General features: G+C 41.5%; 1 protein-coding gene and 1 pseudogene across 1 annotated transcript; one reads left to right on the top strand and one right to left on the bottom strand.

Annotated features, from left to right (window-relative positions):
* Nucleotides 1-37,412: 37,412 nt before the first annotated feature.
* RAD18 (RAD18 E3 ubiquitin protein ligase) lies at nt 37,413-143,071 on the bottom strand. Its single transcript, XM_053378110.1, has 13 exons — nt 142,946-143,071; nt 140,991-141,072; nt 135,949-136,010; nt 133,781-133,851; nt 119,456-119,793; nt 115,387-115,486; nt 108,043-108,227; nt 104,174-104,250; nt 103,455-103,515; nt 89,414-89,545; nt 85,399-85,561; nt 64,587-64,649; nt 37,413-38,065 (listed from the first exon to the last, which is right to left on the bottom strand). The coding sequence occupies exons 1-13, from the start codon at nt 142,997-142,999 to the stop codon at nt 37,972-37,974; spliced, it is 1,482 nt and encodes a 493-aa protein (XP_053234085.1). The 5' UTR covers nt 143,000-143,071; the 3' UTR covers nt 37,413-37,971.
* LOC128409670 (uncharacterized) lies at nt 120,628-120,727 on the top strand (annotated as a pseudogene).
* Nucleotides 143,072-144,179: the final 1,108 nt, after the last annotated feature.

The raw sequence follows: 144,179 nt of genomic DNA, 5'->3' as shown, positions 1-144,179 counted from the left end.
ACTTCCCTTGATCTGGACACTAGATTAATGTGGATGCAGCCTAGAATAGCATTAGATTTTTTGCTGCTGCATCATACTCTTGACTCATGTTAAGCTTGCGGTCTACTAAGACCCCTAAGATCCTTCTCAAATGTACTATTGCCAAGCCAGGGGTCCTCCCCATTTTATAGTTGTGCATCTGGTTCTTCCTGCCTAAGTATAGAATCTTACATTTGTCCCTATTGAAATTCATTTTGTTACCTTGGGCCCAGTTCTCCAATCTGTTAAGGTCATCTTGAGTCTTGATTCTGTCTTCGGTGGCATTAGCTTCCCCTCCCAGTTTGGTGTCATCTACAAATTGGATGAGCACCCCTTCAATTCATACATCCAAGTTGTTTATAAAGACATTGAACAAGAACAGGCCCAGGACACAACCCTTAATTTGCAACTTTATTCCAAGATGATGAGAAACCATAAGTCAGCACACTTTGGATTTGGTCAGTCAACCAGCCACAGTATAAATCCACCTTCAAGGCTCTAATCCACCCTTGAAGAAGCAACCCATCAAAAACTGAGCACCATGAAGCAAGGTAGATCTCTCTTCACACATCCCTTGGCTGCTGCTTTCCCTTGCACATGTACTGCTCACAGCTGGGGTGTATCCCAGTATGTATTTACCCCTCCGTGGGACTGTCTAGGAAGCAATGGGCAAAGAGGCAGTCTCCTGCTATTTCCTATAACCAACGCAGCTCACTATCATCATCCTGCAGTGGTTACATGGGATGTTATGCACACCAGAAACTAGCCTTCCCTGCCCCTCTTTCATTGAGGCCCCTTGTACTAAGGTCAGGCATTCTCTGGCCTTAGCATGCAGAGGGCAGGACCCTATTGGTAATATAATAATTATCATCACATTAAATCAATCTGCACACAAACAGGAAACAGCGAGAGACTAATATAAATAAGACCACACAGTTGTTTGCCTAACACATTAAATGATTGTTTTTTTTACTTAGCAGCATATGCATTTGATCTCGTTCGCTTTGACTTCCAAATCAGCCATCACTGTCTTTATAAAGGAAAACAGAGCCACGGTAATCACATTATATTGCAAATTGCTTCATCAGGGGTTTTTGGGTTTTTTCTTTTACTTTCCACTCTCGGCCTTGTTCCTCACGAAACCAGTGACAAGTGTGAATAATTTGACAGGCGGCACCCCCTGCTTTTATTTATTTATTTTTAAAATCTAGTGCTGTGTTGGGAAGGATCAAAGTCAACTCGTACAAACGCGACGCCTGAAATTACTATCACGCCTCATGTCAACATCCTGGAAACTCTTTCACGACTCCCATTCACGCAATGCACTTCCCCAGCGGATTGTGTCCAGTTTTAGCAGCTCCCTTTCGTGTATTATTTCAGATGGAGAGCCCTCCACACGTGCAGCAGCTGGGGGAGGGAGCTGCGCTTCCAGCCCCACTCCCAGGATTGTATCTCCGGCGCATGCTGACCTCAGAGGTCTGAAAAGGGAAGCCTTTGTGTGGAAAGCTCCTCCCCCTTTTCAGCATGCAGTTTGGGAATGACAGCGAAGCAATATCTGGGGAGGCTCTACGCCTGCAGCCCTGGTCTTTTCCAGTCCTGTTGGTCCAATTCCTGCTGCTATACGTGAGCATCTTACTTGTGAACAGAGTGGGGGAGGGTGTTGAAGGGTAGCTCCTGGCATACCTCTTGATTTGGGACTTTCAGCAAGCGATAATTTCATTATTGATCTTGTACAAAAATCTAGAAAGGAGAGGAGAGAGAGAGAGACAGGGGCAGTTTAACACAAAATTATAGAGCCCTATTCCGGCATTCATTTCCCTCATGCGATCAGAATCATGTGGCTGGTCTCAACCATTCCGCTGTATAACATGCACAGGGTGGCAATTTTGCAACAAAGATAAAGTCTTCTGTGATCAAACCATGTGTGGAACCTGGGCAAGTGCAGCAAGCTCCTCGCTGCAGATGTTTACCTTTCCGTATGTGGAGAGCACCAAGCACAGGGACCTAATAGAGGAGGCAGAACCAAACAACACTTCCTTGTTTCCTTGAGTAAGAGAAACAAATGCCTGAGGAGCACTTGGCCTGACCTAGGGTGGATACCGACACCCATTTCAACCATGCATCATGTGTAGTGAAATCCTCATTACCGCTTATCACAGTAATGCAGGTGGCTCAGCTGCCTGTGGGTGAACAGGATGGGAACTTTGCACCCAGGATGATGAACTGTGTGGGCTGGATGATGCCTGCACAAATGTGGACAGACATTTCCACCCGTGTTTAAACTAATCTCTGGTACTTTCTAAAGGGAAGTGATACCAGCCGCCCAGAGTGGCTGGGGAAACTCACCCAGATGGGTGGGTTATAAATAATAAATTATTATTATTATTATTATTATTATTATTATTATTATTATTATTATTATTATCACCAACATTCTCTCATATGCAATGTGGCATTCGTTTGTCTTTCTCAATAGAGTTTTAATTGGATTGTATGTTTCAATAGCTGTAGTCACAACCTGTCCCCCCCCTTGTATGTATTTTCTGTTTTGTTGCATATTTTATGGATGAATGATTTGAAAAGCGTAGAAAAAATACATACTGTATTTTACATTTCTAAGTATGTATTATATAAAATACATACAATTTAAATGCAGATGGGGAACATTATTTCCAAAAACCCAGAACAATTTAGACAAAATATTTATGATTGAGTGCCAACAAGATTGTCAGAAGATGGAATTTGTTGCTCAAGCTGGAACAACTTGGGCATCTCTGACTGGCATCGGACTGAACTTTGTCATTCATGTGTGGTGGTTCCGATGAGAAGGCAATGGTCTCTAGGGTCATACCACATGAATGTGAATAGCTTGTTAAGTAGAATCAAGCAGAGGAGTCTCTGTAAGATATGTGTTCTTCAATGAATATGGTTCATGAGAATCCCAATCCAGGTCCCATCTAACAAGAATCCAAGAGCTTTGTTGTAGCAGTTTAGCAGGTCCTGTGGCATCAAATGTGGAGTGGCTGCTGATGCTTGGAAACCTGGGAAGGAAGGAAGGACGGAAGGAAGCATGGAAGGAAGGACATTGTTGCAAGGGGCCTAATTTCCGTAATTCTGATTTTACAACGAAGTGTCAAACTAAGACAATGGGCAACATCTGTGTAGACTAGGCTAGCCAGTAATGGAGCTACATCCCACTGTGGAGAAGTCCACAGCACCACTCCCTTTCATTATTGTTTATGTGTAGCACTACAGACTCTGCAGTTTGTTCCATCTCTTCCTTTATTCCATTTCCCCAACTCCTTCCCCCACCCGACAGTAGTATTTCCATCTGTACCAAATCATCAACTCCTACTCTTCTGCCCCATTCAACTTGTTTTTAAAACATCCAGCTGTTCTGATCAACAGCTGCAGTGAGACTGCTCACCCCTCCCTTTCCAGAAATATTGTGCATCAGCTATTCTGAAGGCACTAGCAAGCTTGCCTCCTGTTAAGGAATATTTAGGGCAACCTGGAGATGAAATTCAAAATATATTGTGGTGGTGTTTTAGCCAGTTGGTGGGGGCATATAAATATGCAGAGGATACTTGGAAGTCTCACTTCCTGGAAAAATGAGGACCCATACAAAATATAAACTAAGGTCTGCTTTCTTTTCAACTGTTGATACCACATATTCTCTAGCAATTCAACTATTTGTGTATTTATTGATTATTCTTCTGACATTTTAAATTTGTATTTGACACCTGTTGATATTTCATGTTGCAGATTGGTGACATTTCGCAATTAACTACATTTAATTTTTGATTAAATTCTTGATATGCAAAGGTACTGGGAATCTGACTCTGTTGGTTTTGCTGAAACAGGCTATGCTTTTGAAAACAGAAACAAAATGCAGAAGTCTACATTTGCACTGTGTGTCAGAGTATATGGGAAAGGCCTGCAATTATGAGGCAACTTCCTAAAGATGATTTTCTTGTAGACTGTGGTTTTCTCAGGACGACTATCTCTGACTCTCGAGTGGGTAAAAAATGCAGTTTCTCTGCTTACTTTGAATATATACACATTCAGTTTATAGCATGCTTGTTGCTCTGTTTTACATTGTTCTGCTTTTTGTACAGCTGTTTTAGAAGTACTTAAAAAAAATCTGCAAGCTTACTTAGCTGCCAGCACATCAATTAAAAAGTAATGGGGCCTCTCTTATTTCATGCAATGTTTCCATTACTTCTACCAGTACTTACCTTTTTAGCATTTCACTTCTGTCTCTTTCTCAATCTCATCTTCTGATGGCTATCATAGAAAAGGTTTCTTGATTTCCCAAAGCTCATGTACAGGGAACCAGGCAGAGGGCCTTCTCGGTAGTGACACCCGCCCTGTGTAACACCCGCCCATCAGATGCCAAGGAAATAAACAACTACAGTCTCACCTTGGAAGTTGAACAGAATCCGTTCCAGAAGTCCACTCGATTTCCAAAATGTTCGGAAAACAAAGCACTTCTGATTGGCTGCGGAAGCCCTGGTGGAGGTTGGGTGTCAAAGAATGTCTGCAAACTGGAACACTCACTTCTGGGTTTGCGGCATTTGAGAACTAAGGTACCACTCTAATTGTGTTTACTGCATCAAAAGAGGATGTGGGTAACTACAAAAGGAATTGGGCATTTGCTTTAAAAAATGAAATAAAGGCAGCCTATAAAAACCCTCCCCACTCCACAGAGAGAGAACATGCATATACTCAAAATGATGGAATCATTCCATGTAAATCATCTAAGCACACAGGGTAAAACAGATTGAATTCAGGAGACACCGCTATGCTTTGCTAGTTGCATAAAGCCCACAACATTTCAATGAATGATTTAGTATTGTGGCAGAAGAATGTATTCTAATATCCGTAGGCAGAGTTGACTTCCAGGGTAATAATATGCAAACCATTTTGCACTTGCAAAATTTAATCTTAGCACAAGCTGGGAGCATTAAACAAGCACAGGAAATCAACTGGCAAGTAGTCTCATCTTGCTTGTATGTCTATATATATATATATATATATATATATATATATATATATATATATAAATAAAATCAATCACACCATTGCCCTTCTTCCACCATTTTGCACTGGAGAAATTGCATGAGACAAATCAAAACTGAGTCCATTTCAGTGATTTAGCTAAACACTTGCAGCTTCTTGAGGAATGACATACAAAATTCTACCATAAGGTTGGAGGTTGGATGGCGGCTAACAGATTGAGGTTGAATCCTGACAAGACAGAAGTATTGTTCTTGGGGGACAGGAGGCGGGCAGGTGTGGAGGATTCCCTGGTCCTGAATGGGGTAACTGTGCCCCTGAAGGACCAGGTGCGCAGCCTGGGAGTCATTTTGGACTCACAGATGTCCATGGAGGCACAGGTCAAATCTGTATCCAGGGCAGCTGTTTACCAGCTCCATCTGGTAGTATGAAATGCTTCCAGTTCTTTCCCCTACAAGATCAGCTAGCTAGATATTCCCCCCCCCCCCAAGAAAAAATGATTTTGAAAAATGCATAAAATTTGTGTGGATGTTTCCATTTTAGGATTTCAGTAATTCCCCATTTGAGTAATGTTTGAAGTCACAATCTATTACAAGAAAATGCTAATTTAATTTCCTCCAACAGTAACAGCAGCCACACAGGTTTTCTTGAATCCTAGATTGAAGTCAACAAACATCTCATTCCAAAGATATTGCCCCTCTACTGTCGCCTAAGAGAGCCACATGCATCAAAACAAAGTTATAGCAGAAGAGTGAAAGTCTGTAATTGTTATTGGGGATACCTAAGAGCAGAACTAGGGATACGGGTGGCGCTGTGGTCTAAACCACAGAGCCTAGGGCTTGCCGATCAGAAGGTCAGCGGTTCGAATCCCTGCGACAGGGTGAGCTCCCGTTGCTCGGTCCCAGCTCCTGCCAACTTAGCAGTTTGAAAGCACGTCAAAGTGCAAGTAGATAAATAGGTACCGCTCCGGCAGGAAGGTAAATGGCATTTCCGTGCACTACTCTGGTTTCGGTGTTCTATTGCACCGGAAGCGGCTTAGTCATGCTGGCCACATGACCCGGAAAAGCTGTCTGCAGACAAATGTCGGCTCCCTCGGCCAGTAAAGTGAGATGAGCGCCGCAACCCCAGAGTCATCTGCGACTGGACTTAACTGTCAGGGGTCCTTTACCTTTACCTTTAACAGCAGAACTAGAAAAGGTCTTGGTGGTAGAGATTGGCAGGTATGATGCTATCAGCTTCAAACTCTGGCACCTCTAGTTGAAAAGGGGTGAATGAGGAGGAAATGGACCTTTATCTGAAATGCTGTGGCTGAGGATACTGCCTGCCAGTAGAACTGGCAAAACTGTCCGGGAAGATCTGAGACCAGCGAGACCAACGGTTTGATAAAGACTGGAGTAAATTTATTACGTATTTGAAAGAATATCATAAACCTTTAACAACACTTACAGGACTGACTTAAGGGTTTGCTAGTCAAAAGTAGAAGCTTATTTACAATTATAAGGAATATGAAAGCAAAAAGAAAGGTAGATTGGGGGAATGAGAAATGTGAATGAAATTATGACTGGAAGTTAGAAAGTCAGTTTGGAGGGATGGAGAGAACTCAATGACTTGAGAGAGTCAAAATATAGGTGATGATAAGAAGTATAGAAACTGTATGGTGTTTTTTGGAAATTAAAATGCTAATAAATATTATTATATATAAAAAGAGAGAGAATGCTGCCTGCCTGAAACCTTGGAGCCACTCCCAGTCAATGAAAGAGATAATACAGAACTAGGTGGACAAGTGGTGTGACTTGTTATAAGCAAACTTCCTCTACAGTTTCTGGAATTGAAGCTCACACACACACACACACACAAACAAACAAACAAACAAACAAGTGGTACCTCGGGTTAAGAACTTAATTCGTTCTGGTGGTCCGTTCTTAACCTGAAACTGTTCTTAACCTGAAGCACCACTTTAGCTAATGGGGCCTCCCGCTGTCACCATGCCGCCAGAGCACGATTTCTGTTCTCATCCTGAAGCAAAGTTCTTAACCCGAGGTACTATTTCTGGGTTAGTGGAGTCTGTAACCTGAAGCGCATTTAACCCGAGGTACCACTGATTTCACCAAAGATTTCACCATCAATTCCGATTCTGCTTCCAAGACAGGAGTTCAAAGCAGTGGCCCTCCTCCAATTAAATAGCAAAAGTGTTATCAACATGATCCCAGTGATCAGAAGGAACTAAAAGAAAAACTTAGACTTCAGGTATTGGAAGGGAAACTCAAAAGTGGTGAAAGTGACCTTCTCCTGGCCAAAAATAATTATTATTTCAGGTGGGGGGGGGACAGCTATTTGAAAAATAATAACATATGAACCTATGGACTGGATCTGAAAAGATGGCTAGAACTAAATTATTTATTGGGAATTATTTTTTCACCACTTTGAAGAAACTACATTAAATATTTAATAGTGCAAAAATAGCTTTTCAGAGACAAATGATTCCAGGGATGGTTGAAGGAACAAATTGGTCAGGAGATGTTCCACAGGCCACTTTTGCTGATGGCATGTCTTATTTATTAGTGTTGCCATATTAGGCTGGTGCTGTTCTATTCAGGAGACAGGATTCCTACAGCAAAAAAACCCCAGCGGGGCCCATACCCCAGCACAGTGCAAGTAGACCAGCAGCAATGCAGCCGCTCTGCAGGAACACTTTCCTTTTGCTGAGAGTCTTTGTGAAAAGGGTTCATTTTGTGAGTTGTTGCTGCTGCTCTCCCCAACTTTGGCTTTCAGCTGCGTCTTCAACTTACCCAAAACTGTGTCAGAATCCACTGCAACCAAGGCCAGAACAGGGTCACATTCCCCTTGTGAAGCAGGCTGCCAGAGGCACCTCATTGGTGCACCAGTCATGCTAGGGAAGCAAGCTAGCTATGGGGCAGTAGGGCAGACAGACCACAAGGCATACATACCCTTCTAGCCACTTTCCATGCCTCAGAATTTGCCGTCTGAGGCAGCTGCCTCATACTGGCTCATGGTAGGGCTGGCCCTAGAGTTCAGATTCTGTGGCATGGAACGTGGATGGCGCTGTGGTCTAAACCACTGAGCCTCTTGGGCTCGCCAATCAGAAAGTTGGTGGTTCAAATCCATGTGACAGGGTGAGCTCCCGTTGCTCTGTCCCAGCTCCTGCCAACCTAGCCAGTTCAAAAGTACACCAGTGCAAGTAGGTAAAGGTAAATGGCGTTTCCATGTGCTCTGGTTTCTGTCACGGTGTTCCGTTGCACCAGAAGCGGTTTAGTCATGCTGGCCACATGACCTGGAAAGCTGTCTGTGGACAAACGGCGGCTCCCTCAGCCTGAAAGCAAGATGAGTGCTGAAACTCCATAGTCGCCTTTGACTGGACTTAACCGTCCAGGGGTCCTTTATCTTTTTATTGTCTGTGGGTCCAGCACATCAGTACTCCCATACCTGCCTCGCAGTGGTCCTGCTCTTTTAGTTGGCCAACATTAGGAGAGTTGGCACTTGAACTGATTGTAAGCAAAAACCCAGGATCTGGATCAATATTGAAATTCTGCTGGACCCCCGAGAAGCAATGAACACAAGACTGTATCATATTCAACATACATTTTAGTGGAAGATTGTATAGAAAGTCCAGCCACATTTAATTTCAGAAAAGGGAATTTCTCAAAAGTTGAAGGAATTAGTTTAAAGGAAGTTGGAGAAGTCCCAAATCCTTTCAGGAAGCCTGTCTGTTATCTGAAACCCCTTGATTAGAGGCACAGATAAGTGTGCATTGTAGATTAGAAATGGTGCAAACAATTTCAAGAGGGTGCCGAGTGGTTAAATAGCAGCATTGAGGAAGTCGTAAAAGGCAACAAGCCTCCCTTTAAATAAAATAAAAGTGGAAGTGCTGCCCCAAGGACGAAAGCCACACACACACACAAAAGGAGCAAGGAACACAAACTCCAGCAAAACAAATAAAATTGGTGATAAGGAGAGCAAAAATGGAATTCAAGGAATAGATTGATAAACAACCAATACACTTTCTCCCACCCCCACCCCCTCAGGCGCATGAAAGCAACAGACTCCACTATCCCAATTTTAAACACCCCCTTTCTATTTTTACCTAATTTAATTTTCCCTTAAGATCCTATATATTGAATGCTGGAACCATCTTTCTCAACTTTCCCCTCGAGTGCACAGGAACCCAATTTTAGGGAGGTGGCTTTAGATAAAACTGCTGTGTAAACACGGAATTTACTAAGCATTTAACTAGTTTGGTTTGGCTGAAGTTTTAGGATGCAATATAAGGCTTAGCAAAATACAGTCTTTATGGGTAGCTATTTCATCGGTTATTCTTATTTGGCAATGAGTTCTTTCAGTTAATTATTCTTGCGTAAATTGCTGCTCTCTTTATATCCCCATTGCATTAGGTTCTTCCTTAGCCTAATCCTCTGTTTTTTCTGTATTTACAGTTTATTTCACACTTTCATTTCCCCTTCGGTTAATCATGACATGCATCTCATATTGTTCTTCAGGGAAACCCAGAGATTTGCAGAAGAAGGGGGAAAATGTTTATAACCCCAAAACAGAGGACTGAGCATGCTCAGCCATCACAGAAGCTGGCTAGTCGTGGGGGGGGGCAAGAGGGGGGAAAGGAATGGAGTATCTTGGAATATCTAATTGACTGGAACAGAGAACAGGAGCACTCTGAACTGCAACATTTTGTGGCACATTTCACTTGTTACTACAAAAGCAAGTAGCTGTTCTCCTAACAGGAGCAAAGCCAAATAAAACTCACAACTGCTGAACTAAGAAAAATCACTCTGAAGTAAATGGAAGAATTCATTTTTCAAGGATCCTGAACTCTTTATTCACATGTTGAATAGGTTCCCTGGAGGGAAAGGATTCATGATTTGAACTGCATTCGGAAATTGGTATAGTACAGTATTCCTTCTGCACGCCAAAGTAGCAGCAGAAGTGCCAGAGGAACTGAGGGTGGGAATGGACGTGATAAAAACAGATTTCCATTTCCATTTCAAGTATCTCTATCCCACTTCTTAGGAGAACTTCGCAAACCTGAAGGAGTTCGACTGAAAAGGCAGAACGAGAGCTTAGATACAGGGCTAAAAAATTACACAAATAGATAAGGCCACAGACTTGAATCCTTATTGCAATTTAGAAATGCAGTTCAGAATCAGGAATCTCTGCATCCTATGCAAAAAATCTCTTTTAGGAGGTAAGCCGCAATAGAAGTTCTGTTGTAGCAGAAAGAGCCAACAGATGCAGACAGTATTGCACAGATGGGTCTCTCTCTTCCTCCATTTATATATATGAAAATATAGCCTAAGCATGCATGTAGCTGTGAGAGCAACATGCTGGTTTCATGTCTAAAAACAAGCCAATAACATGCACTAGTCACATCACGGTTTGACTACTGCAGCCTGCTCTACATGGGGCTGCCCTTGGAAACCACCCAGAAACTTCAGATGGTGCTGGATTTTGTTGCCTGCTTGGGTACCTCCATTGGAGGGGAAAGAGAGGCCATCCTTTTAGTATATATAAGATGAAATTCAGTTTCCGTTCTATCACCACTGTGCTCATAACTCAACAGGGCTTTTTCTCTACTGCATTTTTCGGGAACTATGCAGCCAGCTAGGCTGCCAAGGTTATCAAGTCCCAGCAATGAAGTAGATGGATGAAGAGGCCACAGCAGTGAAACAGTTTCCTGGATGTGCACACCTTCTAATTTGCCACTAGTCTGCCGCACTCTGACACAGAGGGTCTCTTTTCACTGATAATCAGATGTGTCTAGACTCAGTGAAGATGTCCTCTAAGCTATGATTAATGGACTTGGTCAAGCTCATAAGCACAATATGACAGAAAACAACTCTCGGCCAAAGATACATAAAGGGGCATGTACGCAACCCAACAACCTTCTGCCAGGGATCACCTTGATGAACAAAAATCCTAATCTATCATTCCTGTGGCAGATTTGCAGTGAACAAGTCTCTATCACCCTCGTCCTGTTTCTGCTCATAGCCACTCTGTGAAGTAATTTGATCTAAGACAGCGGTGTGCCTGAGTCCACCTGTGAAATCCATGGTGAAGTGCAAAATACACAAAAAAATGATCTCCAAAGTTTGAGTACTTTAAAATTATTAGATGATCCAACTGAATTTTTTGGTTTATGTGGGTCTTCTCCGAGTATGACTAACATTGGATATTGATCATTTAGGTTTTGTCAGATGACAAAGATAAGATGCCACAAATTGTCAGCCGTTATTATAGAAAAAGTAAGTATGTAATTTTATGTTGTGAACTGCCCTGATATCTACGGATAAAAGGCAGTATACAAATTTAATAAATAATAATAAAATTCAAAGCAACTCTGTATGTCAATTGCATTAACATGTTTATTTTTTAAAATCTACTTACTGATATTCAATACAAAACACTATAGCATGTCTGTTACCAAATGCTAAAAACTTTTGGCATTTGATAGCTGATACGTAAACACCATTTGGGGCCAGGTACCAAATACTTTCAAACAAAATGCCACAGTTTTTTTATCATAGAATTGTGGAGTTGGAAGGGACTCTGAGGATCATCTGGTCCAACCCCTGCAATGCAGGAATATTGTTGGACTACAAGTCCCATGATCCCTGAACACTGGTCAGGCTGACCAGGGCTGATGGGATTTGGACTCCAACAGTGCCTGAAGGGCCACAGGTTCCCCATCCTTCTTTTTAAGGCAAGGAGGACCTAGGATTCTACCTTCTACAAGGTCAGTCTCCTTATCCATGTGGCTAGGATTTTCCTCTTTGACTGGCATTAGCTACCCCTGGCCTCAGGCTGACATCTTTCCCATCACTTGTTAATGGAACTGTTTTGACTGGAGATACGAAGCATGTGCTGAGTCACTGGCTCCTCCCCAAGAGCAGCTGTCACTCTGCAACTTTATAGAGCTGACCTTGTGAATTAAGGAACCACCCTTCCCACTCCTTATTGTCTGAGCGGCTTTGATTGGGGTCACCACCCAAATCAGATGGCTAGATAACATTTTAACAACACACAAAAAAGAACGGCAGGGCTATTCAATTGCTCAGCCTGTTCGTAATGGAAATCTGAGTGGTGCTCACAACAAACAAAAGCTGGGCTGGCATGTACTGGTGAGACTGGTGTGCCTTTCTGACCCGCCCTGGTCCCTGGGCCAGAACTGAGGAAGCTGCTGTTAAACAGGACTTGAGCTGAGCCTTCAGGTTCAATTTCATTGTAATGCTCTGGCCCCGAGCCATTTGCTCAGTGGGGCATCAGAGCTGCTATTCAAGCTCTTGTGGGAAGCTTCTAGTTCTAAGCAAGCTGTAGCCCTGTGAGTCTGCAGAAGGACATGGAGCTCCTTGCATCTCTAGGTTAGGAACCAGCCATCGCCTGCTCGACTCCTTCAGGCTAAGCAGGCAGGGGAAGAGGGTAATGTTGATACACAAGCAGTTCTAGGGAACGATGAACAGAATCATAGATTGGGAGTATTGGAAAGGACTCAAGGGTCATCTAGCCCAGGGTTTCCCACATTTGGGTCTCCAGCTGTTGTTGGACTACAACTCTCATCATCCCTAGCTAGCAGGACCAGTGGTCAGGACTGATAGGAATTGTAGTCCAACAACAGCTGGAGAGCCAAGTTTGGGAAACCCTAATCTAACCCAACCCCCTGCTCACCAATGAAGAAAAGCAGGAGAATCTTGCAGCAGGGCAACCTGGTTTGCAAAAACCACAATAACAAAACAGCATTAATCTGCTGGTACATTTTCGTTCAGAATATGGTCCTACTGGAGAAGTACCACACTGTGGTACAGGTGTGAATGTGTGGTGCTTCTGCACTCACCTGCTTTGTATGTAGTATGAAATTCTTGCTGCACTGGGATTGGCATGCCCTGTAAAGATACTGTTGTACAGGGGGACGTGGGTGGTGCTGTGGTCTAAACCACTGAGCCTCTTGGGCTTGCCAACCGGAAGGTCGGCAGTTTGAATCCTTGTGAAATAGTGAGCTCCCGTTGCTTTGTTCCAACTCTTGCCAACCTAGCAGTTTGAAAGCACACCGGTGCAAGTAGATAAATAGGTACCACTGTGGTGGGAAGGTAAACAGCATTTCCATGCACTCTGGCACGTGTCACAGCATCACGTTGTGCCAGAAGCAGTTTGGTCATGCTGGCCACACGACCCGGAAAGCTGTTTGTTGACAAATGCCGGCTCCCTTGGCCTGAAAGCGAGATAAGCACCACAACCCCATAATCACCTTTAACTGAACTTAACCATCCAGGGGTCCTTTACCTTTACTTTTTTTTTTACTGTTGTAAAATGGGCACACATGCTTCCCTTACAATACAGTCTGTATGACATGAAATTGGTAAGTGTAGATAACTTTTTGTAAGGTAAAAAGTACACTTAGGTGCTTGACATTTACAATTTGAACTCCTAAGAGCTCTTATCCAAACCATATATAGTGCTTTCAGCAGCTAGGGGGTACATACGGCAAAGAAACTGATGGATAGACAGCTCATTCCAGGATGCAGTTGAAAAGTATAGCTTTTGTATTTCACAGAGAATGAAGGAGCTGCAATTCTCAAGCTACTGAATCCAATATAGTCATTATCGTAAGTAAAACGCCAGTGAAAGTGGTTTAAGGGCACACGTTTATAAATGATGTTCTTCATCTATTGTGGTGAATAAGGTAAGGGTAAAAAGGGTAAAATAACACACACACATTACCACCTGGGAACAGTAGTATTGTGATGCGGTCAGGGAACTCCAACTGAGGATTCTTAACCTTAACAAAAATAACAGATCCCAGGATGTCAAGATGTGTGTCTAGCCCTTTGAGTGTCCAGCCGGCAATCAAAGTCCACACCCTTTTTTATAATAGCTCTCATGGGCAAGAGCAATCTTCAGCCAAGAAAACAATTTATGAGAGCAATTTTTGACACTGACAAATAAGAACAGTTTCCACTTCAAAAAAACTAAACAAAAAACCCAACAACAATAGAAGTGAGCCAAAGAAAAAACAATCTGCAAGTACGGTAGGAAGCAAGGTGTCCATGTGTACAGAGGTGTCCAACAACAGTGAATCTCAAGGGGATCTCCCAGATCCTCTTAGATTCAGCCTCCCCTCCACCGAGGTTGCAATGTGCATTAAATCCATACCACTTTCTTGTCGGTCTAATGATTTTCCTGAGTAACCAAGCTATCAAAACCTTCTTTCATAAATCTTGAAAATACAGAATCAGTGTTTGCAATTGAGTTTTCCCAAAAGTGCTACTCACAAATAAGTTCCACTGAACTAAATGGAACTTGCAGCCAGGTATGTATATTGTCAGAGTGGTGTTGTGGCTAGCTAGACCAAGGCCTGGGAAATCTGAGTTCAATCCCCCTTCAGTTGTGAAGTTTACTGGGTGACCTTGGGCCAGTCACTTTCTGTCAGCCTATCCTACCTCACAGGATTGTTTTGAGGGTAAAGTGGGAGAGAAGCATGTACACCACCTTGCCATTTTTTTTATAATTGCCAACTTATCCCCCCTGTGGTGTTTACACTACTTACAATGAGTGCTTACTTTGTCAACATTTAGTCTGTATTTCCACAATTATCCCAGAAAGGAGACGCTTCCAGTTTTTAAGCACCTGTGTCTTAGATTTACTCTTTGGATTTTAAATTGTGCACCACTCACAATAGGGTAGAGCTTAACAGCGTGGGATATTTAGTCATTTTACCCAGCCAAATGCAGGAAATGAATGTTCATCTGCCTGAAAGGAATATTTAAATCAAACAGAAGCTGATCAATGAGGAACTGAAAGGATCTTTTCTATCTTATAGACAAACAAAAAATTAAAAGATATCTATTTACCGACCAATAAAGGAAATACTTGGATTTCTAAAATCATTATGTGTTCTTACCTGGTGATCCTACTGTATTTTCAACACTGAATTTCAAAAAAGTAAAACTGTACAAAACAGAACAGAACACTCTCCCTCACACACACTCACAAAGGACAGAGAAAGTCTGAAATTTAAACTAAACCTTACCATAACTCAACAGATCAAACTCTGGAAAGAATGTGGGCTCTTATCCCCAGAGTTGTTGGCAGGGGGAGCAGAAGGGGGAGAGAGAGAGAGCTGTTGGGAAATATACATGAGGAGAAAATGCCTCTAAATTCCCTTGCCCCTAAATCAGCACAGGAAAAGGTGGTGGTGGCAGTAGCAATCAATTTGGCAAATTTTGAAATGAGTCAAACATCTCCATCTGGAATAGGCCACAGATAGAAGGATGCTCACGCAACATGACATTCTGTGAACACAATATTTGGTGGTCAAGTAGACACAAAGTCAGAAAAGCTAAAGCACAGAATGAACTCAGGCTTGCTAGAGAGGTTAAAAGCAACAAAAAAGGCTTTTATGGGTATGTTTGTAGCAAAAGGAAGAACAAAGAAACAGTGGGGTCACTCAGAGGAGAAGATGGTGAAATGCAAACAGGGGACACAGAAAGGGCTGAACTCCTCAATGCCTTCTTTGCCTCAGTCTTCTCTGATAAAGAAAACAATGCCCGACCTGAAGAATTTGGAGCAAATGATTCAGCAGAGGAAACACAGCCCAGAATAACTAAGGAGATAGTACAAGAATACTTGGCTAGTCTAGATGTATTCAAGTCTCCAGGGCCAGATGAACTGCATCCAAGAATATTAAAAGAACTGGCAGATGTGATCTCAGAACCACTGGCAGTCATCTTTGAGAATCTTCCTGGAGAACAGGCGAAGTCCCGGCAGACTGGAGGAGGGCAAATGTTGTCCCTATTTTCAAAAAGGGGAAAAGAGAGGACCCAAATAATTACCGCCCAGTCAGTCTGACATCAATACCAGGGAAGATTCTGGAGCAGATCATTAAGCAAACAGTCTGTGAGCACCTAGAAAGGAATGCTGTGATCACCAATAGTCAGCATGGATTTCTGAAAAGTAAGTCATGTCAGACTAACCTGATCTCGTTTTTTGACAGAATTACAAGCCTGGTAGATGAAGGGAACGCAGTGGATGTAGCCTACCTTGATTTCAGCAAGGCATTTGACAAGGTGCCCCATGATATTCTTGTAAAGAAGCTGGTAAAATGCGGTCTTGACTATGCTACCACTCAGTGGATTTGTAACTGGCTGACTGACCGAACCCAAAGGGTGCTCATCAATGGTTCCTCTTCATCCTGGAGAAGAGTGACTAGTGGGGTGCCACAGGGTTCTGTCTTGGGCCCGGTCTTATTCAACATCTTTATCAACGACCTGGATGATGGACTCAAGGGCATCCTGATCAAATTTGCAGATGACACCAAACTGGGAGGGGTGGCTAACACCCCAGAGGACAGGATCACACTTCAAAACGACCTTGACAGATTAGAGAACTGGGCCAAAACAAACAAGATGAATTTTAACAGGGAGAAATGTAAAGTATTGCACTTGGGCAAAAAAAATGAGAGGCACAAATACAAGATGGGTGACACCTAGCTTGAGAGCACTACATGTGAAAAGGATCTAGGAGTCTTGGTTGACCACAAACTTCACATGAGCCAACAGTGTGACGCGGCAGCTAAAAAAGCCAATGCAATTCTGGGCTGCATCAATAGGAGTATAGCATCTAGATCAAGGGAAGTAATAGTGCCAATGTCTTCTGCTCTGGTCAGACCTCACCTGGAGTACTGTGTCCAGTTCTGGGCACCACAGTTCAAGAAGGACACTGACAAACTGGAACGTGTCCAGAGGAGGGCAACCAAAATGGTCAAAGGCCTGGAAACGATGCCTTATGAGGAACGGCTAAGGGAGCTGGGCATGTTTAGCCTGGAGAAGAGGAGGTTAAGGGGTGATATGATAGCCATGTTCAAATATATAAAAGGATGTCACATAGAGGAGGAAGAAAGGTTGTTTTCTGCTGCTCCAGAGAAGCGGACACGGAGCAATGGATCCAAACTACAAGAAAGAAGATTCCACCTAAACATTAGGAAGAACTTCCTGACAGTAAGAGCTGTTCGACAGTGGAATTTGCTGCCAAGGAGTGTGGTGGAGTCTCCTTCTTTGGAGGTCTTTAAGCAGAGGCTTGACAACCATATGTCAGGAGTGCTCTGATGGTGTTTCCTGCTTGGCAGGGGGTTGGACTCGATGGCCCTTGTGGTCTCTTCCAACTCTATGATTCTATGATTCTATGATTCTAAGTCGGAAACGTTCTAAAAATTGCCCCGTGCCTGTGCACAACATATACTGCCATGCCCTAGAAATCAAATCATTTGCCATTCACATGTGTGCTGTTGTTTCTAAGCACATGCACATTAGTCAGCCTTGAAACACTCTCTCTGCACCACTTTCATTCCTTCTTCTCTATACAGTGGTACCTCGGGTTAAGTACTTAATTCGTTCTGGAGATCTGTTCTTAACCTGAAACTGTTCTTAACCTGAAGTACCACTTTAGCTAATGGGGCCTCCCGCTGCTGCCGCGCTGCCACCACACTATTTCTGTTCTCATCCTGAAGCAAAGTTCTTAACCCGAGGTAATATTTCCAGGTTAGCGGAGTCTATAACCTGAAGTGTCTGTAACCCAAGGTACCACTGTATATTGAATACTGTACTCGGATATAGGAATCTTGTCATACCTGCTGCATCGCATTAGTCTAATTTGGGCATTCTTGCCCAATTGGAATAGCAGAAGGAGGAGGGTGGGGCCCCACTGGCTAGTTCTGTCATGTCAGCTTAGCTCTGCCGCCCTCCATGCATGTGGGTCTGGTGGCCTCCCTGCTTTACCATGTAAACTCCCTGAGCAGATTTGGGAAGGGGACATAGAGGGCTTCTCCGACTCCGCTAGAGAGATTCTTCCACTGGATGATAAGCCTTTCACAGGCAGAAGGTGCCTTTCCTTTCAAGGGAAACAAGGTCTGAATCCAACCCACAGCATGTAACAAAGTCTGACAAAGAAGTTTTACCACAATTCCCCTGGAACACGTGTCAATTCTACTGCAGCCACCAACTGCATGAAGGATTTCTTCCATTATCTCCAATTGTTCTTCATTTGTCTGTGCTTTCAGAATCAGTCCAATGTGTAGTTCAGCCTCTTATGCTATTTTCTCATCTGAAAGTTGAAGACTGAAGCTAGGCGATCCTATGTACAGTGGTACCTCAGGTTAAGTACTTAATTCGTTCCGAAGGTCTGTTCTTAACCTGAAACTGTTCTTAACCTGAAGCACCACTTTAGCTAATGGGGCCTCCTGCTGCCGCTGGAGCACGATTTCTGTTCTCATCCTGAAGCAAAGTTCTTAACTTGAGGCACTATTTCTGGGTTAGCAGAGTCTGTAACCTGAAGCATATGTAACCTGAAGCGTATGTAACCCGAGGTACCACTATATTGGTTTGCTGAGAACATTTCCAGCTCATCCTTGCTGTTGCCTTCGGTGGCAGGGGAGGAGTTACCCTAAGTGATTTCCCCCCCAACACACAGTTTGGCAGCATTGAACTGTTTGTTCAATTGCCCGGCTTTGTGCCAATATCTACTTTAATTGGAAAACCATTCTGTGTGCTTTGCACGCAGGCTTCAATCCCCAGCCACAGTAGGACTTGCCTGAAACCCTTGATCGCTGCTGCCAATCAGTGTAAACAATGGACCAATGGAGATGGACCAATGACATGGCTCGGGCATCTTCCTAGATTTGTTGCTCCTTTAGTTCTTGTGCCAAGAGACATTGCATAGAAGCAGAGCTTTAAGTTCTCAAATCTTCAAAGAATTTTGCATTTGAAACATGAAGTAGCAGAAGTCTCACGCCAAATCACCTAATGTCTGTTGAAGAATAGCATACGCTGTTCCAATTATTTTGTCTGCTTTTGTCCTTCCCCCAGTTTTTTTGGCTGCACCGTTCCATTTGTAAGACTTAGGCATTTCTGGGTACAGATAATCTCTTGGCACGCCATAGCTGTCATCTAGCACTACATCTTGTGTTGTTGCCCTACTTACATAATTTTGTTATTATCCGGTGGAATCATGCATGGTCCCTGATGTTTATGCTGTTTATAAAGCCCAGTATTCAGGACCACCTCTGAAAACAAGTTGCTGGTGACCTGGAAGATGTACAGAGAATATAGCCACTGGATTTCATTTACCATGCAACTGATACTCAGATATTCCCCGCAGTTCCAGCAGGAACAATATATCTAGCACTGGCATGTGTTATTTCATAATAATGCTGGACACTGTCCTCTACTGATATTGCCAGACATGTGCAATCAAATTTGTGCAAGAGTTTCAGGCAGGTGGAAACAATTCTTGCGTACATTTCAACACTGGTGTTTTAATGGATATGGGTTGTAAGAAATTACGTATCTATCATGGACACCCACCAATTTCCTATGTCCCATTTCCAATACTATTCTGTCCATTCTCAAATTTGATACAGGAGATACTCACTTATGTTTGGTCTGGTAACATTTCTTCAAGACTCTTTGGAACCTCCTCAGCGCAGTTTCCACCCTTCATTCACATTGCTTCTGGGTTAAGGACACCACATGGATTATGAAAAACGTATTTAAATGTATTTGTGAAGTCTGGGGCCTAGATCTGGGACTTCTCCTAAAACTGCTAAATTTAGTTGATGTACCTTAAATCTGCTATCTAGAAGTACGAACTTTGATCTGCTCCTAAATTGTATGCTTTTCAGTGCTGACTGAAAACTTTTTTTCTTAAAACAGGCCTTTGCATGATGGAGTGTCCAGACCAAGGGATTATAATACTTCCCTAATACTTTTATGGATTTGGGGGGGGAGGTTGTGTGGTATTTATCTGTTTTTATCTGCTGTGACTTGCCTGAGATCCTGTGTGATGAGGGCCAGGATATAAATCTTATAAATAAAGAAATAAAATACAAGTCAGTAAAAGAAATAAAATACAAGACAGTAATTATGTGTATATGAGACAACCCCTTCTGTGAAACTCTGTGCCAGGGAAGTAATTTGCAACCTCTCCAAATCTTGTTACATTTCTTATGTGATGCAATATTACCTTTACTGGAAAACTCACACCACAGTTTAGGACATTTGGTATTGGGCATGAACAATATGTACACATTTTCCTGCCTCTTTGAATTCCATATGAAATAATGTTTTCTCCTTCTTTCTCATTTTCCCCTCCTAAACATGTCTCTTCAGCATGTTTTCCTTTGGACATGCCCTCATTTTATTTGCCTTTGTCGTTTCCCCAACTTTTAAATGGTTCCTTCTATACCTAAAAGCTGCCTTATTTCCCTCAGCTACGCTCAGCATATTGCACAGGGAAGGGTCGTAGCTCAGTGGAAGAGCATGCAAAAGATTCCAGGTTCCATCTCTGGAATCTCCAGGTAAGGATAGGCCCTGGACTTTGTCTGAAGTCCTGGAGAGCTGCGGCCAATCAGTGTAGACAATACTGAGCAAGATGGACCAATGGGCTGATTCAGTATAAGGTTCCCACGAAGGTTCCTATGTTCCTACAAAGGCTCTTTATCATTATCTATCACTGCCTTCTATTTGACAACATCATTTCAAATCGTTCAGTATTCTCCCTGAGAAACATTCACGGTCCCCTGTCATGAGATGTTGTGATGAGTCACAAAACCGCTGTAGTCTTTAAAAAGCTGCATATCACCTTTCTGCCACAGTTGGCATTTAAGGCAACTTGCTAAAATTTAATTTTTTAAAAAATGCAATCAAAACACAGAACAGCAGACACATGAGAAAGTGGAACATTTTAGTAAGCAGCCATAGATTGTAGTGCATTTTTAAATGGGGGGGGCAAGGGTTATTAAAGAAACAAGGGTGGCTGATCTGTTATCTGGCTGCGATAGGATACCATTTCTCAAACAATGGACAGTGGTACCTCAGGTTACATACGCTTCAGGTTACATAACCCAGAAATATTACCTCAGGTTAAGAACTTTGCTTCAGGATGAGAACAGAAATCGTGCTCCGGCGGCGCGGCAGCAGCAGGAGGCCCCATTAGCTAAAGTGGTGCTTCAGGTTAAGAACAGTTTCAGGTTAAGAACGGACCTCCAGAACGAATTAAGTACTTAACCCGAGGTACCACTGTAATTCAAATTAACTTTGACTCCAGAGATATTGGAACCACCACAAGGAACACATATTTGAAAATGCACTGCAAACTAATTACGTAACTATACATGAGCGGCTGCGGCAATTCACAGAGGGGTCACTGGCAGATGTCCAACCGGTTTCCAGAGTTAAACACTAGAAAGTAAACAAATGTCATCAGGCAAACTGAGTATGGGCTTTCATGAAAATAACGCAAGCACCACCTATTTTCTAAAAACTACAGCGAGTGCTAATCACATTCCACACAGCAGACAACGTGCATCTTCCACTGTGCGCTGGTGAGGCGAGAACCTCCAGTGCCATGTCCATGCAGATGGAACTCATTTCATACCCTCCTTGGTATAAAACAGTACATATTTCAAAACCCACATGAATCTGCATTGTAGTGTGTAAATCTCCTTTGTGTACAGTTTTCTGTTGAAAGAAGGACTTAAATAATTAGAGGAACAGGAACACACTGCATACTGTGTGTAAGTGCTTACATAAAGGGAATGACGCAACGGGTGCACCCATTTGCAGCGCATTAGTAGAAACGTTGTGGTTCTGGGACTTCTGCAGATGCATTGAATATCCTGCCAGGACATTCAAGTGACTAGAATCTGACTGCCAGTTGGCTGTTGACCAAGTTAAATAGTTCTTTCTCCTGCCTAAATCTTTAAGCAATTCATGCTAGTAGGCCATTCTCGCCCTAGCCGCTTTAACAGCATAACCCTGCCAACATTATCTCGCATAATTGCCTAATTCCTATTACCTGTGTGCCCCACTGAGACTCCCCTTTAGTCTGTTTCCTTGTGATTTACCTGTTGACGTTTGGCTCTTCCTGTAACCTTAGCCCTAAGTCCTCTTTTTTTGGTCTGAATATTATTTCTTGTCCAACCTAGACAAACATATTTTGCCGCCTGAGGCAAAGAAGCATATGGTTCAAAATCCACAATTCCCTGTCCCTTCAACACACTTACACACACAAACAATAGAAAATGATGTGATCAGTATGTAGTTCTAATCCCTTTTCTCTAACGCCCAAGGTACAGAATCACTGTAGACAACACTTACTCAATGGGTAAAAATTTGTCACCCAGTAAGATTGTTTCCACTGGGAAGTATAAACTTTTTTTGAAGGCTCTGGTGTTGACTGCTGATATTAATGATACCAATGTGAGAGCCAGACTGGTACAGACTGGGCCTTTTCTGCGGTGGCTCCCCATTGTGGAATGCTCTCCCCAGGAAGACTTGCCTGGTGCCTTCATTGCATATCTTTGGGCACCAGAGGAAAATGTTTTTCTATAACCAAGCCTTTGGCTGATTAACATTCTATGGCCTTTTATGTGTTTGTGGGAGGGGGGTTCTTGGTTTGCTTGTTTTTATTATGTATTTTGTGCTCTCATTTTGTAGTTTTTTGTTGTGAACCACCCTATGATCTTTGGATAAAGGGTGGCATAACATCATCATCATCATCATAGCAGGTAAGATTGCTAGACAAGGATTGGGGAGACCCAGGTTCAATTTTTTAAAGAAAAAAAGCACTGTATATATGTAATAAGGTAACAAAATAAAACGGTCACTGCATATCAAAAACCAGGCCATCATGAGTTGGTGGATACCTGCAGGTAACAACAGTGACTGCATGAACTGGCTCACTGGGTACATAGGAAGCTGCCTTATTCTGAATCAGACCATTAGTCCATCTATCTCAGGGCTGTCTGCTCTGACTGGCAGCTGTACTCCAGGGTTTCAGGCATGGGTCTCTCCCAGCCCTACCTGCAGATGCCAGGGATTTATTAGTTATCTATATGAATATTTATATCCCGCCCATTCATAATAGATCAAGGTGGTGTACAACAATATGTACAAATACCATAAAATGTCAGATACATAAAAACAATACAAAATAGTCATAAAAATGAGCCCTGGGCTTCTGCATGAAAACTGGAGTGAGTCAGTGTCTAATTGATCCCTAGGACTGTCTTCCGCAAAGCAGGAACTATGCAGTCATTTTCCAGATTCTTCCTTTCATTTGTCTGGAATCAAGTTTAATCAATGCCTTTTTGGAGCTAATAATCTCTGTGCCTTTGCCATTGCCGAGTCCTAAGCGCTTTGCCTTCATAAACAATCCTCTCCTTTATTATCAAATTTGTTGGCCAGGCTAATGACATATAAAGATATAATAGGCAAGATGAATTTCTGTTAGAAGGGAACGTATCCCCTTTATGTATTCCTTATTAGCTTTTGATATTCTGGTGAGCTAGCTTCCCTACTAAAAGGCTGATATTTGCAGCTGACCTTTCTGCTATTGACATTATTGTTGTACGTACTTGTTTTGTCGCCTTCATAGTGTGAAATCCAACTGGTGTTTCAAAAAGAAGTCTCCAAGGATACACACAGCAGTGTCAGATATTTTAATAGCAATATAGAATTTAAGGAATTATCAGGAAAATTAACAACATGGTTACCATATCATCATTTGAAAGAAGTATTTAAGAGAGATAGGATACAAGGGTTTGGGGAACAAATATCACAACTGGAGAGGGACCTGTTGGAATGTAATGTAAAAATGTTGTTTAAAATATATAAAATATTATTGGAATGAGAGACAAAGGATGAGCGAGTAAAATCTGCAATGATACACTGGGCAATAGATATTAGTCATAATATAGACATGGAAGCATGGGAACAATTGTGGAATATGGATATAAAATTTACAGCATGTTATAGTCTAAGAGAAAATGATATGAAAATGATATATTGATGGTATCTAACACCGAGTAAATTGGCAAAAATGTATAAATCTAAATCAAACAAGTGTTGGAAATGCAAAGACAAAGAAGGTTCTTTTTATCATATGTGGTGGACTTGTAGTAAGGTTAAAGCCTACTGGGAAATGATATATAATGAATTGAAAAGGATGTTTAAAATAACCTTTGTTTAAAAAAACACATAGTTTTTCCTTTGGGAATTATAGGGACAGGACTACCTAAACTGTATAGAAACTTATTCATGTATGTGACTACAACAGCAAGATTTACTCACCACAAAATGGAAAGAAGCAGAAGTCCCAGCAAAGGAAGAACAGATATAAAAACTTATGGAATATGCAGAAATGGCAAAACAGAAGATGAATAAGAAATCAAGATAACAGACCTTTTATAAAAGAATGGAAATGGTTTATTGAATATTTCCAAATAGATTGCAAACAGATAAAACATTGGCAGGTTTATTGTAACAACCTGCAGTTTCATAAGAGTACTGTATATATTTAAAGTAGATAATTAAATGAGCAAATTAAATGAATTTGGATATGCAGAAGATATTAAGAAATAAATTTAAGGAACTGCAGATAGAGGGGGAAGGAAGTCAAGCCTTGAAATGTTAAAATGATTGTAAAATTAATGAAATGCATAAATTCAAAAAGTATAAATAATTGTTTTTTAAAAATTTAATAGCAATATAGTTGAAATTCTTATATCTATTAATAGAACCTGGACATTTAATACTCTTTATATTTTATGTCCTCATATTGGCAGCACCCAAAATTGTCTTTCTGTTTTAGTTCCCAATTCTACCCTGCCCTTTATTTGCTACAAGGCACAAATATACATACCTCCTGGAACTTTTAACATTAATTATGGGGCCAAAGAAGAAAATCACAAATTGCTGCAGAAATGTGGAGAACTGAATGTAAGATTGGGAAAAATACAAAACCAAGAGGCGTGAAGAAGAAGTTTTCAATTGCAGTTTTCATTTCAAGATTAAGGTTATAGCCCAGAGCTCTTCTGATATATATGTGAAACTGTGCGTATAGAATCTTGGCTGAATAAAATAGAATTTATTACAATTATATCTCACCTTTCATTTGCTATAGAACTCAAAAGTTGTATGCATACATGGGGTTCCTCTTCAGGTAATGGCCAGAACTAGACCTGTTTAGCTTCAGCAAATTTGCTGTATCCTATGCCTTCATCTCATAACCTGGGATAAAATAAACTCTAATTATACACACCTCTATGTCCCCATCAGAAACCTCCAAGTCAGAAACAAGCACGTCTCTCTGAATCAGGTTCCTTATACCGATTCAAAAGGCAATTTATTATACAAAGTAAACTCCATGATACATTTCACTGGAATAACCTTATGGCGGAAATACAGAAAGCCAAACCTAGATTTTGGAACCGTTTCTGTTTTTGTTTTGCATATTCACTTACAGATTGTTCCAGCAAAATATATCTTCTTAAACTGCCCTGTGTGGTTCAGTTTGTGAGGCCACTGTAGTAACAAACACTTCCCACCCACCCCCAAGTGAAACCACAGTGAAGAAAAACAAAGCTGTTTGCAATTTTGAAACTTAAATGTGATCTTTTCCTAGGGATTTTCAGTGTCAAGCCATCGTAAGTAATGTATGAAAACGTTGATTTCAAAAATGTTTCATAATGTCAAAGGCTGATTTAATAAAGTAGTTTGTCTTGCAGGGTATCCCTACCTTTGCCATATGGCATAAGAGAACACGTACTGGGAGCTACACATGTTGTGTCCCCCCCCCCCCACTCACGCTGCTTGCCAATGATTGGTCATGGGGACCAATAGTGACATCTTCATGGAAGAAATGGTCAGTAGGGCTATATCTGGGATCCAGTGCATCCTATTTGGAGAGACTGTCGTTTGAATCAAGGACATGTATCAGAGATAAGAGTGAAGGCAGGCAATGTTTCAAGTTATCTATCTATCTGTATCTATCTGTATCTATATATCTATATCTATACACACACACACACACATTTTCTCAAAATGTAAAATACAGTGGTACCTCGGGTTACATACCCTTCAGGTTACATACACTTCAGGTTACAGACTCCACTAACCCAGAAATAGTGCTTCAGGTTAAGAACTTTGCTTCAGGATGAGAACAGAAATCTTGCTCCGGTGGCGCGGCGGCAGCAGGAGGCCCCATAAACTAAAGTGGTGCTTCAGGTTAAGAACAGTTTCAGGTTAAGTACGGACCTCCAGAACGAATTAAGTACTTAACCTGAGGTACCACTGTAATGTTTCCACTTGTACTTTCTCCCTTTTCCTACACCTCAAACAGCTGAAAAACCACAACAGAAAACCACAAATAAACTAAAGCAGCCAATCTTTCTGTAAGCCAAACAAGTACAGCCAGCGAAACCAAAAGGTGTGCCTTACAGTCCCCCCAACCCCCCAAAAAGGCCAATTCCACAATCTCAAGGCAATAACTGTAAAGTACCACAACAGTTCTCAACTTGAGCAAAATTAAAGCCTCAAACAGGCTGCTCATAGTTCATTAGCCCCTTGAGTTGCCCTGAACTCTCTTCTATGTGTGTTACCTAAGAACCAGGATTTTAAAAGCATCCTGCACTCCATTGGGAGTCAGTGTGGTATAGTGGTTAAGGGCGATAGACTCGTAATCTGGTGAACCGGGTTCGCATCTCCGCACCTCCACACGCAGCTGCTGGGTGACCTTGGGCTAGTCACACTTCTCTGAAGTCTCTCAGCCCCACTCACCTCACAGAGTTTTTGTTGTGGGGGAGGAAGGGAAAGGAGATTGTGAGGCACTTTGAGACTCCTTCGGGTAGTGATAAAGCGGGATATCAAATCCAAACTCTTCTTCTTCTTTTCTCTTCATTGTAGCCTGAAACTGAGAATGCTTTCAGGCAAAAGCAGCAACCCCCCCCCCCCAGCCTTCCAAACTCATTCAGAATAATCAGATGGTACAACCCTGTTTCAACTATGCCACCTGGGTGTGAGTGAGGAAACTGCATGATCTCCCACACAAAACTCCCTTAACTTGGAAAACTAAAGTACCATATTGAAGCCCAATGCCCTCCCTGACATGGTATTTTCCAAATCCTGAGAATTTTGTATTCACATTGGAGAGGAATTGTAGATGCAATTCGTTACCCGTAATCTTAAAAGTGCATAGGCAGAGCCAGAGAAGGGTGAGCCTTAGACTGCTGTGTCAACCCCCTGGCATCAAACACGCTCCCACTCTTACCCAAGGGGGTCCATGAGTTGGTGTGAACATCTGAAGAAGTCTTCTACTCAATGAGAACTTGCCATTGCAAGGAAGTCTCCACATGAACACAGATCAGTTCCCAGTGGAATAAAACCATCCAGACAGAATAACCTGAACTGGTCCCAATGGCCATATTTCTAGAGACAAGGCCAATCTACGCTGAAACACTTCCTAATCTGCACATACACCATGAAAAGTCAAAGTGCTGAAACAGCACAACTGATCCCCAATGACAGACGTATATTATTTGTCCTGGCAAATGGTTAGCCCACCCTGAAGGATGATGAGTTGAAGTTTCTCCAGCTCCAAATTTGTGTTGTGAAACATGTTTTACAAGAAGAAACACAAAAAGGCAAACTTAATATTGGCAGCCAAGAGTGTTAATAATGACACCCCTTAATCAAAATAAGACCATATGATTGTTGCTATTTGGAGTATCGAAAATATAAAGCAACTCATCTTTGTAAGAGCAGCACTGTGCTGCATTTAAGCATCTTGTGTTTAATTTCAGGGCCTTTTAAAATAAACCATGATGGTATGAAATGAGTTTTATTGGAGGTAACATTGGGTCAGATGCCTGAGCCTTGAATTCTGTTGCTAAAGGAAATGACAACTTCCCAGCCGCCTTGTTCTAAGGCAACCAGGCCTACATGGTTCCCAGTTTCATAGTAATGGGTTCTTAGATATATGGCAATCTCTCCTTCCCTGCCCCAGTACGTGCCTGATAAAACATCCATCTACCAGATGCAATACATAAAGCTACATTTTTATATCCAATATCTAGCCTATTTTATGAAATTGTGACTGCTTTTTATTTAGAATCTGAGATGCTTTCACATTTCCCCCCCTCAAGGCAATAGTTATGAACAGACACAAGTGAGATCCTGCTCTTCGATGTTTATCGTGCCAGTGGTTGGAAGGCAGGATTACCCAGACAAGCTGCCAACATCTGGATAAAAAACATAACACTCCACATGGCGTGAGGAGAAAGACTTAGAGGCAGCTTCAAGAAGACAAGAAGAAACTCCTCGTCATATCGCCCACAATACACCCAAACAGCCTAAAACACAGGGTACGTGAACTCTGTGTTTCCTTCATGAGGCAAATGTGGGCATGAGGAGACAATTGCAGGAGACATCTGGAGGGCAAGAAATGATGCTTAACCCTTCCTTGGTTCAATCTCTCATGCAAATGCCCCCTAGCGTGTTTTAAATGAGTTTTCCCAAGCTGGCTTTAAAAGGAAGTGAGTCTAAGCAGAGTGGCAGGGTGACCTTAGGGGAAGATTTGCAGGGGAGAAGAACCGGCAGCCACAAAACAAACCGTCTCTTGCTCCCCTCCCCACCCCAATCAATTGTTCCCTGCAAGTGGCAACACATAGTACGTGAGATGGAATGTAGCTCTGTCTACACAGGTAGGTCAAACCTGTATCTCTTATACTGGATCCCTACATCATGCTAATTTAAAAATGCTATAGAACAAGACTATTAAGCAGTGATTTCCCACTCAGAAGAGTAATAAGGTAGCCGAAATGTTTTGCAAAAGCAAATGCAGCAAGATTGCTGTTTCAGCTTCTGCAAGGCAAATACCAAGTTATTTTCTGGATCACAACATGGCCTTATATATATATGCATATTATTTTTCGAGGGGCTACAGCAAAGAAACAAACACACAATATAAAACAGCTAGCAGTTCAAACACTGTGGTGAACAGTATGATTTAGCCATGGGGAGTGTGCACGATTCTAAATCTCACAACTCCTTTTCAAGAAGATAAAAGGAGCTTTCATTCTGAAGAGTTCCTTCATTCCACAACTGCTCCCCCCCACCCCATACAACAGAAGCTAACCCAGCACAAGCGCTCAAGCTCTCTCGCTTTGTTCTATTTCTTCTTTGGATCACCAGCAGATCTCTCAGGATATGGTGCAATGAAAGCCCAAAATGGGGGGGGGGGGAGAAACAACCAACAGCTTTGCTGCCTTCAGACTCTGTGATATGCAACCACCAGGAGTTCTCTGTGAAGTCAGTCACTGAAAGCTTTATTTGAAAGAAGTGTTTTTCTTCAGCTCACAGCATTTTTGCCCAGCATACTTTTCAAAATGGACTTCTAGAAATCGAGATTACTGGGGTTCCTTTGGTTAAGTAAATTCTTTTGGCACATTTGAAGAATGCTGCAATCTCAAATGGCCACTGGAATCCCAAGGATTTCTCCAATAGCTTATTATATATCTATATCTAGAAACACATATTTTTTAACTTGTCAGCCCTAAATCAGGCTACCAAGGAAATTCCTTTTTTTAATTTAATGTACACTACAATTCAATGTATACAGACAAGTACACAACACAGACAAGTACTTGCCCCTCTCAAAATGCTAACAACAAAAACCAAAAACCAGACACATTAAATACAGCCCCTTGAACTCTAAATTGCCTTCTGTGAATGCAGCAGAGTTCCAGTCATGAAATAGTGAATTCCTACATTCCTCTGTTGCCCCCTGAATCCTCGGCTGCTCCTGAAGAATCGGAGACCCTTGTGAAAGGCGTGTCACACGGTGGCAAGGCTGCAGATAAAAATGGGGAACAGCCCCTTCTTGTGAGTGGAAGAACTTGGGCTCCAGGCCATTAATTCTGGTTAATTAATCAAGGCAGGGGTGCCAACTTGAATAATATATTGGTGAGGCCCAGGTAAGCCCCGCCCCACATAATCAATCACATGGTGCAGTGCACCTACACTATTTGAATAGCAATGCCCATCACCTTGGGGGGGGGCTCCATTTTTTTTCTTGGGAGGGGCAAAGACCCCTTGACCCCAGGAGGTGGCTCCTATAAATCAAGACATCAGTCAGTCGGAATACCTTTTGAAATAAGATCCGGCTGTTGACTTAAAAGTCTACAGTGGTACCTCTGGTTAAGAACTTAATTCATTCTGGAGGTCCGTTCTTAACCTGTAACTGTTCTTAACCTGAAGTACCACTTTAGCTAATAGGACCTCCTGCTGCTGCCGCCGTGCGATTTCTGTTCTCATCCTGAAGCAAAGTTCTTAACCCGACGTACTATTTCTGGGTTAGCGGAGTCTGTAATCTGAAGCGTCTGTAACCTGAAGCGTCTGTAAGCCGAGGTACCACTGTATAGGACACTCATATGGGAGGGAATTCCACAGAACATATTACTCCCCACTGTTACCAGTTAAGGCCCTGGTCCACCCAAGTAGCAGAAGGAGGAAGTAGCAATGTTGAGGTGACAGAACAGATTTTACCACTTCACTGTTCAGGCTAGAAGATTTTGAATGCTCCCAGCGAGTAGAAAAGCGGTATAGCAGGCAGCAGGCTGGGTTGGAAATATCCAACTTTTCTGTCTACAAGAAGGTTTCGACATGGGGAACATGGCGCAGTCCTTTCTTGCACCTCAGCATTCTGCATCCAGGCCTTACTTTTGTACAGAAAAGGACACTTCAGTCATGCAACAGCCAGAGGTTTCTCCAGCCACATACACAAGACACATTATTATGTTTCAAGGGCACCTTCCAGCCAAGCAAAGGCACTTGAGGAGAGGAGAGAGCAGGGCTTGTGAGGGAGTGGAGGGTCCCCAGGGCCAGGCGGAGAGGCCTGGGGACTTGTATCAGCCTCGGCACCTCGGCTTCCCCACCCCTGCTGAAGACCCTTTTATTCCAGCAGGCTTTCATGTCCTTTTTAAACTACTGACCCCGTCTCTGTTTATATCGTAAAACACATAAACTTGTTTTATGGCGTTGTAACGTTGTATATGCTGCAAGCCACCCTGAGTGATGTTTCTACACTAGAAGGGTGGGGTGGTTTTCACTACAGAGCTTATCTAATTGCTTCATACGGGAACATTTCCAAAGCAACGCACAACAGATTTTACAGAATCAAAACACGCAAGGTAATAAAAGAGCATGTACAAACAATGTAAAATGTTATCCCGCTGTTATATTATACTGACAGTAGGCATGGCTGGAATCACTCCTCTGAGAAGGCCTGCCTGATTATTATTAAGTTTTCAATAGCCGTAGAAACTCTAATAGAGTTGTCGCCTGTCTACTGCTGTGAGGTGCAACATTATAGTGCAGGTGCTGCCACATTAAAGGCCTTGCTCGGGGCTGCCATTGAGCAGATATCCAGGGCATGTTGCAGCATCAAAAGATCTTTCCCTCATGGCTACAAGTTGTTAAGGGCTTTATAGACTAACACCGAAACCTTAAATCTTGAACTGGGGTATTGTTTAGGGGGGTTTGTTGGGCCAGGCTTGTTGTTGTTTGTATCTTTATTTCAGTTCTTCCTATTTGTTCAATTTCACTGTGTATCCCCCCTCCCAGTTTATGACTACTTTTGTTATGTTTGTCGTTATGTACAGAGCATGAATGACGGAAAGTCAGCATACAAATAAAATGATTGACTGATTAATTCAACTTGGCCCATCAGGATATTGGCAGCCATCAACAAATGCCTACTGAGTGACAGTCAGCCACTTCAGCTAGCATTTTAGCTGCTGCCTTCTCACCAAATGCAGCTTCTGGGCCAATCTTAAGGGCACCCCCACCTAAAACACATTGCGATAAACTAGCTCCTAGGTTATCAATGCATCAAAAGTGTGGTAAAGCTCCCCATGTCCAGAAACAGATGTAACTATCTTGCCAGTCAAGGCATTCCAAGCCACTAAGCATAAGGGGTGATAAAGATGGATACACAGGTACCGCCAGACTAGGTACCTGCTTCTTCAGAAAGAGTGCAGCCCCATCCAGAACTGGCAACTGCCCAGTCTCTTAGACATGAGAGCCCCTCATCCATACTGCCTCAGTCCTGCTAGGATGCAGACTCTGCTTTTTCCTAGTTGCACAGAAAAAGTCCTATGTATGTCCAAGTATATACATGTAGGAACTATAAATTTGGAAGCAGAGATGGCACATATGATCCCACTTCCTTCTTCATGGCGAATCTAAGAAGTGAAAAGTGGTTATATCTACTTTCAATGTTCATCGCCAAGTTCTTTAGCTCATTTTTCTTTCTTTTTTTTATTATTAAATATTTATTGGTATTTTCAACAAATATATAGCAATCAAAAACAAAAAATAAACAAAATACAAACAACACAAAAATACATAAAATTCAAGACTTAACAGAGGGGGGAAAAAAACACATAAAGTTTCAAATACTTATTTTCCTTAACCTTATTTCTCATTTTTTTTTTTATTAAATATTTATTGGTATTTTATAACAATAAAAAAAAAACAGAAAAATAAACAAAATAAAAACCACACAAAAATACATAAAATTCAAAACTTAACAGAAAAAAGAGGGGGGGAAAACACACATAAAGTTTCAAATACTTATTTTCCTTAACCTTATTTCTCAGACCTCCTCACACCTGCCCTTCTTGTATTCTAATTTAAATTGTCAATTCAGCAAGTCCTTAACTTATTTCTTCACCTTAGCTTGAACATTTGTTCTAACATACTATTATTTTACTTTACTTCTTTTTTCCATTTCCTCAATTTATTTTTAACAGCCTTATTTTCAATTAATTTTAAAAAAAGCCAATTTTGCCTTATCAAAATTACACATCAATACTTATACCTCATTAATTATTCTTAAACCTTTTTCCTAAAGTCGACCAAAATTTCCCTTCCACGATTTGCCCAATTTCCATACCACTAACAAAATATAAAAAAAAAAGACAAGGCAGATTATACTTATGTACCCTTTGGATTCCCAACCTCCACCCACCCTTTTCCCGGTTCCAGTCCCCAACCAATATCCATCAGTCTTTATATTATTTATTTAGCCTGGAGATCTCACGTCCGAGGCCCTTATATCTCTCTCAGTTCCTTTCTGCCGGTCTCTTTGATAGTCCTTGATGTTAAGCCCCAAGTCTCGGAGAGGCTCCGGCCCAACAGGATCCATGTTGCTTCCAGCCAGTCCTCCATACTTAAAAGCAAAGCCTATGGGGTACTCCAACTCTTGTTTCAAATTTCTTTCAAATCCAGATGTCCCCAAAGCTCCAACTTTCACCTTCAACAAATTTGTAATCCTCAGGTCTTCAGATCTCCTCCAAAGGGGATCTCTCCATTTTCCAGACTCCCATTCAGACCAGGCTTTCCGCATCCAATTTTTATTGTCCTTTTTTATCATCATGTCAGGCCTCATATTGCAACTCTCCTTTGACTCCTGCAAACCTCCAGCTCCTCCTTCATTTTCTTCCAAAACAACATATTGCTCCATCATATCTACACTTTCAGTTTCATTTATTTGTTCAGTTGAATGGGCTTCCTGTTTCAAGTCCTTATCAGGCTCAAAACTGTTGTTTACTGTCCAGTGTAGTAGTGAAACCTCTGTAGACAAAGCATTGTATTCATCTTGTAAGTTTCCCAAGAGAACCAGTGCTCTGTCCAATTCTGCTTGAATTTTACATGCTCCAGCCATTTTTATGATGTAGTGTCCCTATTACCCCTCTAGGGGGATTTTAGTTCCTTAATATTCCTTTCAGCTCAAAACCAAAAGTCCAGTTATTTTGTATCAGCCCTCCTTATTTTCAACAAGTTATACCGAGTAAACCAGCAAAAATAGCAGAAACAATGTTCTCTTTTTCCAGCTGACAACTAGCTGACTGACAGCTCACTTGACAGCTGTCAAACTCTTCAATGCAACAGGCTTTCTCATAGGACGTTCCCGGGTCTAGGGGGGGGTGAAATTTCAGCTCCCAAAATTCTTTTTATCCTCCAGTAAATCTTCTTATAATGTCAAAACCGTGAAGTCAAGATCTTTTATTAAAAAAAAAAAGAAACAGATTCTCTCGACCTTAGCTGCCCGGTCCTTTGCTTTAAATTGTTTACAAAGAGGGGGGGTGGACTTCCTTTTTAGCCCCTTCCCGCTCGTTCCAGATCCAAAATAAAAAAATTTTTTAAGGTTCCAATCTCCGTATTACTCACGGGTTGATGTTTTAGAGTCCAATCGATCTTAGAAGAAGTTGGCGCTCTCTGTCAATGGCTTGCGGCTTCACTCCGTAGACGAGGGAGTACTCTCAGCACCACGCCTCACCCTGCCTCCGTTCCGAAGCCTTTAAAAAGGCTCCGTCGCGGATTGGGGGGACGCGAATGGTGCCCGCCGAGTCTCTGTGTTCACAGGCATCCGCGCCTGTGATTTTAAGGGTCTCCGCTTCGCCGCAGCGGCCAGACCCAGACGCTACGGAGCCGATTCCCTCCGGAGCTCGGAGGGAATCCGCCATTAAACAATGGCGCCAACCCGGAAGTCCTTGTTCTTTAGCTCATTTTTCTCCCACCTTCAGTCTTGCGCAAAGACTGAGAAACTAATGCAGATTATGTCAAGCATGGTCACTTGCTTAAACAGGGGTCACTGAGTGAAACTGGTTATCTACAAGTTTCCATAACCAAGGCTTGCTTATTTAGATTTGGCCTAGAACTGCTACTATAAACTCTAGATCAACTGAGTTTCTTCATAAATACAACTTGTGTCTCAATAATAGGAAACAGTTTACAATGTGACAAAAATGTGTGGGGTACACACACTACTTTCCTGGAACCGAATCCTGCTACAGAAACAAAATATTGGGTTCCCTTTTTCTAGATAGTGCTGTGGTCAGTATGAAAAATGTCAGATCTGCAAGACCACATTAAATGTAGCATGAGACTCTTAATCTCGGGGTCACGTTTCAGTGCATGAAACACTGTGGGTTGTGTGTCTTCATATGCACATGCATGCACAACTGAATTGAGTTTAACTGAATCAACAGTGCCCACACTAAAACAGCCTGGGTGTTTCTTGCTCTGGGGATGTTAAGTTTCAGAGCCTTCCATGAGTAATTAACTTTGACAGGCAATGTTTAGTAAAAAGGATAGAAATTCAATGATTGCAATGTAGATGGAAACATTTAGCTAGCACAGATTCTCTGCATGGCTGTCTAGGAAACTTTGAGCGCACAATCTTTCTTTTCCTTTTTTTTTTTTAAGGGATCATCAATCCAGAAACATAGCACATACACCAGGATTTTAAGGGTTTTTAAAGGGACTCAGCATTGTTGGTCAACTGAGATTGACTTTATAATCTGCTGTTGTCTTCAAAGAGGAGCAAGGGGATCATTAATGTAAAATAGGGCAGAAACTCATTGTGTTGAATATCTCACATGCACAGACAGTAAACTCAGAAAGCTCACCCAAACATACCCATATATCATTCACATCAAGCCTGGCAAATTTCAGTTCACATTTTGGTCACATAGTAGGCCAAAAAGAAGTAACCATAATATTACTAATACTATTGTTGAATACTCAAGTAGGTATGAGTCCATTCTCCAACAAAAGCTTCTTCCCTGAAAGATTTGAGGTGAAATAATAGCCTTTGCAAAGGTTAGCAATCATCTGTTAATCTTAGATCAGAGGTTCCCAAACTGCTTCACTCCAGTGGTCTGCAGCATGTTGGTGGAGACAAGAGATGGCAGCACATGGATCATATTTAAGATTCAAGTAGATTTCAATTTTTTTATTGTATTTTTATTGCTTCTTCTATTTGTTCTATCGTATTTTATTGCAATACAATTTGAATTCTATAGAATTCAAATCACAACAGAATAAAATGCAATATAAAATAAATAAAAAGCAATAAAAATATAATTAAAAACCATACAGCATCTAGCACAGCACATTACAATTGCTACAATAGGCAGAAAAAAACATTAAGTGTTCCACCAAGACCCTCCAAGTGGACTGTGGAGAAAAAAATGTTTAGGAACTACTGCCTTAATATGATTAAGAAAAAGCCTTTACTGCTTCATATATTCATATATTTCACTCAAGTAAAATGCTCAGATGATGGATAGCTCTCAACCTGCAGCAAGAAAACTAACCATGAATAGGAAAAAAATGCCAAACAGATTCAAAGAGATTGGGATACTAATTCATAATTCTTCACTGCTCTGGCTCACACAAGATTCTCTCTTAGTATTTCAATGTGAGGCTCTAGTTTAAGGTCCTGAGTGTCTGCTGCACATATTTAAATCTGGAAGGCATAATGCAGCACGGTGATCGAGTGTTAGTCTGAGAAAAAGTTTCATAATATCTATTACCAAATGTATGTCTGTTCTCATTTGAATTTATCATCCTATTAGGTAGGTAACTTACCTTAAAACCCCTTTTTGCTATTTTATGCAGTGACAAAAAAGCTTGTTGTTGATCGTTCACATCAAGCCAAATATAGATTGCACCATGGTTGCCAGCAGTTGAAGGTGTGTTGCCAGTCTCTACGGCAGGCATAGGCAAACTCGGCCCTCCAGATGTTTTGGGACTACAACTTCCATCATCCCTGACCACAGGTCCTGTTAGCTAGCGATGATGGGAGTGGTAGTCCCAAAACATCTAGAGGGCCGAGTTTGCCTATGCCTGCTCTAGGGCATCTCATCCATCTTATTCATTTGATCAGTTAAAATGGGTTCACATTGAAATTGTGCCTTGCATACAGGACTTGTATTTGAGCTTTTCAGTGCTGATGTATAAACATCTCAGAATCTGGCCGAATCATAGTTCTCAAACACATGTACACTGACTTGGTGAAAGACACTCTACGCTATGGGTGCCACATGGGCACCTGAGATCAAAACATGACCTTTAAAGAGAAGTACAAACCTATAAGGAACAGGTTGGATTCTCTTCTCTGAGCTGGTAGACCATCAGCCAAAAGCACCTCTGCTTACTCCAAACTGAGCTGGTGGTTGTTGTTGGTGTGTCATTCTTCAGAATAGGAAGGGCTTCAAATACTAATAGTTGCTTTATTTTTATTTAGTCTGCAGAAATATAGTGAACTATGCCCAAAGTATTATTTGTACTAAAGTGCAAATTTTGGGGGGGAAACCCCAACAGCCGTGTTGTAGCAGTCACATTTATGAGATAGATGGCTTAGGAAAAGTGTCAAGGAGATTGTCTGTTAGAAGAAAAAAGCATACATGGCCTCATTTCGCATTTATGTTGTTCTCATGCCAAATCCAGGAATGGATTTTTTTAAAAAACCTGGGCTTAAAGAGCAGTTTTCAAATGAAAAGGAGAGTCAGCAAAAATGCAAGTTTAGGTGGTGGACCTCACCAAAATCAGGTATGCTGCAGACAACATGTATGAGAAAAGGGGGGGGGGTGTCTCCAATGACTCAAGGGAACCATACCACAAGCAGTAAAGAAAGATTTTACACACACTGGAGAGAAAAATAAAGAAGGTTGGTGGTTTTTCGTTTTACATTTTATTAGTTTGTAGTACATCTCAGAAGCAAGCTAGCATTAAGTGCTCTAGTGCTACAGAATGCCAAATAAACGGCCTCTTGTAAATAATAATAATAATATTATACTGTATGAGGTTTTCTAATGTTATTTTTTCCACAACAATCATGTTTTATGCATATTAAAACCGCCACAAAAGTTGGCAAAACGTCTGTATTCTTTTTTCAAAAAATGAGGTTTGGTTAAGCCAAATCTCTAAGAGATCTCATCAGTAAAGAAATTTGACTGGAATCATATGGCTGATAAATCAGGCAGTGGCAGATCCATCACTTTGTTGTAACTTTGCAAACTATCCCCAAGATTTTCTTTAGTGCAATTGCTCATACCAGGCCTAAGCAGGTTGAAGATGTGGGTGGGAAAGTGAGTCCCAGGTATTATGGAGCAAAGGGGTGATGGGTGGCAAATGATGCAGGTATATGAAAAGCAGGACAGATAAGATTACCTATACAAGTATGTTATATTTTGGAAGTATTCTTAATGCAAGGTAGTATCCAGGAACTTTGCTATTCTTTTCTTCGCTTATGCTTAGGAAGTAACAAGCTGCTTCTAGACTGTTCTGATTTTTGCTTGGTCATTTTCTTATCTGGGAAACTGTTGCTAAAATAAAAGGAAAAAAAGAGAAAAAATTAATCTTAAAACTGAATGTAACAGAAATGGATAGTAGTTATCTTAAGACTTATGAGTCATAAATACAGTGTAGTCTCTGTAAAGATCAAAAAGAATTTCTCCCCATCTTCAGCTTATCGCATCTACATTATGGGCAAAGGCTGATTAAAATAAGGCAATATTAACATAGCCAAAGGTCAGAAGAAACCACTCAGGATTCTCTAATCCGGCCTCCTGCATGCAGCTCAGATATTTATTACAAAAATCAAATTCACATACTTGAGTTTAGCTAAAGCATTCATTATTGAAGGACATCCAGTTCTGATTTTTAAGACTAAATCAGGGAGAACTGAGCAACCCCTCTGTCTCAAAAGTTAATACCCAAAGAGATCACTTTGTACAAATTTTTTAACATTCAATTTCTTTATTATACGACACTGCAGGCCTTATTAAGCCATCTATACTGATGTAGGAGAGAAACCACATGTGGTTGTTTTATAATGGAGATGATGAGTTTGTCCTAATGAACAATACAACAATTTTGAGGGTGCCTGACGGGAGTCATGCAGCCAGTATTGTATCTTTTGGCTTTCCCAACAATGGATCCGGACAGGCGGTTGGAAATACGTCATCAAAGTGGGGATTTGAACAAAATAGCCTTAAGCAATAAAAGCTTATGCCCTAACCTCATGCTGTGTCTTTTCAAACATTAACAGTAATCTGAATATATAATATATGGGGGGGGGGAGAGAAAACTCAAAATCTACAGATGCTTTCAGTCTCCTGCCGTCCAGCCAAGTAAAGTTGTATCCAACGTTAATCACAGCAGATGCATTAAAATTAAAAGTCTTGACTAACTGAGGTCCGTTGACTGCTATGGGTCTACTTTGAGAGTAGAACTGAGTTGGATACAACGTATGGTCCCAGTGCTAATCAGTAATGTGTCGAAAAGACAGGAACAAAGTTATAAGAAGATCAGATAAATGCATTAAAAAAAAATATCTGAAAGGTTAAGAAAATGGTAAAATGTTGCAGAAGTGGAAATGTTAACTGTGATAATGAGGATCAGAAATGGGCAAGCACAGATACAGGGCCTCATGGGGAAATGGCTCCCCCTTTTAATATTACATAAATATACTAGTGACATCTCGTAACATTTAATTTGAAAAGGAATTTCTGCTCAGTCAGAAAAGGTAATTACATTTTCTCCCATGGTAGGATAAAAACCTCAGATTTCAAAATGTAAAGTGCTACTATAAATAAAGGCTACTATTGGAAAGCCAGAAGACAACAGGAGTGAATGCTGAGGAGGAATTTTAAAAGATAAAAGGGTATATTGATCAAAGCCCAAAAATCTATACACAGTCTGCTATAGTGCTGTCATTTTGAAATGTATTATATTCATTTATTTAAGGCGCAGGGAACATGAGGCCCACTATTCTACCTGGCCCATAGTACTATTGCCAGGCCAGGCCCGCTCTTCTCAGGCCACAGTGCTCACCAACCGTGCACCATGCCCTCCTTGACTGCTTTCACCTGACTGGAATGTGCCCTCGAACTATGATAATGTCTCTTTTTTAACTGGCTAAAGAGGTAGGCAGGCAGGCGTCTGTAGAAACCTTTGACATTTTCATGGCTGGAGCGTAGCCTACTGTATAAAATTAAGAGTCACATCCAACAAGGTGCTTGATTTTCACTGGCATGAGATGCCTGGAAGGCTGACCGTGAGGGAAGTGAGGCCTTTGGCTGAAAAGGGTTCCTCACCCCTTAAATATTTTATATACTCAAAATATATAAGGATTTAACTTACGGGGGTTTTAAATTTCCAGTGCACCTTCACAGCAAGTGAAAGCCTCATGCTTTCACTAAGACCTACAGAACCGCCTTATACTCAGTCGCGCTGGTGGTCCATCTTGCCTAGGTGCCACAGCAGCTAATTGTTTATTTAATAAATATCTTTCCTTTCTCTCAGTGCAGGGCCCAAGGCAGCTCACAGCATAAATGAAAACAGATACAACTAAAACACACAAAGAACACAAATGTTTTTTGAAAAGCAATTAAATAAGTAACCCTATTAAAAACACCACTGAAAACCCTCAAAGTGCACACACATCCACACACACAAGTGCAACACCCACTCTCAAGAAGACCTTGTCACAACAGCCCATTAGTGGCCTGCCAGTGAAAAGAAAGCAAAGCCTGGGCCAGCCTAGCCTGCCATGGAATGGAGTTCCACAACCTGAGAGCAGTCCCCAAGGAGGCCCTCTCTCATGTCCTCACCAAATGTGCCTGTGAAGGTGGAGGGGCTGTGAAAAAGATCTTAAACTCCAGACAGGTTTCTAGAGGGAGTTAAGGCCCTTCCAATATGGTTCAATGTTCAACCAGACTCAGAGTCTGCAGCTGAGGAAATGGAACAGGTCCAAGGCTCCGAGTTCGCTATTGGAAACTGGGAAACCCCTGAGCCTAAGGCCAACTGACAGGAACCCACAACATGCTTGCATGTAGGCATACATAATTTTATTTGCATGCCACCTTTCTATAGTTCAAACCGTGATCAAGAAGGCTTACATGAAAAAATCTAGAAACTTAACAAATGTCAGAAAGATCAATAAACAAAACATCAAAAGTACAGAAGCAAAATAAACAATTTCCACATATTATATATAATAATATCTAACATAAAGATACAAAAATGAATAGCAGCCAAAAAACACCCCCACCCTAAACAATATCCCAGTCCAAGAGTACAGCAGCCTCAGGTTTTTGTAGCTGGAGTCAATCAGGGTCCCGCCTTCCCAGGCCAGGTGGAAAAGGCCTGCAAGGCAGGGAAGAGGTCTTCCAGGACTCACATCCAAGATGGTCTCTGGCCTCTTCAGCAACCTGCCATATCACCAGGGCCCTCATGGGTGCCTTTCCCTGAGCCTGAGGAAGTAAATGCATCCCATGGTGCCTCACCGGGTCAGGTGTGAGGTTACAGAATGCAACAGGGGGAGGAGTGATCATCTTCAAGTCAAAGGGTTGGCGCTTTAAGAAACTAAGTTACCACAAGGAGTGGAGGAAATGCTTTAAAATGCTCAGTCTGCTCTCAACCTTCATTGGAGCACATTGCTTCCTTGGAGCTATCCATGGTCCTGCAACTCTTGATCTGCCTTAGCCCATGGGACCCTGCACCAGGTCGGTGGCAATGTACTCTGAAAGGCAACAGTTTCAGTGGTAGCCAATGTGATGCCCTCCCCAGTTGTTCTTGGACTACAACTCCTATCATCCCAAACCTTTGCTGATGGTGGCTAAGGCTGATGGGAGTTGTAGTTCAACAGTGTATCTAGAAGGCACCATGGTGACTACCTTCTTTTAAGTCTCAGAGAGCGGTCTTTCCAGATCCTGCTTTTCAAGGGCACTTTAATTAGAGGGGTTGGACCTCGTACATGTTTGATACATGTGCTATCATTTAGCTCTGGCTCCTCCCTGTGACACAGGGAGCTACTTGATTATATGCCAAAATAAAAGACCATGTAGCTCAGCTGCCACTTTCAATGGCCTCAGGCAAAAATCTTTCAAATATCTGTTCTTCCTTTTATGTCTCATTTGTCCAGGGCTAGGGACATTCCCAAATTAGTCCTCCATTTGTATCTCACCTTTCCTTCAATGCATTCAAGGTTGTTGAGAACAAGCTGCTAGGGAACATACAAATAACCGGAGGTACTCTAGATGCAAATGGTTACGGAGATCAGGTCAGTAGCCATTCTAATGACTGGGACCTGATGATGTGAATGAGGCTCTTTTGCCTATCCATCCCACTACTTGCTCCCTCAACCCCTGCCCCTTCTGGCTTGTACAAGGTGGAGAAGCTGACAGAGTGGGCTCATCAGGTGGCCAAGTATCACTGAGTGAGGGGGTGGTTTGCACCACTTTGAAGGAAGCAATGGTGCACGTGCTCCTGGAAAAGGAACCTTCCTGAACCTAAGATATTTGACAACTACCACCCAGGTGCTAATACCCTCCCCTTTTTAGGAAAGGTGCTTGAAGCAGTGGGGGTGGTTCAGCTGCAGGCACTTTTGGGGAAAGAACTGGACCTGTTCCACTCTTCTTTTCCATTGCCAGGTAAGTGTGTTGAGATCACCATGTAGAACCCACTTAGTTCTGCCACAGCCTGGTGATCCAAAGCAGGCTTCCATATTGATGCTCCATCAGCTTTTGGAGACACAACTGCTTAGGCAAGCATTCCTCTGATCTCCTGACATGCTTTGTGTTCATTGCTGCTTTAACTCTGAAACTCGATGTTTCAGCTGGCTTGTTTTCTTGAACGTTTTCTATGTGCATGTTTATTTTGATGTTTTGATGAAATTATTTCATTGCGCATTGCAATTATGTGTCTTTTGTAACTGGTTTTTATGCTTGTATGCCACTTAGAAGCCATCTTGACAATTAAGCGGTATATAATTGAATAAATAATAAGATGGCAGCGTTAGCAACAATTTTGGTATGTAATCTGGAAGAGGCAATTGTGTGGACCCAATGAAGCACGAGCAATTCCATGGCATATCTGGTCTCACATTCTGTACAGTAATGCTAGGAGTCTTTCTGGGAACTCCCTCCCAAGAGAAGTCTGTCCCATCCCCTCTTTAATAGCCTTTTTTAAGTTGATGAAAACCTTCCTTTTGGATTTTAAAAGACTAATATACTGAATTGGTTTTAGCTGTCTCAGGTTTCTATATAATTTTATTACTGCTGTGTGCTTTTTTTGCTTTTTTAGTATTAGTTTATTAAGTGAGGTTTCAAAATGTTAATTGATGGTTTCACCTCTGATCGTGGGTGTCCTTGTGCTCATCTGACTGTCTGAAGTGAATAAACAAAGTTTCCAAAAATAACTTCCTTATCAAATAATTGAAACCGATTGCAGAGCTATAACAGCCAAGAGAGCCATGAAGTGTACTTACACTAGAGAGAGAACCTTATTCAAAGAAACTTAACAGTCCCTGAGATTACTATCATTTCCCTGTTACCAAGTGGACAGGCAACTATGGACTCACAAGCTCCACCATATGATTCCTCTCATTGCTAACTATTATTTTATAAGAACAGTTTTCACACACAAAATGCTTTCATTTTGCTCGCCATTAAAATGCATGTTTCCATACTGGGGCTGAAGTTCAACATTTTACTCAATGAACTAGGAGAAAATTCTATTTGCACAGAAATATAGAGTGTTGTTGTTGTTGTTGTTATACACCAGAAAAATGATTGTGAAATGTATGGCACTTATTCCTAAGTGAGACGACGTCTTAAATCTGCAAGCCAGTTTCCAGGAATCCAACATCACAGTTTATGCATCATCTCAGTTCTACTGCCAAAGGTTGCACAGGCATCCAGCGTAGCTGTGCCAGACTGGATCACATCAAATTAACACGTAAAGCACTAACTATGCATAATCCCAGAAGGAATGTCTTCCTTTATGGTCACTAATTCCTAGCACATGGTTGCTTCTTCAACTGCAGGACAGTAATTGAACAAGACAATAAAAATTGGACAGAAAACAGAAACCACCGATCTGAAAGTTTAAACATGGCATTTCCCCAAATCAGAACTGAAAAATAAATTTGCTGTTTCGTGCCAGAGGAGAGCTGTTGTACACCTTGGTGCATAGCTTGGATAAACATGTGAAGCAGTGGAAGATGAGTTCCAACAAGAACTCAAAAGATGCATCAAACTTTGCTACAAAAGTTGCTCAGCTAAAATAAGCGATGCAAATGCTCTACTAATAAAATGTATAATTGCTGATGTGCTAATAAGTGTGGTTTCTTTTAAATAAATAAAAACTTAGGATGTGAGTCGATGTGAGTTCTATGGAAATCAATAGACACAATAACTTTGAGCAAATTAAATTAGCCACAGGTTAGAGGGAAAGAAAGGCTTTCTGTGTATACCTGTAGAGGATCTCCTGGCCATTCATGCAACCCTCCTTTTCAAGAGATCTGCAAGTGCTTTTTTTATGGTGACAGAACTATCATGTTATTTATTTGAACAGAACCACAGCATCGGCAAGAGCCCATTTTACACAATGGAAATAACATGTCTCTCCCTCTGCTTCCTGGAAGAAGCAGGTAGCCCAGAATGGCTCCCAGCTCAAGAAGAAAAACATGCAAGTGCATGAAAAATAGATTTCTACAGCCTGCATCACAATTATTTTATAAGGAAACCAATCTCTCTTAATTTTAAGTTATTTCAAACTTTCTTCCTTCTTTATTTTTTTCTGCCAATGGATGGGGACTTGTTTGCTGTAACTTCTGAAACTCTTTGTGACAACCACTGGGGAAAAGTCATGACCCACCTGATGAAGACCAATTATTTAGAGCATGAGACCCTCACAGTCATGCTTGATGGAGAAACAGGAGAGGGCCTTCTTGGTGGCTGCTCCCAGACACCAGAATTCCCTCACTTGAGAATCTCCTTGCTTTTCTTTAAATTTAGAACAATGATTTTCTTTATCCCAGACTGTGGATCCAGACCACTCTGAATGTCCTTCAGCTCTTAAATACAAAGTACGCCAATAAAATTGGATCTTTGGCTAAAGAAAATAAATAAAAGACTTAAGCACACTGAGCTCCAAAGAAATACTCACCCCAGGTCTTAGTAGGTCAGGATCATCTTCCAGGTTGTGGTTTCCCTGTACAAATTCTGCCGTACTTCAGCATCACCAGGACTAACCTTGCAGTGTTTTGAACCCAGTTTGTATTGCATTTCAAATTCTGATTAGTCACAGAGATGGAAAATGTTATATGTGCACCAAGCCTGCACCCACCAGGATTCGTCATGTCACATTTGAATGGATCCTGAAATCTTTCATGAGAAAAACAAACCAGTGTATAGTGGATAATCTTCCCCCTGACATATCAAAATATATCACAAAGGTCCTTAGGTCTGTCTCTCAGTTCTGCCTAACAAAGGAACCTATAATAACAAGAAAAAACATGGCACTGCTACTACATCCACTAGAGTCTACAGAATAGCTGGAATGTTTTTTTAAACACAAAGAAGGGACTTCTGTTATTGCTACTAGCTTAGCTGTCAAAGTAAAATGTGTCATCAAAGTAAAATTATAAATTGCCTTTAGTAGAAACACAAGTTGTTTGATGAACTACTTACAAAATAAGCTGTTATCTAAAAATGACTGCTGAAAGCTAAAATATTCGCACTAAAACATGTTGCATTAGCAAATAGGTGGGTTGCTTCTTTTGGTGGGGGAGAAAGAGGAAGAGAGAGAAAGAGAACCATAGGAAAACCTTACAAGGTAAATCCATAACAATCCAAGAAGCACACACATGCATACTTCATGTAGCTACAACTATCCTCCAAAACGAAGGGTTATCTTTCATATAAGCAAAAGTCTGGTAGAATTTCAGCTACTACTGAACTGGAAAGTAGTATTTAAGCATTGTAGCAAAACTACCAGAAGCTTTACAATGAAATGCTTGCTTTAGCTGAGTTTTCTGAATATCTCTGAATAATTCTGTTCCCAAAACCATTACATTTCAGTTTCAATGTCTGAACATTTCCCATTGTTTGTGAGTCACGATTTTTATTTTTGTTTCTTATTTTTACTAGCAGCAAAGAAAATACAATTCCAAGAATCAATTTTGTTGGGATTTTAATTTTACCAAGGAATGCGTCCTTGAAATAAAAACCTGGCTGATGGTTAAATAAATGAAAAACACACAGCTGTCTGATGAGCATTTTTCATTTGATTCACATTTTCATTTTATTCAATTGATGATAAATTGTATGGCCTGGAAAATATCAAAATGTTGTATGCATTTAAATTCCTTGATGTGCCCAGCCCTGAAATTTACAACACAGCAAAATCAAATGATGTAAAAATAAGTCTAACAATAGGATTTTTCAAATGTCACTAAAACAAACACAAACCCTGCACCAACTAAATTAAACCTTCCATAAATCCACTGCCCTTCTATCCACTAGAGAGCAAGGATAACTAACATGGTGCCCTCCAGAACTTGTTGACTACAATTCCCATCATCCCTGACCATTAGCCATGCTGGATGGGGCTGATGGGAGTTATAGTCCAACAACAGGGGGGCACCATCTTGGCTACCCTGCACTAGAGAAACAGACTAACTACATGGGAATCAGGTCCAAGGAGATCATAGCAGGCAGGTTAGGAAAGAATAATGGATTCTGGAAAATATTCATGGTAAGACTTGGGGAGGAAGCAAAGTACAAAAGTTGCAGTCACACTGGACAGCTATCTTCTCCTATGGCACCAACAAAGATCAGAATGAAGGCAAATCTGAAGACAAAGATGGCAAACTTAAGGAGCGTTCTTTGTTGATTTTAAAACTTTGCATGGTTTACAAAAGAAGAAGTAGAAAATAGGGTGGGTGGGTACAAGATAGCTGTTTATTCCGAAAGGAGTCCCATGTAACCAATTTACATACTGACAAAGACAGGGCATAAAATCCAACTAATCAAAACTGTAACAATCCTCAGATTCTCACCCATTTCATCCTATTACTTGCATTATGATAATGCAGCTTTGAGTGCCCTGCAAGACGTTTTCCACTGTAAGAACAGGATGCTTACTTTACTCAGCGGATCGCTGGCCTGATCCAGTAGGCTCTTCTCATGTTCTTATGTCCTGTGAGTGCTTTAGATGAATGCATTCCAGTCTTTGTCTACAAGGTATGGAGCATTCCCTTAAGCTAACTAACTGTTAGAATCCGCCCCCTTTTTATGCAATGAGGTGTGGAGAACTAAGAATGATGTTGGCTTTTCCGATATAGCTTTTGGAAGCCTAGTTTTGCATGCAGGATCTGATCTAGATTACCTGTGACTTCTACCTACTGGATAACTTGCATCTATTGAAGGACCTGGAAAGAATCAAGAGGGATTTTCCACTTCCGCTTACTACTACCTGCTTCTCTTGGTTTCTTTGCTCCGACTCTAGAATTGCCTCTGGGTGTCATCTATTTAACACACACCAGTTTGAAAATGTTTGTAACAAGCACTTTTTGTGGAGCCTTCTGGGCATAACACCTTGCTCCAGACAGTGAAGAGAAGCATTTGCCTAAAGATTTGTGAAATGTTCTGCTTTCTTATTCTTTTCACAAGTTTTAGAACTATTTGCTTCCTTTATGTCTTGATGCCAAAGGGACCCAGATTTCCTTTAAAATAAACTCAATATTACTTTTTAATTGCATATTCTGCCTTGGGGGTTTTCGAGCAATTGTGCACTGACGCCATCCAGATATTATTCATGTATCCAGTCTGGTACAGTCTGGAAGTATCATGCACGCTAGACTGATATATAGAAAATATTAGGGTTTTTATTATATCTATTTTTTACACAAGAGGATTTTTGGAGGCTTTCCTGCAGCCTCTGGGATTTTCATTTTTAGGAAATTAGGTGGAAGGACAGAAAGGTCAGGGAGAAAATCCTGTTTCATCACCAACAACACTGCCACCGTCTTCTAAAGCACAGGGCATTTTCTAAGCTCTGACCAAGATTAACAGTTAAAATAGTCCCTGCCCACGAGATCACAATCTAATAAAGAGAAAGGGAGAAAGTAATGGAAAGGGGGAAGAAAGCAAACAAATTCAGGTGCCTGTGCTTGAAGCTACATAACATCAGCATCATGATCTAGTCAGGTGGGCCTTCCTGCATGTGCTTAGTCCTCTGTCAGCCCTCAGCGCTCTGGCTAATGCCAGAATCCAGCTCAGAGGTCCCAGGGAGACTGGTTGCTGGGGTCAAATGTTCTTTCTGGAAGGGTGGGGGAATCAAGCTCCCTGCGGCTGTTCCTTCTCTGGCCAATGGATGGCAGCCAGGCTAATATTCTTACCATTGATGTCCTTCCTGAGAGGAAGCCACCCATTAGCCCTTGGGCCCCTGCTGATGGCCAGGATGTCATGGATCCTTCAAAAACTGTGTTTTCAGATGACAGGCATTTCATCTCTTAGCACAGCCACAGGAATAAAGCCTCAGTTTTGTGTTCTGTGTGTGCCCCCCTAGCAAAACAAAATTTTTGCATCTGCTTACAGTTGATGGCGATCAAGTTCTGAAACTGGATTAAATTAGTGGTTTAATCCAGTAACAAAGAAGTACTCCAAACAAGTGTTGAACTGCCTATGGGAGCAGACAGGGGGAGCAAAACATGTCAATCAAGAATGCAGTTAAAGGTAAAGGTAAAGGTGCCCATGCCCGTACGGGCCAGTCTTGACAGACTCTAGGGTTGTGCACTCATCTCACTCTAGAGGCCGGGAGCCAGCGCTGTCAGCAGACACTTCCGGGTCACGTGGCCAGCGTGACGAAGCTGCTCTGGTGAACCAGAGCAGCACATGGAAACGCCGTTTACCTTCCCGCTGTAAAGCGGTACCTATTTATCTACTTCCACTTAAGGGTGCTTTCGAACTGCTAGGTGGGCAGGAGCTGGGACCGAACGACGGGAGCTCACCCCGCGGCTGGGATTCGAACCGCCAACCATGCGATCGGCAAGTCCTAGGCGCTGAGGTTTTACCCACAGCGCCACCCGCATCCCTGAATGCAGTTACCTTTCGCTAACTTAAAAAAAAGAAGAGATGGGGGCTCTAAGACAACTGAGCAAGGAGAAAAGTGGCAGAGAATAGAAGCCACAGCCAATGCATAGAAAGGATGGGGCAGCGCATGTGTTGTCCTCTAGATTTTGTGAGGCTACATCTCCTCTGATCCTTGGCCACTGGCCATGCTGGCTGCAGCTGGCGGGGTCCAACAACATCAGGAGGGAAGTATGTGGGTTACCACAGCTGTAAGGGGGCAAAATGCCAGTCCATGTGACAAAACCATGCAACCGTTTCCCCACCTTCAATTTTCTTATTGTGACAGACATATGAAGTTGGCTATTAAAGAGAGATGCAGGGCTACTTACTGGAATTATTCAAGGCTAGCAGTTGGAATCCAAACTGGAATCACAGTTTGACAGTGCACTGTAGGCCTTCAAAGAAATACACTCTTTTGCAGCTCTTAAACTCTTCTTTAATGCTTAAACTAGAAACTGCTCTCCTCAAAACTTCCTCTATTTTTGGTCTGCATTCACGCTCATTCCAAGGGTCTGGAGCCAAGCAAACAAGACATTTGCCTACTGTGTTCAATTTACTGGCATCTTTTGTGCTTGTCGAACTACCAACCCACTCCAGCATTTTGCTTACGTAAGTCGCAACAGCAGCCAAAAAATTCGGATCTAAGATTATTCCCCCCCCCTCACCAAGGGAGATCATGTCTGACATCAAATCGATAAAGCTAAAAATAATTTTTGACACATAGCATGGATAGATGGTAAAGGTAACTGATTCTGTATCTGAATGTGATGTTTGGAGAAAAATAAGACAATTGATTTTCTACTCCAACTTTTTTTAATAAAAAAAAACACTAACTTGATTGAACATTATTCCAATGGCACAGTTTCATTTGCTTTTTCCAAGAAAGCATCCACTGAGCATTCTTTATGGCAAGGAAGAAAATTATGTGGAGATTACTTTCGCATATTAAGAAACCAGAAATAATTTTTTAAAAAACTGGTTTTACATAAACATCACTGAGCAGAGAAGTATGCTTTACAGATGCACAGAACAACATAACAAATATTTAGAAACCTACCCATCACCAGCCTGTGGGATTGACAATTTAGAATTTCATATTCTTATAAATGTGTGAATTTAAATTCTTTTGTTTTGTTTCAGTCTTTTAGATTTCATTACCTTAAGTTTCTTAAGTGGGGATTAACTATAATTTGGAGATTTGATGATTCACCTTAAAGACTAGTAAAACAGGGACTTGTATGAATTCCCTCTCACCATACTAATCCAGTGATAGTTTTGATATTGCCATGGGCGCTATCACATCATAAAAAACCCCATCCGTTCTCCTAAGTCTTGAAAGAAACCTGCAAATGTCAGGCAGGCAATGACTCTCCTCAGCTGAAATTCTAAGAATCTGTGTAGCCCAGCTACAGAAAAACAGGACTGTCCAAAGATTGCAGCACACAGCACTGAATCTCTCTGCTGCCCCTTTAACTAGGTAAGGAGCTGGGCAGACCAGAAGTGGAAAAGAGGCAAGACATGGGAGGGGAAGACTCAAGGCGAGGCTGTCAGCAGAAGAAAGGGGAAGCTGCTGACACAACTCCAGCAGGTTCTTGGCAAAGGGAGTAGGAGTCTTGAGCCTGGGAGCAAAGAAGGCACAACGAGGAAGGAAAGATCAGGTGGGTGCCTTTAGCACAAAAGAGGTGGTCTGAAGTAAAGGGTAAAGAGGTAAAGGGTAAAGGAAGGGTAAAGAGCAGGGCTTGGGGCTTCGGTGGCGAGCCAGGAGAGGGAAGAACTAGGCAAGAAACTTTGTCCCAGGCGGTTGGAGAGATGGGGGGGGGGGAGTGAGGTTTCAGCATTGACTGTAACCTATCTTTCAGATATTGTCCCAACCTTTTCCAGTTCTAATTATGATTTATCATGTGCTCGTATATAGCTCGGATATAGCGATAAACAACTACCTGACATTCAGAAGACATCTGAAGGCAGCCCTGTTCAGGGAAGTTTTTAATATGTGACATTTTAGTGTATTTTTCATCTTTGTTGGAAGCCGCCCAGAGTGGCTGGGGAAACCCAGCCAGATGGGCGGGGTACAAATAATAAATTATTATTATTATTATTATTATATAGTGGAAAGTAGTTTTGAACACTAAAGTAGGAAAACATATATACAACTAAGGATTCTTATCTACAGTGCAAATATATTCTGTAAACTATCGTAAAAATATTGAGCACAGGCACAGATGCGTAGCAAGGTGAGGTAGTACCCGGTGGGGAAATTTTTTTGTCACCCCCCCCACACACATTGACAACTTGGGGTAGGCTTGGGAGTTGCAGGTGGGTGGCGCATTGAATATCACCTGCGGGCGCGTCGGCCACCCACGACTCCCAAGCCTCCCCCAAGCTGTCAAAATGAAGGCAAAGCGGCGCAGCTCCCCCCTTCCCCCAACGGCTCAGGGTAGTCTTGGGAGTCGCGGAGGGACAGTGAGCAAAATGTCACCCCTCAGCGATGACACCCAGGGCGGTCCATCGCCCCACATCCCCTTCCCTATGCCTCTGCTTATGCAAACTGAAAAATACTGTTCTAAATTTGTGCTAAAAATGTCACTCTATTTATATGGCTGTTTTTAGTCTTTGTGTATTTTAAAGTAAAATTGTTGTGTAATTTTATCTTTTTTAAAGTCCCGTGGCCATCCAAATAAAATGTTATGGTTCTTTCCAGTTATAATTTTTTTAAGAAAGATTTTTCAACTATAAACTGAGTTCAGCCACCTCTGCAGGTCATTCACAAAGAAATAATGGATCACGTGGTGCTGCTTCCAGCGGTTAGTTCCAGTAAAACATATTAATATACTAAATGCATTGCTCTCCTCCAGAGATTCCACTTAACGGCAATTCAGAGAAGGAGCAGTCCACGCAGTAACAACTGGAAAGGGAGGGAAAGCTCTGGCTCTTGTTTTGGAAAAGCAATTTTCACAGCTTTCTCACCATGGCCAACTGTGCATCACAAGCTCACAAACTCTCAGTCGTGAGGGTGGGCAGAACATTGCGGCCACCTCTAAAACTTCTTTTGACATTGTAAATATTAAAGCATAAAGAAGTGGAGAAAAGAAATCATAGAATCATAGAGTTACAATAGACCACAAGGGCCATGGAGTCCAACCCCCTGCCAAGCAGGAAACACCATCAGAGCACTCCTGACATATGGTTGTCAAGCCTCTGCTTAAAGACCTCCAAAGAAGGAGACTCCACCACACTCCTTGGGAGCAAATTCCACTATCGAACAGCTCTTACTGTCAGGAAGTTCTTCCTAATGTTTAGGCGGAATCTTCTTTCTTGTAGTTTGGATCCATTGCTCCGTGTCCGCTTCTCTGGAGCAGCAGAAAACAACCTTTCTCCCTCCTCTATATGACATCCTTTTATATATTTGAACATGGCTATCATATCACCCCTTAACCTCCTCTTTTCCAGGCTAAACATGCCCAGCTCCATTAGCCGTTCCTCATAAGGCATCGTTTCCAGGCCTTTGACCATTTTGGCTGCCCTCCTCTGGACAAACTCATGACCAAGAACTCATCTAAACCAGACTTTCTCAACATGGAGCTCTACAGATGTTGTAAGCTATACAGCCCCATCATACATCTGGAACATACCAGGTTGAAGAAGGCTGATCTAAACTGTATATCCACACTGATCTTTTCAATAGGCCAACTGGCATGGTCTAGAGCAGAGTTTTTCAAACTGTGATCCAAGATTCATTCAGGTGATCTGCAGCATGTCTGTAAAAATGCAATTAAAGATTATACAGAATCTAGCACAGGACATTCCAATTGCTACAATGGGCAGAAAAGTGGTCCATATTACTGGAAAGGTTTGGGAACCACTGGTCTAGAGACACACAATGTAGTTCTGTTAGTGAACCAGGTTTGACACTGCCAGCTGCCTGAGTGGGAGACTTTACCTGGGCAAAAGAGTAGCATCCACCGTAGTTAATGAACAAAACCATTCACCTCCTTTACAGACTGAGGCTTCATCCTATGCATGCTTACCTGGGAGTAAGCCCCATTAAATACAGTGGGATTTACTTCTGACTAAACACACATGGGATTACAGTGCAGCCATCTTACATATTCTTGTAGAATGACTTAAATTGCTGCTGAAAGAAGTAATTATTTCCTCGGAGGATTAACATTTGTTAATATGGTCTCGGATGCAAAACCCTCATTTGCGTTCTCTCTTGAAACCACCCCATCCCTTAATATCCTTGAATAAGGGTGCTGCATTCTGCGTCATACTAGAGCAGATTGGATCAAAATGATTATTCTACAAAAGAACATTTCTGCCACACAATGGGAAAAGCAAAAGCAATTTAAGTTTTACGCATGCTTTCTGCCTAATTTGGTGTTGAGCAAACTACCTCCCAAGTGATGTTATTGCACTTAGAAATGTTATTAGCTACCATCTTCCAAACTGAATCTAACTGCCAGGTTCACAACAGCCTCAAAATCTTACTGACTTGGAGAAGATCTGCAAAGAGGAGTGGGACAAAATACCTCCTGAGATGTGTGCAAACCTGGTGGCCACCTACAAGAAATGTCTGACCTCTATAATTGCCAACAAGGGTTTTGCCACCAAGTACTAAGAACAGATCGTGAAGCTGAGGCTCCAATACTTTGGCCACCTCATGAGAAGAGACGACTCACTGGAAAAGACCCCGATGTTGGGAAAGATGGAGGGCACAAGGAGAAGGGGACGACAGAGGACGAGATGGTTGGACAGTGTTCTCAAAGCTACCAGCATGAGTTTGACCAAACTGCAGGAAGCAGTGGAAGACAGGAGTGCCTGGCGTGCTCTGGTCCATGGGGTCACAAAGAGTCGGACACGACTAAACGACAACTAAGTCATCTTTTGCAAAGGGAACAAATACTTATTTCACTCATTATAATGCACATCAATCTCTGACTTTTAACTAGTTGAGTGCTGCAGAACCACCTCATCTATTTTCTTTGTCCAGAATTAGGGAGTTTGTATATGCAGACTATAGAGAGCGCTAACACAAACACTGCTCAAATTGAAAGTCCCCCCCCCGATGGCGAAACAAGATAGGAGAGACATGCTTTTCTTTTCTTTTCTGATTTTCAAGATCGGAACTCTTTCACCACATTGCCCTTGCCCTTTCCTTACCCATTTCACACAGTACACAACAAGGAGGCTGCAAATTATCAACCATTATTAGTGTACAAGGACCTGGCAGTGTGAGCCAGCCCTGATCGACACGGTGATGACTAACAACACATTCATCTCACAGTTGTACCTGTACTGACAACACTCTCAAATGTTCCGCTTTATGCATTAACAACTAAGCTCCCCAAACTGCCTTGGCAAGAGATGGGCAGCCCATGAATCTTCCATTCAGCTTCCACAAGAATACACCATCTGGAGAGGCAACCTGAAGAAAGGACAAGGCACAGCATAATCCAGATGCAAAGCAGTCTGTGGGAAATTCTATGCCTGCAGAGATTTTGAGGCTTCTCCTTTTGAAAACAGCAATGGCCAGGGTTCTCCCAAGGACCCCTTCACATCTTCCATCAACCCTGACCATTGTTCATGTTGGCTGGGGCTCAGTTCAACAACATCTGGAGGGTACCAGGTTGGGGAAGATTCTGTTCAACATCCTGTTTCCAAAAGCCACTAGCCAAATGGGTCTGAGAAGTCCACAAGAAGGGCCTGAAGGACATCAGCCCCTCCTGCTTTCTGCCACAATCCCACAACAAACGGCATTCAGGAAATTCTGAAATCCGAAGATCCCAGCTAGCAATCATGGCTGATGGTAATCAGAAGGCTTTCCTTCCATACAGTTGTCTAATCTTTTAAATCCACCTTAACCCCGTGACCATTGCCAACTCTTAGAACAAAGCCCTCCTAAAGCAGGCCACCTTTCGTAGTTCAGCAACCTGCATCCTACAGTGGCTAACCATGTAAGCCCCCAAACAGAAGTTGAAGGCCATGGTCATCTCCTTCTGTTGCTTCCCTGGAATTCTGTGGCACATAGCCTCTGAACAATGGCTGTTCCATGTAGCAATCATGACTTATACTCCATGAATTACCTTAGTCCTCTTTTAAAGTCGTCTGAGCCAGTGGCCGTCACCATACCATGTGACAGTGAGTGCCATAAAATGTTACATACACACAATTACTTTCCAGAGCAACAGAAAATTTTCTCCATTATCAATGTGATAGCCCTCCAAATATTCCTTCAGCCACCATATTGCCTGTTAACTGTCTCTTCAGAAGGCTAAACATAGCCAAAGTAATTTGTAGGATGCCAGCATAAGATAGCACTGGAATAAATTCAGGGCTAGATTTAGGTTTGATGAGGCCCTAAGCTACTGAAGGTAATGGGGTCCTTTATGTCCCGCTGTCCTTTGTCAACAACAAATTGTCACTGTTTTTGTGTTGAATATATGCTATATGGTAATTTATGGACCTAATAGGTATCTAAAGCCATTTGCACATGTTGCCATGCAACCAGTCCATGCAGAACGTAGGCACCCTATATATAGAAATGACCAAACCGGTGATATTTTAGGGAGCAGCCTAGCAGGCAGGGCCATTACTTACATCATAGGAGCCTACACAACACAAAACACTGTTGCTGTATGTCGGTTTTATTTTATTTGTTTTTTATCTTATATTTTGGAAATGTACATCCAGGTTTTTTTCCTTTACATTTTTTGGGGGCCTCCAAAAGAGGCTATAGCTTGTTTAGCTTATACGTAAATCCGGCACTGAATAAATTGCTTGGAAGGCTCAGTTAACTTTCTCTCATAAAGTTGTACTAATTTATATTGAAGTTCATGTACTAGTTGAAGCACCAGTTCAAGTTTCCCCATGGCTGAGGTACTACTTTCCCAAGCAGTTGCTTGTGCAAGTTTAAAAAGGTTTAAGCAGAGAACAGTATTTGGAATCTTCCAAAACTACTTAGAGTACTTTGTAGGCCAACTAACCTCAGACACTGACTGCTGAGGTGGGGCACAATAATTTGGTTTAAAAAAGCACCGCCTTCACAAGACCTAACAAAGTTCTGTTGCTTGGTGGAAGTCCAGGCATGTAGCAGTGGGTTATTTTTGTTTTGTATTTGGGTTCAAGAGGATTTGTTGTAGTCTGCACAGAAACCTGCTCCTATTTCTGTAGCCACAGCTCCCTGTTCCTCACAGCAGAAGCTGGCCAATTTTTGCAATCAATCATTTTCACAGGAGAATGCTGTGACTGCAGCATCGGTGTGCCCAGATGCTCACCATGTATTCCCACATGGTGGGTTGCTGTTGTTGTTTTTAAAAGCACAAGCAAGTACTGAAATCCACAAGGACTATCTTTGTTGTACACCACCGACTGCTATCAGAGGGGAACATCATTCCTTGCTTTTGATTGACAAACCTGCATCTACAGTGGTGCCCCGCAAGACGAATGCCTCGCAAGACGAAAAACTCGCTAGACGAAAGGGTTTTCCGTTTTTCGAGCTGCTTCGCAAGACGAATTTCCCTATGGGCTTGCTTCGCAAGACGAAAACGTCTTGCAAGTTTGTTTTCTTTTTCTTAAAACCATTAATAACCAGGGTGCATTGCTTGAAGAGGTGCACTTGCGACTTGACTTCGAGGAGCAACTCATAGCACGCGGTGTGGTAGCCTTTTTTGAGGTTTTTGAAGACTTTGCTGATTTTTGAAGCTTTTCCAAAACTTCTTTTGCAGCCATTTGGTAAGTTAAACTTTTAAAACTTTTTTGGGGGGTTTTGGATTTTGGGTTGAGGTGTTTGGAATTCAAGGACTTGGTGTTGGGGAGGGGTTTGCAAGAATCTGGAAGCTTGTGTGTTTTTTTCTGCATTTTTATGATTTTCTGTGACCATTGGGCCACTCTGCTGTTTTTTTAAAAAAATTCTGGGTTTGAATTTCTGTGTGCTGGGTGGCTGGGGGAACAGTTGGGGAGGGGTTTGCAAGAATCTGGAAGCTTGTGTGGTTTTTTTCTGTATTTTTATGATTTTCTGTGACCATTGGGCCACTCTGCTGTTTTTTTAAAAAAATTCTGGGTTTGAATTTTGAAATGCTCTTTACAGTATGTGTGACTTTAAAGAGCACTTAATAAACTCTTGTTGTACCAAATTTGGCTTTGTTTGGACTTTTTTTTACCATAGGAACGCATTAATTGATTTTCAATGCATTCCTATGGGAAACCGTGCTTCGCAAGACGAAAAATTCGCTAGACGAAAAAACTCGCGGAACGAATTAATTTCGTCTTGCGAGGCACCACTGTATTATGAAATCTTCCGAAATTGGCACAACAGATTTCCACTTAATATAAGGGAAACAAGTGGATGACTCCAATGTTAGTTCTACTCTGAGAGACCCATTGATGGGCATAGCTAATTCAGGTGCATTGATTTCAGTGGGTCTATGCTGATTAGATCTAGCATCTGAATACAGCCAATGATGATCACTTCGCAATGGCTGCCATAATGCATAGAGCAAAGTCAGTGTAACACTGCTCATGTGTCCAGTCAGTGCTGGATCAGATAAAGGTGCACTTAGTCAAAGGTTTTCCCCCCTAACTGTATCCAGTCAAATGGGAGCTCCTACACAGACTGTAAAGGTGATGGTGATCCATTTAGTCCCTAGCAGCTGGCATTCAGATGTATACACCTCCATATGTGAAGTTCTATTTAATTTGACATTCTTCTTCTTCTTTTTACAAAGCCTTTGAGACAACTATCTTGAACTCAAACTCTGCTGTAATGTACCCTAATTATGTGGAACTTAAATAGCCACATATTCTTCCCATTACTTACCTATGTCTTGATTTCTCCCTCTTTTGTCTACTCCGGTATAGCAGTTTGATATGCTATTAAAAGATCATTCTATGGAAAAGAGAATTCCAACACCAGTTCACTGTTGGGCCTCTGCAAATTGATCTGGATAAGTCACTACAGAAATAATTCCAACAGGAAGGAACCGAATCCTTGGAAAAACAGGGTCACTCTGTTACTACATTATTCGAGCTGGATAGAATTCAAGAAGTGCCCCGGAGGTCATGCACTGCAAAGTCAAATGCTCCCAAGTTTGCTACGTAGGTCATTTGGCTTCGCTGAGAAGTTGGGAGATTAGCTGAAGAGTTGGTTTTTATTTGAGAAGCCCAGCCTGGGATTAAATATGTTAAGGCAATTTTTCTGCAACAATGAATTAACTGTCCTGATCAGAGAGCTTAATTTTCTTTGAAAGGCAGCCAGATTAATGTACAGTGATTACAAGAAACTGGAGCCTGTCCAGCCCATGCCTAAAGAAATTAAGCAATGTCTCTTCATGTGTGCTTTGCTTTAAGAAAGACATTTTAATTTATTGCAGCTATGTTAATTGTTACAATTAAAGGCATAACGTGTTTAGATATGCTTCTTCTTTTTCTTTGGTGATCACTCATAGCAGAGCAAGATTGTCTTCCATAAACACGGTTTCAACAATGAGTCCGTAAGTGACTGTGGAGGCCACTTCTGGATCCACACGTCCTTCCACAGTGGGGACATTGGTTTCCAGGCGGGAGTTGATCACGGTGTGGATTTGCCAAGCATGTCTTCCTCCTAGCATGTTTCTCCCTTGTGTCATGAGTTCACGTGTCTTCAATGCCCATGACACCTTTGGTAAAGCCAGTTCTCCAACTGGAGTGTTCACAGGCCGGTGTTTCCCAGTTGTCAGTGTTTATACTACATTTTTTAAGATTTGCCTTGAGACAGTCTTTAAACCTCTTTTGTTGACCACCAGCATTATGCTTTCCATTTCTAAGTTCGGAATAGAGTAGTTGCTTTGGAAGATGATCATCAGGCATCCGCACAACATGACCAGTCCAACAAAGTTGATGTTGAAGAATCATTCTTCAAGACTGGTGATCTTTGCTGCTTCCAGTACACTGGTATTAGTTCGCTTGTCTTCCCAAGTGATGTGTAAAAAATTTTGGAGACACCGTTGCACCAGGAACTTAGATGCTTGTGCCCGCACACACATATTTCTTTTGCTCTCTCTGATTTGCACAAAATTAGAAAACTACACAAGCAAACTTACATCAGCCTTTGTGCTTTTGCACACTCCTTGGGCAGGGACACTTTAAACAGAAAAAAACAAGGTGAATATGCAGCTATTTTTGCGCATGCCCCGTTGGTACTTAATTGGTCTAAGAGAATCAACACATTAGAAGGCAGGGACAAAGATAAAAGGGAATATCTACTGGTATGAACAGGAATTACAAAAGTTGCTCTGCATAGACAAATTCAAATAGGTATGCACTAGTCTAGTTTTAATCCGAATGGAAAAAATGTGAATTAGCAACTAAATAATGCTCAACAAGCCAATAGTTTCTTCTGCATTCCGAGTCCAGTAGTAAATCAAAATAATCCCATGCACCTTGGCAGCAAATCGTAGCCAGTGGGCATGGGATGTGTACATTTTCCTGTTTCAGTTTGGGATAAAGAGGAACTTCACTTCTGGCTATGCTCAGAAGCAAAATTTCCAGTTAAGCAGTGCTTACTTCCACATTTTGCAAACCCCTTCTCCACTTGCTACTAAAGGCCTTTTTCCTCTCCTTGGAAATTGGGGAGGGGGCTGGTAGGCGAGAGGAATATTCCAACTATTTTTTATTAGCTTTCCTTAATAATACTAACCTCTCCAGGAAAAAAGGAAAAACACACTATTTCCCCCCTAGTGCTCTTGGAAAACTGCAAAACCTAAAATGAAGGTTTTCAAGGTTAGCTGAGGGGTGTTTGCTCATCACTACACCAAAGATCAGAGTATACAGCGTTTATGCCACTTGAGGTTAAGAGTAGCTTATCAAACTCAGGAGTAAATGAAAAAAGAATAATTTAACAACTCTGCAACATAATTACGTCATCAGTTATTTTAATTGACATACCCTGACAGCACTTATATTTGCTCATTTAGCAATCACCTTCTGAACCAGAGTCACTAAAATCTATTAGTCTTTAAGTGCAGTGATTCCAGACTACAGTATAAATTGTGCTGATGACCCTTATTGTAAGTTACAAGAGTTTTAAAAGGAACCTAAGCGTAAAGGGAAATGTATGATACCCATTAGACAACCTACTTAACAAGCCAAGTTGGAAACGTGTTTGCATACAAGAGAGGAACCACTTTGTGGTTTGTTTTTAATATATAAAGAATGCTTCTCTTTAATACATTTAGAAAAGTTTGGAGAAACTGAAGGGGTTATCACACTGTTATGATGGATACAACTGCCCCATCAAATAAAAAAAAATTGCAAGTCTCATCTTCTGGGCAATAATCCAGATTCGATGTTCAAATCAAATAAAGTGGAATAGTAATAAAAGCAATTATACTTTTGAGTATTAATCAAAGGGTATTTTTCATAGAGGCATGCTACATAAATATGGGCCACGATCCAGAGTGCTACTTAGTGTATACCTAAGGCACTTCTATGCACACACACACAAAGACGCAGTTGAGTCCTCCATTTGGCTGCAGCTTTTTACACCTCTGAATGCCACTCTGTGCCGCATTGAGGAACAGCTTTGGGGGGACAAAAGGACTGCAGTGGATATGTGAGATAGGATCTACAATGTCTTCTGAATTCCTGCCAAATACCCCAAAAAAGGGCTGTCTTTTTTATCACAAATGCTGTTTTCGTTATTAAAACATTACTGCAAATAAACAGCATTGGAGAAGAAAACATCATCATCATCAACAACAACAACCCAGGATGAAAAGACACCCTGTTGCAGGTACATGGAAACAAATGATACTGAAGTAAAACATGGCGATATGCACATCTTTATTAGTATGTCCATGGTAAAATAGTAAAAGTGCCTAATGGTTGCACTGTAGTTATACTCAATCCAGATAAACAAAAAACAATTTGCCAACCACCAAATTCCATGCACTATAACAACAAGCTTCAGACATACAACTGGAAGACTGCTGGAAGTAAAAAACTGTTAATGGCATGTAACAATTTCTGTTACAACAAAAACAATTAAGTGTCTTGCAGCACTTTATGGAAAACCAAATTTCTTTATTATGGCATCAGCTTTTGTGAAATTTCACCAGCTGTATGATCATTTTTGTTAATTTATTATTACATTTATATCCCTCCCTTTCTCTCAAAGGAGCCCAGGGCAGCGAACCACACGGAACATAGCAATAAAAACATCTTAAAACGTATTAAAAACAGATTTGAAGATCTTAAAGCTATTTAAAAAATAATTCCAGTATGGCTGCAGAATGGGAATTGGTTCAACTAAAAGGCTTTTTGGAAGACAAAGCTCTTTGGTGGGGTCAACAGAAACAGCACATGTCTAACTGTCAAGAGGAGGCAATTCCCAAAAGCAGGAGCCACAACACTAAAACCCTAATGCCTACATTGTTCAGAATGGACTGCCTGGCAAGATGGCATCATCCAAGAGTACTCACAATTCTTGTGCCACAACTCTCTCCATCACCTTTCCCGGAAAAATGGTATTTGTGGCTGAGCAACAACATCCCCATGCCCCCACACAAAACAGAATATGCCATTGTTCTGAGGATACAGTTCAGGGATGTCTCCAGCTCTTCCATACCCTAAAGATCCAGAGGGCTGCTGAGAGCCCTGCCAAACCGGGCATTGGCATTGCCTGATTTATTCATGCAGCTGAATGTGGTAGTAGTCTCAAGGCAGTAGAATGGCCCAGGTCTAAGTCACCACATGAAGAAGAAGAGTTTGGATTTGATATCCCGCTTTATCACTACCCTAAGGAGTCTCAAAGTGGCTAACATTCTCCTTTCCCTTCCTCCCCCACAACAAACACTCTGTGAGGTGAGTGGGGCTGAGAGACGTCAAAGAAGTGTGACTAGCCCAGGGTCACCCAGCAGCTGCATGTGGAGGCGCGGAGACGCGAACCCGGTTCCCCAGATTACGAGTCTACCGCTCTTAACCACTACACCACACTGGCTCTCTGGAACTGGCATATAACCATAGAATTGTAGAACTGGAAGGGACCGCAAGGGTAATCTAATCCAACCCTGTGCAATGCAGGAATCTTTTGCCCAATGTGGGGTTCAAACCCACAACCCTGAGATTGAGACTCTCAGGCTCTACTGACTGAGCTATTCAAGCATGGTGGGCAAATGCTGATGCTAATCACCAGCACCCCCTTTTATTTTCAATATTCAGTTCAGTGCTGAGAAGGAAAGCACCAGGCAAAGCTGCGGTCCCCTCCTTGATTTTTCCAGTCTCTGAACCCGACTGTGTTAGGATTCAGTGGCATTCTGAGTAAAGGAAGCCACTGTGTCACCCAGTCTTCTGATTTTCTCTACTCCAGGCTGTCTGGACAAGCTTACTTTGGGTTGCCACTGAGAGAAGGTCCGGCGGGGTTGCCCAAGTTGCCCTCAAACCTGATGCTGGAACAGGAACCTGAATAGTACTTTTGCACCAGTTAAGAAATAATTATATTTATGAAAATTTCTCATGCAAGTCCTCCCCTTCACTTCCTTTGGCTGCTGCTCTAAATCTTTTGCAGCGAAAGGCTTCTGAAAATTAGAAATTCAGAGTGGGCTGAATTATATTGCTGTTTTTATACCTGCAACACCTGCTCCTAGAATACATAAAAAGCAGCCCTTTGAAAAAGAGCTCACGTTTCATTCATTATCTATGGGAAGGAGGGAGAAACCTCTCCACTTACATGTGAAAGATTAAGAGGCAGCCAGTCCCTCCATCCCCTAAAGAGGAAGCTGTGATTTCTGTAACCAATGGTGTTTTAAATTTGATTAACAATTAGAAAGGGGTTTTTTGGGGGGGGGATGCTATTGGAATGCTGCTTGGGTTCATATAAGGTTTCACTGTCCATTTGCTTTCCCCAGAAAATAACTGAAAAAGATAAAATAAACTAAATCTCGAAGAATTAACATAAAATGTAGGGAAATAAAGAAACAGTAAAGAAGAGAAGGCCCAGCACCCCAGCTTCTTTTCTTCACCTTCTCAACTGTAAAGAGGCAAAATCTAGTCAAATTCACACACACACACACACACACACAGGGAGGGGGAGTCTGCATTATCAGTTCATACATTCATATGAAATAATGTCTTTATTGACTACTTAACAATCCAACATATTTTTTTCTGAATCAGTTACTGATCTGTAAGCCTTGTGTTTGGATTTACCCCTCAGCAAAAGCTTTTCTTTTGACACATCTCGCAATGTAACAAACATTTTCAATTAAACTCAGCTGGAAAAGTCACAGCTTTGTGGAACTGCCTAAACGTCTGAAACCGATGCTATTATTTCCAGTTTTTTTAAAAACACTTGAATGGCCACAAATAGGCATAAGTAATCGCAGTGGAATATAGTGCTTCAGAACAAAGAAATACCATTAAAATATTTTACGGTTTAGTTTATTTCCATCCCGTTTCAAATTGTGTTTGTTGCTGCCCTAACACTTGACCCGGAAGCTGCAGCTAGGGCAGAATGCTGCAGCACGATTGCTGACAGGAGTGAGGCCTTGTCAGCATATAACACCTGTGGTCAGAGATCTGCACTGGCTGCTGATTTGCAAGTTCAAGGTGTTACTATTAGTATATAAAGCCCATAATAACTTGGGAGCAGTTTACCTATGAGATCACCTTACCCTACATATGCCCACTCAACTGCTTCAATCGGTGGAATTGGCACGACTACAGGTGTCCCCTAATACCCATTCCATACTCAATCATTTAGAGTGGCGGCACCTACACTTTGGAACTGCCTGCCTAGTGAGATCAAGCAGGCACCTTCAGTGTACCTTTCTTTGGTGCCTGATAAAAACAAGCCTACCCAGATGCTTGGGAAGTTGAGCTTAATTTAAATCTGTTTTAGTATTTTAACTTCTGTATGTTTAAAAGTTATTCAAGCCTCTTTGCCACAGCAAGGCAGTGATCCCATAGACTGCAAGATCAAACCTCTCCATTCTTAAGGAAATCAGCCCTGAGTGCACACTGGAAGGACAGATCGTGAAGCTGAGGCTCCAATACTTTGGCCACCTCATGCGAAGAGAAGACTCCCTGGAAAAGACCCTGATGTTGGGAAAGATGGAGGGCACAAGGAGAAGGGCACGACAGAGGACGAGATGGTTGGATAGTGTCTTCGAAGCTACAAACATGAGTCTGACCAAACTGCGGGAGGCAGTGGAAGACAGAAGTGCCTGGCGTGCTCTGGTCCATGGGGTCACAAAGAGTCGGACACGACTAAACGATTAAACAACAACAACAACAACAACAACAACAACAACATGTTTAAAAGTAGGGTTGTGTTTTTCTTTCTCTTGATTTTACTGTTTTATCTTTTGTAAACTGCTTTGAGGTTTTGTTTTTTTTAAAACAATCAAGCGGTGTATAATTTTTATGAAATAAATCAAATATTGCCTCAGAAAAAGAATTTGACAGGAAACCGGGGTGGGGAGAGACACAAATAGGATGGAACTGAGACAAGAAGATATTCAGCAAAAGGTGGCTCTCCCACTCACACCCCTTGCATGACATCCCCTTGAAAAGTCAATCCTGAGAGTTGGGGGACCATCTTGAATGGGATGACAGGACCTCTCAAACAAGGTGCTTCTGCTCTATTTTTTTTGTCCACCTTTCCCCATGCAGTTCTCCATGCTTCAGTCCACCCTATTCAGGAATTCTCCCCCATCCTTCGGAGAGACCTTGGTGGAGCCCTGGGGGAGGGCAGCCGGGGGGGAGGGACTTTGGGGGAGGGCACATGGCAGGATGGACACCTTCCACAGATGTTTTTCTGGCTCAAATGCCAAAATATTTGGCTCATTTTCAAGTCCACTGGTCAAGTTTCCAGTTAGCTGAGTGATGAAGAAAAGTATAGGTGACAACTTTTAAGACACAGAAAACAATTATTTTACACCACACTTACTTCTCTGATGAATCAGAACATCTCCCAGCAATCTCCAGATCCCTTATGATGTCTGAACTTGAGCTGAAAAGTAAAACAAAATTTAACCTTAACGAGCAGTGTAGTACTTTTTTGATATTCCAATCGAGTAGGCAAAGAAGCCATGCTACAAACAGAAAGAAAGATGAAAACAATGATTATATCAGAATGTGGATCCAGTATCAACAAAATGATCACAAACCGAGCTACTGTCCTAAGGCACTTTCAGTTTCTTCCAGATTTGCAGATCTATTTGTACTCTGCATACAAGCCATTGAGTTACAGAGTGTTGGACAAGGGCTGCGAAGATCAGAGTACAAATCCATGTTCAGCCATGAAACTCACTGGGTGATCTTGGGCCAACAATTATTTTCAAGCATAACCTACGGTACAGGATTGGTTTGAGGATAACATGGAGCACGTGTTGCGAGGAGAGATGAAAACCATGTATGCTGCTTTGAGTTCCTTGGCGAAAGTGCAGGGCATGAATAAATTCCACCTCCACCCTTCCTTTCCCATTAGTCACCCAAATGCATTGGGGAGTGGGATCTCCGATCTCTTCTAATAAACTTGAAATTTTGGGGTTCATATATTCACAGCTGCCAATGCAGATGCATTCAGATGAGGATTGTTCAGCAACTGAACAATCCATGATGGAGTGAAGATTCCAGAAGATGCATTCTCCTAGGAGACCTAGAGTTTAATAGGTCCTGGGCCAACACATAGTCAGCTTGCCCAAAAGAGGTAGCTTCAGAACTGGTAAGAGTCTCCCCAAGCTCTATATTTGGCTCCAATACCCAACTGCTGTTCAATAGGCAAGGTTAGCCAGGCATCTTTTTCAGAAGGCATGGTTTCTTACAATGCAGAAAATGAACACCTGGTTAGAAACTGAAGATTGGTCCCATCTGACAGAAGTCATGCAGAGTTTGCTGGATTGATGCACAAGTGAAAAAACTATCCAACATTCACAGCAATAATAACAAACTATGTTTCGTAATTCCAACAGTTGAAGCTTTTGGCCCACAGTCACATGGGAATTTATCCTAGGGGGCTTCCTTGGCTGTTGGTTGGGTGGAGGTGCTGGTGAGTGCAACTTTTGGAAAGGGCAGCCAAAAATTGTACATCCCTTAAGAAAAGTATGGATTCACTTCAGACATGCACACTGAACTAAAATAGCCAAAGATTGTGGTATTAACATTTATACCATGACATAGGCTTAGTAAAAGTGTAAAAACAAACAAACCACACAACCCCAAACCAAACCATGTGAAGGGGAAAAGGAGACATCTACATACAATACCCTAAAAGGTTTTTTTTGCTCAGCATGTCTCTCCTGCATCATTTGTATAACCTAATGGAAATATGTAAGCATACCACAGTTAGTTGGTGCAAATATTAAAAATTAAAATTATTAATAATTTCAAACACAAAAGAGGAGAAATGAGCAACTCCTCATTTAGGAATCAATGTGATAGCAAATCTAGAGCTGTTGCAATGCAATTCATTGCAGGGGGGAAATCTAGCTTCCATGTGGAGCAAAAAGTATGCAAAGATCCTTGGCAGCATCCACAATTTCCAAATTTGAACCGCATCCATCTAAAGCATTCATATAAAGCTGGGAGGGCTTATAAACTGAGCTTCAGAAACCTAAAATGGTAGGCAAAAGCTTCCAAGCAAGCACTCAGAATGAAACGCTCCATTCCCCTTTTTCTTTGGCGTGCATATCTAATAATTAATTTGCCTTTAAAAATAAACACAGCTAAAATTTACAAAGCTTTTGAGAATATGTAATATGTTCCAGAAAATCCTACAAACTGGCAACATATTCATATGGACATTTGCAATAGAATATCTAAAACTGCATGAAAACTTTAATTTATCATTTGTCCAGGTGGGGATACAGGAGTATCATACACAGGTGCAGAAATGGACTGTGCCTTTCTCAGGGCATTCTGCCTGCAGCAATATACTTTTAAATCTAACTATCCAAGCAGAAGAAAGAGCTAAGTTGCCTCTTCTGATCCAACTCTTCCTGCTCTGACACAGCAGGCCACTGTGACAGAATCCACAACAATGGCCAGAGGAAAAAATGTATCACTTTTAAAAACTGATGTTAAACTTTTGAGTCCTCAGGTGTGGAGACTGATATTAGGAATAAGTTGCATACTTTTGATAGAAGACCAGCAATTTCGCATATGACTTCTTTAAGAACCCTTGGGTGGATGCCATTCAGACTGTGCGATTTGTCAGTTTTAATGTATAGTAGGCCTAGAACTTGTCGCCACTATTTGTCTCAGTTTCTCAGACTCCCTTACTGCACAAGTTAGTTCAGGCACAGGGATCTGTCCATTATTTTCCACTGTGAATACAGATGCAAATAATCAATTCAGTTCATTACTCCTCCTTTGGAACGTCTTTAGACTCCCTTATCGTTCAAAGGTCCAACGGCTTCCCAAGCCTATTAATGCATTGTATGTTGTTGGCCTTTATATATTTAACAGTGTGCTCCTCAAACTGTTAGCATCTGTTATTGACTGCTTGATTTTTCCATATGTAAAAAGTAATGCATATGTTTAAGTTAAACGCCCATGTTTCAGTGTAGCACAACAAATCATAGTAGCTAAGACTAGAATTATGTTCAAATAAATAAGCTGCATATTTACAGTGACAACTCACTCATGGAACAGAGGGGAAATGAATTGGATTGGTACTGTCCAATAAATTCAAATAGTAATCTGGAGCTGGTTAAGCAACAGAGGAAGCTATTGCATTCTTGAAAGAATGCTTAATTTGCCATGTCCTCAAACTCCCATCACAAGGGAGCATACATAAAACAAAGGGCAGGAGATAATAGCTGTTCCTATCTCAGCTCCACACAAATAGGTTACTTAAGGTCTTCATGTATTTCTGGCAGACCGATTGAAGCAGAAATGAAAAATGTGGGTTGCTTTAAAAGTTCAGTTAAAAGTGATGTAACTGGATGGCCCCATCGGGTGGGTAACTGCAAATACTTTCAGGTGCCTTATCCAGGTGTATTTTGCAAGCTATTCAGCTAGAGGACAACTGAGAGTCCTGCTGACAAGGTGGGACCAGAAAGCATATTGGTCTGGGTCAGTATAAACTAGGATCCTTCCAAATTTATGCATTAAGGTGAACAGGTAAAACTTCAAGTTTACAAAGCTTTGATAAAGAGAGTAAATTAACTTTCTATCTGCCCATCCATGTTGGAAAGGTACTGACCATTCTGGAGTGGCTTATGGAATGAGATTAAGGAATTCATTACATACAGGTACTGTCATAACCCCCCCCTATGTTTCCATTACATGGGGCTGGAAAGGAATTCTAGTTAATATCATTGTGCACACCCAACTCTCACATTTTGTTGCCATTTACGATGGGAGTGCTACAAATCCAACCCTGACTCCAATTTCAGAAATAAAAATGGCCAAAAGCTGTGCCATCCAACCACCTGTGTCATTCAGTGCAGCATGCCTGGATGCATTCAATAAACAGCATGCTTTTTTGATGGCTGTGCCTCTTGAGAATATGTTTGTGACTAGAATCGGTTCCAGCTGACTAATGCCTGGAAAGCCAGAGTGATGCAGTCGTTCGTTTAGCTTATATCTTTGGGTTGATTCACTCATCGCAAAGGGAAAAGGTTTACCGGTCCTCCTTGCTGCATCAAAAGCCTGCCTACATTTGTAAAATCATAGGCCCGAAAATATCCTGTAAAATATCCCTGTAAAATATCCGAAGGTAACAGGGCAACTGCGGCTTAAGATGTGCATGAGAGAGGTCAGCAAAGATGGGACTGATGTGCCAGATTTGCAGCAAGGACAGGTGTGCTTTCACTCTGCTTCATACATGGGCTGGATTAGTCCCAAAACAACATCCAAACTGAGTTACTCATGGGTTTGGGCAGGAGACATCCATGTCACGAAGTTCACTAAGCAACTCTGGGTATGCCACCAAACCTCAGTCTTGATGTATGTCTCTGCCTCTCCCTGATTTAACCCTTCATGTGTTCAGGATACAGTGGTACCTCAGGTTAAGTACTTAATTTGTTCCGGAGGTCCATTCTTAACCTGAAACTGTTCTTAACCTGAAGCATCACTTTAGCTAATGGGGCCTCCTGCTGCTGCTGCGCTGCCAGAGCATGATTTCTGTTCTCATCCTGAAGCAAAGTTCTTAACCTGAAGCACTATTTCTGGGTTAGCGGAGTGTGTAACCTGAAGCGTCTGTAACCTGAAGCGTATGTAACCTAAGGTACCACTGTAATGCCTGAACAAGGCTAGGGAGAAATCAAGTTCAGAATTTGTTTATCCTGGAAGTTAACAACTTTTTAAGCCCTGGAAGTTTTTGACATGTGTAGAATTCACCGCCATAAAACTGGGAATAACACCAATAACAGAGCATAGTAGTTCAGGTGCTACAAACTCCAGGTCCTTTCCAAAAGAAAGAAGAAAGAACATTTATTGTTCAAGGACATGTTTTTAGAAACAATGGTCACATCCAAGACACACTGCGGTTCCCTCTTTCAACAGAAAGTCAAGCAAAAATGGGTTTGAGATAAAAATACCTTTTTGCTGCCCTCTCTCTTCTCCCTTCAGAATGAAGTTTCTTAGGGCTTTGCCTCTGACCTTGGCTGGCAGCAACCTATATAGATAAATCTGTCTAATAGCTTTGCTGACACATAGAGACAGTTTGCAATTTATGAGAAGCTGGATTAACTTGTTCATAAATGACCTGGAGTAAGGTGTGAGGTGGCAAAGTTTGCTAATGAAACGAAATTGTTCAGGGTCATTAAAACAAAAAGATTGTGAAGAGACTCCTCCAAATTGATTAAATGGGTGTTCAAATGGCAAATACAGTTGAATGTAAACAAGTGTTAAGCAATGCATGTTGGGTCAAAAAAAAAAAAGAATCTTATTTTCAGTTTAATGCTCACAGAGTCTGAATTGGCGGTGACACACCAGGAATATGATCTTGGGGACAGGTCAGTGGAGGTATTGACCCAGTGTATGGCAGCTGTGAAAAAGGCATATTCTATACCAGTGGTCATTAAGAAAGGAACTGAAAATAAAACTGCTGATATCAGAATGCCTTTATAAAAATCTGTGGTGCGACCGCATTTGGAATAGTGAGTATGATTCTGGTCACCTTGCCTCAAAAATATATTGTAGAGTTAGAAAAGGTCCAGAAAAGAGCAACCAAAATGATCAAGGGTATGGAGCCTACGAGAAAGGTTATAGCATTTGGGACATTTTTTTAGTTTAGAGAAAAGATGAGCCAAGAGGTAAATCTTGTAAATTTGTAAAATTATGCATAGCTTGGAGAAAAGTTTTCTCCTGCTCACCAGAACATGTGACATCCAACTAAGATGCGGGAAGATTTCAGACAGGTAGGACAGGTAGAGCCAGTGTGGTGTAGTGGTTAAGAGCAGTAGTCACATAATCTGGGGAACTGGGTTCGCGTCTCCGCTCCTCCACATGCAGCTGCTGGGTGACCTTGGGCCAGTCACACTTCTTTGAAGTCTCTCAGCCCCACTCACCTCACAGAGTGTTTGTTGTGGGGGAGGAAGGGAAAGGAGAATGTTAGCCGCTTTGAGACTCCTTAAAGGGAGTGAAAGGCGGGAGATCAAATCCAAACTCTTCTTCTTCTTCTTCACATGGTGTTTGGTTGGAACTTGCTCCCACCAGAGGCAGCGATGGTCGCCAACTTTAATAGAGGATTAGACAAATTAATGAAGAGCAAAGCCATGAATGGCTACTAGACACAACAGCTATGTTCCACCCCCACTGTCAGAGGCAGTATGCCTATGAAGACCAGATTTGGGAATGGCAGGTGGGCAGAGTGCTGTTGCGTCCATGTTCTGCTTGAGGGCTTCTTCCCACAGCTATCTGTTTGGTCACTGTGAGAACAGGATGTTTGACTGCTTCAGGAGGCTCCTCCTATGTTCTTCTATTCACGAGATAAAGGTTTTCTTAAAAAAACAACACTTCCACCTGATTATCTCAGGCATGACTAAGACGGCAAAATTAATCAGAGTACAGCTGGAAATTTTCACATGGATTCTTTTAAAACCGAAATGGCAAGCGTTAATAACCCGTATCCTGAAGTGAAAACCTGAAGCAGGTAGATAAGATAAATGAGCCATGATTTTTGACAACGGGAGCAAGGATACAGTTTAGGAGGCAATTTATTAACTGCTAGGGTTTTGGTTTTTTTAAAAATGAAAGGCTGGTTCAAATAACCAGCTACTTTAAAAACTAGCTTTTAAAAATATTTATCTCTCCACTACATACTTCTAATCATGTGTATATGTGTGTGTGTGTGTGTATTGTGTGTATGTGTGTTTTCTCTCACACACAATCATGTGTATATGTGTGTGTGTGTGTGTGTGTGTGTATTGTGTGTGTGAGTATGTGTGTGTGCGTGTTTTCTCTCACACACAAACATCTCTCTAAAAAAATTATAAATCTGTGTCCTATATTGGAAATACAATTGCCTATTTTGCCTTGTCAGCAGATACAGTAGATGTAATTTTGACCTCAACTGCAGAAACCTAGATTAAATTTCACATTCATCACTTAAAAACAGATTATTTAAGACATCCCAGCCCCATCTATATGATAGCTATGAAAAAGATGCCATTTTTTTACACCACTAATAAAAGTTCTTTTCTGTCAGATACCTTCTATCGATCAAAGCCATACATTTCTCCCATACATTTCATTTCCTAGAATTGCTTCAACTCTCAATAAATACCTTCTATATTTAAAAAATGCTAGGTGATTCAAAGTTAATCAAATACACGAAGAACACATAACTGCCTTTGCTATCTAATACTTCATGAAAGTTTTAACATTCTATAAAAAGAATCCTGGGATTTGAACAATTTTCAGCTTCTCACATGCCAGAAAGTGATAGTACCCAATTTTCAATTAAGTTGGGAAGCCTGAGGAATCTATCATTACCAACTTTTTTGAAATCTTATTTCCAATTATACTTCTCTTACAAAAAAATAATACTTTAAACAGCAAGCCTAGGTAGAGCGTACTTGCTATTTTTACGCAGCAGATTTTTATGACTGGCTGTAGCAACGTCTCTCAGCAAGACAAAGGAAGGATTTAAATCCTGTCTAGCCACCCCCAAAGAGACCTCAGTGTTGCTTACAACATACCAAGAAAAACATATAGCGATAAATTATCCACAATAAGATTGAGGGCACAAGGAGAAGGGGACGACAGAGGACGAGATGGTTGGACAGTGTTCTCGAAGCTACTAACACGAGTTTGACCAAGCTGCGGGAGGCAGTGGAAGACAGGAGTGCCTGGCGTGCTCTGGTCCATGGGGTCACGAAAAATCGGACATGACTAAACGACTAAACAACAACAAAGATTGCTACCAAACACAAGATCCTAAAAACAGCCTATTCAGTTCTGCCAAGAGTGGCTAAAGTCACCCTCTCCCTTCTTGATCTCATTAAGCGGCCAGATTACCCTTCACCCCAGGGCACCATTCTCTTCAATTCTCCCTCACCTTCAGTATTATTATAATTAATAAGATAAATCAACTGTGGTTTAGTGTTGCACCCACATGCATTCAATGTGGCACTGGAGTGCTCACCAAAAAAGCACTTTCTCGAGAGCAGCCAACATTTATTTATATATTTTAAAGCATTTATATACAACTTAATATTTTAAAAATCTCTAAGCAGCATACAATATAAAAACAACCAGCATCATTGAAAACAAGATGCATCCTAAAACCAATAAAACAGTAAGATAAAAACATACAGATCCAAAAATCTCTGGGGGAGATTTTTAGTACTAGTCACTACTCCCCCCCCCCCAATTAAATAGACTCCATGTTGATGTTTATGTGATTCTTGAATGTGTTTTTTAAAAAAACCATCTCACAAATCCACAGTTTTTGTCAAAGAACTGTGAGGTGAGCAGTCAAGAAGTTCAGTCTCCATTGCTCATGCTAAAAAGTTCACTCTGAAACTGTCCAGAGTTTAAGAATTTATTCAGTTCAGTGTCGTGGCAGATGTTTATGGGGAATCACAGTAATCCTGGTAAATGAAATGCATCCGAGAAGAGCTAATGAAGTTTAGAACTGAGTTCTTAGCTTACTACATAATGTCTTAATTTGTGAGAGGGTGAGAGGCTTGTATGACTGCTTGAAACGGGAATTCCTTACGCAAACCCGTATCTGAAGAAGTATGCGTGCACACGAAAGCTTATACCCAGAACAAACTTAGTTGGTCTCTAAGGAGCTACTGGACTATTTTTTAATTTTTAATTTCCATTTCACCTGGTTGATATTTTCAACCAATTTTATTTGGTCCACAGCACTGTTCTTCGGTTAAAACAAAACTTAAAATGAGGCACAAGCTTTCAGCACCAAATGACCCACTAGCAAGACTATTTTCTCTATGTTGTTGTTTAGTCGTTTAGTCGTGTCCGACTCTTCGTGACCCCATGGACCAGAGCACGCCAGGCACCTCTGTCCTCCACTACCTCCCGCAGTTTGGTCAGACTCATGTTTGTGGCTTCGAGAACACTATCCAACCATCTCATCCTCTGTCGCCCCCTTCTCCTTGTGCCCTCCATCTTTCCCAGCATCAGTGTCTTCTCCAGGGAGTCTTCTCTTCTCATGAGGTGGCCAAAGTACTGGAGCCTCAGCTTCACAATCTGTCCTTCCAGTGAGCACTCAGGGCTGATTTCATTAAGAATGGATGCGTTTGATCTTCTTGCAGTCCATGGGACTCTCAAGAGTCTTCTCCAGCACCATAATTCAAAAGCATCAATTCTTCGGCGATCAGCCTTCTTTATGGTCCAGCTCTCACTTCCATACATCACTACTGGGAAAACCATGGCTTTAACTATACGGACCTTTGTTGGCAAGGTGACGTCTCTACTTCTCAAGATGCCGTCTAGGCCTGTCATTGCCCTTCTCCCAAGAAGCAGGCGTCTTTTAATTTCGTGGCTGCTGTCACCATCTGCAGTGATCATGGAGCCCAAGAAAGTAAAATCTCTCACTGCCTCCATTTCTTCCCCTTCTATTTGCCAGGAGGTGATGGGACCAGTGGCCATGATCTTCGTTTTTTTGATGTTGAGCCTCAGACCATATTTTGCGCTCTCCTCTTTCACCCTCATTAAAAGGTTCTTTAATTCCTCCTCACTTTCTGCCATCAAGGTTGTGTCATCTGCATATCTGAGGTTGTTGATATTTCTTCCGGCAATCTTAATTCCAGTTTGGGATTCATCCAGCCCAGCCTTTCGCATGACGTATTCTGCGTATAAATTAAATAAGCAGGGAGACAAAATACAGCCTTGTCGTACGCCTTTCCCAATTTTGAACCAATCAGTTGTTCCATATCCAGTTCTAACTGTAGCTTCTTGTCCCACATAGAGATTTCTCAGGAGACAGATGAGGTGATCAGGCACTCCCATTTCTTTAAGAACTTGCCATAGTTTGCTGTGGTCGACACAGTCAAAGGCTTTTGCATAGTCGATGAAGCAGAAGTAGATGTCTTTCTGGAACTCTCTAGCTTTCTCCATAATCCAGCGCATGTTTGCAATTTGGTCTCTGGTTCCTCTGCCTCTTCTAAATCCAGCTTGCACTTCTGGGAGTTCTCGATCCACATACTGTTTGAGCCTTCCTTGTAGAATTTTAAGCATAACCTTGCTAGCGTGTGAAATGAGTGCAATTGTGCGGTAGTTGGAGCATTCTTTGGCACTGCCCTTCTTTGGGATTGGGATGTAGACTGATCTTCTCCAATCTTCTGGCCACTGCTGAGTTTTCCAAATTTGCTGGCATATTGAGTGTAGCACCTTAACAGCACCATCTTTTAAAATTTTAAATAGTTCAGCTGGAATACCATCACTTCCACTGGCCTTGTTATTTGCAGTGCTTTCTAAGGCCCATTTGACTTCACTTTCCAGGATGTCTGGCTCAAGGTCAGCAACCACACTACCTGGGGTGTACGAGGCATCCATATCTTTCTGGTATAATTCCTCAAACATTTTCTCTATAGGAAGCACTAATGGTGCAATGCTATGCCTCTGTGAACTCCATTATACCCATTAACAAGTAACGATTGCAAGCTTTTAAAACTAAGCCACTGAACACCCAATCCACAAATTATTATTATTATTACTATTAAGAATGAAAAGAGCAAAATGTTTTGCAAGACAAACATTTGCCATCATGATGAGCTTTGCTGCTTTGCTTTCTGGGAATTCTAGAAATTCTGCAAGAAATACTGCAAGTATGCAAGCTCCTCTTCGCCCAAATAACCAGCGATAAATATTCTGACAAGAATGACTTGACAAAAAAAAAATAAGGAGGCTTCTTATCAATGAGAATAGTGCGGTCAGCTTAGAGTTAGACACTTTCAGTTAAATCCTTGGCCATCTGTCAGGCATTTAGCTGTGATTCCTGCAATGCAGCGGGTTAGACTAGATTATTCTTGGGATCCTGCCCAACTCTACAGTTCTGTGATTCCACTTCCACCTCTGTTTTGTACTATATTCTTGCATTTTCAGGATTTTCAAGCCCATTAAGTGTATTTCTAAGGACTACTGGTTTTCCTACTATGCCAATTGGAGGTGTAAGTGACCAAGACATTATACAAAAACTGCACAATGTACACCCCTAGCAGCCCTCCTCGCACGCAGCACATCAAAACAGAAATTCCCAAGACCCTGTCTAGTCTCCACAACAATGCCTAAGAGAGTTTCTTTCTTATACTTAAAAGCCTTACAAGTAGTGATGCTTCAGGATTTAAATATAATATTCCAACTCTAAATATTCTCACCCAGCATAGCTATAATGACCCTAAATGGCACTTTTTATGTCGGCTGCTGCTGAGGTGGCCCTGTTGCTCGTCTGCCGAAAAAGGCAGCTGACACCACTCTCAAGTGCATCACTGCGCTTGGATTTTTGTCACTGCATTTGGCTGACCCCACAAACATCCCTCCACCCCACCAGCTGTAACACGTCCCTTGGCAAGACGAGGCAAGCAGATTTAATATTGCAAAACTTCTGCTAGTAAAATGCCTTGCTAAGATGCTCAATGCTGTCAACAACTCCATGTTTTTACTTAATAGGACCACTTCTGCCTAACCAGGCAGTGGATAAAAATCCATGTTTTTCTTATATAGAAACAATTGGATTAATACATTATATATATATATATATATATATATATGGATATGGATTTTGGGTTAGATCCAAAGTGCATCTTCAGCCCTTGATCATAAAAGGTTTATTTTACACTTGCAACTAGAGGTTTGTATGAGAAAGGCAAAACTAGTCCAAAGGTGGCGTTCTGCTTGCTCTAAAGCAGGGTTTCCAAAACTTGGGTCTCCAACTGTTTTTGGACTACAATTCCCATCAGGCCAGGGATGATGGGAATTGTAAGCCAAAAACAGCTGGGGACCCAGGTTTAGGAAACACTGCTTTAAACTTTGTGCAGCAGAAAAAAGGAGGGGGTATGGGAACCAGAAGAGAGAACCTTTAAGATCCACTAAATTATAATTTATTCAGTTAATCTTAGCCGGAGAAATGACAAAATAGTATGCAAAAGTTGTGCAATCGTTTCCATGTTCAGAAGCATGAGAATGGTGATAGAACTGACATATAGCACCATATCTACTTCTGCACTAACTCTTGTTAAGTATTTATGAAAAGGCACTAGCGGCTACTTTCCTTCAGTTCATGATTATTTCAACCCAACATCTGAGTGTGTGTGTGTAGATTTTTTAAAATGAATGGGTGGAATCCAACTGGTGCACTATCTCATGGAAGGGATTGCAATCCATCAGAGGCATCGGTACGATAATCTTTATTGGCATTGTCCCATACAGAACAACGAAATTGAAAAAATCTACATCAGACATTCAAAAACCAACAAGCCTGCTATCTCAGCTATCCTAGCCTGGTTAGCCCCCTAAAAACTCTGATACCCCATAATTAAATACAATATACTCCCATAGAGACTACCTTACACTGCGTTTAAAACCAAGAGGCAAAACTAAGAGACAAGAGGGAAGGCAATAAACAACTATTTGACTTTTAAAAGACAACTGAAGGCAGCCCTCTTTAGGGAAGTTTTTAATGTCTGATGCTGTACTGTTTTTAATATTCAGTTGGAAGCCACCCAGAGTGGCTGGGGAAACCCAGCCAGATGGGCGGGGTATAAATAATAAATTATTATTATTATTATTATTATTATTATTATTATTATTATTATTACTAAATTTGCCTTTCTCCTTGTCACCTGCTATGCCACCTTACAGCCTGTTCTACAGGGCTCTCCAACTCTTTGAATATGTTTTTGGTGGGAGCTGCAAGGGAGAGGGAGAAATTAAAAATCACCTTCCCTCATCTTCCATTAGCAGGTGTCTCTGCTACCATGAGCATAGGGGAGCCACTTACATTCCACCCTGTCTTATTCCTTTTAAAATAAAACTGGGAAAATATCCCTAGAATGTAATCATACTTAAGTGCCCTTAAAAAAAAAAGAACAGATATACTGCAAATTTGGGTTCAAGGTTCCATATGTTATTGTTAATATGCTGCTGCAAATCCATGCCTAATACAGTAAGCCTGTAACTTATGCACATATAACTTGCGCACTTGGCAAGCACAACAAAAAATTTTAAAATCAAATAAAAAGGGGGCGGAATAGGGAGCGGGCGTCCAGGAAAAAAGACTTTGGCAATCACACCTGCTATTGCATCCAATGTGTTTTGAGTTTAAGCGCAATCCTTGGATCATAATCCCTATGTAAATTGAGGGCTTGCTGTACTAGGAGTGCTTATTAACTTAATATGAAAGAGTACAATTTTTATTTATTAGTAGAGTTTGGTTTTGAAAACATCAAATGTGACAGTTGTTTCTCCTCCCGCCCCCCTGCAAGTTCCCAAAAATGTACATCACTTTCAAGATGATTATTTCTGCCATTGGTAAACTTAGCTAAAGGGACATAGAGACCACTCAGTGCTTATCACTCTGAGATTGAAAGCCACCTTGAAGATAGGACAGCTATGCACATGGGATATGTAAAGAACAGGAATAAGCAGCTGTTCCATCTTCTTCACTTGACTAACACCCCAGAGCTGCCTAATCCTATTTTTAAACAGTTTACACCTGAGAGAGACTTTTTCCTCCCAAATGGCCAGTAAAATCAAGTGGTGGTAATTGCTGTGAAGTTTGAGATTTCATATCTCTTCCTCTTCTTCTTCTTCAACCTACCGATTGTTCATTAAGCAAAGGGAACAAAGATTTGCACATTACTTCCAACGTGGTTTAAAGGAATTACTTCAAAAGATCCAATAAATATTTCATTTTGTGTTCCAAACCTGTTAAAACTAATTTTGTACAGCGGGGTATCTGAAAGATGTTTAAAATTATTTGAGATCAGAAGCAGAGGTGGGTAATAAGGGGGGGTGACCTTTAAATCTACATAATACAACAGTTCATTTTAAATTAATGCTGAGCAAACATGGTAAGCAGCTGTCTTACAAGTAACAAGTGATGTGGAGCAAACACAGCAAAGGAAGCCCCTTCTTCAGGGTTTCTACCAAAGGGGTACATTAAGTGACCCCCCCACCCTACATAACAATAACAATAACAATACAGTCATACCTTGGGTTGAAGTAGCTTCGGGATGAGTATTTTCGGGTTGCGCTCCGTGGCGACCCAGAAGTAACAGAGCACGTTACGTCCGGGTTTCGCCGCTCACACAGACGGTCAAAATGATGTCACGCGCATGCGCTGAACAGTGAATCGCAACCCGCGCATGCGCAGACGCAGGTTGCGTTCGCTTCAGGATGAGAACAGGGCTCCGGAACAGATCCCGTTCACATCCAGAGGTACTACTGTAATACACTGTGATGTAGAACCATATACACAATATACATTGTATATACAGTGGTACCTCAGGTTACACACGCTTCAGGTTACATACGCTTCAGGTTACAGACTCCACTAACCCAGAAATAGTGCTTCAGGTTAAGAACTTTGCTTCAGGATGAGAACAGAAATTGTGCTCTGGCGGCGTGGCAGCAGCAGGAGGCCCCATTAGCTAAAGTGATGCTTCAGGTTAAGAACAGTTTCAGGTTAAGTACGGACCTCTGGAACAAATTAAGTACTTAACCCGAGGTACCACTGTATTACATACAATATAAAAATTACATTGGACCATTACAATCAGATGGTCTGCATCACGTTTTGGAGTTGGTAAGTGAATGACAAAGAAGAGAAGAGACTTAGTAAGACCAGCTCCTCCAGATGCAAAATAAAACCTGGAACTCAAGTCTGAGGCTTGGCACAGCTGCAAACACAGCTGCAACACAGAATCCCTTGTGGTGTGAGAAATCACAGAAAAGCCTGCGTGTTGTTATTCAGAGGATCTCTCAGAATGACTGACAGAGAAAATGCAAAGATGGAGCAAGTTGCTTCATTTTTCCCCTTTGGAAAATTTTGCTTATACAAACTGCCCTGCTAGAAAACTCACTGATGTGCGTTGGTTACAATACTAAGATTTGGCTGCTTTTACTTAGGCTGGCAAGTTAGAACAAATTTCTAACTGAAATTTGCACCAACCAAGTTTGCACTTTGGGACCTAGCAGCCAATATCAAAAGCCACAACCCCCCCCCCCAAAAAAAAACTTGCCCCAGTCATTTAGGTTTTTACTGGCCCAACTAGAGCAAGGGAATGCTACCCCCTGAGGATGCAATGCAAGGTTTCCCTGGTGTCTCTGTCACCTTTAAAACCCCTCACACTTCCTGCTTGTTACAATGCAGTCCTTTCACCAAAAAGACTTGGACACAGAAATACAAAATACCAAAGAAAAAGAAAGAGGCATTCAGGATTGATAAGAATGAAAGTCCTGAAATGTTTTGCAATACAGATTAGTCACGGAGACAGAGGTCTAAAACCATTTGTATGCATATGTTTAGATTCTGACCACACTTATTCTGCATTTGTGTCTTTTGGTTTCTTGATTCCCAGAAAATGCGTTTAGAACAGGATTAGAGGCAATGTTTGTGAATTATCTTTGTAAAAGGACATGTGGCTTAAATTTGATGAAAAGCAGAAAGAAAGAAAGAAAGAAAGAAAGAAAGAAAGAAAGAAAGAAAGGCAGGCAGGCAGGCAGGCTCAAAAGCTCGGAAAGCTCTTTCAGAAAGAAAATGTGTGGCCAACAGCTCTGCAATGCCACCAAAGGCCTAGAAAACTTACATGGCTATAAGCAACAGTAACTGCTCTGAATAAGAGGAAGCACCATTTTAAATTCTAGTGCATTTATTTTTGTATGGAACATAGAGTAGCAAATGTATTTTAGAATAAAAACAAATTATTGCTAATTGAGTAGTTGCACTATTGAAGACACTATAGGTACAATACAAGAATAAGGTACCTATGCACTTAGATCATGGAATGTAACGTTATGAAGCAGCGTTTTAATGATTAATCCATCTTTCCTTCTCAACGTACCATTTTCAACCACTATTTCAGTGCCCCAATCAGTTTTGAAATTAAGATAGTATTTATCTGCAGAACATCTCCATGGTCATGGAAACCAGAAAGGGTTCCAAACTGAAATCACCATGACGTATAGATTATAAAAGATTGCAAACTGATTGCACAATTAGAAGTAAAACAGCAACCACACTAATAAAAAACAGCACTTTTTAAAGTGGGGGGGAGGAAGAGTCTGGGCAGGTTGTGTTTGAAACAGTTTACTTTTAGGCGGGGGGAGGGGGGACGGGACTTACAAAGCCAAGTGTCTATTGCCATTTTCTGCTGTTCGATAACACCAAATAAAGTATGAATCAATTTTGAATCTGAGAAAGAAATACTGGAACCCAATCTTTTCAGACCAAAAAGACTGCCACTAAGCATTTAATACTGAACAAAAACTCAGGATCAAATAATAGCAGGCTGTGAAAATAAAGGTTTATAATCAGCATCCAACATAAGAAGCACACTAAGTTGTAAACTCCCAGTATGTTGTGAGAAATTAAAGGCTTATGTGAGGCCCAAAGGTTTCTTTATTTGAACCCCACCTTTCGTCAGTTGTGGAACTCATGAGAACCAGTGTGGTATAGAGGTACAGTGGTACCTCGGGTTACATATGCTTCAGGTTACAGACTCCGCTAACCCAGAAATAGTGCTTCAGGTTAAGAACTTTGCTTCAGGATGAGAACAGAAATTGTGCTCTGGTGGCACGGCAGCAGCGGGAGGCCCCATTAGCTAAAGTGGTGCTTCAGGTTAAGAACAGTTTCAGGTTAAGAACGGACCTCCGGAACGAATTAAGTACTTAACCCGAGGTACCACTGTACTAGACTAAGTCCAGGGTTCAAATCCTCACTCGGTCATGAAGCTCACTTGGCCAGTCAGTCGTTCTCAGGCTGACCTACCTCACAGGGTTGCTGTGAGGATAAAATGGGGAGAACTATGTACACCACCTTGAGGTAAAGGTGGGATTTAGATGTAATAAACAAACAAACAAATAAGAAGCTTTATATGGAGTTCCCAGGCACTCATCAGAGCTAAACCTTCTTAGCTTTAGTAAAGTGTCTGAATCAAGTTCCCTTATCTCCCAATGATGCATCTGGCCTGCTTTCTCGATTCAGACTCCACTGAGGCTGGGTGATCCTGCAATTTTATCATTCACAGACTCCTGATGCAGCCACATCAGAACTACCCACCTTCAGAGGCTGCACATTTTATATTTGCATGGTTCACTGCCGTAGGCTTGCCTCTTTCTAAACCAGGTAACCCTCCTTGCTAGCTGCTCACTTGTTTACTTTTCAAAACAGCAGCCTTCTTTATGTTGTGCAATACTGCACTTTTATTTCCAGCTCTACAATGGCTTTAACTATTAAAGCTATGGTTTTTCCAGTAGTGATATATGGAAGTGAGAGCTGGACCATAAAGAAGGCTGATCGCCGAAGAATTGATGCTTTTGAATTATGGTGTTGGAGGAGACTCTTGAGAGTCCCATGGACTGCAAGAAGATCAAACCTATCCATCCTTAAGGAAATCAGCCCTGAGTGCTCACTGGAAGGACAGATCATGAAGCTGAGGCTCCAATACTTTGGCCACCTCATGAGAAGAGAAGACTCCCTGGAAAAGACCCTGATGCTGGGAAAGATGGAGGGCACAAGGAGAAGGGGATGACAGAGGATGAGATGGTTGGACAGTGTTCTCAAAGCTACAAACATGAGTCTGACCAAACTGCGGGAGGCAGTGGAAGACAGGAGTGCCTGGCGTGCTCTGGTCCATGAGGTCACAAAGAGTCGGACACGACTAAATGACTAAACAACAGCAACTACAGTGGCATTATTTTTTAGATGTGGAAACCAGAACAGAAGACACCATTCCAAGTGCAGTCAAACCATATTTGTACAGCAGCATTAGTATATAGGCAATTTCATTTTCAGTCCCTTTCCTAATGATACCTAACAAGGAATATGCCTCTTTTCACAGCTGCTGCACCCTGGGTCAACATCTTCATCAAGCTATCCACCTTGATTCCATTATCTCTTTCCTGCTCAATCACCTTCAGTTCAGTGTAAAGCCCATGTGGGGAAACTTTTAGCCTTCCAGATGTTGGTGAACTACAACTCTCATAATCTCTTGGCATTGGCCATTCTTGCTGAGACTGATTGGAGTTGCAATTCAGCAATTCGTGAACAAGAATCACGTGTCCCATGGGAAGAGTCCACTTTCTACATCCCTCTATTGGGAAAACTGTAATATTCTCTACTTTCCTTTCTTAAACCAGTTACTGAGCCATAAGTCTAATTGTTTAATTGACATTGAAATGGAGAATGTCTATGTGTATTGCTGAAAGGGTTTAACTGGAAGATTCAATTGAATCTAAAGAGAAGCAAGAAGAGCTCTCTGAGCTCCTTGACAGGTTGTTAATTAACTGTTATCGTTCTCTGGTAGCTATGAGGAGGTGTTTAACTTTAGATCACATGGGAGGCCACTGAATTGCAAATTTGTCATCTTGGAAGGGTGGTGCCTGGAGACTTTGTTCCTAGGCTCCATGGAAGTAGGGTGTAAATAATGAAGCACTTCAGGAACACACAGCCTCAGACTGTAATGGGGGCGAGAACCATAGAATCTTATTGTTGGAAGGGACCCCAAGGGTCATCTAGTCCAACCCCCTGTAATGCAGGAATCTCAGAGAGACAGAATTTTGATCTAGATTCTGATGCTGAGCCTATGCTGCCCTAAACCTATTGTTATGGAACTGCTCGGATGTATCATTTACTTTTTTCTGTTTTGAAGAAAGTTCTGCAAGTAAAGTTTTGAATAATATCTAATAGGTATGGACAATGTTTCATTCCAAAAAGTGTCAGTTTTTAGTCATCCATTCTCTTCAAGCTGTGCAATATTAATACCTGCAATAAAGAGTTCCTGTCCTCTTACCCCATGTCTGTTAAGTTGATTTGGAAGTTTACTTTGAAAGTCCAAATACACAATGTCAGCTCCTAGCCACATGCTTAATGACTCTCTGAAAGGACTCTAAAAAGTTGGTCAGACAATATTAACCCTTGCATAAGCCATGTTGGTCCTCAGCAAGACGTGTTCTTCTAATATGGCAATTCTGTCTTTAATAATGCTTTCCAACCATTTCCCCAAAACAATGTTAAGGTAATCAGCCTGCAACTTCATGGATCACTTTTTAAAAGTTGGAACTACACTGGCCACTTTCCAGTCCTCAAGTATGGAGGCTGATCTTACAAACAAGTTACATCTGTTTTTTGTAAGAAGTTCAACAGCTTCATATCTGAGTTCTTTAAAAACTCTTGGAAGGGTACCATCTTGACTTGGTGATTTGTTGGTTTTTAATTCATCAACCCCTGACATATCCAGCTAAAAGGATCAGGTAGCAGATGATATGAAAGAGACCCTGCAAATTTGCTGCCAGTTGGAGTAGACAATACTGGCTTTGTACAAGGCAGATTCCTCTGTGCCTTTCTTCCTAAAATAAGCTGCCACTGCAAGAATGGCTGTGAATTCATTTGTTTCTGCTAGTTGATGGCTCATAAAATTTGACTTTTCAGACACAGACATAAGAGGCACAACTTTCCTCAAAGTCATAGCCAAAATGGATTAAAAAAACTATACTAACAATGGTCAGCGATTTGACTGCAGTACATAGGGACAAACATTCTGCTAGCCAGAGATATGGTAGCAATGGGAAACATCTGTTCCTTAAAACATGTTGCAAATTTACATTTTCAAAAGCTGTTTTCTCAGAACGCCATGGTCATTGCCAAATTTCCCCCTCAAAATTCTTTCACATACTTTACATTCTCATGTGCATTTCTGTTTAATTATTCTCTTTTGTATTGAAAACAAATATGAAAGTCAAGTAAAGGTCACCCATGAAGCATGAATGGACAAATCATGTGCACATGAGGGCCCCAAGGTAAAGACACCCATAGCTGAACAATATGAAATCATGCCAAAGGTGTAAAGAAATTGCAAAAGACCTTAATTAACTCCCCAATACTCCCAAGCTGCAGTGTCAGAAAGGCACAAGCCTTATTAAGATGGGTTTTTATTATTCTTATTCTTATTTTAACTTCAGAGTTTCTTTGCATGTTTTAACTACAAATTTTCAAAGGAATGATCATAGCTCAGTAGTAGATCACACGTTCTGCAAAGAGAAGGTCCTCAGCATTACCAGGCAGGGCTCAGAGAAAACTTCCCTTCAGAGGCCTTGGAGAGCTACTGCTACTCAATGTAAAACAAGGGGGAAAGAACCTGATGGCCTCCAGTTGTCATTGGACTAAATTTCCATCAATCTCAGCCAATATGACCAATGGTCAGGGATAATCACTTTAATAAGCACATGTTTCCCCGCCTCTCAAGTAAATAATACTGAGCTTGGAAGATTGGTGATCTGACTGAAACAGCCTGCAAGTTGGAACATAACAAATTCATGGAAGAGATAATGGGATAATGCACTTAAGTCCACTTTCAGGTGGAAAGAAAACACTGGCTGAGATACAAAGTATTCACAATGAATTCTGGGAGCAGATGGCATTTTGGGAGTGTTTCTTCAAGAGAATTCCACCTCAATTCCACAGCATCTAAACATAGCTCAGATGGTTAGAGTATGGTGATGATAATGCCAAGGTTGCAGGTTCGATCCTCGTAAGGGACAGCTGCATATTCCTGCACTGCAGGGGGCTGGACTAGATTATCCTCAAGGTCCCTTCCAACTCTACAATTTTATGATTCTATGACTTTCCAAAGCAGACTGTAATATGCCATTAAACTCTGCTGTTCTCTGTCCTGTAAAAGTAAAGGTACACCTGACTGTTGGGTCCAGTCGCAGACGACTCTGGAGTTGCGTGCTCATCTTGCTCTATAGGCCGAGGAAGCCGGCTTTTGTCCGCAGACAGCTTCCGGGTCATGACTAAGCCGCTTCTGGCAAACCAGAGCAGCGCACGGAAATGCTGTTTACTTTCCCGCCGGAGCAGTACCTATTTATCTGCTTGCACTTGGCGTGCTTACAAACTGCTAGGTGGGGAGGAGCTGGGACTGAACAACGGGAGCTCACCCCATCGCGGGGATTTGAACCACCGATCTTCTGATCAGCAAGCCCTAACGCCACCCGCATCCCTCACTGCCCTGTAATTACCTATATAAATGAAGTCTTCTCACCTTCAACATTCATCTTACACTTATGGTCTCATGCCATGTGATGAGAAAATACAAACCCAAAAGGCTTTCATGCAAACAAACCTGCTTGAAGATTCAGAGAACTGATGGGAGGAAGTAGGAGACAATCCTCTGACTTCAGAGTAATCAGGAGGCTGGCTTCCTCCACAATCGAGAGCATCTATTTTGAAAGAGGGATCTGTATGGGGGACCAAGTCTGTTTGTTCTTCGACACTCAGTTTTTCTCCTAGAAAGAAAGAAAAAAAGCACAACCTAAAGGAAAGTAAATTGACTCAGCGACTGTTCAATTGATTCCCCCCCCCCCAACAATGTACCTATAGTCTTCTGCGTATAACTAGAACATGCAGAGATGAAAACACTGGGCTTTTGTGACTTGCACATTGCACGGCCCTTTTAAAAATCCATACTTTATAATAAACCTCTTATGGTGAGACTTCAACAACTGTTTCAGCAATGTCTCTCTATATATATCTGCCTCCACAGAGGCTCAGTGTTAAAGTGAAAGGAGAAATTACAAGGAATGGATTACTCTCCCTACTGCAAAACAACAACTACTGCACAAACAGCCAATGCGAGTGAGTGGAATGCATGTGTTGTTGTATGAGTGAGATGTGGGTTTTTTCCAATCACAAGATGAAACTAGGATAGAGAAAACTAGAAAAAAGAAGCACTCTCAGTGATGGCTCTGAATTATTCTCCTCATAATCACTGATCACAGAAGTCATGTGGTGTTAAAGCTTTGTAACTCAAATATTATCTGGGTGCTCTTCAGCAAAGCTTTAGAATTACCACTGTTAGCCCTCTGCATAGCACAATTAATGTCCAATGGCTTGACTCCCAAATTGCAGTTGCATGAGGGGAAGGTAATTTTGCTCAGGCAAGGAAGAATTCACAGTTTTCACCAATTTCTCAGACTCGCTTCAGTTCCTAACCCCATCCTTCAGGGGCAGCTTTTCAAGAAGGCTGGGGTGGGTGGGGGCTGCACTGAATGGGGAAAGGCAAGAAAGCTGCAAGTGGAAGTTAGGATCCAAGCCAATATATCAGCACACAATATTTACAGTACATTAAAAAAATAAATCCTGTTGCTCAAATGCTTATGACCTCCATTTTACAAATGGAGAACCAGGAATGGTACACCTTGACAGAACATGCCAAGAAAGTTCATCGTTGAGCTGTAACAAACCATGGTAATCAGAGGTGCACAGCCATTCAATAGACCTTATTGGCTTAGGTATAATTCTTCATTGTGGATGGATACAATTAGGTATTCTATCACCTATTGTTATTAACCAGAAAACAGTGTTCTCCACATGTTGTTGAACTACAGCTCCCGTTGTCCTTGCTGACTGGGGCTGATGTACAACAACTCCCATCAGTACTACAACAACATATGGAGGGAACTATGCTGATCCTTGATCTCATGGTACACCCTTTCCATAGCACTGCAATGGAAGAATAGTGCACGCTTGGCAAATCCACACCAGGATCAACTCTTGCCCGGAAACCAATGTCCCCACTGTGGAATGACATGTGAATCCAAAATTGGCCTCCACAGTCACTTACGGACTCCTTGTTAAAACCGTGTTTATGGAAAACAATCTTACTCGGCTATGAGCGATCGCCAAAGAAGAAGACAACTCCCATCAGTACTACAAGGGAAACAGTGTTGCCCTAGAAGAGGCTTCCTCAACCTCGGCCCTCCAGATGTTTTGAGACTACAATTCCCATCATCCCTGACCACTGGTCCTACTAGCTAGGGATCATGGGAGTTGTAGGCCAAAAACATCTGGAGGGCCAAGTTTGAGGAAGCCTGCCCTAGAAGATAAGCTGCATGAAGCCGCTAGCCAAGTTTTATGGCTTGCAAGATATTTGCCAGTCCCAAGGCAAGCAACAAGAAGGACACTTGTCAACCCCCTGATGGGCCACCAGAAATCACCAGTGGTCTGTATTGGGACATCAGTAGCGCAGGCATGATTTAAGATATGCCTTGAAACCAAAGGGGATCTAGTGGCACCCACATTTCAGTTTTGCGTCTGCTGTGGACCCACACTTTGATTCCCAATTCTTTGTAAACCACTTTGTGATATTTTCTGGTGAAAAGTGATTTATAAACTTCCAACCTTACAATTCTATAATTCTATGAAATAAATGAGCAAATAACACTACAACGCAATCGGCTGGGATAGCTCAGTCCGTAGAGCATGAGACTCTTACTCTCACGGTCATGGGTTCAAGCCCTACAGTGGACAAAAAGATTCCTGAATTGCAGGGGTTGGACTAGATGACCCTTGTGGTCCCTTTCCAACTCTACAATTCTATGATTCTAATACATACAGCGTCACCATGCTTTTAAAGAACTATGCCATCTGTTGTAAAGGAGATAATTGTGAACATTTGTTGACCTTGTAGGTCACCCTCGTATTGTGGCTTTTATTATGTTATCTAAATGTGTTGATAGGTTTGCTAGTTTTTTTGCAAAACAATCCTTCTAAAAAGAGTGCAGAGAGAGAGGAATGTAAGTTTGGACTTCTTCCATCCAATAATATTTCGAAATATACAAAGCCGGACAACTATCGCCAAACAGGCTAAACGTGATAACTTTTATTCTTGGAAGCATCTCAAGCTTGCTTTGGCTTCAAGAACTGCATACGATGTCAGCGATAAGGTTCAAAAAACATCTTGGTATTTCTATTTATTTTTATTCAAGAGGGCTTTTGCTAAGTGAAACAAGTCAAAACCCTCTGACAGGACAAAATAGCAATCTTGTTAACTTGAGAAGGGCTGGGGTTTAGACAACTTAAACGAAACCGACTGCCAACATGAAAATGCAAAAGATGCAGTCAAAAATGAGGCTCCCCATATATGGGATAAAAATAACAACCATAATAATTTTAATAACAAACCAAGATCAAAAAAACACAGTTTGATTCTGGTTTGCATTATCTAACTTTGATCAGAACAGCCCAGAGTTTCTGAATTCAGAACACATAGGATGTGTTCTGATGTGTGTCTGAACCAGCCTGGGATCTGAAAGAAAGGTTATTTTGAATTACTGGTAGTCAACACAGAATAAAAGTAAGGTTTGGTGTAATAAGAACACCCAATTCCCCCCTGAGCCGGAAGTCCACAATGTACTAAATTATACCACACATTTCAGGCCCCATCATGGTTAAAGTGTCCACTGACAAGGAGCAGAAATGCCTTCCTATGTCAAGGGCTAATAAGGAAATCTGAAGTTTCCAGCAAGTGGTTTTACATGCTCACATTTAAAAGAGAGAGTGGATTCTAATGAAACACTGACAATGGCCGATGTTGAAATACGGTAAGCTCACAACTTACATGCATTTAACTTATGTGCATTCAGCTTTACAGGCTTGGCAAAAAAATAAGAAGAAGAAAGGGGGCGGGGGTAGAAGTCTAGGAAAAAAGACTCTGGCAATCCTACCTACCACTGGTGTTTTGGCTATATGCAATTTTGGCTTTAGGAGCAATTCCTGGAATGTAAACCTCGCATAAGTTGAGGACTTATTGTACTACCTTTCCAGACTCAGCTTAGAATAGGTAAAGGTAAAGGTACCCCTGCCCGTACGGGCCAGTCTTGACAGACTCTAGGGTTGTGCGCCCATCTCACTTAAGAGGCCAGGGGCCAGCACTGTCCGGAGACACTTCCGGGTCACGTGGCCAGCGTGACAAAGCTGCATCTGGTGAGCCAGTGCAGCACACGGAAATGCTGTTTACCTTCCCGCCAGTAAGCGGTCCCTATTTATCTACTTGCACCTGGGGGTGCTTTCGAACTGCTAGGTTGGCAGGCGCTGGGACCAAGCAACGGGAGCGCACCCTGCCGCGGGGATTCGAACCACCGACCTTTCGATCGGCAAGCACTAGGCACTGAGGCTTTTACCCACAGTGCCACCCACGTCCCTAGCTTAGAATACACTTACATAAATACAATAATAATCTGGCTTAAAGTTAGGCAAATATTTCAGAAACCTGACAAACCAAGCTCTTGGAAAATCAAGCTTCCGTTCTTTGAACAATTAATATCCAACATTAATTTGCCTTAATCAGCACTGCGTACCAGTCTCCATAGGTAGTTCTTGAGCAGTTGCCTCTTCCTGCTCTGGTCCTTCTTCCTTTATTTTACTTGCATTTTTCTTTCTCTTGTTCACTTGGTCAATTAAAGCCTGAAATTCAGCCTTATGTTTTTTTCCTGAAAAACAAAATCACATTGGCACATAAGGAGCAAACGGAATACATAAATATACTAACAGAACAGAAAGTGCTGGTGAAGAGCTGATGCTGGCTGGGGCTGATGGAAGTGGGAGGCCAGACCATCCTGAGGGCACCACGTTGACAAAGGCTCCTCTAATTACTCATTCACTTTCAATTTCAGGTGCATTTTCACCTAAAGCGATTCACAGCAACAGATCCTCACGACAAACTGGTGGATGCTAGCAATTACACCAGGCAATATAAAGTTGTAAATAGCCACTTGCCCATGGCTAAGAGCAATTTCTATCAGCCAAAAAGACAGGAGAGGGTTTTAAAAAAGAATAAAAATAGAAAGAGTTGGCACTCCCTTCCTCCTTATCAAGGATACAGGTGCATCCCCCCCCCCAAAAAAGGGTTTGTTGACTAGTAACCTTCCTGGACTCATTTGCAAGGCAAAAATATTTTCTGCTCTTAATGCAATTTCATTCATTGCTCCTACTCACTGTGGAAATAACGAAAATAATGGTTTTTAATCTTTTATTTTTATGTTGTGAACTACCCTGAAATCTACATGTGAAGGGCAGTATACAAATTTAATAAATAAAATAAACTAACAATGCTGCTGTGACCCACATTAAATGACACTATGGAAATATCACAAATACGGCTTTGACAGAAAGAGTTATTTACTTAAAAATCACTGATTTCACAACAAGCTTCACACCCGCCAATTTCATTGTCCAGATATTTAATACTGGTAGTGCTGTACCCATCAAAAACAACAGTGACATTTCCATCTGTGACTGATGTCAAATATGCTGCTGATACACTCATTTGTGGGAGGGAAAGAATTACAATTAGCAGAAGAAGGGGATGAGATATTCACTGCTGACAAAACAGATATCCTGGTCCTTCCCTTGTATCTTGGAAATGACGGAGGCCACAACATCCTCAAAATATCAACCATCTTACTGCTCCTGAAAATGCTATGAGTGGTTGTGCTACAATCAGCTCTATCCTTGGAAGGTACATATATCCCATCTCTGTTCCATCTCCTTGCCAAAAAACAAACCAACTATATTGCCCAAAAACCAAACAAAAAATGTCCTCAAGGATTAGCTTGTGGACAGATCAAGTGCAAAATACTGCCATCTGTATATGATGAAAATCCAGACTGATGCAGTGAATTGCCACTTGTGCAGATATGTGTGATACGACACAAGGATAGTAACTTTTGCATGAGGAAAGGTTTGCTCAGTGGTTTGCAAACACTACAGTGGAAGTACCTGCACAAATATGTCAGCAATGATTAGTGAGGAGGAGGAGGAGGAATACGCAGCAGCAATACATGTGCTCATTCATTTAAATTGGTTCAATTGCTTCACAGTATTCTCTTTCAAAGGGCTTTATGGATGGTTTTCAATAAAGCTCAACAATAGAAAACGATCACCTTTCCCTTCTTGTGTGACTAGATATTGGTAAATGCTGAATACATAATAAAGAGGCATGAAATTAGAATGGTAATTTTTTGAGTTAGATGACATTAAGGGCAATCTTAGACTTTTCTCTTCTACAGTAATGGGGAAGAACACACACACACACACACAGCCCCTGCGTGGGTTGTTGATTTTCTTACAGTTCCCGCTGCTAAAAGGACTGATGTAACTAGACTGTATTTTTACTGAAATATTTCAGAGGAGCTTTACCTACACAGCCCACATAGCAGTGTTATCAATTTATCGAGAGAAGCATGTCCATCCTGCTCAGCTAAAATGCTCCAATGCACAGGTCTAAAATCTCCACTGCTTTTCCCTCCCTGAGCTTCTCTGCTTTATGAGCAGCAGATCTCTTGTCAAAGGCATCAATTTAACCAGGATATTACTGAAGGGAATATATGTGTGTGTCACATACAAATTCTACTCTATCTGTTAGCAGAGGATTCAGGGTACTTAAGATGACTGCATTCATTTCATCATCTTCTGGTATTTTGTGAAAGGAGTGCTTCTCCTTTTTGGATATCCCTAATCCCCTCATTAAAGAGTTTGAAAAATGAGACAGCAGCTCAGGTAGAAGATTATCTGTACTGGGCATCACCTTCCAGGTTCCAGCAGAACACATTATGTACCCAAAAGTGTGGAGAGTATATCATTTATAGGGCTCGTAGGGAGACAAAACATAACTGTTTAAAAGTGATTTTAGTGTTGAAGAATACTGACTCGATATTTTGGTTTGTTCCAAGGCCAAAACTATTTATTTGGCTTGTGAGACTAACATCTTTGAAATGACAGAAAAACTGGGATAAACAGAACACTCATTTCCTTTTAAAAATTTAAAGAAGTCCTAATCCCAAAGCATAGCATGTAATAAAACTTCAGAAACATTCTTTAAAAGTTCAGATTTGCTAATAAAAAAGGTGACTGCTCAAGAAATCCAGTAAGAATCTCTGAGATGGCGGAGGGCTCTGGTGAGAAAGGAAATAATAATTTGATTAATGACAATTTTGATAATAAATGATATAGCAGCCCTCAGCAACTTACTTAAAAGGCACTTTTGAAGACTTCGCAGGATAACTGTATTTTGTATGCAAGCACAATACACATACTCTGCCTTCTCAGAAATCCATCCAAACAGGCCATCCTCGGAGACTTCTGAATGCCAAACCATCCATTAAGCAGAATGCAAGCAGATGGACAGGCTACATTGTTTGCTGCTTATTCCAAAAACTGGGAAAATGAAATGTTTTCCCAACACTATTTGACAAACAGCATTAAAAACAACAGTCCAACAATAAGGATGCAACCCTTCTTTCCTGTGACTATTTACTGCTAACAAACAAACAAGCACACACGCTTGTGCTAGTTATACAACTGTAGAAATCTTTAAGAGAATTATGCAGAAGAGTAGTTGACAATACCAACTGACAAATAATAAATTCTACTGGAACCCAGGGATGACAGCAGGAAACAATTCCCCCTATATGAGAGCAAGAAATATTAAATACCTGCATCGTGCCTCTTTTCCCCTAGTGAAGCTAATGCCAGCTCTCTCTCTTTCCCCCCCCCTAAGGGGACAGATTCTTCGAGAAAATGGCATGTGGGAAATGCTTAAACGCATCTTCACTGCTGCCACCACTCAGATCAAAATCAAATCCATACCCTGCTGAAGATAACTACTTCTAAGTTTTAACAAACAATTATTAACACATTTGGGAGATCAGGTTTGGATTTCCATGTCATGTCTGTTCTGGCCCTAAGACAGCACAGTGGTACCTCAGGTTAAGAACTTAATTTGTTCTGGAGGTCTGTTCTTAACCTGAAACTGTTCTTAACCTGAAGCACCACTTTAGCTAATGGGGCCTCCCGCTGCCGCCGCATGATTTCTGTTCTCATCCTGAAGCAAAGTTCTTAACCCGAGGTACTATTACTGGGTTAGCGGAGTCTGTAACCTGAAGCTTCTGTAACCTGAAGTGTCTGTAACCTGAGGTACCACTGTAATTGTCTATGGTCTGTTGTTATTACTGCTACATCACCCTTCATCCAAGAAGCTTAAGGCAGTGTGCAGGAATGTCACCCTCTCTGAATATTACAACCCACCCTCTGTTTCTCCTGGCACTCTCTCTACTACCCCACGTTGCATCCTGATTGAATGCTCCTAAAGACATTACCCACACTTCTTTAGTTGTGGTCTCATTAACCTAATGGTTTAAAAACAGGGCTGGGAAACCTGCAAATTTCTCCATGGCTTCAGAGTTTAAGCACCAGCTACAATTAGCTACATTGCTATGTATCTTAAATCTGTAAGCTAAGAAAAAAACATTTGCACAAACTGTAGCGTGACATTTGCTGTTTTCAGAAACATTATAAACAAAAACATGTATTAGCTTGTGGCTCTCTAGCAGCCTGTCTCGTTCCAAGCTGAACCCTCTGCATACCCAAGCCTAAAAATTTATTACAACACATTCTGCCAAAGTATCTTATTTACATAACAGAAAAATAAAATAAAAATAAACCCTTCATGCTTTCAAGTACCAGTGCTGCTATTGCCAAGTGATCTGAAGAAAATAAAAATGAGCTTCTTATGATACTAAGTCACGCTTCCTGGTCTAAGGGCATGCATTCCAGAGAATTTAAATTCTAGGCAAATGGAAGAGAGGATTGCATGATACAGAATGTAGGGGGTGGACCAGAGAAGTCAATAATGAGACATACCCTGTGGGTCTATCTAAGCCAGTAGTCTCTGCTCTGCCTTCAGAGATGTTCTACAGGGCCTCAAGCAGAAGATTTCCCCATCAAACATGGCATCTGATCCTCGTTTTAACTAGAGATGCCACAGAATGAATGTTGTTTTCTAAATGCAAAGAATGCACTCCAACGCTTACCTATGGCCCCTCTGCCAAATTCAGTAGCTTCATATACGCTCAGATGTTCAATTTTCATTCAGAACCATCACACATGCAACTCAAAAAAAGGGCCTGTGTCTTTTGTTTCCATTTCAGCAAAGAAGATTATAGAGCTTTCTGGCTGTTTTGCTGAATGCTTAAAAGGGACAGTTACAAGGCAACTTGCCAGTTTCAGCCTGCCAGGACAGGTTTAAAACCCCCAGCACCACGATGAACCTACTGCAGATTCAATGCCCTGAAGAACCCAAGAACACGCATAAATTGAGAAATGAACTCAACACTGTAGGGAAGAAATGGTTCAGTGCCACTGCTTTACTTGAAAATTGTATAGTAAAAAAGGTCTTTCCAACCTTCAGAGGTCATGCAGCTTTCATATACAAAGCTGGTTTTGTGATGCAAAGATCCAATTAAGCTTTTGAGGTCAAACTAATCTAGCTAACACCTATCTTTTAGTAAAGAACTGTAGTATCTTACATTTTAACCTAAAAGTAGTGCGAGAACCAACATTGTGCAAGAAGACTTTCATTCACCCAAGAGGACTTCTCTTTCTTCTCCTTCCCTCTGCAGCCCCACTGCCCCCATCCTGCATCTGCTTTGGAGGATCCCCCAACCCTCCAGAGCAGATTGGGGTGGGTGGGTGGTTGTATGGGAGAAAAGAATGAATGGAGGCCCTGTTGCATGAGCAGAAGACCATCCTGCTATTGGCCAGACACCACTGGAGGTCACCCCAAATAACTAGTTTCAGTTCTCTATAACTTTCTCCTTGATGAAGATGTTAATGGACCCATTTGGCACCTGTGCTGTTAACAATGACCGGTCATTTGTGGTGGTTTCATTCTATTTAAAAGTGTTTTACTTTCCAGAGCAGTGAATGATGAAGTTAATGGGATGAGGACAAAACCTCTCCAAGCACACCACTGAAGTTCTAACAACCATCACGGTTTTTTCGGTATGAATAAACATTGACTAGCCAAGGTTTCTATGAAAGCTGACGCAAAATCCATACAAAGAGAAGGCAAATGAACTGGGAGGTCATCGGAGCCATCCACCAAGCACTCCTCCATACAGTTTCATTCTTTTCAAATTGCGATGAGCAGGCGGTTAAAGCTTTACTTGATGAATTATACCCACAAAAATCAACAACTGCTATAGTAAGTGAGGCTCTATGCTACATCTAAATTTGTTTCCAGTTTTCAAGCATGATTCACAAAGAACTTTCTATGACCTAGACATGAACCCTCTTTGCAGCCTTCTCTAAGGTATTAAAAAGATCCCCTCTCACAGATCAATTTAATACAGATCAATTTAATACACTTCAAAACAGTCTTCAGTTAACCCTATCAGATTGGTTGCTATGATAATTATGTGGATCACTGAACACTCAAAATGAAGAATATAAAAACAGTCCTGGGAACTGGATTGGTCCTGCCAGGACTTTCTATTTGGTTCTGGGGACTGTCTCTGAGCCACCCTCCCCCCTCCTCAGGGGACACTCTACACAGGCTCTGCTCTGCACCCTCCTCAAACGCTTTCGTGTGGTTGCAATGTGTCCCTGAACTGTGATAATGTCTCCCGTTTGTGAAGACAGCACAGATCCAAAAATCAGAGCAGATTTGCTGGTCGAACCGCTGAGTCTGGTAACCACCAAGGACACAAAGGAATGGTTCCTCCCACAGGGCAATATGTAACCCAGGCCCTGGGGTTAAGCCAGGCATTTCTGCTTAAGAATTTTCTGGCAACATGATGAATCAAACAGGCACCAGCCCTACTCAGGCATTTGTTAACTGTGTCCATGCATTAGCCCTAGTCCTCTGACCACAACCTTTTCACATTGAGTGCGAAGGTCCGAAGAGGGATATTAAGCATGTTCAGCTGAATGCTGGGAGGGCTATTATCACAATCAAGAGAATGCATATACAATCCTTCTTCAAACCTTCCCCTTCAATGTGAGGAGGTCAGGAGAATAGGGGCAGGGCTCTTGGCCCCTCCTGGATAAAATTAACTAATACTCGGGTAAGAACGATGACCTACTACATCAATGTTCTCCAACCTGGTGCCCTCCGGATGTTTTGGATTCCAACTACTACCAACCCATCCATGGCCAATGGTTCATTAGTTCAGTTTGTTTAATTTTCATACCACATTATCACATGAATATATCTATGCTGTGTACAGTGTAAAAAAACCAATACAGAACAAAACAAAATCGATACAACAACTGGAGGACACTGTGGGCTGCACTAGGTTATAGCAGGCTTCCTCCTCCACCACCCCTTCAGAAACTGAAAAACAGCTAAGAGGAATGTATCATTCCATGTGATATCCCAGTTCAGAGTTCAAATACATTTCTTGTAGCAGTCTTTCATGTCTCCATGTGATATGGCCAGAGACAGAGGGCAGCACTTTCCTGGCCATATCAGGAGACACGAACCTTCTCTTACTGCAGCTCCCTTTCCAAGGTTTCTCCTGTTTCAAAAATCACCATTCAGCATCCACTTTAGGGGGATACAAAAGGTAGGTGAATGGGGAAGGAATTGAAATAATGTTGGGTAATAACTGTGTCGCAGGGGAAGCTTTTGCAAATATACATTTCAGGCAGCTGAGATTTTATGCAGTATGTATCTGCACTTTACCCCACTATAAAGATTCTTCTTTTCCTGTTTTTATTTATTGGGGAGGGGTGTCACTTATATACTGTAGACAGCAATCATAGTCCAACAAAAATCCTGTCCGCCTCTGAAACACATGGGTCAGAAAACTCCTCAAAAGCAAGCAAAGTCCCCCCACCCCCGGTCCATCCCCACCTGCTTTATTCCTCAGTCGCCTACTTGGTACAAACAAAACTTAAGGCATCTGTTATTTTCAACTGTAACATCCCTTCCAATTTCAGCAAAGAGCTGAAAAGGAGCAGAGGGGCCTATCCTGGCAAGACAGCTGCAATGAAGAGAGTCCAGCTGCCAAATTTAAGACACTAGTGAAATTCAATGGCCAAATTCGTAAGGGGGAAAAGATTCAAGCATAATAATGTTATAATAAATAAGGGAGCAATGTATGTCCTTGTTCCACTGTCCCCATTCACTCCAACTTTAAACTGGGAAAACGTTAAAGCATTAATACAGCTTAGAATCAGTCTGCATCCAAAGTTTGCAAATTCTAATAATGAACTTCCTATGCCCAGGCTAAAACAATGCAAACCTACAACATTTACTCAGACAAAAACACGACTGAGTTTAATGGGAGTTGCACTCAGGCAAGCCTATATAAGATTGGATACCTCAGATTGCTGCCTCTGTTATCCACTGGTTTTCATAGTTCTCAGTTGGAAAAAAGGGTCAAAATACATTTCAAAATGTGTATTTAAATGGGATTTTTATTGCAGATTTTAAAAACAAGAAGATTAATACAGATGTGTGACACAGTATGGGTGAAAATATGTGTCTCTGACTACAGCAGTGGTTCCCAACCTTTTTTTTGGCCATGCCCCACCTAAGCATCTCTAAAATCCTGATGCCCACCCCCCGTGACATATAATTCTTATTATTCAAAAAGTGAATTCCTATTCATGTGGAGGAAGCCTAAAAGGCCATTAACTGTTAATAACGCATTCTCGAATTACCCTCCTTAAAAATCAAATTGCCCCCCCTGTGGGGCGTGTGCACCATGTTGGGAACCACAGGTCTAGAGCTTGTTCTCAAAGCCACTTTCGACCATTCTTTCACTTTAACTACTGAAGACTCAATCTTCTTTCCCCAATATGAATTCATGTATATATGAGCATCCTTGCAAAGTCAGTGCTAATCCAGAAAAGCAAATAGATTACTCTGATGTATTCTCACCTTGGACGACAACAAAATAGTCATTTTAACCCATCCTAATTGAACAGAGGTGAAAGCATCCATGGGTGCCTCAATGAAATGAATGAAAGATATGCACAAGCAGTGCTTGGTAACTTAGGTCTACCTAGCAGCTTCTCCCAATCGTGGTTCAGTAGTATGGCAACAACTGGAAGCCCAGGAACTTCTCTTGGAAAAGGCACAACACTCAGACTAATTCTACAATGGTTCTGGTATGTCCTTGGTATTGACACAGCTGATGTGCCCTGCATATGAGTAGTGTAGAAATCAGGTGCAACTGAGACACACATTGTATCCAAGGATGAAGGCGAAGCAGTGCACATCCCCAAAATACCCAGCAAACATGGCATTAACAATGGGAAGTGCATTCTTCACCCTTGTATAGCCCAAATATTTTGGAATTAAATCTAAAGCTTTTTAAAAACTGTTTGACAAGACACATTTTACAGTCTCATACAAAAAGTTAACAGTATGGCTGCAGTTAGCACAAATGTAGATCAGAAAGGAAATGAACACTTGTAACTCAAAGCATCTGCTCATAAAGGGCAGAAAAATTCAGCAAGGGATTTCGTCTGGAAGAAGATGGCTTTGAAGCATTCATCTGGGTGAATGCAATGACAAAGCATCCTGTCTGTGGTCTGCTGAAAAATGCCAGCGGTGTTAAGGGTAATCAAAATGGCCCAAGAGCCAAATCGCCTTCCATGACATTACAGGCTGAATACAAAAGAGCGGCAACTTCCCATTCACCTAGAGCACAACTAGTTGCGCTGATTTCCAAAAGGCAAGAAACAGGGATTGACAGTCTCACTTTACAAGGGGTCAGGCCAGACTCTCGCAAAGTGAGAAATGCCTAAACCTGCAACTCCAGTACCAGGAGAAAACGGGAAGGAGGTTTGATCCTTGCACCCTCCCTAAGTTCTGCTATTTGCTTTATCTCCATGCTTGCTTGATGCAAGCAGAGAACTCAAATGACCTTCCATGTCCCCCGCCCTCTCTGGCTCTGAACTGGAAGGCATGGGGGTAAAGGCACATCAGCCTATCTCTGTGCCTGTTGGTCAGTCAGAGTGGAGCTCTGAATGGCTGGGAAGAGCAGAGACAGAGAAGGTTGGAATGCCTCCACTGCCACTCAGTGGCCCCAAGGTGGAGGACGGCCGAAGTGTGCTGATTTGTCCATGACGCAGTACAAGATACAGCATGAGGTATGCATCAAGTCTTCTCCCCCTGGAGCAAGTGAATGCTCCAATTATCAGAAATGGTTGCTTGCCCATCCAGAATCTGTCAGTCCCTGGTTAGATAACTGGTGATCAGCTGCTAGATGGGAGTCCTATTCCACACTGATTTTGTTTGGAAAAGGTCAAATTGCCAAGAATTAATCTACAAGGCAGGGAAGACAGCAACTTTCTATATGGTAGCATTTGCTCAGCATGTCACGGTGCCATTAGAGATTCTGTGAATACTTCAGAAAGACAGTGGTGCTTGCATCACACCTTTTTTGTACTGCCACTGTTGGTCCACAATCACTTAGTCATCTGAGTTCACCATCTATTCATAGCTAACACCCTGTAGAAACCCTTTTACTATCTATCATCTGTGGATGCATGTGGTAACAGTATGGCTCTACCCAAAGAACAAGAGAACAATGATGAAAATAAGTATCTAAAAATGCACAAAAACCATCTGCAGCATTCATAATTCTCCCTCCTTCGGGGGGGGGGGTTTGACGGGAAAGATTCAGGACTCTATTTGCAGCACAAATTGCTTTCTTCCTGGTCATTCGATAAAAATTGAAAATGTATGAATTAATTCTATTAGAGACAGCCAGCCCCCTGCATAAACCAAACAACCACGATTTTTCTGTTTCTTCTTTTGTGTCCATCAATAAAAGCTTGTTTTAAGAAATCTCAGTGATAGGTTTCTACTACTAGAACACAAGTAAGACCAGAAAAGCTGAAGTGGAAGTGAAAAGGTGAGCATAGGAAGAGCGAACATGACATCTGAGCATAGACCAATATATTTTGGATACTTTGCGCTTATAAATCTATTTGTACATAGATGCACATAAACAAGCACACCTCAAAATAAATTATCTTTGGGGGTTTTTGAGGGGAGCACTAAAATGCTTAATAAATTTTAATCCATTGAAACCTTAGTGTTACAGTAATACGTCCGCGAACATCCACCTTGTCTAGCGTCCATTCCAGCGAACGTCCACGGCAAACCCGGAAGTACCAGAACGGGTTACTTCCAGGTTTGCCGCTTGCGCATGCGCAGAAGCGCAAACCCCTCCACGTGCGTGCGCAGATGCAGCACTTTGCCCTGCATCCTTTTCAGCTAGCGGCCAGGGCTCCAGAACAGATCCCAGCCGCAAAACGAGGTACGACTGTATATGTGTAGTATGAGGTGTGAAGCTCATGAAACACAGCACTGAAAGTTCACTGATGTGAGCCTTTGTGAGCATGATGTGTCTGGAAGCCAAAGCTCTTGTTGAGTATCATCTTTGCTGGTGTAATTGCCAGAGCTGTGAATCAGGCAAAGCCTTTTCTCCTTCTTCCTCAAGAGAGCAGACGTGCTCAAGCAGCCATTCCAGAGTTTAGCAAGCCTCCTGCTATCTGAGCAAACTGTCAGCTAGCTGACAAGCAAAGTGGGATGCTTCTATGAAAATCTGGTCTCCAGGAAAATATCTGCCAGCTTCACGATTGCCATTTCCGGAACTGAGAACCAATGCCTCAGCAGTCTTAAATGTGTTCTGAGAAACCTTTTCTCCTTAACCTTTTCTACCACAGCTCTTTCCTTCTCATTCATTCACACTTAAGACATTTTATGCTCTCCCAACATCAGAAGGTGGGTCTAGTTGGTGTAGCCAGCCAATGTTGATTCAATGTGCTGTTTCCGAGCGTGGTTTATGTTCCCTGGCCAAAATAATTCGCAATCTGCTTTGGTTAAGAATGTAAGATGAGCCTGCTGATTCAGACCAATGGCACATGTAGTCCAGCAACCTGATCTCACAGTGGCTGAGCAGATGCCTGTTGGAAGCCTGCAAGCTGGCCATGAGCGCAACAGCACTCTGCCCATCTGTGATGCTCAGCAACTAAGACTCAGAGGCATAATGCTCCTGACAGTGGAGGTGGAGCATAGCCATCATGGCTAGCAGCCACTAGTCGCCTTATCCTCATGAATTTGTCCAATTCCTTTAAAACCATCCAAGTTGGTAGCCATCACTGCCTCCTGTGGGAGCAAGTTCCACGGTTTAACAATGTGCTGTATGAAAAAGTACTTTCTGTTATCTGCTCTGAATCTTCCTACGTACATTCAGCTTCATTGGATGAGCTCTGTGTCATTTGGTGTCAAATATCAAGAACAACAAAATGTCAGACGTGCGAAGATTTTTCAGTTACTAGAACAGGTGCGGGCAACGCAAGCACCTGCACTTTGTGAGTCTTCTGGTGAAAAAACCGATATATAATTCTGACCCAATCCTTCCCAACAGACCCAATGTTGGTTCCTTTTTGAACAACCCACTTTCATTCCTCACTATATGTAGTAATTAGTTCTGGGACTGTGAATTTCACTCTCAGAAATTTGCTTCCCTGTAAATTGGAGTGTCCATGTACTGTAACTGTGAAAAGTGTGTCAGACAATGACCTGGGAGACTAGGGTTTGAATCCTCACCCAGCCATGAAGATCACTGGGTAACCTTGGGCCAGTCACTTTCTTTCAGTCTAACCTACCTCACAGGGTTGTTGTTGTTTTTTAAGGATAAAATGGAGAGGAGAGAACCATGTACACCTTGAGCTCCTTGGAGGACAAGGAGGTCTATAAATGCAATAAATGAATGAATAATCCCTTCATTGTTAACTATTGCACTGGCCTACATTAGTCTTCCCAACCTTGAGTACCCTGGTGTTGCTGAACTACAGCTGCCATCATCCCTAACTGTTGATCTAAGGTTAAGGAAGTTAGGAGCTGAATACAACAACATCTCCCTCCTGAGGGATTTGCCTTTAGATCCTTGTATTCATTGTGCTTAGGTAACCTTAACCATTCCTTAGGTAAAATTCTAAGAACCCTTGTATCAAAGCAAAGGAAAACGAAGTTATTCATTGAGGATCTGGGCACAGACTGCTATTAGTCAGTTTCGATGTCCCTAAAGTCCCATATGGCTGTAGAATGTATGAACCTATATGGGAAGTGAAGCAAATTACTGGTCAGGAACAAAATGCATGGGGACAAGCAACTCATCCATAAAAAGCCAGAGCAAATGTACAGTATTCTAGCTTCTCACTGCTCTCATTAAAAACTGATCAGTTTCATTTGCGATGCAGTACTTTCATTCACCTGTCATGCTACAGTGAAGATTGATATGCATACATATTTTTTTCCAAACGTTCCATTTGCATAATGCTGTTACAACATTTCACATTACACTAGTTAATACTAGTGTTTTGACATTTATAAAGCATCGACTGGGAGCCAAAAGAGGAATTGCTGGACTATCCAGTGTAGAAAAATTAGTCCTGAAATTAAATAAAGAATGAACCAGGTAGGATCAAAATTAGTCCCAAAATCAAAGTTTAAAAATAATTAAGAGCAGCCTGTTAAAATATATCCTAAACTCAATTTCATGAGGCAAGCTTTTCTAAGTAGTTCAACATCCTGCTGCACTCCCAAAGGACATTTAGTTACTAAATATGAGGAACAGACACACAGCAGTCCTAAATTGGGTCGATCAAGGGTATACCTGAAAGTACAGTGGTACCTCTGGTTACGAACTTAATTCGTTCCAAAGGTCCGTTCTTAACCTGAAACCGTTCTTAACCTGAGGTACCACTTTCGCTAATGGGGCCTCCTGCTGCCACCGCCGTGTGATTTCCATTCTCATCCTGGGGCAAAGTTCTTAACCTGAGGCACTACTTCCGGGTTAGCGGAGTTTGTAACCCGAAGTGTTTGTAACCCAAAGCATTTGTAACCCAAGTTACCACTGTAACTTGAACTCTAAACCAGAGTCATAGTCAACATTATATTAAGCATAATTTGATACGATTACAAATCTAATGATTCCTTAAGACTTCTTATTGGACAAACTATGAGGTTGCTAGCTAACAGTTAAAATAAAAAAGCATTGGTTCAGTTCAGACAAAATGTGAAACTGTGGCTTGGCACTATGTGAACCCCCACCCCGCTGCAGCTCCCATGCTCTGATTCAATTACATACTATCTCTTTAGCATAAACCATAGGTTTTTTTCAGTATACCAAAACCTACAAACTATGGTTTCTGTTTCCCACCAAAACCAGTGTTGCAAACTAACTTCAAACTACAGTTTGTGATCCTATTTGCAGGACAAATTTGCAAGAAAGATGTAACTAACTGAACCAGAGTATGCCTTCATGTTGACACCAAAGCTATTATGCCAAATGTGGGAGGAAGAGTGGAGAGTTTTGCTTCCTCGTCATAGCTCCCTGCAATCCCATAATGAACTGCTCGCATTTTATTTTATTTTATTTCTTTTCTTGGGCACACTAGTATAGGTAAACAATGATGGGGAAAAGGGAGAAAATGAGTATTTTAATACCAGTTCCATTTGGAATTTGTTCATTTCCTAAGAAGTAATTTCCTTTTTTAAAAAAATGCAAATGAAATAATTGCTTTACTTACGATAATCTCTGTGAATTTCATCTATTTCTTTCTCTGTCTGTTTTTTGGTAAATGTCATACTCTGCAACAGTAGAACATTTCTTTTTAATGAAGGATGAAGGATATAAAGCCACACACCCCAAAATAATCAAGACATAATTATCTAAAAGGGAAGTTTTTATATTCTCCTCACACAACCATCCCCTCCCCTGACATCTGTAGTTTAGCACTCTTTCTATACACTCTTGATTGCATTTAACGTGTGCTAGTCTACCTAAAGGGAGATCCTTTTCTCTACAGGGTCAAATTCAAGGTGCTAGCACTAGTGCATAAATCTTTAAATGGCTTGGGACCCAAGTACCTAAAAGAGCACCTTCCTCAATACCAACCATCTCACATCCTATAATTGGCAGGTGAGGCCTTGTTGGTGGTGCCATCACCAGAGGATGCTCAGTTGGTGCTGACTCATGACGGGGTCTTTTCAGTGGTGGTTCCCCAATTGTGCCTGGCCCTCCCTACCGAGGCGCACCAGTCTCCATCATTATTAACTACATCTCATAGATGTGTAGAGTTGGAAGGGATCCCAAGAATCATCTAGTACAGTCCCCTGCAATGCAGGGGGTACACATATGGTACATCCTCAGTTGTGGCTTCAAAAGCTCATTGTGGGATTTTCATCACATGAAGTGACACATGCTCATTTCTTGTCACTAAGCCTCAGTCAAAGTTTATCAACTTACGCCTCTTCTAGGTTTACTGGATTCCAGTTGTGTTCGAGTCTTCTCATTTTTTTCCAGCTCTCCTACAATTTCAGCAACTGTGGAAAGAAACGATTGCCGTAAGCAGAAGCCTAAAATCACGGGGGGCGCCTCTTATATCAAGGCACAAAATGTTTCTGAGAGTATATTCTTTGTAAGAACTGAAACATGCTAGTCTGAAGTGAAAACACATTTTCACCTATAATGAAGCTTTTTCTAAGAGACGGGGAGTACGAGAGAATGGAGGAAGGTGCAGTTCACCTGCTTGTGAAAAGTAAGACCTGAATAGGGGAATAAAGACTGCATCCTTGTTGAAAGGGGTAGGAAACATCAGTAACCACATGCTAGCTGCCAGAAGGATCTCAGAATTAGGACAGATTTCTCATGCCATTCTGAGCAAGCTCTAAGAGGCTTCTCAGGAAATCCTTGACTGTTAATGTATCTGAGTATTAGACAGCATTTTCAAAAGCAGCAATCGTTTCCTGATAAAGGAGATTACAGAGTGAAGGAGAAAGGTAAATGAAAGAGGAAAAAGGCAAGAGGTTCTTCTTTGTGACTGGCTGCGGTAACAGCCCCTGATTCTGCAATAGTAGCCCATCTCCTGCCCAACAAACACTGCTTGTTTTCTGCTCCTTGTGTTTCCTTCCCAGAATCTATCCACCCAGGACCTATAAGCAACAAAGACAAATCAAGGACTAGAAAACCTCAACAGAAGACTGTGCTAAGAGAGTTTTGAATGTCACTACAAGGTCCATAGATCTCCAAGTGACTGTTAAATCTCTCATTCGTCAACTCCCAACTGCCATTATCATTATTATTATTATTATTATTGGATTTTGCAGGAATGACCAAAAAAGCAGGGTTACGCAGTTCTTATTTCTCTCTCATACTTTGGGGACCATCTTTGGTATAAGACAGCTTCTGGAATTCTGGAGCTTCCTCTACTCACCACCCATGTGAAAAATTAGGGCTATGAGCATTAATAGTCACTGCTGTCAGTACTAGCAGGCAAACATTTCTTCAGCGCTAACAGAGCTGAAGCCATATAAAAATAAATGTATACATGTGCCTGAACAACATATGTAGGTGGATAATGACTGAGTTTTCATGCATCAATATTTTCTACTATTCAACAGAACAGAACATCTCTAGTTAGAACTGAAATAAAAATTGTTGGCAGGGGGTGGAGGAGTCAGCATGCCCCGGTGAATATTGTGTAGGGTTAGAGATTAAGATCCTAGACTCTGAATCCCCGACTTGTAATCAAACTCCCAAGACAACAGCTTTGGGCAAATCACTCTCCATTTTGGTGCCCTTTTTTGTGAAACAGAAATATAATTGACCTATTTTACAGACCTGTGAGGTCAAATGAACCAAGCATGGGAAAGAGGGTCCTTGGTAGCATTCTTGCCTGTTAGTGCCACCAAGAATTATTTTATGTTATTGTTGTTGTTTTTTATTTCTGGTCTTTGAAATCCAAATGGCTGGCAAAAACAAAATAGCAGGACAATTTACAGCATGCTATAAAATGAGAGTTTTCTGGCATCACAAATGGATTGTATTTTTGCTTGCAATCGACATGTTTGTTGATTTTAAGTCTGTCCTGCGTAGAGATCATTAATTTAGAGCCTATGGATTTTTCTCACGGGAAAACGAAACTCAAACCTTACTTCCATCAGGAATCCGATACCTTCTTAAAGAAGCTGCTCTATAAATAGATATCTAAGAAATAAGCCCAACATGACTCAAACCTCTCCTGATTTGTAGAAAAATCCAGACTAGATTGAGCAGTTTAGGGAGTGCGATAGGGCCTACAGATGTTGTTGGATTCCAACACTCCCCAGCCTTGGCCAACATGTATAAAGATCAGAGGTGGCGGGAGCTGTAATGCAACATCTGGAGGGCCACAGTTTTGCCATTCCTGGACTAGAGTCAGAAACCCAGTTGCTTCTAATATAAATCACAATAGCCTGAGATGTATGCAACATGAAAATATGTTTTAATGCTACATGGATGAGCTCATACATGCCTGTCTCCAATCTCTTCCTCCAGTGTGGCTGCCAGGAAACTGGAAGTTTTTGCTTCAATTTTCAATTAACCCCAGTTAAGAGGTTTGTTCGAACCATAAACTGTGGCTAATCTTAACTATGGTTTCAGGCAATTGAGCAAAACGACCATCTGAAATTGGTTTGTTTCCCCAAACCATAATTACCACCCCATGGAAAAACTGTGACCAAAAGGAACCAGGCAAGTAAATGTAGGTGACTAGAGAGAACATGGTAGATGCTTATAAAATTATGTATGATTTGGAAAAACCAAATTCCGAGCCATATTGCATGTCATGCTTCTCGTTGTTTTACTCGCGTCATTAAAAGTAAAAGTGTTGCCAGAAGATGAAATTTTGGGGAATTATATTTTAAATGGCCTAGAACGTGTTAACTATATAAGAAAATTAAAAATGGGTCTGTGGTTTGACATTTTCATTGAGTTACCCTAGTACATCCAGGTTTGAAGGCATCATGCCTCTGAATGCCAGTTGCCGGGGAACATGAGTGTGTGGGCAGGCACTGCACTTGTGTCCTGCTTGTGGACTTCCTGCCAGCATCTGATTGGCCACAGTGGGAAACAGAACGCTGGAGAAGGACCCTTGATGTGATCCAGCAGGGTTTCTCTAACCATCATTCATTTTTCTGTGGAAAGAACAACTGTATTTCTCTAGTTCTTGCAGCAACAAAAGTCAAATCAAAACACTCAGAACAGACACTTCTGTTGTTGCCTACGACTACTGGAAACAGGGCAAGCACGTTTTAAGAGGTAAGCTGTCATGTTGTCTTCCCCTAGACAAATATTTGTGCCCTCAAGTTGTATTTTCAAATTGTAACTCTAGAGGTCATTTTGACCTTTAGCGGAAAAGATTTCCTAGCTTTCTGTTAAAATGGGACAAGTAGAACTGAATCAGAGATTCCTCTCCTAAGTCCTATTCAGAGTTTGTTTGGTTTTTTACTTTTAAAGTGTGTTGTGCAACTATGTGAGAACCGACATCATCATTATTTAGATTTTGTACATTTTACTGAGTGGGTTACAACAATTACGCTCAAGAAAATGGGGGGGGGGGGTTCCTCAAAATTTATATATCAGATGTGAAAGACCAGGGGAAAGAGGTGAGTATGTGTATTATACCTTGAGTTTTATAATACACACAGGTCTCACATGACGTTTGGGTACCAATTTCTTGTGTTGGGATAACTGAATTTTCGTATAGCGAGTGTTTGGATAGTGTAGCCTGCGTGTATAGAGTTGATTGGCTAGAAGCAAACAATTACAGCACCCATAGCTAAAATAGGGCAAGACGGAATGGGATGACCACATGCATTGCCGCCACCACCTGAATGAACAAGGACATTCACCAACAATAATTAAGTCTCTAAGGCTGACTTCACTCTATAAACACACAAATAAGTTATCTGAAGTTGCATCCATGTAGCAGCTGCGCAGTGTGTGTGGAGGCCATAGAAATTAACTACCATGATACCACTGAGAATATTGCTGCCAGGGTTACAGGGGAATCCCAATGCCATGTGGAAAGCAACCACTGGACACAAATAGCTACCTTGCGCTGAGCTGACCTCATGCCAATGAAAATTCAAATGGCCTTTCAGCAGAGTGGCTGTTTCGTGCGAAAAGAGTCCAATACCTAATATGTCCGAAGAGAAATCTGGAATAGGCATGCTCGAGTGTTTTGTTCTCAAATAAATAAAATGGTAGGTAAACAAGCTGTCAGAAAGAGGCATACTTTATGAAAATGTTGGCAGTTTTCAAGGAAAACCATTATGTGAAATCCAGCTTCCTACCTGATTTGGGATTTAAAGAATCACACTCTGAATTATACATGTGCACAAACTCCTGGTGCCTTTTAATAAGCTGTTGTTTCGTTCCCTGAGTGGACAGTCCAAGTTCTTTCAGCCTTCTTCTCAGATCGCGATCGGACAGTAAACTGTACACCACTTTAGACAGTAGCTTTCTTTTTTGTCCAGAGCTGAAATAATTTTTAAAAATGGGAGGGAATCAATAAAGTTTTTCCAGTCAGGCACTCAACAAATGTATGCGTTTTTTCCTACATTATAGTTATTCAAAAAAAACAAAAGGGGGGAGACTCACACACAAAAGCACTGCAATAAAAGATCAAATACGTTAGAGGACTTTCAGGTCAGCACAGATGGGTGGTGGTGGATAACAGCATTCCTGGTACTTTTCCTAAGCATTTCCACTTTTCATCCCTCTCTGTCGGGTATAGCATTCCTTTCCCAACACCAAATATTATTATTATCATCGTCATCATCATCATCAACATCATTTTTATTAAATACTGTTATAACCTGCTTCAGCTCCGAGGAGCTCAACGTTCTCTCCACTTTCTACTGTCAGAACAACCTTGTGATATAAGCTAAGCTGAGGGGATCAGGAGTTTGATTAAATAAAATGTTAAAAAACTATCACATTACAGAATATGAAATGCCATAAGCCAAATACTTTGGGTCTCTCTTTCTGATATTATACAAGTATATTAATTTTTAATATAAATTGTTAATATGACCAAATTCATTCAAGTGCTAGTTAATGGAACTTGTTATTATTATTTCAAGTTTTTTATCCAACTTATCTCTTAGATAATGAAAACCTCTTACAAAATATAAAACCAATAGGACCAACAGGTTAGAACATCAGTAATCAGAATTTAACACAGATAGCAGCATCAGTACATCGTGACTAAAATGCCATAACCCCAAAAGGCTTGCTCAAAGAACTATCTTTACTGCCCACCAGAAAATTATTAGATGTTAATCTAGGTCATGGGTAGGCAAACTAAGGCCCAGGGCCCGGATCCAGCCCAATCACCTTCTCAATCCGGCCCGCAGCCAGTCCAGGAATCAGCGTGTTTTTACATGAGTAGAATGTGTCCTTTTATTTAAAATGCATCTCTGGGTTATTTCTGGGGCCTGCCTGGTGTTTTTACACGAGTAGAATGTGCTTTTATTTAAAATGCATCTCTGGGTTATTTGTGAGGCATAGGAATTCGTTCATTTCTTTATTTTTCAAAATATAGTCTGGCCCCCCACAAGGTCTGAGGGACAGTGGACCGGCCCCCTGCTGAAAAAGTTTGCTGACCCCTGATCTAGGTGGCCTGCCTTGGCAAGGGCATCCCACAACCTTGGCACAACCACAGCAAAGGCCCTGTCACTCATGCCTATCATGTGCACCTCTGATGAGGACAGAAAGCAAAGTCTCTGAAATTAGCTTCCATGCTTGAGTTGTAGTCATATTAGAATCTTCAGCATACCACAGCAAAGATGCCATCAGCAACCATGAGGCCAAACTTCATCATCCCAATGGATACTTTCACCCCGCAACCAACAGTTTGGCAACCTCAAGGGTTCCAACAACAGAGGGCCTTTGTGTCAAATGGAAAGGAAATGGTCTTCCAGCTGTTCAGCAATGGGAAACACAATTTTGCTTCGGAAGTGTGTTTTACTGGTAAGTCCTGAACACATCATATCAAAAAATGAAGTTAAATGTATTTGAAAGCAAGCTTTAATTTTAACTGCAGTTTTAATTGGAGCATTTCTTTGTATTCTGTAATGCAGGTGGCGAGAATATACACTTTCTGTATGGGAGGCAGTTCTTTAAGATGCTGGTAGGGAATGCAACTTTTCAATGAGTAAAACTGCATTATATTACTTCCAACCATCCTAACAGCATAAATCGCAAACAAAACAAAAGCTGCTGGAGAGGCTGACAGGTGAAGGCTACAGAACAGCTTCCTTATGAGTCTGGATTGAAGGATCAGCATCAGACTGGAAAAGGTTGGAATCCACAGGGAGTCGTTTGGTCCCTGTGAAACTGCACACCCTGGCTTCCAGGGCCACACAGTATTTTCAAGACCACCCGAGCCATTACTGAACCTCTATAACAGTGCAGCACATGCATTCTGGTGACTTTTAGAAGACATCTGAAGGCAGCCCTGTTTAGGGAAGCTTTTAATGTTTGATGTATCACAGTATTTTAATATTCTTTTGGAAGCCGCCCAGAGTGGTTGGGGAAACCCAGCCAGATGGGCGGGGTATAAATAATAAATTATTATTATTATTATTATTATTATTATTATTATTATTATTATTATTATTGAGAAGTCTCTTTGAGAAGTCTCTTTAAGAACCTCACAAGCATGGTTCAAGTGCAAACATCAAGCTAAGCTATGGTTTGCGTTAAGCATGGTTTGAACTTCCAAACACGCCAAGCTTGTCTACTCATTCTCCTTCTGCTCAGGATGCCTTTCTCTGCGGTTCAGTGCACCCAAGGCTTGGGAAATTGACCAATCAAAACTGTTTGACAAGTTAAGTATGTTTAAATAATGTTCAAGTGTGTGTGTTTTTTAGAAAATGCACACTACTTTTTTGAGAATTGGTTTTGCCTTGCAAACCAACTTCAAAACATAATGTATGATTCTACCACGCTGGTTAATGGGGGGGGAGGTGCCTCTTTGAACCTTCCACATTTTCAAAACACACGTGGAGTGGGAGTTAGAAGCACACATGCTGGCCCTGCCCCAAAATCACTATTAAATTGGGCAGAAAGTCTGAAGAGGGAACCCATGTATGTTCCCTCTTCAAGCCTTCTACCCTCCGACACACATGAAGGTTTGGAGGGTGAAGTTGGCAGGGACAGCCCCCCCCCCCAAATTATTTGAATGCATGAAGGCTATTGAAGGTTAGGTTTTCTTTGTCATGGTACAGCTTAATGTGCAAATGAGCCTATGAGGCAAAAAAATCTTTGTTTAAAGAAAGAATGGGAACTGAGCTTTTTCAAGAGCCTGCACTGACAACCAGTTCCACACATCATTTTAAGCTCAGAAAACAGAAAAAGTTTAGCATACTTGCATGCAGTTACTAGACTTCCTGTGTGAAACCCAGAATCATAAATAACTGCCCCTCTGAAATGCTGCTTTAAAATATATGTTGGCCATTCTCCATGTGAAGCAAAAAAACCCAAAACCCACCCCAGATAATATTCCTTACAGGCAAGCTAAATCTCCTAACTGCCACTGTAAGGAAGTTGAACACATTGCCAAGGTCATGCTCAATAACTTTTAGTAGCTAAATCTTTTGAGACAAGAATCTTCTCAGAGGCTGTTTTAAACTGCATGACGCCTAGACAAAAATAAACCACATTACAGAAAACAGCCACATTTCTTAGAATTCCAGAGGGAAAGCGTGTTCCAGCCATATATAAATCTTTACATCTGCAAGTAATAACAAAAATCAAGAAACAGTCAAAAAGCTGTCAAAATAAAGATGCTAGCACCTGTTCAGAGTGCAATAGAGAGACCTCTGTGGAAATAAGATGACTTGCAAACATTTGTCATTGTCTTTCCGTGGCAAAGTGCTAACACATGGTAAGCTTGTGGTATTTTGCATTCAGTATAACACTAAGAACTTTTAGTAATGAAAGCACACATTTGAACTAGAGAGAGCGCAAGGGAAAGAATTAACTACTGAGCAAATACAGAAATTTCAAAATCCCAGTGCATCATTTGCAAAACAAAATTAATGGCAGATTAGCCATGCTCATATTTCCTACTATTCCACTAAGAATTAAATCAAAGTTTGAAATCAGGGCTGGAGAAATGGCTCAATAAATTTATATCAGAACCGACAGCACAACTACTGCTCAGTGAGTGTGCAATGCAGCCCCTTCGTGTGATGTGGAAAAATAAGCCAGGAAATCTTTAACTATTAGTTTCTTGCTTCATGAAACCAGGACACTACAGTTAATGCCTTTAGAGCAAGTTATGATTTTAAGCAATCTTTGAACCATAGCTTCATATCCTGGCTTGTTCCAAACCTGTTAGCCATAGTTTCCCAGTTCAAACAAAACAGGAAACTATAGTTAATGGAAGACTTTGTAATCTGTTTGCTCACTCAAAAAAGCTGTGCACGGGCACCCATTCCTAGCTCGGCTGTTGAACTTATCATCTAAACACAGCCATTGTGTCCCTATAGTTTGGATCACAAGTGAACATGAGCCCTATTTAGGCACTGTGTTCCAAACAGGTGAAGGGGACACATGGGGCTACCCCTCCTCATAATGAAATAAATTTGCTGGTCATGTTGTTGTTGTTTAGTCGTTTAGTCGTGTCCAACTCTTTGTGACCCCATGGACCAGAGCACGCCAGGCACTCCTGTCTTCCACTGCCTCCCGCAGTTTCGTCAAACTCATGTTAGTAGCTTCGAGAACACTGTCCAACCATCTCGTCCTCTGTCGTCCCCTTCTCCTTGTGCCCTCCATCTTTCCCAACATCAGAGTCTTTTCCAGGGTGTCTTCTCTTCTCATGAGGTGGCCAAAGTATTGGAGCCTCAGCTTCAGGATCTGTTGCTGGCCATACCTGGAGCCAAACCTTTATCTGCATTAGTTTGAAGCTTAGGCCAAGAGTGAGTGACTGGCCCAAGGTCACCATGTATAGGGTTTCCAACATGAGGACAAGAACCCTGGTTAATCATCCCTAGGCTGAAAATGCTATTTGCATCGAAGGTCATCATGGGTTGACTGGGGACACACCTATAGCTCATTTGACACATTCAATACTCATGGTACTGAAAGCCTGAATAGGCCTACCACTTTAGAAATGACAGCACTATGTTAACAAGACTTCCTTTTCCTGTGTTCTAAATCACCATTATGCATTTGAGGGTGGCATTGAAAAAGGTATGTAGAGCTTTGCCATAGTTGTGGAGCTCATAACCACAGCTACAGTGCAACCTGCATGTGCCCCCCCCCAATAGTAAATGGGTAAGCCAAACATTTTGAGGGTCAGAAAATTGGAACAAGTTCCAGGTGGTCATCCTCCCAGTGGGCCAGTGTGGTGCAGTGGTCACAGTGCCTGTCTAGGAGCCAGGGAACCAGGGTTCAAATCCCTACTCAGTCATGAAGCTCACTGGGTGACCTTGGGCCATTTGAATGTACACTGTGATCTTTGAGACACAATAGAAAACAAATAGTCTTTGTTGTAACTGAGGCCTTAAAAAGCTGGAGTCTGCCTTACATAGTTATGAAGAACTCCTTAAAGAAAAAGGCAGTGTATATATCTTAAGCTTGTTAGACCCCATTGCATTCCCATCAAGCATGATATTCTGTTTCACTGGAAGTGAATTCTATATTCCTAAGTGGGAAAACAGACGATAATGAAGAGGCCTATCTCTGCAATCACGCCTCTCTCTTTCTAGCAGTCACAGATATAGTCAACGGGTACACGCAACTGCATTCCCTAACTAACTTGACTAATTTGGCACCAGCGCCTCTTATACTCCACAAACTTATCTAATCCCTTCTTGTTTATTTATTATTTCTAACACATATGAATCACTGTCCTGCCACAGGCATTCAAAACAATTTGCGACAAATGCCACCAATAACGTTCCCTAGCAACAAGCTCAGCTCCACAGACAACTCACGCGTTTCATCTCTTTAAAAAAATAAAAAATCTTTGACATCGTTCACCCTGTTTGTGCTATTGCTATTTCATACAGTAATGCAGAATAAACCATTCTACCGTATTCACAAATGAACTCCATTCATGATTCTTTTATTCAAGGTGATTGTAGGATTCTGTCATCTACACAAGACTTTATATATGATCTACTGGGATCAATTAGAGATGTTACTTTCCTACTAATGACATTAGTTTCCTACTAATGAAATCAACTAAGGCTGTCCTCTACCCACATTTGTATTGTGCAAATAATGTATCACACACTATGCTTCTTGATGTTGTTGTTGTTTTAAATGGTTAAACATAATCACTGCATTTAAACTTGTCCACTCACTATCCTGGCTTTGTGTGTGCCTTCATGAGAGAAAACAGGGAGAAGGGATTAAAATACATGGCCAGAAAGCGTTTTTCTATGTCCAATGCAATGCAACAAGATCACCGATCTTTAAGAGCAAAAGCAAACTCACTGGTATGGCAATCATTAGTACATCATGGGTAAGCTTGTGGAACAATTAGAGGAAAACACCCTAAGGAGAAGCTCACAGACTACTGAGATAGATTGGATGTAATCATAGTAAAAAAGAAGATGTGTGTCTGTACTTGATTGGATGTGATCAGAAGCTTGAAGGGCTTCTAACATAGCAGACAACTGGAAGCCATAGCACCCTAACATCTTTTCTTCAAAATAAAGCTTTCTGGTTTGTTGTACTTGCTGAGCAAGTTTGTACATAATCAGTCTCCAAAGCATTCGAATTTTGTCAATCCATGGCTCTTTAGAAGACTATATGAGAATCTTCTATAGACTTTGCTGGTCTATATAATTGCTTCATTAGGTCTTGATGCATGGACCCAGCATCATTAGATTCAGAAGCATGGCTTTAAAAAGTTGCCTGCAGTTATCTAATAATAATGATGTGCAGAAATTCCTGGAAGTAATCAGGAATCACACTGCAGAACATCCACACTGTTGGATGGTTCCAAAGTGGGGGGCGGGGGAGGATGAATCAATCTGCCTATGCCTCTTCCAGTAAGTATAACTATAATTTGGATATAGCCAGTGAGGTCTTGCAAGGGTAGTGCTCCACCTACTGAGAATTTTGCACTGTGCCTCCTTCTTATTTGTGTTGATTGACAAGATAGAGGAAGAGGTCCAGACATAACGCCAATTATCTTTCTTCCAAAGATTCAGCTATGCTATTTTTTATATGCCTGTACCCAGGCTGGGCTGTCATCCAAAAGTGGTACCTGAATGATATTATAAATAAACATAAATGATGCCTTTAGCTAACAATACAATACCGTCTATGAAGGATTCAAAGGAAGTCAGTGGGTGCTTGCTTTAAGTCTGGCTAAGAAAGTGACAAAGACCCAAATATTGATACAAAGGCAGCAAGACTGGTTCAGCTTGTTTCCAGACAACTGTGCAGGACAGATGTTCCCCTTTATTCAATAAATCCAATGACTTTGAATAAATTGAACACCCGGAGTTTTGTTGTTGATAGTGGCATTTCCCCCCTTTTGGGTGGTGCTTATTAATATCATTTGTTCACAAGCAAACAAAAAAGCTTGGCACAATCTGGCACATAACTGCATCTCCTTGCAGTAAGCATGGGCAACATTCACCAGAAGCTCACTCACTCAAGTATCTTACCTTCGGAGACTGTCTTTCTTCTCATCTCTTCTCAAGCAGCCATCAAGGTGTTTATTTATATGAAGTTCTTGAACAGGAACCCCGCAAACAGGGCACTCCACTGAAACATTTGAAAGAATTCATGTTAACATGGACATTCCTAAAGAATGCTTGCCAACTGAAGAAAGCCATTTATTTTCATAAGGGAAGAGGGAAAGCATTGGTGTTTATGTGCAAAGCAAAATGCAGATTTTGGGGTGGAGGTGTTCCTAATAAATGAACACCATTTCGTTACCTGTTCCAAATGGAGCTTACTTCCGCAAAAATACAAGTACAGACCTCACCAGCCACTTTCTATATAGAAACATGTCTTTCCTCTAGCAAATTTAGGATATTTAAGATTCACAATGGCACCAGCAATGCATCCTCGTCTAGATTTTCCCAAACATGACTGAATTTACCCCAAATGACGCAGCCCAGTGGTCCAGGTCTGCAGAACATTTCCTGCCAGCCTGGAAAAAATGGAAGCTCCGTTCTCCAGCAGAAAATTGAAGTCAAAAGTGCATATTAATTCACATCCTAAAATCCAAAGAATCACTTTCTCTTTAAAGCAGCATCAGAAGACATGGAAATATCATTCTTCTCTTAATCACCACTTTCCCCTACAACATACACACAACCACTTTGGATTCCAAACCCATATTCTCTGTGTTTGTAATCTTAATATTTCTGCCAATGTGGAACAGGAATGTGGTCCATCACAAGCATGATTCTTAGGTGCAGACTTCAAAGTCCTACTAAAACCTGACCTCAGCATGAGAGGCTATTTGTTTGTCCCCCAAGGAATTTGGCCCCTTTGAAGGGAATGTTTCCCTCTTCCTTAGAATTATGTTCTCCATCCCATTAGGTCCAGTCGTGGTCGACTCTGGGGTTGCGGTGCTCATCTCGCTTTATTGGCCGAGGGAGCTGGCGTACAGCTTCTGGGTCATGTGGCCAGCATGACTAAGCCGCTTCTGGCGAACCAGAGCAGCGCACGGAAACGCCATTTACCTTCCCACCAGAGCAGTACCTATTTATCTACTTGCACTTTGATGTGCTTTTGAACTGCTAGGTTGGCAGGAGCAGGGACCGAGCAACGGAAGCTCACCCCGTTGCGGGGATTCGAACCGCCGACCTTCTGATCGGCAAGTCCTAGGCTCTGTGGTGTAACCCACAGCGCCACCCACGTCCCTAGCTTTGATAGACCTGACTAAATTTTACCTGGTTTTAACTTGCACTGACAGCTGCAAGTTTTCAGCTGCACCTTATTTTAACCCACAACAACACTCTAACATTTATAATATAGGGGAACAGAGCTTATGAAGGGCGAGGAGTGTTTTTAAAGAAGGCTAAGCCCACTCTTTTTAAAACTAAGCTGATTCTCCCACTAGCAACATCTGTGTTTTGTAGAACTATATATGGTGGAGTTTCCTCATTTTTATCCCTTCTCCAAAATGGAAGCTTTTAGCCTAGTTTACTGTGGCCCCTCCAGCTTCCCCGCAGAGTTAGCACAGGTATCTACAGGCTTCCTACCCCTAGAATGTGGCTCCTGAGTTATGAGTTCTTTCAGGATCTGGCTCCTAGCATACAATGATCTTACACTGGATCCTTACTATTCTGAACTGTTTTAATTAAATAAATGTGTGCTACCTACCCTCTCCTTGCATATCTGCTTAACTCCCTTTCTTGTTTTGTCACCTCAGGCTCCCTTCAGCACGTGGAACAGGGCAATGTTGGATTTTATGGCTGGATTTAATTGTCCTACCGCTGGTTTGGCGTTCTTGATTTACGGCTTTATTGAGTTGCTGTGTCATGCTTTAATTTTGTCTATTTATTTATCTGTGTTATGTCACCTAGAGAACATTTTTATAAGGCAACTCATGCAACGAATTAATTGTATACAGATATTCAGCTCAGCTATTCCACTGCAAGTCAAAGCTTTAAAAGGTCCAGAGTATGTCTCTGAGACATAAAGGGGGACGGCAAAATAGAGCAGTACAAAGCCAGAGGACAGAAAATAAAAAATGGAATATAGTACTGCATTTATTTTCCTTATGCTTCAGACAGGGAAGGGGAATATTTTATTTTTTTACTTGCTGTTTTTATATAAAGCCATCCAAAAGCATTATTCTCTGTGTGGTTTCCAACATAAAATGATAAACACCATTAGAAACACAATATCCTTAAAACACAGTAATTATTCCTATATAATAATTGGAATTATTGCAAATGGAATAATTGGACTGGAATTTGGGAGCAGGGAGTAAAGTTTATTTTTCATAGGCATAGAGACTGGGACGTTACTTACTAATGTAGCATTTCTTGAAATGTTAATTATTAAAATGTGTTCCGACGCTTCTATAAATAACACTGAAAAAAGAGATCAGTAATGCCAAATTCATCTAAGCAATAATGTTTTGTTTCTAGGCCAACTGGGTTCCCACACTGTATTCCAAATAACATATAAATTAGCAAAGATAATTATATGTGATATAAGGTAGCGTACAAAGGATATCGTTGCATTTCACATTTATGACTCAATTCACAAGACGGAGTTAGAAAGTTTGCACTCTTTCCCCTTTCATATTAAGGCAGCCAAAAAAATGCCCATCAAAATATGCAAGAACAACAGTGGTATATCATGAATGTAAAGGCTTTATTACTGGCAATTTAAAAACATAACCTCTGAATTTTCCACTTCTTTTGGAATTAAGGAGGTCTCAACTGCAAAGCACCACTTGACTAGGGATTCTATCAAAGTCCATTTTTAAACCGAAAACTGTTCAACTGAAAAAACAACTACAGCAGAATCCTTTTAACATTATCACCTGATGGGCATCTTATTGCCTTTTTCTTAAGACCCAAAAAGAAACAGGATGTTACACTGAGCAAGAATTTAAACACAGTAGAAACCATTCTATTACACAACTCTATCTTCTCTTAATATATTTAACATTTTCTGTGTTAATAGGAATACCTTTCCATCAGATGGCTGAGCACTATTTAAACCACATATGTGCTGCATCACACTAGCTGATACTAGTTGATTGTTGCAGAAGGCATAGTTATGGCTCAGTGCACCAGATTCATTTTTTGGGCCACTGTAGCATGATAACTGAACTATGGGCTAGTTTACTATGGTAAACTATACTTAACATTACAAGAATGAATCTAACCTTCTTGTTCCTCAAGAATGGCTACAAGAATGAGTTCAGAAACTTCTACTTCTGCTCCAGATTTTTAAGATAAACCATAACTTGCCCTATCATCTCTACCCAGACAAACTGTGGTTACTCTTAACCAAGGTAAGCTGAAATAAGGAAAGTGCAAGCCATAGTTTCTGAAGTTGCCTGGTGTCCACTAACACTAAGATTAACCACAGTTTAGGGTTTCAACAAAATGCTAAACTGTGGTTAATTTTTAAAGGGAATGGACACTTCCAATCTCCTCTTTACTGTCACACAACAGGAGAGGAGAGGAAGGAGGGGCGAGCATGAACCCAGCAGGAAGCTAAACCATTAGGACAAGAGATCACTTTGTACAAATTTCTATTTAAGGTGCCATAAAGAATGCACAATACTTTGGCCACCTCATGAGAAGAGAAGACTCCCTGGAAAAGACCCTGATGTTGGGAAAGATTGAGGGCACAAGGAGAAGGGGACGACAGAGGACGAGATGGTTGGACAGTGTTCTCGAAGCCACAAACATGAGTCTGACCAAACTACGGGAGGCAGTGGAAGACAGGAGTGCTTGGCGTGCTCTGGTCCATGGGGTCACGAAAAGTCGGACACGACTAAATGACTAAACAAAGAATGCACAGGGATTGTTTCAGAATCAGAGAAGCAAAGCAGTTTGTGAAACCAACTTATTAAATGAATATGAACCTTACATTTCACTGGAGTCAATGTTTCAGTAAACTCATGATTGAACTAAAAACTTAAACTCCTTAATAATCCAACCCCGAAAGACCCATCTGAGTACAGATGAAAAATCAATGTGGAACCTTGGTGCATACAGAAAAAATAACGATAGAACAAAACCAACAACTTACCCTTTGGGATAACTTTTATTGCAGATGTGGAAGGAGTTTCAGGGTTTCTGGTGCCTGCTGCTTCTGTGTGAAGAGTCTCTTGGTCCTCTTGAGAGCCACATGGGATCGCCTCCTGCTCCATTTTGATCTGTTTACTTTCCTTTTCAGATGGGTTTAAGTGCCTTCTACGGGCTGGAATGGTCTCTTTGACTATAAAGGTATCAGCAGATTGCTGTTCATGTTTTAAAACAAGACCATCCAAGGAACTCAAAATATGGACTTGGTCAGAAGCCTTCTTGGTAAGCAGCTTTGGAGAAGAAAGTGCTGTAGGATCTAAGACTGCCTGGAACAGCCGCTGTCTAGGAGTAAACACAGAACTATGTCAATGTATTACTATGCTATGTATTTTTGTGTTTTTATATTGTAAACCACCCTGTGATCCTCAGATGAAGGGCAGTATAGAAATTTAATAAATATAATAAGAAAAATAATAATTACTATTTATACCCCGCCCATCTGGCTGGGTTTCCCAAGCCACTCTGGGCAGCTTCCAATGGAAGGTTAAAAATACATTAAAACATCAGTCATTAAAAACCTCCCTAAACAGGGCTGCCTTCAGATGTCTTCTAAATGTCATATAGCTGTTTATTTCTTTGACATCTGATGGGAGGGCGTTCCACAGGGCGGGTGCCACTACCGAGAATGCCCTCTGTCTGGTTCCCTGCAACTTCGCTTCTCGCAGCGAGGGAACTGCCAGAAGGCCCTTGGCACTGGACCTCAGCGTCGGTGCTGAACAATGAGGGTGGAGACGCTCCTTCAGGTATACTGGGCCAAGGCCGTTTAGGGCTTTAAAGTTCAGCACCAACACATTGAATTGTGCTCGGAAACGTACTGGGAGGCAATGTAGTTTTTTCAAGACTGGTGTTATGTGGTCTCGGCAGCCGTTCCCAGTCACCAGTCTAGATTATTCTGGATTAATTGCAGTTTCCGGGTCACCTTCAAAGGTAGCCCCACGTAGAGCACATTGCAGTATTCCAAGAGGAAGATAACCAGAACATGCGCCACTCTTGTGATAATGATGATAATGAATAATGGTTCCTGGTGACACATATATGTTCATTCCAGCTATGTATTATCATCATCATCATTTTGTTTGTATGCTGCCTTTCCATGGTTGAAACTATGCTCAAGGCATCGCTTCTCGGCCTTTTGGCTAAGATCAAGTGTAGAAACTATGCTCAAGGCTGCTTACAACACAAGATTTAAATAATTACAAACATAACAGAAATCATAAATAATAAATAGAACACATCAAAAAGTACACAATCAAATGGAAACAATTTCCACGTAAATCGTAAGATCTAAAACTAAAGATACAACAATAATATCAATAACAGCAACAGCTCTCTCAACCCCCCCATAAACAATACTCCAGCCCAAGAATCTGTTCAACAGCCTCAGCTTTTGTAGCTGGAGTCAGTCAGCGCACCATTCTCCCAGGCCAGATGGGAAAAAGCCAGCAAGGCAGGGTGCATGTCTTCCATGGGTTCACAGCCAAGATGGTCTCATTTAAAACAACACAGATAAAAATTAAAAACAATTTAAAAGAGGAGCCCTCTCTACTAAGCAGCAGCTGCAGTCCTTGTGAAGTCTGTCAAGCCCCGCCCCAAACCAGGTGGAGAGAGGCAAGGGCAGGGCCCTTCAGGCCCACAGCAGGCAGTCCTGCATGTATATCACGCAGAAGAACCAAAAAGCAAAAATGTAACACAAAAAGATGACAAAAATATTGCTACTGAAGTTATAATACTCATTCTTTTGATAACTTCAATAAGCTAAGTGGTGACATCTAGTGGTTATATATTGGGTGCAACCATACCACATAATTAGACCCAAGAGGCTGGCTAGCTATTTATTTATTTATTTATTTATTTATTTATTTATTTATTTATTTATTTATTTATTTATTTATTTTTACCCACCCTTCACTAGAAAGTCCTAGGATAGGTCACAACAATGTGAATAATGGAACACCATGGGTTCACTATAACATCTGGAAACAAGTAGGTTGGCATATTTTAGATTCAGGTAGGTAGCCGCGTTGGTCTGATGCAGTCGAAATAAATAAAAAAAATTGTCCAGTAGCACCTTAGAGACCAACTAAGTTTGGTCTGGGTATAAGCTTTCGTGTGCATGCACATTTCTTAAGATACACATACAGTGGTACCTCAGGTTACATACGCTTCAGGTTACAGATGCTTCAGGTTACAGACTCTGCTAACCCAGAAATAGTACCTCGGGTTAAGAACTTTGCTTCAGGATGAGAACAGAAATCACGCGGCGGTGGAATGGTGGCAGCGGGAGGCCCCATTAGCTAAAGTGGTGTCTCAGGTTAAGAACAGTTTCAGGTTAAGAATGGACCTCCAGAACGAATTAAGTTCTTAACTCGAGGTACCACTGTAATTTATATAATTTTAGACTTAGCACACGTAAAAGAAGAGATGGGCACAGCAGACGTCAAACTTAAGAGGACTGGGGAAAGACTCCTACCTCCTATATTTATCTTTGGAGGTCTGAAAATCACTTCTGGCCACTTCTCAAGATTCCTTAGATGAATCCTAACCCTTGCTTTCACTTTGTGTCAATTTGATCCAATGAGTTTTCAGGGGCAGTCACACCACACAATGGCCAAAGGGGGCAACGGAAGAAAGCAGTCGATAAATACGCACAGGTTTGCCCAACCGTTTAATATTTCTCAATCTAAAATGATAAGGCTCCTGGGACTCCCCATAGCAAAAGACCATGCACTTCACATGATAACGAAACAAAGCAGGCAATTAATCAATCATGAACGGCATACATAATTGCTGGAAAACAACAGTGGGAGAGTGGTGTGGTGCCATGCTCTGTTCAGGGGCTCCCCGGACATCTGGTTCCCCATGGGGAACAAGAGGCTGGACTAAATTGTTCTTTGGTCTGATCCGTTAATCATGCGCATTTATTTGATTGATTGATTGATTGATTGATTGAATATATACCACCCTATACCCAGAGTTCTCAGGGCGGTTCACATAAAAATATCACAGTGTGTAAAATAAATATAAAAGCAATAACCCAATAATAGCCCCCCTCCAAAAAAGAGCCACATTTTAAAAGGGTATGGGATGTTGATCAGGTCAACCAAAGGCCTGGTTAAAAAGGAACATTTTTGCCTGGCGCCTACATGAATTTCAGTGGGTCTACTCTGAGTAGGACTAGTATTGAACTAATCAGAATAGGAAAGATCTCTACACATCAGAGCAATACTTTCTGTACTGAGAAATGAAAACTGACCTAGTACTGGCTGCAGCTCTACATAAATGTCACTAAATAAATAAAGAAATAAAGAAAGAAATAAATAAATAAATAAATAAATAAATAAAATTGCTTGTATAAGCTTGCAAGAAGAACCCCGCCATACCTCTTTTTGATATGTACTGCATAAACCTATTTACCACTCTTATCAAGTAACGGTTCTCCACCAGGACAGTCTGGAATATGGGCACTTTGAAATTGCATTTCACATCTCAATTCCTTGAAAATGTCACCCTGCTAATAAATCCCGGTCTCTGCTTTCAGGCAGGAAGGCTCTGTTTGTTTGTTTTCATGTGAGCTGAAATTTATTCAAAAAGGTTTGGGTCAGTAGCCTTCAGTCCTAGATGAAGGACAGACATCCCTATGATTCGGATATATTACAAAGCAGCCCAGTAAAACCACTCCAATCCCCTTGTTTCGGGGGGAGGGGGTTTCTCACTGACCTTAACGCCAACTTACCACAATTACCACCAGGTCAGTATTCTACTGAAATAAAATTATATTTATTCACATAAACCCAGAAACTGGGAGGGAAAGAGAAAATAATTTATATGGTTTGGATCCAGAAAATTACTAATGTAAGACGTTTCGGTGAAGGTGAATTATACCTCTTCCTCACCTGGCAGTCTCCTGAAGCCCTCCAAATGCTTCTCTCAAAAGTCAGGCAACCCTTCTGAATGGGCCACAGTGGTGGGATAAGGGAGCAACTGCTGAAAAGTGAGCTGAGGCCCCGCCAAAATTCTACTATAATATTTTTTCCCCAGTTTTTTTTAGAACTTTCAACCAAACAGCCACCAAACCCACCTTTGAAAGGAGGAAGGGAAAAGCTACGCCTTTCACAAACCTACCAGAATAGAAATCCAAAAATTTTCACAGCTGCGCAGTAAAAGCCACATTTTTCAATGATCAATTGAAGTTGGGAACATTTCTTTTAACCTTAAAACACAAACCAGCCGAACGGTTTCACCATAATTATTTCTTTATTACCTCATAAAATATACAATGGTTCCTCTATAAACTCCATCCCAGGCCTGTGTGTGTTTGAATATTATGGACGCCATTAATCTTCTTAGATAAGAGACGAAATAGAACTATTAATACACAATAGACTGCTTTTAGCAGCGCATACTCTTTCCTTTGAATTCTAGAACTTATTTTTATGTTTTATTTACTGGACATTAAAACGTGTCCTGGGTACACAAATCTAAGGAGAGTGGGAGATGCATGTTTCTGGGGAAAGTTTACAGCAATTAAATGGTTGAGACCAGGCTTTGTACAGAATGAAGATGTCAAAGAGACTAGAAGGCCAAGATAGGCCACAAGAAGCCACTATTCTGCTCTGGGTCTACCACATATACCTCGCCAACACTGTAGGAATCAAAGAAGGCGGCAACACCAAAAGTCTCTATGTGTAGCTGGTTTACAGCAGAGGAAGCCAAAGCAATGTTCTGCTTTGTTGTGGACTCCAGCTCACATCATCCCTCACCAGCAGCCAAGCTGGCTGAGGCTGATGGGAGTGGTAGTCCACCACATGTGGAGGGAACCGCACTGCTGTATAAGAACAAAAAGTAACCTCTCACTGATGACAAATGTATTTGCTGCCAACAACAGACCACGGATAAATTATGCTACTTCAAAATGGGTTGCTTGTCTTTTTGTAGCTTCTTGCATGAAGTTATCAGGGGAAGAGCCTTCAGACGCTGAAGGCAAAAGAAGTTGTCTTTTATGTTATGAACCACCCTACGATCAATGGATGAAGGGCGGTATAAAATCTTAATAAATAATAAATATAGTGGAACCTCGGTCGCCGAACATAATCCGTTCCGCAAGACCTTTTGACTTCCGAAACGTTTGACAACCGAGGCATAATTGCCGGTCAGCAAGTTCCATTGAGAAAAATGGAGAAACACACCTCGGAAGCTGTTGTACTTCTGAGGCACGTTCAAAAATGGAAGCATTCACTTCTGGGTTGCTGGCGTTTGAAAGCCAAAACGTTCAACTTCTGAAGCATTCAACAACCGAGGTTCCACTGTAGTAATCATCATTCAGTGCTATTTTTATAGAAAAAGAGGTGCGGGGACTCACCATGAACGCCTCCCTTATTCTCTTATAATGCCAAAGGCGCCCACCTGAGAAGTGCCAGAACTGAGTTCCAGTGGGGGAAATTCCTGATAATCATTAGAACTGTAGAGCTTGAAGGGTTCTCAAAGTCACAGAACCCAACTGCCATCTTCACACACCCAGAGACATACACGAATGCCAGATAAAGGGTCCTCCACAAGTCCCTACAGATCTTATCCCACCACCAGGCTGATGACTCAACTGAGTAATAAAAACTTCCTATCACTAGTCAACTTCTTCCAGAAGAAACATTGACTCCTGTCCTTGTAGCGGTCCACTGTCAATTTTCCCCATGCCATGCAAAAAAGAAATAGCAGTACCATTTTCACACACAGAAACATCAGTGCCTAGCATAGTTATTCCCATGACTGCAGTACCTAAGAAGTGCTTTTTCAATTATAGAAAATCTGAGTTGTGTAGAGTCACAGTCACACTATTGTTTCCCCTTGTGATCACACCACTGCAGCTGCTCAGATGTAGGCGACTCTCTGGAGATGTGACTTCAGTCTTACGAACTTGAAGAAATCACGCTAAGCCCAACCACTAAACATAATGAACAAAAACACGATGAACTCTCTTAGCCCTTTAGTACAGTTTGCTAAACTCAGCACCAGAGTTCAACACTTTGGCAGCTTCTAATGTCTCAAAGGAAGAAGAAAAAGGAAACAAAGACTGTAAAAGAGCAAGGGAGAAACTATTTGTGGTCGCAAAGGACAAAGGACACATAATTAGGACACAAGGACCTAATGTCTTCCTATCTGCCTCAAGATACTAAATCATACCAACATTTCCATAAAACCAAGTGAGACTTATTTTTTATAACTAATTTGTGGTACCCAACATTAACACGTAGAATAGAAAAGTGTGACCAATCCTGAGACTACAGGCTTTTTTGTGGTGTATTACCGTATTTTTTGCACCATAACACTCACTTTTTTCCTCCTAGAAAGTAAGGGGGAATGTCTGTGCGTGTTATGGAGCGAATGCCTACGGATGGCGGGGAGATCTGCTGCAGTCGTGAGCAGAGGATCCATGGTTCCCCTTCCTTCCCTCCTCCGTGGCTTGCTTTGAAACAGCAAAGCGGGAGAAGACACGCTGAGTGGGGAGGAGAGAGGGACAGAGAGCCTGCTTGCTTTAAAGGAGCAAAGCGGGAGAGGAGAGGAGCCGCTTACACGGGTCACCCCAAATTCACCAGCAGATCACATAGCATGTCCATGGCTACAGCTTGCACCAAAAAAATCACACACCCACTGTTGCCTGGGGCTGCAGTGGTGCAAAAACGTGGTTACAAAGCATGGATCCACATGGATCCTCAGGATTTTTGCATTGGGCTACCCCAAACTCACCGTCAGATCACATGTCTGTGGTCACAGCATGAACCACAAAAATCATACATCCACTGTTTCGTCTAGAATTTTTTTTTCTTGTTTTCCTCCTCTAAAAACTATGTGCGTGTTATGGTCGGGTGCGTGTTATAGAGCGAAAAATACGGTAATTGTACATCAGGTTAGCCAAGGACACTGTGCTGAGCATCGATTGATTTCATCTGCATTGGTAAGCTGGTAGCCCTTTGGGCCACAGAGGAATAGATTGTTCACCCTCCCTGATTTATAAGATATGTTCAGATCCATTAAGGAAATCAGAAGTAGTTAAGGATTACAGCCTAGGATCAGAATGGGTAGAAGCAGCACAACTTGTTCTTTGGAATACTGCAAGAAAACAATAAAGGTGCCGGTAAATCTGCCCCTAAGACAATTTAGACACAAAGCAGAAACTAAAATATTTATGTTGTGGGATTTAAAACAATCATTTCCAGAATATCAATAGTTCTTAAGAAACAGAGGCACCTGGGAATCAAACACTATTTATATGATAGATATAGGTGCCACGTTAAAGTCAAGCTTCTTTTTGCTTCCTGTAATTTGTTCTAAATATACAATCCATAAATGCAAAAAGAAAGGAGAAGTAAAGAGAAGCACGCTTTATAAATATGTACCAAATTTCAGCTTTGCCAGTAGCCTGCAAGTGTCTCAACCATTTTGACATCACTGTAGCCCTACTTGGGTGTTCCACCTACTCGCATGCAAATAAATACGCTAGAGGAAGTGGTGGTGAACTACTGAGCCATGCCCCATTTGCTGCGTCATCGTCATTCCACTAAGAAATGTACTGTTTTCTAATATATTGAAATTAGGTTGGCTACTCTAAACAGCTATTTTTAATTTTATTTTATTTTATTTTATTTATTTATTTTATACACTGCCCTCATCCAAGGATCACAGGGTGGTTTGCAACAACGAATACAAATATGCTTAACATAAGGTAAAGGTAAAGGTACCCCTGCCCGTCCGGGCCAGTCTTGACAGACTCTAGAGTTGTGCGCTCATCTCACTCAAGAGGCCGGGGGCCAGCGCTGTCCGGAGACACTTCCAGGTCACGTGGCCAGCATGACATTGCTGCTCTGGCGAGCCAGAGCCGCACACGGAAACGCCGTTTACCTTCCCGCTAGTAAGCGGTCCCTATTTATCTACTTGCACCCGGGGGTGCTTTCGAACTGCTAGGTTGGCAGGCGCTGGGATCGAGCAACGGGAGCGCACCCCGCCGCGGGGATTCGAACCGCCGACCTTTCGATCGGCAAGCCCTAGGCGCTGAGGCTTTTACCCACAGCGCCACCCGTGTAACATAGTAACAAACAAAAACAGTAACATCCCATTCCCTCTTTGAAAGGCCACAGATTGTTTAAGCCAAAGGCCTGAGAGAAATGTTTTTGCTGGGCACCTAAATAAATGTAACTAAGGAGTCAGGTGGAGAGCATTCCACAAAGGGAAGCCACTACAGAAAAATCCCATTCTTGTGTTGGGACCCTCTGGATCTCTCGTGGAGAGGGCACACAAAAAGGGCCTCAGAAGGGCCATATGGGCTGGTACATTTGGGGAGAGGCAGCCCTTGAGGTATTTGAATTGGGCCCAAAAACTAACTGGCAGCCTGTGAAGTTGGGCCAATTTTGGCGTTATGTGCTCAAACCGTGTTGCCCTGGTAAGCAACCTGGCTGCTGAATTCTCACCAGCTGAGTTTCCGTACTGTCTTCAGAGGCAGCCCCATGTATTGTAGCAATCTAACCCAACAAACCAAAGCTGATGAAAGGCACTCCACACCACCAACACCATCTGAGCCTCGAGCAACAACATAGGATCCAGAACTACCTCCAAGCCACGTACCCGCTCCCATCAGGAGCAGGGAACCTCCCATTCATCTGGTCTAGGGAGACTAACAGTATCTTATCTGGCTTGAGCTTCAGTTTGCTGGCTCTCATTCAGTCCATTACCAAGGCAAGACAATAGTCCAGCACATCCACTGCCACACCTGCAGATGTAAAGGAGAAGCTGCGTGTCACTTCATGTCAACAGCCCGAGCCATTCAGAGGCTCCAGAGGTCAGCCAGGGCTTTGACAAGAGTGCCAGTTATATCAGCCAGAAAAAAAACCCAGAGCCATCTTGGGCTCCAACAGCCTCTTAGGGCGGAGCATCTGAATAGATTTGTTGACTCTGCAGAGGGAAAATGGTGCTGAAAGCCTAAATCTCAACAGAAAGTCATCTGACCAAGACAAGGGACTGATATCAATATCCCCCACTTTCAGATCACAGTACTCCCACACCGTTGAGAAAGTAAGGTCCAGACTGTGGCCTGCCACATACACTGGACTGGTGACATGCTGGGACAGCGCCATGATCATCATAGCAGCCACGAAGTCCTGAGCCACCCCAGAGCCAGTCGCCTCAGCATGGATGTTGAAGTCCTCCCAAACCAGTTGTCAGTGAGTCCTCAACACTACCTCCGAGATGAGCTCTGTCAGCTCAGGCAGGGAGAATGCTGGGCAGCAAGGAGGACAGTAAACCAACAGAATCCCTAATCTGTTCCGGTTGCCCAATGCCAGGAACACACAATCTAGATCCTCCCTCCTCCCAAATGGACAGAGTTCCTGGAAAGGGAGGAAGGGAGAGGGAGGGAAAGGGAGAATATGTCTATAGACCACAGCAATTCCCCTTTCCCAACCCTCAAGTCTGTCCTGATGCTGCACCAAGCAGCAGGTGGGCACAGCTGGGTGAGAGCAACTCCACCCTGCTCACCCCCTCAAGTCTCAGTGATATCGACCAGATCGGCCTCCTCATCCACAATCAGATCATAAATGAGGGAGGTCTTATTCAGAGCCAATCTGGCATTCATCAGCAGCTGCAGACCCAACGGCTGGCTGATACGACAACCACAATACCCCAGGCTGAAGCATCTAATTTATAGGCCTCTTGTACATGATGTCAGAGCTTGTATGTAAATATAATATACAGTACGTGCTTTATATTTTTCCTTATGGCAGTTTCAATTCCTGACAAGATTCCTAGAGTTTACACGAAGACCCTTTGCAGCAGGGGTTGTCAACCTGGTCCCTACTGTCCACTAGTGGGGGTTTCAGGATTCTAGGTGGGCAGTAGGGGGTTCTATGGCACAAGCTGAATCCTCCTTCCATCGAGCACTGGTGGGCAGTAAGGAAATTTTACCATCAAGAAAGATGCATTAGTGGGCGGTAGGTATAAAAAATTGACTACCCCTGCTTTACAGAATTGAAACAAACACTGTACAAACCCCAACCCCCCCCCAAAAAAAAAAACAAAGCTGGCATCTTCAAGCAATACTTGCAGTCTCCTATGAATAACCAGACAGCAACATTGAAAATTATTTAGCACAATAACAAGTTTCAGCATTGCTTTCCTAAGGAATATACCCAGTGGAAGAAGCAAAGAAGAAGACAATCCAACCATGAAATAGAGAAGAGGTTTCAGTGATACAGCAAGTAAAAAAAAAAACACAACACCTTCAGGGAAATACTTTAATTCCCACAATTTTCATATTTTGTGGCATCTGTCCAATTCATTTAACAGCTGGGTTGCTGCTGCTGCTGTTTTTTTATTCCTCAAGTTTGAGTAGAGACCACAAGCCTCGAGGGGTTATTTCTTCTTTGAGCTCCTTTGTAAGAATTTGGGGAGGGGTATTTCTGCCATTATCAGATGCCAAGGTGAAGTGAAAGAGGGACAGAATGAGTGAGTGTTTTAAGGGTTGCCGTTCGCTTCTGGCTGGGACACCATCCACCACCAGCAAGCGGGACATGATGGCTTAGCCCATTGGTAGGCAAACTAAGGCCTGGGGGCCGGATCTGGCCCAATCACCTTCTAAATCCAGCCCGCGGACGGTCCGGGAATCAGCGTATTTTTACATGAGTAGAATGTGTCCTTTTATTTAAAATACATCTCTGGGTTATTTGTGGGGCATAGGAATTCATTCATTATTTTTTTCAAAATATAGTCCGGCCTCCCACAAGGTCTAAGGGATAGTGGACCAGCCCCCTGCTGAAAAAGTCTGCAGACCCCTGGCTTAGCCCCAAGGGAATGCAGCCATTGCGAGAAAAGACATTTCCCATCCTGGTTTAACAGTTATACCCACCACCACCCCGGACAATAAGTCCTCTGCTGATCTCTGTTTTAACCCAGAGCCCTCAATACTCAAGAAAGATAGCTGTGTAGGATCAAGCAAGTTCAAAATAAAAAGAACAAGTACCTTACCTGGGCAATGCTATTACAGTAATAAACTTCTACATGTTGAAAATTCAGGAACATTCCAAAGTTTCTGAACTAGTGTTCCAGAGGACAACAGTGTTAGGATATTTCCGTTCCACCTTAAAAGGGAGCAGGATGTTTGTATAACAGCCTGCGCATTTCCTGTCTCACAGGATGTCTGTTCCTTTCGTTTTTCTGCTGTTTTGCCTGAGCAGTCGGAGCAGACGGTCATGTCTTCTTTGTTCTGACCAATGCCAAATAAACTGTAAATATGCTCTCATGCTGTGCAACTTTTGCTGTGTGAATTCTGCTGAAAGAGTGTGCACAAGTCCAATAATGTGGCTATCTTTTCTTGAGGCTTCGTGCCGCTGATTGCTGATACTGCGTGACTACGGGAGGTCGATGGATCGTCCAGCAACGAGCTTGGGGCTCAGATGGACTTTATCTCCCTGGCAGTATCCCAACAAACAGATCAACCTATGTTATCATATGACAACTTTTTCAGTGTTGTTTTGTTTTTTTAAAGTGTGACTTATTGCTCTGACGTTCCTTCTTGCCCTTCCACTGGCATGTGGGAACGCCAGTAAGACTTTAAAGCAAAATATAAGTAATAATAATAATAATAATAATAATAATAATAATATGGATAGTGGCTTCTCTCATCTTTTCAGGTGTCACTAAAAAGTCTTCATTTCATGGTTGGCTGTCCTCTGTTTCCTCCACAAGCTACAACTTGTCATACCAAAACTAACCCTTAACATTCAAAGATCCGAGATATCTCAAGAAGAGTTAGTGAAAAGAATCAAAGTATGCTGCCTCCTAGAAAGTGGAGACTTGTTACATGACTTCATTTAATATATATAAATAAGTGTTAGGTGTTCAAAAAAGAGGGAAATCCCAGAGCTGAAAAGCCCAAAGGAAAAGCGAAAGCATGTTTTTTTAAAGTAACGAGAGACAGTGATGGCACTAAAAACCAACACAGAGTAGGCCACAGAGCAGAGATCGAGAAACGTGGCCCTCGTATTGGTGTTGGACTCCAACTCCTATCAGCCCGTCAGCACAGACAATGTTCAGGGATGATGGGAGTTGTAGTCCAGCAAGTTACCTCACCTCTGCCATAAAAGCTGTCAAGTCAAGCAAGAAAATATTCTGAGCTGCAACTCCTTTTGAGTGATATAAGCATTCTTCAGGGTCAGATCCTTGGTGGTGGGAGTATGGAAATGGCAATCTTATTATCACATGGTATGAGCCACATTTCAAAGAAAAACCTCCTTTAAAAAAACAAAAAAACAACATAATATATGTAGGAATTGCTCCATTTCATTGCATTCTCTTGGCAAGGCGCTTATTTGATGAAAGATTCCACACACACCAAGATATTCCCTTGAAGAAGGGCTGGGTAGCCAAAAACAAGTCGGAACTCAGGATTTTTTTCTTGAATCAATACATTTTCTACAACCTTGCCTACTTTTTTTAAACACAATTTGCTCCACACAGAAAGGTTAGAAGTTTAGCGGAACCCCTGAGGTACAGAACTCTGAGTCATCCAAGTAAAGAAATTACACTGGGGGAGCAAAAAGGCAAAGCAGTCGATAGTAACACAGTTCAGACACCCAAACGGCAGGAAATATCCAATTATTAACAGCTTCTGGTTAAGAAAAGCAATTCTTGTTGTAATTTACAATGGAATCAACAGCCATTCTCTTACAGAGTGCTCGCTGCCACACATTTTTTTATTTTTTTAAATTACCTAACAGTCCCTTTTCAGCAAGTAGTAGTCTTGCCAGTTGTCTTATGTAGGTTTCATTGTCATTCTCGTGCATCCATCTTCTTGAATGACTCCCAAAACAACTCCTGTGTTCCCTAGTCTTCCTTGGAAAGACTCAAATATTGCCATTATTGACTATGATATTTATTGATGCCATTATTGCTACTCATTAGAATCAGAACATGGTGGTCACAATGAAGCACTGTCACAAAAAATGACTGGTATAGGGAGGGTGCTGACCACCATACTATATGCTGAGGGTTCACTTCCTCTCTTGAGCCCTACCCTGAAAAAAACTACCCTCAGGAGATGACTTTGAAGGCAGTGATGCTCATGTAAACGAAGTGCGTTCCAGGTCAGCCCTAGTTTATATTCCTTTCAAAGCCAACAGGGTGCCTGACGCCTATCAAGTGCAAGAGAAGAAAGTTGAAACCACTTCACAATTTTATCTCGCTCCTTGCCAAGTGATGTCTCCTGCTTGATTTCCTGTCAGGAAACACATTTATTTGTGGCTTTCGCTTTCCTTAACTCTCTGCCATTTGGCAGGCCATTAACCTGGAGGAATTGATGTTCTGAATATTAAATTGCTATTAGGAAAGCAATGAGCACCACGTTCTCCCAATCATTTGTTTATTACTTTTAAAAAATAACTTGGGAGGGGACAATGAGAAAGATCGAACGATTTACCTCCTAGTGGTGCAGCAATAGCGTGATTCTATGTTGAGATTCCTGCATTGCAGGGGGTTGGACTAGATTACCCTTGGGGGCCTTCGCAACTCTACAATTCTGTGATATGTGCCTTGTATTGTCTACCTGACTAGCGGTAGCTTTGGGCTCTCAGACAAAGGTCTTTCATGAATGGAGATGCTGAGGGTTGAATTTGGGACTGTCTGAACACAACGCATGTATTTTACCATCTGGCCTAACCCCACCACTCCCCCCCTTCCGGTCTTTGGTTGCTCTGAACAGCTTCTAACCACTGTGGTACTGTAGGAATTATACATGAATGTGTCATCCAAAGTTCCATACAGTGGTGCCTCGCAAGACGAAATTAATCCGTTCAGCGAGTCTCTTCATCTTGCGGTTTTTTCGTCTTGCGAAACACGGCTATTAGCGGCTTAGCGGCTATTAACGGCTTAGCAGCTTTAAGAAAAAGGAAACAAACTCGCAAGAACTCGCAAGACGTTTCGTCTTGCAAAGCAAGCCCATAGGGAAAATCGTCTAGCGAAGCGATGCAAAAACCGAAAAACCCTTTCGTCTTGCATGTTTTTCGTTTTGCGAGGCATTCGTCTTGCGGGGCACCACTGTATATGTATGTATGAGTGAAAGGTTTCAAGAATATAGGAGTATCTACTATGGCCACTGACCAAATTAGAAGTTGGTCAATATCAGAATCATCACAGGTCTAGATTTTTAACTTCAGCATAACCTGTATTTCCAAAAGGAAATTGAGTCACATCCGCATTCTCACTCTGAAATTTACAAAATTATGTGGGGTACCTTGCATAATCGAAGGTTTTTACCAGTTCATCTAATATCCGGTTATTTTTCAGGTCAGGTTCTGTAGCTGCCTAGAAAAGAACAAAGGGGGTGCTAATTCGCTCATACATTTCCAGTATCTCAAATCATCTGCACAAAAATTGCTATGTTGAAAGCAAAACATAAAAACCAAGTATGCATCCTTTTTCCTTAAAACATCTAAGCTGCTAGGGAAATCACCTCTTTTACCAAAAAAATCTGAGAAATGTTTTATAAATGTAAGTTTCTTTTATCAAATTATAAAAAGCTATTACTGGCAAACTAATAAACTCTTAACTCCAATTGCCAGAAATTCACTGTTTTATTATGGCTGCAACGGCTTTTTGTAAGGCAAAAGGATATATACTGAAGATGCTAATATTAAGGCACATTCAGGGGTTGGAGGAGAAATTAGAGAGAGAACTTAAAAAGGATAAAACTTCAATTAATGGTGGAACAAACAGATACAGATAACACAAAGGTTTGCGGCATATAAATTATTCTTTTTATAAAAACTGCCTGATATTTATCTTTCTTCTGCTTTTAGTTGCCTTGTATGGTGCCAAGCTGATACATACTGTGTTCCATTGAAATAAAACTAATTGTTTGATGTAGATGATACAAAGGCAAAAACAAGTTATTTGCTCCAGACATATTTACAAAGCAGTCTTCAAAACCAACACCAGGCGTCAGGGGAGACAGGAAGCTGAGACTTCCAACTTTCCATTCTTTGTAGTCCAATTCATACCTTCAGGAGGAGGGAACAAGAGGCAAACATACTTTCCCGGTGCTTATCAAAACCTCTGCTTCAGTTTTTAGTGAAACTTATCATTTTAAGAAGCCTACTAAAGTCCAACAAGCTTGAAGCGACAACTAATCCCAATATGGTTTAGGGTAAATATGGCTCCCTGCTATTTACTTTTCCAACAATGGATTTACAGCCAACATGCTGTGCATATATAATACAGACTTCATTTGCTACTTAGGAAACATTACTCCCAGATTTGCTACAGTTCCTCAATGCTGAGCACCATCTCATGAGCCATAAAGGTTTGGGTACACTTCAGTTATTAGCTCGCATTCAATTTTAATTTATAATAAATTTTATTGAGCAGTCACAAGAGAGATTTATGGTGGGATGCATCAATTAAAAGCACACAGAATGCTACAACTGTGAGCCAGAGGCTAGATTAGAGCATATGACTAGGAACCTAGGAGGTCTGGATGGCCAGAAACTCAGTGGTAGGCCTTGAAAACTTTGCTTCACAGCCGCAGAAACCCATGGAAGATTTTGGGCGGGTCATTCTCAGCCTCAATTGCCCCCCTCTGAAATGGGTCTTACCTTATATGGCTGGTGAGAGCAATTCTAGGCTAAAGTATACGTTTTGCAAATTTTTAAATGTTGTATAAATAAGTAACAGTAAAACGGCCAGTGTTCAAAACTCCCATTGTTTTAGGTGCATTTTGCCACAGGGAATTTCATTAGCGCGAGCAGTTCCAGAGCTCTGGGCGCAGTACAGCGCCTAAGATTTCAGATTAAAACTGCACAGTGGAAGAAAAGGAAGACCTTTTTCTGCCTCCCCACTTCCAGCTACTCTCTGAAGGCTGGAGAAGAGACCCTCTTAAGAATATTAGGGGGGTTAATTATGAAAAATGAACATAATATTTTAGCTGCAGTTTTCAGCTTTGTATTCTTGTTATAAAAAAGCACACCTAAACATTCCATTGTTGCGCCTATACCCTCGGTTTAAGGTGCCATTTAGCTCCTAGCTTTCATATCTCAGTTTTTAACCCTGAAAAAAGCAAACCTATGTCTGTTCTGGGTGAAGTCATTTGCACCTCAAGGAAATCCCGTAAGATCTCAGTAATTTAACTGCATGCACATTGTGCTCTACAAATACTTACAAGTGGCAGCAGACTATGCTGGAAAGAAAGTTAAGCATTTACCATACGTTGTGCTACTGACTTGCTCACCATCCAAGTCATACATCGAACAAGGGGGGCAGGTTGTTCCATTTAAGATCCCAAAATGCCTAAATCGGGCACTGATTGAACTAGAAACATTTTCCAATACCTCCAAGTGTTCTCAGTTTGTAGAACTGTAGAGCATTTGCTTCAACAGAAACAGTAGGACAGGAAATGACACTTACCACACAACATGTAGGGCATTGAGTTTTGTAGGACAGGGACTTGCGAATGCAGAGAGAACAATCTGGAGGAAAAACAAACACAACATAATTAGAACACCAGGCTACTTGGCAGCGCTAGAAGTGCTGCAGTTTGATTTTCAGTTGGCAGAACTTGGAGTGTAAATTTCATAATTGGTTTCAATTTCCCTCAGCGTATTAACTTTGTGCTCATCGTTTTAATGGTGAAAAACATTTATCAGAAGAGCAACCTCACAAAGTAGAGGAAACTATATGATGCAACCTTGCAAGTAGGATGAAACACATTCATAGTTCATAACATACATCTGATGGGCCATAATGGACCACATGCAAACAGGAAATGCTACGCCATACTTTGGTCCTGCCAGCTACTTCCTAAGATAAACAAACCATACATTTCAGAACATCCCTGTACAGGTGAACACCTTGGAGTAAATGTACACCAGTTCTTTCTACACAGAAGTCTAACTACAGCCAAGACGTGTGGATTTAAAAAAAAATTAAAAACATATTCAATTAAAAAAATATTCGATTAAAAACGTATTCGATTAAAAAAAATTAAATAAATACAGGGTGCTCTGCTAGTGCAATCATTAGCCCTAGTGAGAACAAAATTACCTTTGGGTTGGGTTAGATAACCCTCGGGGTCTCTTCCAACTCTAGGATTCCAACAAATGCTGTTCTAAAGGTTTCGTGGATTGTTAGGTTAGTTGACATTCCCTTGTGTTTTTGAAGGTAAAGATCCAGCAACCCATGTTGGCATGGAAACCTTTTGCATCAGGCACCCATGGTCAATGGTAGCATAAGCTTAGGTTTTTTCTTCAGTTTAGCACATGAAACTCATCCCTGTCCTTTAAGTTAGACAGTCAGAAGCCTATGGCAGAAAAACTTAAATAGCCTACCTTCTGTCACAAATATCAATACTTGGTTTTGGAAAAACCATCTTTCTTTCAGCCAGATCCTAGACAGTGTTTTAGGCAACCCCTCCTTTTAGGAAACAAAACCTTTAAGTTCTTGTCCTCAAGGGACAACATTATTTAATCCAACCATTTGGAATCAACAAATTTATATATATGCTTCTTAATCCAAATTACAGTATGTTCAAATCAGCTTACAAGAACAGTAAATATATAGCCCCAACCAGTAAATGAATGATATAGTTATACTAGCAAGCTAACAAATATTACAATTAGAGCTACCCTGAATGTATGAAAAACTTTTCTTTCACAAGAATTAAAATATCCACATTCAACTGAACAATTTTTCACTAATGAATCCAAATCACAAAGGGATCTGCAGCAGAAAAGGCTTTTAAGCATCAAAAGGTTACATTTTAAACCAATTAATTTCCATCACAGAAGCAGCATTAAAATAAGGCTGGGGAAACTGGAAGTTTGTTCATCTTTATCAACGTAAGAGCAGCAAAAAACAAGCTCACAGGAAAATCCAATACCAAGGAAGTTCACCAGTTCTGACAAACAATAACTGGAGAGCCCATCTCTCAGCTGGGCAACCTTGTATCCAAGCTCTCATCTAGGGCATCATCAAGGCTTAAGGGATCCTCCATCATGAGCTCCTCCTCGTCTCATCAGAGAGCCCATAAACCTTTACTACCAATAATTCTTCCCATAACAAATTGAGTGGGGCTTCTCTCTAGGCAACAGGAGGCTATGTAACTGGAATCAGTCAGTTCCCACCCTCCAGGCCATGATTAGATGAGACAATCAAAGAAGCAGCAACCAGGTCTTGCAGAACTCACATCAAACCACCATACCACATTAAGATGTGTTTTGAATAAGTGACAAATTCCTTGTTCACTATAGCACTGGTGTTGACGCAAGTTTAAAATTAGTAACTAATCCATTTACATCACCTTTTATGATGAATACTAAGAAGCACTGGAGCCATTAACAAAGTTCCTGTTCAACGTCTACCCTGTCAATCAATTAAGTAGTCGACACAATTAATGATACATAATTCAAAATGCCATATATGAAAATCCATACTGGAAGGGAAGCTTTGGAGCTGCATGAATATGGATCAGCTTAATTGGTCTGTCTGGCAATCCCTTGAGCACCAAGACATTTTAGAACGTGAAAGGACTGGTTGATGTTATGTTCAATATTAATGTCCCGGAGGAGCTGGAACACACTTAGAGATAAACACTGAAGCTGAACCAAAAGAACAGTCTTCAGCACTACACCTCATTTATATTTGCGGTGACATGGCAGTAGATCTCTGTCTGAAGAACTGTACCTACAAAACTAATTACAGGACTCAACTGAATCGCCAAGTCAGAAGAGCCAGCTACTGTCCAGCCCAGTCTCAGGAATATCCAACTACATTAAACACCAGAGAAAGGAAAAACAGGACAAGGGACCCCAAGCTGTTCAGCACAGTCAGAACTATACCACAATGCCAGCAATGTTTTGATAAAATCTTAGCTATAGCCTTTTTTATTATTTTTACAAAGGTGGATGAAGCTCTCTAAACGATATGATCTTCACAGTGCCACTATACAGATCTATGGCATATTCAGAATGTTGTCTACAGTTGCAGTCATCCCATCTCAAAAAGGGTTTCATAAGAGCAGCAGCAGCTGCAGGAAACTACAGCTGAAAAGAACATGAGTGAATATTTTTCCTGCAAAGAAATACTAAAGAGGCAGAAACTTCTTTGTTCAGAGAAACACATCTAGGAAACCTAACAGAAGCTCATAAGGTGATGAAAATAGAGTAAACGGCTACATTTTCTCACACTATGCTAGCTTTCAGGATCAGTTGTTTACTGAATGAAGGGTGCTCCCAGGTGGAAGTTTATTGTGGAATTGGTGTTAATAATGCACAGAAGGGTCTTTTTTTGCACTGTCCACAAGACATTGCCATCATCAAAATGCCAGCGTATCATTTTTTCTTTTTACAAAAAAAACCCCACACATTTAAGTTTCTATCTTACCACAGAAAATCTGGAAAATAAACTTGTCATGTATCTGCAGTCACTTGTGATGGGGAAGCACATTAGCACAATTGTTAGGTAAGTAGCTTGTGGCACATATGATGATATTTTTGTGGCTGGTCCTTATTGACACACCCCTACCTCCATTTGCTCCTAGCATGAGAATAACCAAACCATTTTGTTTCTGGCTGCTCACAATGCTAAAGGAAAAACACTTATTTCCTCTGATAGATGCATGCAGAAGGCATGCTGGTTTTCAAAGGAGTGAGTCACTCAAGATCTCTGCAAAGTAAATGTGAGCGATTACCTTGGAAACTAATCAGAGTACCTACAGCAGGCTTTAAAATAATAATGTACAAGGTCTTGTACAAGACCTGTTGATCACTCTTGTGCAAGCCTTGTACATTAGGTAAATAAAGCTCTTGACATCAGTACTGCAAGATTAACAACAAATAGAAATGACCATTTTGCATATCCCTCCACCCACAAACCTTCATTTTGCTCACTGAGAAACATGATAGCTAAGGTTGGTAATGTTCACTTCTGCACACTTCCTGAAGAACTGGGTTTTTTAAAAAGGTGTTCATGCAAAGCTCCAAAAAGATCTACATGCAAACCGAGAACATAAAAAGGTAGTGCAGAAGACAGAAGCGGAGTAATTGAGGGGAGGGGCTGAAAAAACACAGCTGAATACTGCAGGTCAGCTAACCATGGCATATGGTCAATAGCATGCAAATCTCATGTTTTAAAAGGTAAATCCACTTCTGATAAACATCAAACAAAAGTAGAAAAAGGGAAGTCATGATTGCAAGCAAACAGGCTAATCCAGAAGACCTAAGGTGGGAAAAACATACGGCTATTTCCAAGTCACTTTGAGTATCTAATAATTTGATTGTATCATACTACTGTAATTAATGATACAACTATTCTAAAATCAATTAAAATAAGACCGGACCACAAATAGTTTTGTTTAGCAGCCCCACACATCTTTTTTGCTCCATAAATAGTTTAGACCCTTATATTTCTAGTGTTTGCTGTGATAGAAAGCTGCCTTAAACAGAGTCAGACCATTGGTCCATCTAGCAGAGTACTATCTACTCTCAATGGCAGTAGCTCTCCAGGATTTCAGACATGGTTCTCTCCCAGTCCAACCTGGAGATTCCAGAAATTGAACCATGGAACTTTTGCATACATAACAGATGCTCTGAGCTAGGACTGCTTCCGTACCATCTTCATTATGACAGCCATATATGACTTTCATGTCTTCCATAGGCCCAGGGCAAGTGCTAAGTTTTGTGGTGAAGGACCTTGAAAACAAATGAGAACTTACAACCTGACCATCCATGAGAACTCATACTGAGAGAATGGCCTCTGCCTCCCTCTCTCCATCCCCAAATGCACTACTGCCTTTGACAGCTGTCTGCACCTCCTCCTGGCATTCATGTTTTTACATATGGAAGAGTTTTTAATATTTTTTAATTATTATAATTGTCTTTTATATATGAAATTGGGTATTTTTAAAAAATTCTGAAGTCACTTCAAGATACTTTATGGGCAGTGACTCATATATGGAATTATACAAATAAAAAAATAAAATAAGCATATCCCAAACTTTAGAGTCCTGGACCTTAGCTATGGTCCAATGGCCATATCACTAAGCACACTTATTCAGAAATAAGTGCTACTTGCTTCCAAGTAAATATGCTTAGGATCAAGTTAGAGGTCAGGTCAGCACCACCAGGTTGTATTGTACTGGTTGCCTTGCACTCAGGGCACTGTAGCATAATAGGTTGCAGGCAACCAAGAACCTCCTATTTAAGTGGCAAGAGCCACTTATGACGAGCATAACAGAACTATAATGAAACCTGGTGAATCAACAAGTCTGCCATCAATTTCTGTAAATTACAGACTCCCAATACCACCCTACCCTAAAGATTTAAATTTCTAGTTTATGTATGTTAGCACTGACATATTGGATTTAAAAAATTCAAAAATAACTAAGCACTGATATAAAACAATAAATTAACAGGAAACAAAAATGAAATAAATAACTTGTATACAGTACTTACAATTATGTGAACACTGAGGAATGATCATTGCAATATTGAAGTAGTCAAAGCATATTCCACAACGCAACAAGTTATCCACTTCCTGAAATGGGATTTTATAAGTTTGTTTATAAAGATCTGGCAAAATGAACAGTTCAGATTGCATTTGAAAAGTAAAGTTTCTCATTTGGAGAAACTATTTACTGAGAAAGAATAGCTGGATAAAATTACCGCCACAATTACATGTTAGAGGCAACATAATAACTTACTGACAAAATATAATCATTATGATTCATTGTGCTTAAAATTGTTTAAGTTGGTATTCAGCTAAGTTTTACTCAGAGTAGTCCTACTGAAATTAATGAACATGACCAAGTTATGTCCTTTAGTTTCAGTAGGCGTACACAGATGAAAACTTAGTTGACCACCCTAAGTACAAACTTCAAAAATAAAAGCAGGCGCTGCCCACAAGCTTACAAGCAGCATTCAAAAAAATTCTAAATCAGTATTTTGACAATACTTTTAGCCTAATAAACATATTGCCCCAATGTCATGGCTATCTTTGTTTATTATTTGATTTCTGCTCTCTAATGGTAGAAACACCCACAGGCGGTTTATCAGGGGCGAAGCCTGAAACCATTTTAATCCTTTTTGAGAAATGATACCAAGTTACCCTGTGTAAACAGACACAGATCTTCCCCCCCCCGACACATTATTTTTAAAACAATGTAGATGTGGCAACCACCTTTTCCACATTTATCATGGCAGATGAACAAAACACACTAAAAGAAAGCGCATGCATACAATGATTCACACAGACATACAGAGACACAAGTGAGGTGCAAGTCTCCTTTGTGACAGCTTCAGTACAGTTTTATAGAGCTTCAGGGTGAAGCTAAATTCTTTAAAAGGGCAAAGAATTCAATGTCACAAATGTTCCAGGTGCGTTAGCGTATCAGCTTGCCTGACGAAACAATCCTCGCTCCCCCTGCATGCTGTTCTGGGGGTTCATCCAACACTCAGAGGGATGGGGGGAGCCCTGTTTCAGAGGTGCAAGTGTAAGGTGAATCCTGCCCAGTGTAGGAAAAAATGCAACTATTTATCAGCCACCTCTAGACCTGGAAGTTTAGTAAAAGAAGAAGCCTGAATTTATGAGAAAGTTGCATTTAGTTGCAGGTCCCACTTGCAGTTAATATTAACAGCTGCATCTAGCACCATTTTCAGGTTTAGACTTCATCGTTAAGAGCACTTTATCAATGTGGGTAGCAAATACATAGGCTATATATAGGTGTGCATGCACACCTGCATATATCACCACCCGCCAAGCAGGGCCAGATTTAGGTTTGATGAGGCCCTAGGCTACTTAAAGTATTGGGGCCCTTTATATGTCCAGCTGTCCTTTGTTTTTTGTGCTGAATATATGCTATATGGTAATTTATGGACCTAATAGATATCTAAAGCCATTACTTACATCATAGGAGCCTGCACAACACAAGACACTGTTGCTGTATGTAGGTTTTATTTTATTTGCTTTTTATCTTATATTTTGGAAATGTACATCCAGGTTTTTTTCCTTTACATTTTTTGGGGGCCCTAAACTATAGCTTGTTTGGTTTATACAATCCGGCATAACTACCCAAGAGCGGCAGAGGATTTGAGGACCTCAGACAGCAACCTTTCAAGAGAGATGCCTTTTAAAGTGGAACCTTTAAGTGTGGCCCCTCTGCCGCTGCCCCTGAGAAGCTTCGCCTCCAAGGCGAGCCTTTCGAGAAGCGACCCGGAGGCCCCAGCTTCCAAAGGAACCTGGATTTTGCTCCACCCACGGGGCTGCTCCACCCACGGCTCTTCCGTGGCAGGCACTCCGCACATGCTCAGAAGCGCTCTTGGGCATTTCTTGCCTCGCTTGCCATAGGGATAAGGGCCCCTCCGGCCTCGCAGGCAGGATCTTCCCCGCCGCTTGCCGGCCCCTTACTTACTTTCAGCGCCTGGAGAGGCTGAGGCCACGGAGACTCAGCCGCCGGGACAGACATGATTCCCCCGCCGGTGCCTGAACTCCGCCCTCCTCGCCTCCCAAACTCCGAATCACCCGCGCTCTCCGCCTTCCGGAGCGCGAGGGACGCCACGCACTCGTATCCGGCGCCGAGGCTCATGGGTAATGTAGTTTCTTAAAGTAGTGGAGGGGGCAAATCGCGCTCCGTGCTAATTCCCTTGCAGCGGGGCAGAAGCAGCAAGGTCCCGGTAGCGGTTATGGAAGGGAGGGCAATTGACTCCGCCTACTACGCCGCTGTTCGCTAGTGGAGCAGGCAGGCTGATGATGAGAGTGTTTGGGGAATGAATTTCCTGCCAGGTCAGCCTGCAGCCACCTGGTTTCCCACCTGGAAGAGATGTGGGGACTCAAGAGTCTTGTATTCAAGGGCTTACTGTACATAGACGTGTGTATGCTCATAATAATAATAATAATAATAATAAATAATATATTTATTTATACCCCAGCCACTCTACAGTCATACCTTGGGTTACAGATGCTTCAGGTTGTGCGTTTTCGGGTTGTGCACTGCGCCAAACCCGGAAGTACCTGAACAGGTTACTTCCGGGTTTCGGCGCTCGCACATGCGCAGAAACACTAAATCGTACTTTGCGCATGCGCCGAAGCTCCGAATCGCAACCCGCGCGTGCGCAGACGCGGCACTGCAGGTTGCGAACGTGCCTCCCACACGGATCATGTTCGCAACCCAAGCATCCACTGTATTGATAGTAAGGGAACGGAGGTGGCGTCCAGTTCTGTTTGATTTCCTGTTGGAAACATAGGAATCTGCCTTGTGAAAAGCTAGAGCCGTGGTTATTCCCAAACTTTTTCGGGCCATCCCTCCGCCTTGGTTCTGTAAACTCATTCCCAGTAGTCCCCCACCCCCACCCCAAACCTACCTACAAAAGAAGTATTATCCAGAATAGCGGTTTGCGTGACCCACTTGGGAAGATAATAGCAACACAACTCAAAGCATCGCCAATTTATTTGCACATTTATTCCAAATCCAAATAAAACTAGTTAGCTTCATTAAATCAACAAAACTGATGAACGTGATCCAGAGATACCAGCTTTACAAAGACTTTTATATAAGGTTACAATATTTTTTTCAGTCAATCCAGGGACACTTTTCAACTTCCTATTAAATAGATGGATTTTGTCAGGGGACTGATTTGTAAATCCGG

Source organism: Podarcis raffonei, chromosome 2, assembly GCF_027172205.1.
Source record: "Podarcis raffonei isolate rPodRaf1 chromosome 2, rPodRaf1.pri, whole genome shotgun sequence".
Classification (NCBI taxonomy): Eukaryota; Metazoa; Chordata; class Lepidosauria; order Squamata; family Lacertidae; genus Podarcis; species Podarcis raffonei.
This window is presented reverse-complemented; position numbering and strand designations above follow the sequence as displayed.

Coding starts and splice junctions, on each gene's coding strand:
- RAD18 (XM_053378110.1), bottom strand. CDS start 142,999: ATGTCTGTCCCGGCGGCTGAGTCTCCGTGGCCTCAGCCTCTCCAGGCG. Junction 141,073..142,945: donor AGCCTCTCCAGGCGCTGAAA/GTAAGTAAGGGG, acceptor ATCCCATTTCAG/GAAGTGGATAACTTGTTGCG. Junction 104,251..108,042: donor TTCTTTAAATCCCAAATCAG/GTAGGAAGCTGG, acceptor TTCTTTCCACAG/TTGCTGAAATTGTAGGAGAG.